At 41.4% G+C, this 109105-nt stretch overlaps 11 protein-coding genes, 1 long non-coding RNA gene and 1 other non-coding gene across 18 annotated transcripts; 5 read left to right on the top strand and 8 right to left on the bottom strand.

Moving 5' to 3' along the window:
* Positions 1-403: 403 nt before the first annotated feature.
* atoh7 (atonal bHLH transcription factor 7) lies at positions 404-832 on the bottom strand. The gene has a single exon (XM_086122063.1). It carries the CDS (start codon positions 830-832, stop codon positions 404-406), a length of 429 nt encoding a protein of 142 aa, XP_085978189.1.
* A 2954-nt stretch (positions 833-3786) lies between these two features.
* Positions 3787-20610, bottom strand: mypn (myopalladin). Its single transcript, XM_086122649.1, has 20 exons — positions 19550-20610; positions 15929-16104; positions 15584-15635; positions 15113-15491; positions 14968-15042; positions 14744-14885; positions 14097-14120; positions 13610-13726; positions 12746-13496; positions 10819-11829; positions 10604-10736; positions 9888-9968; positions 8428-8649; positions 8215-8364; positions 8055-8134; positions 6605-6731; positions 6314-6521; positions 6054-6219; positions 4971-5104; positions 3787-4888 (listed from the first exon to the last, which is right to left on the bottom strand). The coding sequence occupies exons 1-20, from the start codon at positions 20608-20610 to the stop codon at positions 4710-4712; spliced, it is 5268 nt and encodes a 1755-aa protein (XP_085978775.1). The 3' UTR covers positions 3787-4709.
* A 3413-nt stretch (positions 20611-24023) lies between these two features.
* cacul1 (CDK2 associated cullin domain 1) lies at positions 24024-30431 on the bottom strand. 4 transcript variants are annotated; one of them, XR_015102132.1, is made up of 9 exons: positions 29984-30431; positions 29758-29884; positions 29298-29400; positions 28317-28412; positions 28041-28143; positions 27537-27626; positions 26751-26889; positions 24855-25338; positions 24024-24703 (listed from the first exon to the last, which is right to left on the bottom strand). XR_015102132.1 is itself a non-coding variant. In XM_086122719.1 (8 exons), exons 1-8 carry the CDS (start codon positions 30372-30374, stop codon positions 25299-25301), a joined length of 1089 nt encoding a protein of 362 aa, XP_085978845.1. In that variant the 5' UTR covers positions 30375-30431; the 3' UTR covers positions 24024-25298. The 4 variants fall into 4 exon arrangements, 2 of the variants coding, with proteins under 2 accessions (XP_085978845.1, XP_085978846.1); XR_015102133.1 differs by having other exon boundaries at positions 25241-25338; XM_086122719.1 differs by having other exon boundaries at positions 24024-25338.
* A 1044-nt stretch (positions 30432-31475) lies between these two features.
* On the bottom strand, positions 31476-41028 carry sirt1 (sirtuin 1). Its single transcript, XM_086122157.1, has 9 exons — positions 40619-41028; positions 40035-40157; positions 39683-39918; positions 38547-38699; positions 38302-38449; positions 38128-38207; positions 36902-37085; positions 36302-36826; positions 31476-32812 (listed from the first exon to the last, which is right to left on the bottom strand). Exons 1-9 carry the CDS (start codon positions 41016-41018, stop codon positions 32535-32537), a joined length of 2127 nt encoding a protein of 708 aa, XP_085978283.1. The 5' UTR covers positions 41019-41028; the 3' UTR covers positions 31476-32534.
* A 308-nt stretch (positions 41029-41336) lies between these two features.
* On the top strand, positions 41337-44816 carry dnajc12 (DnaJ (Hsp40) homolog, subfamily C, member 12). Its single transcript, XM_086122159.1, has 5 exons — positions 41337-41629; positions 43186-43264; positions 43419-43558; positions 43632-43776; positions 44188-44816. Exons 1-5 carry the CDS (start codon positions 41552-41554, stop codon positions 44268-44270), a joined length of 525 nt encoding a protein of 174 aa, XP_085978285.1. The 5' UTR covers positions 41337-41551; the 3' UTR covers positions 44271-44816.
* Positions 44817-45266: 450 nt separating this feature from the next.
* On the top strand, positions 45267-45564 carry LOC147199376 (signal recognition particle RNA). Its single transcript, XR_015102173.1, has one exon.
* Positions 45565-45835: 271 nt separating this feature from the next.
* On the top strand, positions 45836-47054 carry cox5b2 (cytochrome c oxidase subunit 5B2). Its single transcript, XM_086121752.1, has 4 exons — positions 45836-46009; positions 46513-46583; positions 46673-46772; positions 46852-47054. The coding sequence occupies exons 1-4, from the start codon at positions 45922-45924 to the stop codon at positions 46962-46964; spliced, it is 372 nt and encodes a 123-aa protein (XP_085977878.1). The 5' UTR covers positions 45836-45921; the 3' UTR covers positions 46965-47054.
* Positions 47053-58259, bottom strand: herc4 (HECT and RLD domain containing E3 ubiquitin protein ligase 4). The gene is made up of 25 exons (XM_086121753.1): positions 58092-58259; positions 57005-57255; positions 56698-56857; positions 56523-56599; positions 56231-56452; positions 55863-55953; position 55585; positions 55118-55248; positions 54887-55041; positions 54722-54798; positions 54504-54628; positions 54309-54368; positions 53027-53138; positions 52763-52952; positions 52354-52526; positions 52027-52146; positions 51790-51888; positions 51559-51726; positions 51328-51471; positions 50830-50996; positions 48882-48948; positions 48563-48645; positions 48290-48473; positions 48021-48123; positions 47053-47930 (listed from the first exon to the last, which is right to left on the bottom strand). Exons 2-25 carry the CDS (start codon positions 57228-57230, stop codon positions 47722-47724), a joined length of 3144 nt encoding a protein of 1047 aa, XP_085977879.1. The 5' UTR covers positions 57231-57255; positions 58092-58259; the 3' UTR covers positions 47053-47721.
* A 2001-nt stretch (positions 58260-60260) lies between these two features.
* LOC147199373 (uncharacterized) lies at positions 60261-62349 on the top strand. Its single transcript, XR_015102025.1, has 4 exons — positions 60261-60380; positions 60481-60534; positions 60708-60758; positions 60834-62349. It is a non-coding gene; the product is annotated as an uncharacterized LOC147199373 (long non-coding RNA).
* LOC147199372 (androgen-dependent TFPI-regulating protein) lies at positions 61546-64459 on the bottom strand. The gene is made up of 5 exons (XM_086121882.1): positions 62989-64459; positions 62776-62901; positions 62598-62699; positions 62395-62510; positions 61546-61720 (listed from the first exon to the last, which is right to left on the bottom strand). The coding sequence occupies exons 1-5, from the start codon at positions 63139-63141 to the stop codon at positions 61546-61548; spliced, it is 672 nt and encodes a 223-aa protein (XP_085978008.1). The 5' UTR covers positions 63142-64459.
* Positions 64460-64599: 140 nt separating this feature from the next.
* On the bottom strand, positions 64600-75527 carry sack1ha (scaffolding CK1 anchoring protein Ha). Of its 3 annotated transcripts, XM_086121879.1 has the most exons (6): positions 75281-75527; positions 73726-74177; positions 73478-73642; positions 70030-70154; positions 66251-69911; positions 64600-66160 (listed from the first exon to the last, which is right to left on the bottom strand). In XM_086121879.1, the coding sequence occupies exons 2-6, from the start codon at positions 74167-74169 to the stop codon at positions 66149-66151; spliced, it is 4407 nt and encodes a 1468-aa protein (XP_085978005.1). In that variant the 5' UTR covers positions 74170-74177; positions 75281-75527; the 3' UTR covers positions 64600-66148. The 3 variants fall into 3 exon arrangements, with proteins under 3 accessions (XP_085978005.1, XP_085978006.1, XP_085978007.1); XM_086121880.1 differs by lacking the exon at positions 73726-74177; XM_086121881.1 differs by lacking the exon at positions 75281-75527 and having other exon boundaries at positions 73478-73545; positions 73726-73869.
* Positions 75528-81269: 5742 nt separating this feature from the next.
* On the top strand, positions 81270-86941 carry mlh1 (mutL homolog 1, colon cancer, nonpolyposis type 2 (E. coli)). The gene is made up of 19 exons (XM_086121717.1): positions 81270-81582; positions 81664-81754; positions 82218-82316; positions 82381-82454; positions 82526-82598; positions 83070-83161; positions 83251-83293; positions 83369-83457; positions 83538-83650; positions 83727-83820; positions 84555-84708; positions 84849-85162; positions 85368-85522; positions 85789-85897; positions 85970-86033; positions 86099-86263; positions 86331-86423; positions 86506-86616; positions 86695-86941. Exons 1-19 carry the CDS (start codon positions 81473-81475, stop codon positions 86848-86850), a joined length of 2199 nt encoding a protein of 732 aa, XP_085977843.1. The 5' UTR covers positions 81270-81472; the 3' UTR covers positions 86851-86941.
* Positions 86942-87743: 802 nt separating this feature from the next.
* On the bottom strand, positions 87744-108726 carry lrrfip2 (leucine rich repeat (in FLII) interacting protein 2). The gene is made up of 27 exons (XM_086121719.1): positions 108584-108726; positions 107367-107518; positions 101558-101644; positions 100394-100456; positions 99743-99799; positions 99600-99638; positions 99350-99421; positions 98921-98968; positions 98766-98834; positions 98110-98199; positions 97740-97799; positions 96854-96907; positions 96667-96723; positions 96297-96368; positions 96014-96127; positions 95579-95620; positions 94087-94218; positions 93588-93659; positions 92860-93030; positions 92653-92745; positions 92229-92321; positions 91547-91648; positions 89900-90032; positions 89527-89697; positions 89370-89449; positions 89186-89290; positions 87744-88488 (listed from the first exon to the last, which is right to left on the bottom strand). The coding sequence occupies exons 2-27, from the start codon at positions 107454-107456 to the stop codon at positions 88378-88380; spliced, it is 2277 nt and encodes a 758-aa protein (XP_085977845.1). The 5' UTR covers positions 107457-107518; positions 108584-108726; the 3' UTR covers positions 87744-88377.
* Positions 108727-109105: the final 379 nt, after the last annotated feature.

Here is a 109105-nt window from a genome sequence, read left to right as displayed (position 1 = left end):
CCCCAGCTCCCCAATAGTTACAAATTAGCTTCAGCTATGCAACTACTAGCTATGATTCTCTGAATGCACTAAAATTGCACAACATTTCCAGGCTGTATAATCAGAGCAGCCGTAAATACACAATTGCATGTTCAATCTAATGGTCATTTTAATGACACTACATGTCTGACTTCATACCATGCAGTGAAGAACCTGCTCGGTATCCCAGCAAACATATATCAAAGACTTAAAAAAAAGAAGCCTTTTGATAACCAAACAAAGATAATGAAAATACATAAATCAATACAAATGTATTTACTGTCTCCGTAATTGAAGAAAAAAACATGATTTCACGTTGCCACTTACAACACTGTTTTGCATGCCAAACGGCAGATTATTATTATTATTATTCGTTGTTTTTTTTTTAAATGTTGAGCTGATCCCCCTCAAACTGATATGAGAAAGAGGAGTTGATATAGTCCTGCCCCGTGGAGTCGTACCTCATGAGGTACTGATAGTTGTCAGGCTGCACGCGGTCAAACTGCAAGTCCACCCACTGCACATGTGCAGCGTTGTGCTTCTTGGTGTCCGTCAGGATGCGGTTGAGCGCCATGATGTAGCTGAGAGCCATCTGCAGGGTTTCGTACTTGGACAATTTCTTGTCTTGACCCCACTGCGGCACCACCTTTCGTAAACGGTCGAAGGCCGTGTTCAAGCCCTGCATCCTCTTCCTCTCTCTGGCATTTGCAGCCGTCCTTCGGCGCATGGCCGACTCGTATTTCTCCGGGCTCTGGGAGTCCACTTCTGAGGATTCAGATCCGGAATCCGTGCAGCTCGACCGGCGAGGCTTCATGTTTTTGTTGGAAGAACTGAACCGGAAACGAGAGCTTTCAAAGACGCGAGTTCAAATCGTTCTCTTAGGATGTGCCCTCGGTGGTCTCTGATTGTCTGACCTCCCAGTTGGTTGTCCTATGCTCTGAGCATCAAATAGTTAAACCTCAGGGAGCGGATAGTCCGAAGAGTCCAAGGTGTCTGTGCTCCAGAGAAAAAAGCAGCTTTTTATAAGGCACACAGCAGATGAACAGGTGGCAGCAGGTGGAGTCCCTGCCCTCGACCACCCCCTCACAGCCATGCAACAGACTCCTTAACACCCACTCGCAGCATGTACACACACATGCATATAAAATCTACACACACGCGCGCGCACACACACACACACAAACAAAAAAAACATAATGAAATTCCAATTATCTTGGGCTGGGCTCTCTGGCCGAGGCTTCACTCGGTGCCATGTGTCACAAGCACCAAAGTCTACCATCTGCTTGCACAACCGATGCTGCAAACAAACTTTATAAAGCTGACAACAAAATAAGTTTAGATCTATTCATATTTATATAAAACAATGAGTATTGGAACTATTATGTTCAAGGATTGAAAATTGATATATGCTTTCTGTCTGAAAAAGTTCAATCTAAATTGAACGCATGGCAATTACTGTATTAAATGCACAAAATGTGCATTTAATACACAAAATTCCTCATCACTTTATAAATTAGATTTTAAAAAGAAAACAAATCTTTATATAATTATTATTTTATTTCAAAAGCCTAATTATGGTTTCGTCCCCAATATTCTGCTGATTTTTACAAAGAAATCTAAAAGTTGTTTTTTTTAACCCCCCCCCCCCCCCCCCCCCCCGCATGGCTACTAAGTAGTATCATGCAACAAATGCCCTCAAATCTCCTTTCACTGCTCGTGTATCTGGTCTCCATGTGATGAGAGGCATAATCTGAGATTAGCCTGAGGCTACAAAAGTGTGCTTTGTAGCCCGAAGGATTTTAACTGAAAATCTGGGGATTAAAGATCGTGGACAATCTGGACAAGATGGTGCGCAGATTATTGCATCAAAACCTGGAAATGATATCGCTCATCATGTCACTAAACTCTTTTTATTCACATTGTGAGTTGTAATAGTTGTTATTCAGTGCTGTGGTCTGAATGATTCACGGGACAGTATGTGGGGGGTGGGGGGCTCATACGTGTCCTTAAGGTCAGATGGAGATGGGAAATAAATAATTGATCTGTGTACTGAGCCAAGAAATAAAGGGACAGACAGAACCATTTGTCTGTCTCTTCTTTCCCATCTGGTTAGACTACATTTGGAATTCAGGGGCACAATACCTTGGTTGAATCTAAAACGCCGTATATTTTCTTGTCTAGAAACCTGCAACATGCTTCGATAGTCTGGTTTTGGAAGAAATGGCCAATTGTGTAAATTGCCTGACATTTGAGTGCCGGTTTTGACAGAGAATTTAGTTGGATTTCAGTTTGTCAGGAATTGAGTCAGATTTATAGAAAAAAAGTTTATGTGTGTGTGCGCGCGCGCGCGTGTGTGTATATACATATATATATATATATATATATATATATATATATATATATATATATATATATATATATATATATATATATATATATATATATATGCTGTGTATATATATATATATATATATATATATATTATATTATTTGTGCTGGTTTTGAATTACTCATTTAAATTATTTATTCATGTTGTTTTTTTAATAGCAGGTCTGTGAGGCTTTGTGCAGCGCTAATGTTAGCCTATTGTCCAGCCATGAACAAAAGTAATTTTATAAAAAAATATAATTTTGTACTAGGTGAGAATATGTGGCCTGTGAACGTCATTGAATTCTGAATTTAATTTTAATCTCCTATCTATGGCCAAATTTGCTGCTGTGTTTATGGAGTGATGCTTTGTGTTTTTTGCCGTCGCTCTGGATTGACCAACTCCAGGATTATATGTGTACAGGCAGGTTTTGAATGATTAATCACGGCGGAGGCCGAGTATAATGGCTGTCTCTGCTAGTGGGTCAGGGACACAAAGTGATGCTGTCTGGTCATTTTGGGATGGACTGGTTGGCTGTGCAATTAGGCATATAATCCCATCTACCAGTTGGTTCATTGATTACAGATTGATGTAGTTTGCCAGATGCTGCTTGTCTTGTCTGAGGGCCTCGTCTGCGATGAGACACTACTCTTCCGTGTCTTCCACCCTTTTTCTTCCCCCCAACCCCATTATATGATTGGCTCATTTGAGCACCTACGACTCAGCTGTGGCCCGTTGTCAAATGCCATATGTCACAACTGAGGAGGGACCCGTCAACCCCAAAAGAAACGCACACGGCATTAAATCCGGATCCCCTTATGGAGATATGGAGATTAAACCAGAAAGCGTATGTTTTAGTTCAGGAGAAAGTGTATTTTATAAATCCCGTCATCATCTCCAGATTATTATCAAATGACCATCATGGTGCCTTTTCGGCATGAAAAACATCATTGTTCTCATATTGATGTGACGATAACATGATTGAATAATAGCAACATTTCTAATATTTTCCACATACAGTATGTAATTTAAAAAAAAATCTTCACAGTGCTGTTATCTTCCCATTATACATTTATGACTTTGGAACACGCGCAAGCGACAGCCAGCTAGCAACTCGACCTGGCAGCTGGTCAAATGAGGCTCACAGTCTAATTGGGTCAAGTAAGGTGAATGCAATTTTATGCCTATTTGAACCTTCTTCCCATTTAATTGGACTGATTAGCTATGCTTAATTGACTCCTGGCATCTTGTATTTGTTTTGAATTCAAGATAATAAGCACAGTCAAAACAAGGCCTCAAAAATCAGATGAAACTTTCGTAAACCCCCATGAAGGTGAGATATCTTGCTCATGTTTCAGATGCGATATCGCGACGGTTTAGTGTACAGAAGAAACCCTGACTCACTTGAATAAATATCATTTTATTCTCAAGACAAAACTATTTTACAGTGTGCAACATAACAGAAGTAAAATAGGTGCTTTAAAGCTTCCCTCAATATATTTCCAAAGTCACTTGAAATTCTCTTTGTCCAAGGTAATCATTTCAACCGCTCAGATTGCCCTTTTGGCTTCACTTTTGTTTCTGACACTCTACCGTCACAACAATTTTTACCATAATCTGACTCACTTCCTCATACAGTTTCAGCTACGAACAAAATTCTTATGTAACTATGAAAAGAAACTCCATTCATCATCACATATGCATACGCATGGAAAACAGGGTGCGAAATGGTGAATTGGTAGCCTAATAAAATTATATAAATAATGCACTTGTGTTGAAACAATCCAATGTTAAATCAACCACCTCATTAAAATAGTGTCTTTCCGAAATCCTTCAAATAACTTGAATTAGATTACACTTAATTCAGATAGAAATTACTAGAAGTTTTGCAAGGAGAAATAAATGACACTACTTTGAGAACAGATTGTTGAGAAAAAAATAAAAAAATATATATATACTGTATATATATATATATATATATATATATATATACATACAGTATATATTAAAGAGAGCTTCATTCTCAACAGTAAAAAAAAAAACCCAAAAAAACAGCACAAATAAACGTTAATCATTTAAAGGTTTTGGAGAAAATTCAACTCCACCGATGGCTCATGAGCTAAGACTTAGCAAATGTTTTTTTTTTAATATCATGTGTGAAACACGCTTGATATGACTTACGTAAACCGGAATGGTGACACTGTGCTAGCAAGTGGCACAACCATTTCACAATTGCTCTTTGCTCTGAGTGTTCACGTCAAACTCGTCACAGAAATCCGAGTAGGTAAACATTCAGTGCCCCTCCTGAAGAAGAAGGTTCTCTTCACAGCTCCTCGCTCTCCAGTGTGGCCTCGGGAGGGGAGCTGGAGAACAGGAAGGGGTGTGTCTCCGATGTGGGGAACGCCGATTTGATGTCGAGTCCTTGGCCTGTGAGAGCTGCGTAGCGACTGCCCGTACCTGCCGTCTTCTTCATGGGCGCCGGCACGCTCTGATGCCACTGTGCTGAAGGTCACAACAAATGGTGACATGTATAAGCTTCAGTAAGGCTGCTGACAGTTTATCTTGGTGCTGATCACTTTTGTACCATAGATGTCCAGCCTGCAGGTGCAGGCCGCAATCCCCGCCTCGTTTTTGGCTGACACCGTATACCAGCCAGCATCCTCTTTGGTGGTTGGCTGGATGAGGAGGCACACGTATCCTGTGGCATCCTGATGCATGCTGAGGCAGAAGCAGAGTTAAAAAACACGCTAGCAAGTAGTACCCATTTTTCCAGCTGACTGACAGTGGAGCAGAGCATCCATCCAGCGCAGTCAGCTAACACAGCCACAGTGTTCGAAAGAGGAGAGACTGGCTTGATATTTGATGATTCGATTTTGAATCATTCAAATTTGGCGGGACTGTTCAACAGCACTCTTTTCCGTCAAGTGTCAATTTTAGAAAATACCATATTGGCCCGAATATAAGACGGTGTTTTTTTGCATTGAAATAAGACTGAAAAAGTGGGGGTCGTCTTATATTCGGGGTCTAGACATTATACCCATTCACGATGCTAAATGGCACCAGATATCATTGAAGCGAATGCTGAACTTGACTCCCCAGGCCAAAGCGCGCCCCTGTCACGAAGAATAAAAATAAAAATAGCGGTAGCACGAAGAAGAAAACCAAAAAACAGCGGTAAGAAAGAAAAGAGAAGAAAGTAATAGGAGATAACAGAAAATGGACAAACGTAGCGACAATCTGGAGAAAAGTGGGTCGAAGACCGGCCAGGTTAACCGGCAGCTGAGGAGAAGTTATGATGTAATTTACATTTCAAAAACCAGAAGCCATTCATTTACGAACGTGGTTGCATCTTAGTTTACATATTTAAATGTTCAGATATTAAGATTTGAATGAGGCAAAATAACATGCTTTTTCTCTCAAATATATTATAATCATTTTTTCAGATGTACTGTAATTATTTTCTGTATAAAATTTTATTTGGCGTTCAAAAAGTCTTTTTTCAAACTTGAGTCTTGAAAAAGAGGGGGTTGTCTTATAATCAGGGCCGTCTTATATTCGGGCCAATCCGGTATTTCTTTTTCCTTGACGGTGAAATTCTTCGCGTGTAAACATCTGCTGAATATCGTAACAGTAGTATACCGGTAGTCATTTCTATGGTCTCACTGACCTCATTCTGCTCTGTGTTCTGGGAATGGTGTCGTTGTCTTTCTTCCAGAATATAACTGGATGGGGCATGCCCACCACCCGACACTCCATGCGGACGGGGTTCCCCTCGGGGATTCCGACGTTCTGCAACTTCTCCACAAACTGGGGAGGGTGTTTCATCTCTTTCTCTGAAGGGAAAATTCAAGCTTAAAACCCTCCCAGATTTCATAAAAATCACCACTTTTATTCTCGATTCCCTCACGCCAATGGAAATCGGCTCACCCACAACTTTGAGTTCTAGACTGAAGGAGCCCTGCCCTGCTTTGTTGCTTGCAATGCAGGTGTATGTGCCGGCGTCTTTCTGTGTCAGGGGGTCAATGACCAGAGAGTGGACGCCATTTTCCCGCACCAGCATCTTATGGTAAAGATCTGGATAGATTGGCCTACCATTGACCAACCACATGAGCTCGGGGTTGGGCAAACCACTCACCTAAAAAAGAAACGTTTCATTTTAAGGGTGGAATTTGCAAATTCAACAGTATGTGAAAGCGATGCTCACAATATGGTACCTACCTTGCAATCCAGCCTGCACACCCGCCCCTCATGTGCTAGAGTGTCTCCTGGAGCCTGGACGAAGTGAGGCTGGAAAAAACGCTCATGGCTTTGCTCTCCCTCAACCTCCTGTATGCGAGTTCGTACCCTAAAATGCGGAGAGGTTGAGGCAAGTCCTTGACATTTAACCCTTTATATATTTGGTTCCAAATTCATTCAAATGGGAAATTCTAGTTGAACCACCAATAATGTGGCCTATAACCTGTTCAACTCAACTGAAAAAGAAATGTCATCTTTTCAATAGGGGCAATAATACATATGACTGAAATAATGGAGTTTTGCTTAATTGTCGAGGAGCCTTTTTTTTTTTTACTTTTTGTTTACCTTTGTAGCAGAAGCCTCAAGGTTTTGTGCTGAGAATTACAGTACTCCTATTTCAAACTACTCACACGATGCCCTCCTCCTACTTGTCAAAGGCCACCTTAAGAAAAACAGCTCCCCCCCCCCAAAAAAAAGAAAATAAACCTTGGTTTCATTGGACCATTACAACGTCTTCCAGGCATGTGGAAAAATGCGTTGTGGGTGCAATGAAACCATAGCTGAAATGTTGGGCCATAATTCCAAAAGGTATGTTCGCCGAAAACTCGACACCGCTCATCACCAAAAAAATACCCCACTGTCTTGATATGAAGAATAGATCATGCTTTGGAGGATTTTTTTTTTCTTTAGCTGGACCGAGGGCCGTAGATAGTGTGGATGGATTTATTAACAGTTTGAAACAACAAAAAAATGTCAGGAAAAGCCTATTCGAACACCTGAACCTTATTTGGAGTTAATCAGAGAGACTTTTAGTGGTGGCAGGCGTGTGCTGACTCCCATTGAGCGAGCATTTGAAGGTCATTGGTTAATTCTGAGCATATCCACACCCCAGTTATACTGTATGTTTAGTTGCAGTCATATTGACTTTGTGTTTGGTTAAGTTAACCTTTAGCAGCCTCCAGTGGGGAAATGAGCAGTACCCGTCAGCTGCTTTGAGTTAATGTCACGGTTCAATGACATGGCTGAAGAGCAACATGGACATGTTGGAGTCTTGGTCCATGGAAAGCTGTTAACAATTTTAGTCAGATGTTGTAAGTACTTTTCGAATGGGGTATTTTATAGTTTTGTCAACAACAATGAATTGAATTGTTCACAAGAGATATTAATAAATGGATCCAAATGGCTATGACTAAACATCTCATCTTGCTGGGTATAGCAGTCACATGAATCGCGAGGACAGAACAAAGAAGGTGTGTACACACTCGTACAACCACGTTCAGTTGTTTATTTCGATTCTCAAAAAGATTTTTGGAGTTGTACAGGTTACACTCATGGTGGAACTTTTTGAACTCATTTCTCACAAATGGCATTTGAACAGGGTTGTAGAGACTTTTTATTACTCAGGCTCGGCGGGATCTGCATTCCTGCTTACCTCTGAGAGTTAATGGGAGTCAGTCGGTTTCGGGGGTGTCCTGTGTGGATTATCAAATGACCCGAACAGCTCATTCGTCCCTGTTGATTTTCAAATGGTGAATCAGAGATGGGTACAGAAGGATGAGGTTAGGAAGAGGAAGCTAAGTGCAAGGTGTAACCTGTGGATTTGCTGCCATGATGGTGTAGTTTCCATCATCATCAGCTGTTGTCGACTCGATATGTAAAGCACATGTCCCATCGCCCTCTCTTATCTTCTTATAATGGATATTTTTCCTCAAGATCTGCTTCCCATCCTTGAACCAGTACACCTGTTGACAAGTAAGTTCCGAACATAAAAGTATTGTCACCTTTTGCACCAGTCGACGTCTCACCTTTGGAACGGGGATGCCAACAACTTTACAGGTGAAAGTAACAGGTACGCCCTCCATCGCTTTGTAGTTCTTGAGCTTCTTGTCAAAGATGGGCGCGATGCATTTGCCCGAGGGGACGTCGTCATGTTGCACGTCATCGTCTGACTCTTCCACTGGCGTACGCTCCAAGCGGAACTCAATCTCGCTCATTAATCTCTGCTCAAAATTGGAAACTTTGTACTCCTAAAAAATGGGAGGGAGGGGGGGGGGGGGGTGGAAATGCTACATGAAAGAAAAGTTAATTTAACTTGTTCTTCGTATAATGTATGCAATAACGCACACAAGCTATCGAAGATGATGCAAATGTGTATTTTGACTTCAGACCACTTGATTGGAAACATGCTGTAGCATCTGTGATAGAAAGCAAAAAAAAAAAAAAAGCACTCATGCAGCAAGATGAGAGGTTAAAACAGAGAACAGAATTTAAATAAGAGCACCGTGTCTTGAATATTTGGAATTTTTACTTATATTTCATTGAGTGAACATAAATAACTGACTCATCGGACTACAAAACATAAGAGAAGAAAAAAGTTGTAATTGCATTCTAAGTCCTTAAAAACGTACCGTTTTTTGTTTTGTTTTGTTTTATGTCATGTTTGGGATGCGGACATATACGCTTAAAAGAAGAAAAGAGTGAACTTTGAAGTGAACCAACAGTGAGTCATGAGCACAGTGCAGTCGATTTTTTTTTCATGCAGGTCATATATTAGTTAATAGTTACTTGAATGTTATGTCAAAAGTTTGGACAAACCATTCTATTGCATGAGAAATTGTGTCCAAACATGCCCGGCACTGTACGCTGACCCAAGTATCATCATGCTCGCTCCCCGAATCGATTACTGTAATGCACATTGCTTTGGAATCAGCCAATCCTCCATTAAGCGTCTCCAGCTGGTCCAAAATGCTGCTGCTCGCCTCTTGACTGGTACTAGTAAGAGTGACTGGTACCCTTCACTGGCTCCCTATACATTTTAGAGTTCTTTTCAAGATCCTGTTATTTGTTTTCAAATCTTTTAATGACCCCATGCCACCTTACCTCTCTGAGCTCATCCGCCCCTACACACCTCCCCGGTGCCTCAGGTCTGTGGACCAGACATTATTAGAAGTACCAAGAACTAAACTGAGGCTCAGAGGGGATGATTTCCCACTGAACATCCGGCAAGCCCCCTCGCTGCCCATCTTTAAAACCCGCCTCAAAACTCACTTGTATTCTTTGGCATTTGACTCAGCATGACTCAGATTTGATCTTAGTTTTACTGTTTGGTGCCTACTACCATCTTTGTTACTGATTAGTGCTTTATTGTTGTATATATGTTAGTTGCTCCATGTACAGCACTTTTTATGCAGCGATGGCTGTTTCAAAGTGCTCTATAAATACAGTTGAGTTGAGTTGAGTGTTTGCAATGAGATGATCCTTGTACCTCATCATAGCTAATGACAGTAGCTGGAATGTTTGGTCCAACAAGGGGTCTGCTCGCTGTTTTCCCCTCAATACTCCGCTTCTATGAGAGGACAGGGATGGATTATGAACTCCCAAAAAGACACACAAAACCGACTGAGAGAAGCGCACAGACAAGCTTAGGAAGGTTATACCCGTGCATGGTTACAGTGCGTGGACACGATGGACCGGTGAATCGTCAATTAGGAAGGAAAAATGTTCTACTGATGGCCCACCCGTTAGGGGAATTATTATCGTTATTAATATTATTATTACTACAGACGGTGAGAAACAAGCCAAGTTTCACAACTTCATTTAAAATGAATTGTGAGCCTTTCTGCGGGGATCAATTAATTACAGAGCAGGTTCCGCGTGTGGTGGTGGAAACTTGAAAATGTCCATTTTAATAAGTACACCTTTAAAATAGCTCTCAATTTTAGTATAAAAATGCAGATAACATTGTTTCTCAGGTGCAAGGTATATCCTGTAAATTTTAACGGAACAAGCGAAATTTCAGTATTTGTACAATTATATTGTTAATTTGCCTAACCCACTTACCCCTTAATAGACTTTCAAATGCTGAGTTGTTGAAATTGATGAAAACAATAGAAAAAGTGACCTGAGTCTTCCTATTGGTTAGTCTAAAATTAGTGATTGCGCATTGTACTACCATTCAATAACCGAAGGGGCGTTTGGTACCTGCTGATAGGCAAAAATGGGAAGATCATCTTGAAATTGCAGTTTTTTCTCAATGTCATAAAGAACAGCATCTTTGCTCTCGCGAGTGATTTCGGTCGATGGCAGGCGTGTCTTTGGTGCCTTCTTAGTGAACCTTAAGAGACAAAAGAAATGTTGGAGAATATGTGACAGCCCATCCACCTCGAGAGTCGTGCACAAAGTCAGATGCAAAGTACCCTGAAGGTGCCCCTTTGGGAAGGCCCATGGAGTTGGTAGGCTGAGGTAAGGTCAGGGAAGGCAGGATGGCGCTCAGGAAAGCCACGGGGTTTTGGATGGGGCTTGGTGTGGAAGTGCTGGAGGTGGGCGAGGAAGCCTGTGGAGGAGACTGTGCTCTGATGGTAAACGCGTTGTTTAAGGTCGGTGCCGAACCCGGTGTGGGTGAGGATATGAGTGATGGGGGGCTCGATGGGGACTGGAGCACTCTTGTGGGAAACGTCCTGGTCGGTGGTGAGAATGGAGGGAGCGCTGGCGAATTGGTGGCGGAAGAGTGGAGCACAGCTGCAAATTCTTGGAGAAGCGGGACTGGGGATTCGGTAGGAGAGGGGCTCCTGACGGGTGAGAAAGTTTGACCCGTGATGAACTCTTTCGGGCGGGTGTAGTTGAAAGCCTGTGAGGTCGCGGTCAGATTCATGAGGGAAGCGTGGGTGCTTCTCAGGAAAGCAGCTGGAGACGTGACATCCGTTGAAGTCGAACTGAAATTTGACACTGGCTGAGAGGAAAATTGCGCTGTGGGTGCAGTTCTGGTAAGAACTGTTGTCGACGGGTTGACGTGTGAGGCATGGACGGTGGTCATCTGGCTTGAAGGGGCCACGCTGAAAGGAGGAGTGTGGTTGAGCTGTGGCTTAGGTGGAGGCAACGTCACCAGGGAGGTGGTCTTAACCTGCGACGTGGATGGAAAAGATCGCAGAGGGGGAGGAGGGGTGTTGATCGCCGGAGCAGAGCTCCGTGACTGTGCAGGGGACGTCGTGGTGTGGGGAGGTCCAGATTTGGGCGTCATTTGTGAGGTGTTGTGAAGAAAGGTCGAATGGGAATCCCGATTTTCTCTGAGGGAAAAGAGTGAACCTTCGCGAGAACTGGTGGCCTCTGGTTTAACCTGGATTGAAGGCAGATTGTGGGCTGGGGGTTCGCTTTCCTGCTGCTGCTCCATAAGAACCTGGTTATGAAGGAGCTGGAGCTGCGCCGGGTCCCTGTCAATCAAATACAAGCAACATCAGAGATGAAGCTGGAAAGACACTATACATGGTGAACATGAGGGAGGCACAGTGCTGTGTTCCAGCGAATTACAGCTGGTCAGACTCATAAAGCTCAATAGGAGTGAGCCAAAGTCAGCATGGAGATTATCTGCCCTTTTAAGGACCACCAACAAGTCGGTCAAAAAACAACACCGCATAGCCTCAGAACTTTTTCGATATGCACACGAAATGGAGTCTGACAATCACAGTTTACATCATCTTCAACTGCTGTTGATTAAATCACCGTCCTGTTTTGTCTTTTGTAAAAACAAGTCAATGATCAAACTCCAATCCAATCCCAAGTAGCAGCGGTAAACAAATTTCTCAGGGTGAGCCACAAGGATGATCGGACACCACACAGGATACCGACCCCAGAAACTGCTCGCATAAAATGGAAGAAATTCAAGTGGACTCACAAGTAGAAAATGCCATCCTTTGTTTTGGAGAGCCTGAAGGTCCACATTTGAGGTCTGCCTGCATGGATTCGTGAATTGCGACTAAGAGTGGAACGGAAGGAGGAGCGTTTATATTTGGACTGGAAGAGGAGGGGGAGGATCAAATCTTGATATTATATGAACTAAAAATAAAGATTTGGGTTGCAAAATCTTGTTTTTGTCCGTCGACTGAGGCAGCATTTCTCATACAAAGCACATTTTCATCCGAAGAGTAATGGTATTGTAAATTGCCATAGCATAACATGCCGGTGTTTAAAAATACCGTCTTGTGAATGACAAAAATGAAATAGCTTTCAGCATTTCTACTGGATCCTGACCAAAGTTTTGGGAAAAGCGACTCTTTATTGTGAAAGAGCAATTATTGCTTTCGAGCTTTATTTTGTCATCGCAAATCTAATCTGATCATCTTTACTTACAATCTGGGTTTTGCCAGCACTGGTGGTGGTCCTTTGTTGACCTGTGCATCATAAGCGTCTTCAGCAGGTGGAGCAGATATCTCACTTTGCTCACCCTCCTCATCCTCGGGTAGTTTGAAATGTACACGCAGTCCGACTCTGGAGCTGGAGCGGGAGTCTTTGTGGTTTGTCAGGACCCCTGATTTCAGGCAGGAATTAGGAGGTGGATTGGGGAGGGCCAATGGAACAGATGCCCCATTTTGATGATTAGAGGCTGCCTTGTAATTGGAACTTGCATCAGGTGATGTCAACATCGCTCTGGATGCTTCCTGCTCCACCGCAGGTGGTGCAGTGTAAGGTTTTGGGTGTGGAGCCTGTTGTCCTGTGCTCTCTGGAGGCTCCTGGCGAAGGGTGTGAGGGTCTAAGGTCGGGGTGCTAACACTGCGGGGGTTGAGAGTGGGGCCACCGGAGAAGCCGTTGGGGTCCAGACCATGTAGGCTGGTTCGTATGGTGTCCGGACGCAGCATGCTGGACTTGTTGGGGTGCAGACGAAGGGTGCTGGTGTTTAAGGGGTCCAAACGTAAAGTGCTATTGGCTAATGGATCCAACCGGATGGTGCTGGCGTGGGGCTTGATGTTATTGGTCAGAGCAATCTCTGTTTGAGGTTTTACAGGAGGGATGCGGAGATCTGATGCGGAAGGTTCTTGGACTCGACTGGGCTCCACAGTTAAAGTACAAAAAGGCCTAATTGCATGGTTGCTAATATCATTAGCTGCAAAATAAATAAAATGAGAAATCATTAAAAAGAGTACATTCATTGAGTGTACTGACATCCGACTAATATGATACCATTGTTCTTTTTCCAATATAAAACATAATTATTACCTTTGACCTTGAGTGTTGCAGTACTGGACGTTTTTCCATAGTTGTTGCTTGCGGTGCAAGTAAACATCCCAGAATCTTCAGTGAAGACCTCAGCGATGACCAATGTACATATTTCCTCTGGAGAAACAAAAGTGATACTCACACGATTACATAGCTCGGACGGGATTGCTGTTCAGAGTCTTGCCAAAGTAACGCTGACAGTTTCTTTGTACGTGTCGATGAGTCCATTTGAAGCTAAGGCAGGTTGAAATGATCTGCCATGGTGGTTCGACACAGGATGAGAGACTCCCTTATAAGGTGCACAAGCACAGGAAAGCAGCCCTGGCTTGTGTACAGAAGAGGAGCAGAAGTCTCCAGCAAGGACTAAACACTTCAGAACAGGATGTCTGAACACGGCATGATAAATTCCTACGGCAACAGTTATATTTTCCTGTATAAGATTCCTGAAGAATCATATACAGTATATATATTTAAAAAAAAAAGCTACCTGACTCAGCTGGAGATCTGGGCTCTGAAAACAGAAAAGAGCACCACCATTATCAATATGTATTGTAATAACAATCGTTGGAACAGATCATCCTGACATTTGGAGGTAAGAGATTAAGCAAACTCCAAATGTCTCACTATTGCGCTGCAGGATTTCTACTTGCCGATCATCAGTGAAAGGAAATAATAGTGACGTAAAAACAAGCCCCTGCCCCAAAAATACAAGAAATGTACTGTTTCACTGATAGAGCCTCATTTGGTATCATTTTCAAAATTGATTTCTAAACACTTTTGCTGACAGCGTAGATTTTACCGTTAAAAATTTTGAGGAAGAGCCTATTTTAAGAAATAACAATGTACAATTTATAGTATTACAAAGATGGCAAAAGCAGTAGAGATAATTGCGAGTTCACTATTTTGGCAAGCAGGATGTTACTTGCTGTTCTTGCTGAACTTTGAGCAAAGTGTTAAAGTCATTATTAACCAGTGTGGTGGTCAATTTTTCAACATTTGATTAGGGTAACTCAAACAATGACTTTGTAAAATTACGACCGAAAATCTGCCAGTGTGCAATCATTTTCTGCTTGTCGCTCTTTTGAATATCCTAGTGCTGTATTAACCTCATATTTTGTGTCATCCCGTGCTTACTTTTTTGCAGTATTCGAAAATCTGGAGAGTCTTCAATGATTTTTGCCTCTTTGTACCAGTCCACACGAGGGGACGGCACACCTTTCACACGGCACTCGAGCACTATCAGCTGCCCCTCTGAAGCCACCAGGTCTTGAAGACTCTAGAGGTGTGAAAAAGAGGTCTTATTGTAACATACTGGATCGTCAAAATAATAGCAAATATCCTTTTACTGCTTATTCTACCTTTGTAAAAACAGGGGCAGCCATGACGGCTTGTTGGTTAAAGTCTTGCTGGGGGTTCAAGCCAGATGTTTGACTCTGGACAAAAAAAAACATGTTATCAGGAGAAATGCAACACTAAAGGTAGGAAGTGTGTCAGGTGTTGTACCTCAGGTTGCGATGTTGGAGCGGCGTTGGGGAGCGGCGGCACCGAGTTTAAAAGCTGTGGTGCGGGTGTGAGCAAAGCAGCCCCAGGCAGCAACTGACCCTCTATGAGGTGCGCCGGTGGTGACGTCGGAAACGCTTGCACAGGTAAGACTCCTGTTTCAGCCTCCTCTGGATAAGCTGTCGATGCTGCCGATGCTTGGGAGAGCTCTGGGCTTGGAGGTGAGTTGGTTATCGTCTGCACAGGAACTGGGACCTTCGGGGTCACAAGAGGGCCGAGCTCCTCTGCTGGTTCTCTTGTGGTTTGATTTACTGAAGACTCTTTAACTTCTGCGGTGATGTGGCTTGATAGTGGAGTGGACTCTGACTGTTTTCCCTGCAGGCTTTCAAAATCACAAAAAGACAAAGACTTAGCATTACCAGTAAAGTGCTTTCAACACTTTTAAATCTAAATGGCGAGAATAGGACAACTTACTGGGCTACATGCTCAAAGTGCGGCTCCCCTTCAGAGTCTGAAGAGGATGCGCCTGTGGGATCACACGTGCATTTGAGCATTCTATACAGGCTCTCTAAAACAGGGGTTTCTCAAACTTTTTCAACCACTCCGGTGACTATTTTGCCCAAAACGCAATTTGTGAGTTAAAATACCTGCTAAGAAACCAGGCAAACTGAGCGGAATCATTTTCCCATTGTGTTTCATATGACAAGAAATGAGCCTCGTGAAACAATTTTGCCCATTTGTTCTTGTCAAAAGGTTGATTGCAAATGCACGGTTTGAGAAGCGCAACTTTAAAGTATCTAAATAGAATGACAGAATCACCTTCGATGTAAACCTCGGCTGAGGTGGAGTCAGTTCCGTAAAAGTTAGACGCGAAGCAGGAGTAACGTCCGGTGTCCTCCTCAAAAGCCTCTGTGATGATCAGAGAGTGCAGCTCACCATTGGTGATGATCTGAATGTCGGGGCTGTTTTCCAACTCCTTGCCCTCACAGAACCACCTGCAACTCGGAAAAATGAACAGAACATTTGCATATTTGGCTTTTTGTTTTTGGTCTTAATCTCAGTATGATACAGTGTGATTCTACACCACTGCCAACTATACATACAAGATAATTGACAGATGGTTAAAGTAATACCGCTTTGACAGTATTGTTTGGGGAAGCAGCTCAAACTTTGTTCCCAGGTCAGTTTGTATTGGTTGGCCAAAGTCAATTTATCGATAGCCCAGGCAAGCACACAAATTCTGCAACTATATTGCTGTGTGGATGCCATACTCCAATCATCACTCATTGTGACGACATTTGAGTGATTCCGCTTACGCTTTGTTTTTCTGGCGATTTTCTTCCTGTCCCTTTAAAGCTTAAAGCTACAGCTATGCACGGTCTTTGAGGGGCTTTTTGGCTGAGTTCCAAGTCCATCACATAAACTTCAATGAGCAAACACTTTCCCTTTGGCCTGTCAAGTAAAGCAGTGCTTTTTTCCCCCAGTTTAGACAGTCCCGGGATACCGCAGCACTGCATAACAACCTGCACGTTTTGACTTGAGACTTTATCTTGAGGCCTCACATTTGTATTTTTAGGTTAGGCTATTTTACCTTTTCATAGACAACGACGAGAGGATACATGACATCAGCATTAAATAAATCCACGTCTTCAACTTCAATCACGCAGTGCAATTCATGAGAGTGGGAGTAAATAATTAATTGCCCTACGTGAATGAGTGCTTGCGTTTGTGAATTCAGAATTTTCCAATTTACATTTTTGACTTCCCGCATGCAGAATCGCTCTCCTAACAGCCCACAAGAACAACATTCAAAGAATCTTAGTTCAAATGTTTGGTCTCCAAACCCTTCCAGTGGCTACTAGACGAGCAGAGTTTGAGTTGACAACAATCTGGTATAGCCTAGTTATTCAATTCAAAACTATAACAGAAAACGGACTTCCAATGCACGATGCAGCAACATGAGCACGAGCCACATCTATTTTCAGACGATGAGTCCCCAAGCTTTCGAAAAATCCAGCCAATAATCAAAGAGGAATGAGATGGGCACGTGGCGAGATTCTGAGAGCTTGACATCGGTAAATCCGATTCAGCGCTGTCATCAAACTTTTGTGACGCCACTCAATATGTACAATTGTGATTTAACAGTGAAGGTATACCGGAATCCCTTTGCATGCCTCACTGGAATAGATGTTCTGCTACACGAGAGTCATTTGTCATGAGTAAGAGTCTAAATTAAAAGCATGAGTAGTAAAGAGGATGGTTGGTGTGCTCCTCACTGCACCTGTCAGAGCTATTTTCCTCCTGCGGCTCCGAACTAGCAAGGAGATTCCCCTCACCAAACTCACATCGCACTAAACTTCTCGCGCACGCCGATACAACCAAACACATCGACTAGAAATGTCAAATCAGTAACCGAAACAGTCCTAATGAACGTTAGCACGAAGGATGAGGTTCATAGAATGAAAAAAAGTTTCAAGAAATAGGTTAGGTTGCACCTAACTTAAAATAAAACACCCTATGCAAAAGATGAAACTACATTAACGAAGAAACAATGTCAAGTTTCCACTAAAGAGCAAATAAACCCTCTTACCCAAGTGCTGCGCGTGTTCATGCGACTGCCAAGAGCTCACTCGGTTCCATTATCAGGCGAGACGACAGCTCGCACTGCCAGTCCAGTCTAAAAATGGCCGAGCGCTTGCATTCTCCCGGCACAAGTGTATGTTAGTGCTTCAACAATGCTCAGTAGGACTAACAAGACCATGCCCCCTCCCCTCGGCCTCGCCTATACCTCGTCTGCATGCTGCCCAGCCTCGAACGTCTTCACGTGACCCCTTCGTGGCATTTTCCAAACCTAAGTCTATGCTTACCCTAAGTAAAAACTGAAAATGTTTGGAGAGAGGAACCGTGATAGTTAAGGACCCCCTAAGTGTTTCTTGAGCAATATTTTTGGAGGGGAAGGAAAAAAAAAAAGACAAATTACAAAAGGAGGACCACGAGGGGTCTCAAGTGAAGAGGGGAGTAGATACTACACTGGAAGTTTCATGTCGTAAATGGAAGCGATAAGGTTGAGCATTTTTTTTTCTTATTATCAGTTTACTTATAATGGTGCTTAGCTTCTTTTTACACTTGTCATTCAACAAAAAAAAAAAGTCAAATGATGACATTCATCTTCGACAGGACTCATCTTCACATTACGCCCTCATTTTTACTCTATCGTTAATATTAAGGGTTGAATTGTTTTTATGGCTTAATATTAGCCGTGTTTAACTTCTTTTTACAGGGTGACTGTTCAGAAATTGAGAAAATGTTGCCGAATCAAGCCCATGCCCAGCCCAGAATGGATTCTGTTCGCCCTTAAGATGGATTTTTACCGTAGGCCCAAGTGGCTAATTCTAATTTAATGCCCATATCAGATTTTTTTTAAATTGTTATTCTGATGCACAATTTCAACACAATGGCCCGTATCCTGAATCCAAAGTGCACATAAATAACTACACCAGCATCCTCACCACCAAGAGGCAACACATACGGCAAAAGCAATAATAATACAAATATGAATCTCTCCATTTCTACTCCACAGGCATCAGCAAATACAGCATGTATCAGACTTTTAGACAAGAAGACAGCCAAACTATATATTTTTTTCTTGTCTGCCACGGTGCATATCCAAATTATGCCACTTGAGACGAACAAATTGGAATTATGTTATTTGAACCATGCAGCGCAAATCCAGTCTTGGAAGTTGAACTTTGTATTCAGATTAGGCACTCTAACCATGTCCTTTAAAGTGTGTGTATGTGTGTGTGTTACACACACACTGTATAAATTTAACTTTTGCTGGTCTGGACTTTTTGTTTTACGTAATGAAAACTCCCTAAATGATTCTGATCTAAGCACATTAAATAGATGGGAAATTGAAAATGCAAATTTATTTGGTCCCTGTGTGGCAGCTCTGTGAATTTTTGCTTTTATTTTGACAGGGTTGATCTGAGGGCTCGCAAGTTCACCCACAACAGATACATTCAAGCATGTTTTGATTGACCTTGCTTTGTGTCATGCTAGAACAGAAAAGGGAGCTCCTCAAACTGTTTCCAGAATAATACAATTATTTTGCTAAATGAAAGAATTACGAATCAGCAGGAACTACTGACTGATATATGACAGTTTCATTGTTTCCTTGTCGAATGGGGCTTCGAACCAAAGTCCCAGATTGTCCATTTACTGTGTTTAATTGGCAATGTCACATAATCCCTCTTTCAGATCTCAGTCGAGTCTTTCTCAGATTAAAGAGACTAAAGAGACTCTGAGCACCAGTACAGTAACTTTTCATCTTGGTAATATGACACAATGAAGCTAATGCAGATGTAAAACGTATCCTCGGCTAACTAATATTAGAGCTCCTGTCAGACTGGACTGCCTTGCAGATTTTTGGTTTCTTACCGGACTTCAGGTGTCGGATGTCCTCTGACGATGCAGTCTAACTGGACTTTGCTACCCTCAGGAACTTCTCTGCTTTTCAGTTTCTGGATAAAATGGGGTGGCTCACATGTTTGCTCATCGGCACCCGATGGAGCTTGTGTCAAAATGTAATTTTCCGGCGCCTCCGCCTCTTTCGACTCAAATTGCTGCTCCTCAGTAATCCTACTATCCTGTATCTCCACATGACCAATCCCAGAGTCTGGCTGGATCTCTGACTGGTGGCTAACGATGGCATCGGGTCCATCCTGAGCCAGGTCCGCGGATATGGCCAAGCGCTCCCTGCTGTCTGAGCCGTCAGAGTGAATTTTCCCATCGTTCTGGCTCTTGTTCTGGTTCCGACTTCGATGGCCTTTGCACGCTCTCGGTCGTATCCGTTTGGATGCGTTAGCCTTGAAGAGAGACGAAAGCTCTTCAATAAAATCGGCCGCCTTGTTAAGGAACTCTTTCTTGGACTGGGTCTCCACCCCAAATGGGGAGTTCCTCACCGACTTGTTCAAGTGGTTTAGACCTTCACTATTGTTCCTCATGGTGTTGTCCTGCGGCATGGAGGCTGTGTGTGGCTTTCTGTCCAATGCGAGCTTTGGTTGCGTTGTTGGCGACTCAACCGGCTGTGTGGAAGGCATAGTTGAGGAGGGCATATAAGGATCAGGAGGGGGCTTTGTGAGGGGAACAGAGGAAGTTGTGGGCGAAGAAATGGACGCCGAGGCAGACGGGGTGACGGCGGCTTTGACCTCGGGCCTCTCCTCCCGGGGCTCATGTCCGATGGCCTGGCGGGCCAAGTTGACGCTCTTGTCCAGCTCTTCTTGGCTGAGGAATGCCGACAGGTCCGGCAATTGGCTTTCATGGAGCCCCGCCGAGTCCTCAGCCTTTCCCTTGAGCAGGCCAAAAATTTGAAGGCGTGACGATGACACGTCGGAACGGCTCATCTCGCTGTGACGCTGCTGCGCTCGGGCCTCGGCCAGGTAGCTCTGCCTTAGGAGCTGAGAGAGCGACGGTGGCTGCTCAGCTGCGTTTTCTTGCATACTGGGGGGGAGGAATCATAAAAGCGGCAATGAGATTCAATTGCTGCACACGTACAACGTAGATCTCTTCAATCGTGTTGGGGCTGAAGAACGTTTGACATGCACGATTTACACGGATGGCCCTTTAGATGAGGGGCCATCAGGGACATCATTCAGGATTATCTCTTACCCTGGTGACACACCCTCACACCTTGAGCCAAAATCCTCTGACATGCGCAACTGAAATCCTTTCACACATCATACTGAAATACGCTCACGTATTCTACTGAACACTGAAATACAATGTGTTTTCAGTAGTATGTGTGAGATAATCCAGAATGATGTCCCTGACGTCGCCCCATAGGCCCTTGCGGTTATTTCCTCAACTTGACCGGAGCATGTTTGACTCACTGAAAAACCATGAAGGCCTTAATTATTAACTTCACTGTCGATGCAGCACCATCTGCTGAGTGTGTTTGGTCAATATAATTCAGGGGTGCCCAACCTTTTTTGACCAAAGATTTACTTTCCAAGCAACCACCTTCCACGATCGACCCGTTATTTACACACACGCGTGATCGCGATCAACGGGTTGGGGACCCCTGATATAAATGGATCATGGTATGACTAAAAATGATTTGATCCTCTCATCACCAAGGTTTTATGGTATCTTACCTTTCGCATGTGCAACCTTAATGAAAGTAGTTGTTAATTGATCCTTCCAACACACAGGTGTCAAGGTCAAGGCCCGGGGGCCGGATCTGGCCCGCCATATCATTTTATGTGGCCCGCGAAAGCAAATCAAGCATGTCAAGTTCCATGATGCTTGCTAAAGTCTGAACCAAAATTTCAAATTGTCATATGTAATCCACAATAACAGTCATTATTCCTGACATCTGATTTCAAAATTAGTTATCCATCAATTTGTTGTACGCTGTGTATGTAATATGTGGAGGTGATTAAACATTTATATGGTTTCCCCAAATTCATAACGGCCCTCCATGGGAAACTGTAACTACAATGTGGCCCGCGAGTTTGACACCCCTGTTCTAACAAAAAAAGGGGTATTGAAGCCAATACGTCTTGCTTTTGTGCTAGGGGAATTCGACAATTGATATTTGCATTAGCATTACATCTTTGTCAATTTATATCTACTTTCCCCCGCCTCTGTAACTCGAGGGCAACCAGGACAACGATGTGGTCTGCGGTGAGAACAAGTTTGACACCCCTGCTCTAAAAAGATAAAATAAGATACGCTATTAAGATGGAGGGAAAAAATCTGCAGCTACTCCAGCTTCCTTCCACATCTAAATAACACGCACTTTAGGTTCATTGCAGATTCAAAGGTGTCCTTTGGTGTAAATGTGTGAATGCCTGTCTACAGTATTTGTGCTCTGGAATCGGCTGGCGACCAGTCCCGGCTTTACCTTGCCTTACCCTCCAGCTCACTCACGAAACCTAATGAGAACAAGAAATTGGTCTGATGCCGTGGATGGATACTGATAAAGAACAACAGCCTGTGTTGACAACATGAATACAGAAGCCGAAGGTAAAAGATCTGGTCAAAAATAGCATTTTATTCTCGTCGAATTTCAGCATAGTCTTAACAGGTTGTCCGCTTTGACGGGATACAGACTCCCCCGCCCCGCTTCCACACTTCTGTAAAATTTCCTCCTTGCATAATTTTCTGACACTAAGCATGAGCGAGTCATGGAATACAGACACGAGATAGTGTGCGCATATGCTACTGACACTCAAATCAGTGCGATTAAGCGCGCTGGCGATGCCCTTCCAGCGGACCTGGAGGTGCAGCTGTTGTGTACATTAATCCTTTGCAAACAGACTCCAAGCCCACCAAGTCATATCTAATAATAGCCGGGGCTCAGTTTACAAGAAGAAAATCAACAAAGAAAAGCAGCTTCCCTCATCTTGCGTGACCTTGTTATCGCGAGTTAGATCAGTCACAATACAATCACCAATCCAATGGCAACCAAACAAAGTGATCGGAATGGCCGTAGATCCGAGATTTGCCGAGTTAGGTGAAAAAGCACCCGGCGCCTGCTGCGCAAACACAGGACCACACCACTCGGGTGGGTCGCGGGGGTGTTTTGGGTTAGTGTAAATTGAATTAAGCAGCAGCTTTCGCAGTCACCATCTAAAAGTAGACCGAAGTCCATCATGTCAAGAGCTTTTTCTGAAGCTCTGCGCAGCATGAGGCGGATGCCAAAGGACACCATGCAGGAATAATGACTTTAAGGGATGTTATTTTTTTTTACCTTCAGGGTAAGCCCAGCTGGCCTCTGGGAATGGACTGGTGTATCCTCAGGTTGCACCTGTGCTCAAAGTGGGAGATTCCCGTCTTCCACTTGCTGCCACCTAGGAAAACCTTGGGACAGGCAGCTGCCCAGCTTTCCCGTTTTTCTCGCAGAGTTACCCTTGGCGTTTACGGGGAAATATGAAGGCGAGTAGCTAGGGTAACCTGTCAGGAGTAAAAGTAGCAACATTTGTCAGCGCCTCGGTCGCAGGTTATTTTGGGGAGGCCTAGCCCATATGTCTGGGAGGCGTCCGTGCTCATTGGCCAGCGGGAGCATGCTGGAAAGGGATTCCACCTCTGCTGCTCTGCCAGAGACCACCGTCCAACAGATTTAGAAGACCCTTTTCCAGCCTCTCACACACCCACGTTAACCGTCTCCCTCTAGTGGCACAAAAAAAAATCACCAAGTGCAATTCAGTTGTTTTGAACTTGAGTTCATTATATTTGTATTTAATAGCTAAGAACTGTATTTTTTAAAATAATTATGTACAAACATCATTTAAGTATGTTTTAATGGTGGTCATTATGGAGGTATTTGTAAAGCTGAGTATTTTCTTGCTTTGATTGACATGTCCAATGGTGTTCATTTAACAATTCTTTTTGGGGGGGGGGGGTTGCATGTCGTTTGCAGTGTAGAATTGTACAGCATTGTATTGAGAAGTCCATTCTTTTGCCTGTCTTTTGCATACATCGAGTACAGTGAGTCAAGAAAATATCTATACTGCTTCGCTACGTACAAGTTTATTCCAAAATTGAAAAATAATTCTCAATCAAAATTCTGTAACCAATACCCCATAAGGACGTTAGTTTTATAAATATATCAAGAAGTACTCCGTGGTCATAATGTTGCCGCTCAAGTACTCACACCATTTGCATGCAGGATCTCATCGATCCTTACAAATGTTTGTCAATGTTACTCCCACATTCCAAAGACACCCATGTTAGTTTAAACATTCTAATGTCCATATGTACAGGTATGAATGTTGTGCGTTTTTGTCTACATGTGTCTTTTGATTGACCATCGACCAGTCCTACATGCAGCCTGCCTTTTTCACTAAATCAAATGAGATAGTCTCCAACTCACACATAACCTAAAGAAATACACACACAACAGAGGACGGATGGGTGAATGGCTGTAAGGTTTATGTCACAAGTTTTTCACACACAAAAAAAATTCATTTTCACATTCTCATATTTACACGTGAATGACATAATTAAAAAACATGTCAATTGTAGCTTCTCGATTACACTTAAAACAGTGTAACAGACAAAGCAAAGTGAATTTACACTAAAATGGTTGTGAGACACACAGCCTGGTGAACGCCAATGTATGAACACAAAGCTTTATTTAGACTTTGCATCTCAACCTGCACTTTATTGAAACATTTGCATATATTTTGTTGTTGTATGAAGATTCCGATTTGACACACTTACACATTTATGATAAGAAGATCTTCTGGCATTCGACTGACTCAAAAGTTCTACATGCAAGTCTACAACACAGATTTAAGTTGTGTTTTCAAAAACAATAACCAAACGGTTAGTATAAAAAATGTATATGTATACTCAAGACAAGTAAACATGCATCATTAACAATGTTAGCTTGAATTCTTACCGAATCACTGCAAACCCTCTTTGGTGTCATGGAAAACAATTCTGTTTATACCAACAGGACGGAGAATCACAGCTTAAATCCCATTTCTCGCCACTCTTCCGTGTTCAGGCTGCCGACTTCATAGTCACAAGGGGCGAAACCAAGGGTTGGGTATACAGCAGCAAGAGTCTTTTGTTAGCCCATTCCTTTGCAAGACATTTTCAAGATGAATGTTAGGAATGCAAAATCACCATTATTGGCTCTTTGAGCTTTTTTTTTTTTTTTAATCAGAAATGACACCATGAAGGCAACTCTGACAAAGACAGAAAACATGGATAGAAAAACAGGTCTGCTCACACTGCAGTGATCGGTGTCACTGATGTTCGGGGAAAAGTTTCGATGTTCTGGGAAGTTTCTCTTGTATAGTATCAGCAGGTGGGAGGCGCAGGAACACACGTATTGTTCATGCACCGTTAGACACGGCACCCACAGAACAGTAGAGAGATTGATGAGCCTAAGCCATTCACCAACCACTGAAGCTAGAAACACGTGTGTGTTTGTTCACACGCGACATGGCATGTCGTCGTCCTCTCTACAGTCTGATGTGACGCACAGGAGAAGCCATTTATGACCCTGACCCTGGCTTTCCGCTATTCCCTTTCATACAACCTCCGGCCCGAGTCTGACGCGCCTCTGATGCTATCTCAGAAGTCGTCCAAGTTTGGACCGTTCCGTGTGGGTACCTTTCATACGGAACAGCGATGCCATTGGGCCGGATAAGTGCAAATGCTCGCCTTCCAATCAGGAGTCATCGTTGGCCCTCTTGCGAGACTGATCACCCCTGAAAAACAAAAAGTAACACAGCAAAGTGCTCGTCTTTATCGATTTCATGTGTCCATATTTTTGCTCATTTCTTACATTTACTGAATAACTGGATGAACCTGTATGGATACATGCCCAAGCACAGGTAAACGACCGTATTTTCCACACTATAATGCGCACCTAAAAGCTTTCAATTTTCTCATAATAAATAAGGAAAAGAGTGGATGGAAAAAGTCAACACACCCTTGTTCGAATGCCAGTGTTTTGTGATTTTTTTTTCTCCAAAATGACACCAAGATAACACAATTCAAAACTTTCTCCCATATTTTATGTGACCTGTACAACTCAATTTGGTATGGGGGGAAAAAGGAATGGACAGGGGGGGGGACAAAAAACAAACCTAAAACCCTCAATACTTTGTTGCAGCACCTTGGCTTTTTTTATTTTATTTTCGACAGTGGTCTTATCAGTCCAAATGTGGCATCTCCTGCACAAAGCCCACTTCAGATAACCCCACAGGTGTTCGATGTAATTTCACAATTCTTTCCAGACTGTCTAAATCAAGACCACCACCACACATTATAGGTATGATAACATACCGTTTGGAATAATAGCCAAAATGTTCATCCTTGGTTTCATCGGACCCTAAGACATTTGCCCCCCCCCCCCCCCCGCCATGTTTTTATGAGGAATTCAAGTGAGTTTTGGCACAATGTAGCTGGGCTGAAATATTTTTCTTGATAAAAGAAGTCCTCTGTCTTTCTACCTTAAGATGCGAACTTTCCAGATATACTTGTAGCTCCTTCAATGTCATCAGTGGCCTCTTGGCAGCCTTGCTGAGCAGTTTTCTTCCAAGTTTGCAGGGACTTCTAGTGCTTTGTAATGTCACTCTTGTGACTCCACTTGATGATGACGACTATCTTCTTGGTCTTCTGTACAAGTTCAAATTCTTCTGTGGCCTTCTCCTCGCTGATACCTCTGAACAATGTGAGCTCCCTGATGCTGCGGAAGCTCTCTGGACTCTGGCTTGCGCTCGAAGATGAAAAATATCAGGAAAGGCCAACTAGTACATCTGAACTTTATTTGTGGCTAATCAAAGGCACTGTAAAAGATGGTTGTGTTGTCTCCCATTTTCCATGAATTTGAATGTGATTGGTTAAGTGTGAACACAGCCACATCCCCCGGTTATAATGAGTGCGCGCGCACTCGTGCAACCACATTACCTCAGTAGTTTACTTTTACTTCACCTCTCTAAAAGATTTCAGTTGCTGAATTGTACAGGTTATAGTTCACATTATTAATGGAAAAAGTTATGAAATGATATACAGTATCTATCTATTTCACTAGAAATTAACTTGGAAACAGATGGTGGGGAAAAAAATGGTATACGTCACGTTAGCATTGAGCAATTAAATTTCAAGACAAACTAACCGTGGAAACCCATTCATCGAAAGCTCCATCTGGAGCTTCTGGTCATGAGCAGCGTAGTCCAACAGCAGAGACTCCAGAGCGGGAGGGTTGATTTGAGGAATAAAGTCAGAGAAGAGAGCAGGTGCCAATTGGGCCCACTCTGTGTAAAAAAAAAATAATAATAATTAAAAAAAAAAATCACACTACTGTATTTAAAAATTAATTATGATATATAGCAGGCTTTCACAAACCTTTTCATCTCTATACCCAACGTTACTAAAACACAGACTCTTTCAGTTCACAACTGAGTTATCTTCCTACGGCAGTGGGGTAACCTCACTTTATACCAAAATTGGAATTACAGGAGTAAAGTCAGAATTGCAGTGCAGTGTGTGTGTGCGCATTATTATGTGTTGTGTTTATTATTTTACATTTTACTTATGTTAACTGTTTTGTTAAGCGCTTTGTTACAACTGCAGCTGTTGTGAACGCGCTATATAAATTAGGAGGTATTGTATATAGCGCAGTGGACAGTAACTTATTACGAGGCATCCACTGGCAAGAAATTGTGTGCCTGCTTGCTAGTGTTAAAAAAAAACACACACACACACACAGCTTTCAGCATTTTGTACAATCCAAACTGACCTACCATTTGTAATAATAACATAACAAATAACCTTTATTTGGGAATTTCTCCATTGTGAGACAAGGTTTTTTCTTATGTTATCTTATTAATCCATTTTGGACCTCAACTCTAAATTCTGGAAACCCCAGCTGGTATTTAACGACTGCTTTGCAGTGACACACCTGGTCGGAGGCTGTGGAGGCCTTTGACCACACTGGCCATGGTTGACGGCTGGACTTCAAAGGGCACCGCGTGAGCTTTGATGAGAAGAGCTGGAAGAAAAATGCTTAAGAAGTCAATAACAATATGTCCTTTTTTCCCCCAAATAATGATCAAATGAGACCAGCAGCACCAGTGTTAGAAAAACTTCGCTTTGAGTCACATCTTTTCAAAATTGTCACATTCAGTACACACAGCACTTCAGCTTTTCCACATTTGATGTTACAGCCTTATTCCACAATGGCTTGAATTCATTTTTTAAATATAAAAGCCACACGCTTGGCACATCTACAGTATTTTGGGGCAGTTATGCCCATTGCTCTTTGCTGCACTCTTCAAGCTCAATCAGGCTGAAATCCATTTTGTGCACAAAAATGATTTGATTTAATTTGGGAATAAAGCCGTTTCGTTCCCAACACTTTGCAGGGACGTTTTGCCTGTCACACAAACAAGAGCAAGGTACTCACGCATGAGTGTGTTGACATATTTCTCTGCGACATGATCAGCAAACAGGTTCATCAGATCTTGTTTCAGGTCGCGGTTCAGCTTTGATTCGATGTAGAACTTGTTCTGAAAACAATCTTCATGAGAAAGCTGCATAAAATGGACTTCCTTTTTGTGTGTATGTCAAACATAAAACAGCGTAAAATTCAAGGAGTGTTATTGTTCAACTTCAAGGACTGAAATATACATATATATGAAACATATATGTATTCAAGCACAGTGATTTAAAAGTGACTTACCAAATACATAAATACTGGAACAATACACTGAAGAGATGCAATGTATTGTGTCAGGGCTGTGTTAAAGCTTTCAATCAGGTTTTCAAGTGGGACGGCCTAAAAACAATAAAAATGGCGACATGTCGTAATCCCGCATTTAGACCTGCTAAAAATCGAAAACTGTAAAATGCAGATTGCTCATTAAACTGGTCAACAACAAATTTTAATCAGAGATGGCTTCATGTATCCCTGAATGTATTTTTGATGGTGACCAAAAGAATGTCCTTACTTATTTCCAGTACATCAGATTTTTTTTTTTATTATTTTTTTTTTTTTAGATATTTTCATGTTTTGATCTTAAATTGGACCATAAAAGCGTGCGCAATACAGAATTTACCATGCGTTATAATTTACAGCTGGGACATTAGAAAAAAAATTATCTACCTGTTACTGAGTGTAACTTTTAGTTAAAACTATATTGCACATATTATGGTTATTAGATTCTTATGAAAACCTGGTGTGCTAGAGAAAAAAACGAGGGCAGATTTGGAATCAGCACAAAAATACACCTGGAGAAGTTTACTTGAACCTCTGCTTAAAAAAAAAGTGGACATGTTTTGACCGTGTTCACTCCTGCGCATGTTTTGCTTTTTCTTTACTGTGATCATTTCGTTTTACAATTGTGTGACAAGAATTCTGCAAAATGAGCGTGTGGGTGATTGCCTTGCAATGAAGCAAGTGGCGACTAGGTGCCCAAGTCTTAAACTCATATTTTCCTTTTGAATTCCAAGTGTTTGCCACCTTTAATTGAGCCGAGGCAAATATTTTACTTTTGTGAACTCTAAAGGTGCCTCACCAATCAAACAACGGAGCGAAAGTGCAGAAGGGCTCCCACATGGACATATTTGTTCTATTTATTTGCTTGTTTAATTTTGTACTTGATGGATGGGCACACACGTCAGAGACTACTGCATTTGTATACAAATGTTTAGCTTATCTTACGTTCAGATCAGTGGATACCCGCTGTAGATGATTTGCTATTTTGGATTTCAGGTCATTGTAGAGCAGCTCAGAGTGTTGCTGGCAAACACACTTGTAGACATAACTGTAAAAATAAACAAAAGACACAAGAGCCCGCTATTTCTGCCAGTAAGATCATTTATATTATTGTTTTAATACACAGATTATTTATCATTCATACACCAACTATACAGTTACTGTTGCAGTGTTCAACTACCCTGACTGGGGTTTACACAACATCAAGTGGTCAAGTGCTAATTGGCATACTGACTTTCACCACACTTACCTTAACTCCATTCTTAGAAAATCACCATGTCCCATTACGCGTAAATTATTTCTACAAAAGGCCAACAGCCACCCCGCGGTCGGCACCATGTCGGTTGACACTTGCTGTTTAATATGTCAGAGACAATGTGCGATACCCGTACATGCGAGTCCTTACCTGTATATCTGAGCATATGAAACAGAGATGTGGTCCGTGGGATTGTGTATGAGCAGGCGCTCAATGGCCTTCTCCAGGTTTGGCCAGTGGTTGTTACGGTAGTCCTCCACAGCCATGGCATTTAGAACTAGGAAGGAAGAGGGACGATTCCGTTTTACCGCAGCAATTTGACCTCAGTGTGTTTTACTATGAGAGTGTGTTAGTGTACAGGAGAACTTCGACTTACGGAACTTTGAAGACGAGTCGAGAGTGAATTTGTCTTGGGCAGAGGCGGCCGCCGGCGTCGCGCATTCGGTCTCGCCACCGGCGTCGCTGCACTCGCTGCCTGAGTCAGAGTCCATGAACTCGGAACCAGACGCGCATCGGCATCGTAAACTCCTCCGAGCTGGCTCCACTTCTCTTCCCGGTACCGCTAAGCAGATAGGCTGGTGGAGCGTCGTTACGTCGCATAGTTGGTTGCTTGAACAGGTCTGGACTCCACTGCTGCTGCCTGCACAATAGTTATGATTGTGGTCATCTTTTACGTCCGAGCTGTCATCGTCCATAGCTTCCATTCCAACCTTCGCCGTGAGCCGAGACCTGGCATTTAAAGCTGTACACGTACTCTCTATAAACATAAGAGCATAATCAAACGCCTAATGCTGTTTTCAGCTTGGCGTTATTGATGACAGCATTTTCACGACATTGTCGTGACGTTTCTCTTCTTCGTAACGTCATTTCTGCGATGACCAACGACGAGACGGCGCGTTACCACCGACAACTGGCTTGGCGTGCGAACGGCAACAAGCTCGGACTCAGCAGTGGCTCTGACTCTTACTATTTAACAAGTACATTTCAAAAGCTAATCAGCTGACACACCAGTGGAAGTTATTGCGAAATGGGGAGTACATCTTTTTTGGGGTGCCTCATTTAAAACCCCTCTATTGGCTACACTTTATCGGAGGTGTCCTCACACTGTACAGACACCTGCATTAAAAAAATCCAATACAAATATAAGTACTTATTAAACTACTTAAGTACATGTAAAAAATACAAACTCTGCAATGTACTTGAGTGAAAAAAAATCATATTTACTGTCAACAATGTTTTAATAATTTCAGCCCCCCTGCCCCCCCAAAAAAGGAAAAAAAAACCCACTCAAGTACAGATACCTGAAAAATGCACGAGTGGACCAATACATGTTCAAGAATGCCCAGTTCTCAGCTTCCACAGTGCCAATCTAAACTCAGTTGTAACCTCAGAGAACATTCTGTCAATTCTAACTGAAATAGGACTGTTATTGGTCCATTCAAGATTAGAGACGGTGGACTGGACATTCATTGCAATAAGTACAGTTGCAAAAGGAATCATTTTTGTTTCTTTGACACCGCCGAACATACTGTACTTTTTCATTTTGCGGGTTTTGTAATCTGTAAATAGCACAGAGACTTTTCATAAACCTTTTCTGTAAGGAACCAAAATTGGTCAAACTCAGTTCTTACTTTGCCTCCAATTAAGTGAAGATAATTTAGCAACCATCAATGAGATACAATTTCTTGGTGACTGGCCTTTTGCTTCATGACGGCAGTCCAGTAGTCAACTCATGCCCCGTATGTCCTTTAATATTAGTTTATGTACACTATATGTTGATATTGTGGCAATTTTATTACATTTGGGCCCGGAGAAAAATGTAATTTGGGGAAAGTTATAACCGTGTGGAAAAATAACAGGTGAGTGAGTTGTTTTTCATTATTTTTACTGAGAACCGCAGAAGTAACAAATGGTGGCAAACCGTACTCTTCAACCATAGACGGAAATAGCATGTGTATGAAGTTGGCACCAGGCTCAAATACTGTAAATCTGGTCGGCCAACCAACATGTTTACATGCAGCAGGCTATCGGTAAGAGAAGAGTCCTATTATTATTATTTTTACATTTCATGAAAAATAAGAGCAACAATCAGTTTCATGAAGACGCCATTGTTTTTTTTTTTTTTCAATTTTAAGTGAACATAGTAAGGCTTTGCAATAAAACAAAGGACAACTTTGTACAGAAAGACCGTCATCTACCCCTGGCAGAGTATGTCTCCAAGCTGAGTATAAAAATAAGAGGCTTGACCATAAAAAGTAGCTGCCACATCTGAAGGAACCACCTTTTCAATAATCTCTTTCCAAGACTCCGTTGACAAGAGGAATATACAGAACTTATATCGAAATCAGATCAAGTTGATGAAATGTTCTTTGGTTTCAACTTAAAGAGGACTTGTTATCTGCTGCATTTACCCTCATGAAAGACCAGAGTCAAACTGTTCGTGTTCAGGTTAGCCAAAATGTTCAAGTAAGACATCGGAAGGCTCGTCTTAGCCAGGCATTTGACCCAAATGTTCATGCTATGGTGACATAAAAAAGTTGCAAAACATCACTTTAGACCACAGTTCATGTCACATTGTATACTGATGATGACAAAGTCATGCCTTAAAGCTTAAACTGCTGTCTTTTGTCAGAAGTTGCGGTAGATGAACTGATGCATTTCCAAACGTTAATACAAAAAAAAAAAAGGCAACCAGTTCTATTCGGTAAGCAGTATGCTTCCGACAATGCGCGTGACTAAGTGGGGGTGGGGGGACCTTGTTCCATATTCACATGAATTTGCACACAATTTTAAACTATGAAAAACGATAGGCTGATGAGTCGAAAATATATGAAACAGACATTTTACATGTATATATATATATATATATATATAAATACATATACATATATATAAAAAGACAACGAGTGCTTTGTCAACTGGGTAGTTTAAAGGTGTTGTGTGGTGCAGTGAGTTTGTTCAGCCGTATTGTTTGTCTGCAAACTCGATGTGGCCTCATTGGCCAAAGTGTCTTGTATTGTGTCTCCGAGGCAGGCCGCTCCGTCGGCTTCCTCTGGCTCGCTGACCTCCGCTCCCTCATCGCCGCTGCACTCCGACTCCTCGCTGTCGCTTTCGCACGAGCTTGACGTCTCCTCCTCAGAATCTGAATAAACCTCGGCCCCGTGGAAGATGTAATGATGTGGTGCTTGAAACAGGTACTGGCCCGCTGTAGGTCACAAGCATAATCCATTCAATAGCCACGTCTTCGTTTTACCCGGTGAGAAATGTAGCAATACAACCCCAGAACATAAGCAAACCTCCTCCATGTTTCACAGTGGGTACAATGTTCTTTTCTTGGTATGCTTCACGTTTGTGTCTGTCAACACAGATATGATGTTGCCTTGCCAAATCAACTAAGCTCCAGTTTTGTCTTATCTGTCCATGTGACCTTCTCCCAGAATCTTTGTGGCTTGTTAAGTGTACATGGTGGCCAAGTCCAGTCTCATTTTAATTATGATTCGCTTTTTACCAGCGGTGGCCACCGTGGTCGACATCCGTTAAGTCCACTTTGGCTCCATCAATGATGGATGGTGCGATCTGACGGATGTTGACCTGGGAGTTCATCTTTAATTTCCCTGGAGGTTGTTCGGGCCCCTTAGGTACCATTATATTATCCATCCCTTCAATTTGTCAAACCTTTTCCTCTTGTGGCCACATCCAGAGTTGTTGGCCACAGTCCCATGGTCTGTAAACTTCTGAATATGTGCAGATCAGAGGCGATTGCTCTAAGACTGCAAGGGAAGCTCAGCTTCCCCTAAAATGTCAAAAAATAAGTGATCAAATATATGTGTGTACATACAATTGTGTGTACATGTCATTGACTAAATATGCGCTACAACGCGCTCAACTTTTGTTCCAAATCAGCTTCTTATTACTGGTTACGACGCGACTCTCTTCTCATTCATTCCCGCAGCTTCACTGTGTGGACGCTGAGCGCCGACAGCGCGGACGCTGGGCATTGAGAGAATAGTCCCAATGCATTGAAACGAGACGAGTCATTGGATGAATGCTGGTTTTGTCTCACCCATCGGACGCTCAGCGTCTCTGGGAGTCTATGGACAGTGGGCGTGTATCGGCTGGCCCGGACACTCAGCTTTTCTGCATGATGATTGGATGATCTGTCTGAGGCTGAATCTCTTTTTGATTGACAGCGAAATGAGCCAATCACCGATCTTTTGGTGTAGGCATCCGTGGGAGCATTTTTCAATTCTCATTCTGTTCTGAGTGGCACTGGAGACTTCTTCTAATCATCTTAGCGACACTCTCTTTGTTGAAAATGACTAGCGACCGACTAATATTTTATTTCTGGTGTGTGTGCAGACTGACTTATATCACCACAGTTAAGACCCTGGAAAAGACGCAGTGTTGGTATGACAGGGTCACAGATCATTTTCTTGAAAAGGAACAGAGAGTAGAATTCACGTGTATATATATATATATATATACACACACACAAGATGGCGCCCGAGTAGGCAGCCATCGGCAAGTGCTCTCATGAGCCTTGCTTTTTTTTGTTGTTTTTGTGTTTGTTTTGTCACTTTGTGTTTGTTGTTACGTCGTGTGGACCTGATGTGGACTTTTTTCAGCATTTTTTGGCCACGACATTCATCAAGGAGGAGACTCTGTGCTTGGTGGTTGCGCCTTCTCGGCAGCATGGGTATACCAGCACTGTTTTTGACGGGGAGGAATGTCGGTGCCATTTGACTGTCGTTGCTGGACAGTCCCGGGGCGCTTGTGTCTTGCGCCTGTAATGGGCAGCATTTTTCACAGCCTCGTTTTGTTCAGCGGAGAGATCGGTGCTGTTGAACGGTCTGCGGCTTGATGGATGTAAGGATTGAGGAGCCAACGATGAGAAGAAAGGAGCGTGAGCGCGGAGCGCCGATGCGGATTTGGAACTGGGAGTCGCGGCTTGGAGTTTGAAGCGGATTACGTGGGTCAGGAGAAGTGAACTAATCTCTTTTCGTCAATGGACGCTACAACTTCGTGTTTGCTTTCAAAACCTAGCTTGTAGCAGACGTGTGCACATTTTCAGCATGACGTCTCTGACCCACTGGTGAAAGGACACTTTGATCCTCTCCTCTTTCATCTATAACTGCTTCAGACAACAAAGTGTATGCAGAAAAGTGGTGAAGATTGTACGACTGTCTGTGTCCTATGTGTTGTGTTGTGTTATTTTTGACTTCAAAATGGCGCCGCGAGAGTGGCTGCCTTTCCAGCAGCTCCTATATTTTGTTGTTCTACTTCTTCCTTTCATTACTTTGCTGCTGTGAATTGGGAATTTCTCCATTGCGAGACTAATAAAGGTTTTCTTATCTTAAATAAACTGACACATTTTATGATGTAGGCCGAAATTGAGCTTCCCCTCCTTGACAGACCAGCATCCGCCACTGGTGCAAATGTAGTCACAGAAATGTCAAGCTGCTTGGAGATGGTCTAATGGCCTTTACTTTTAACATGTGAGTCCTAATGTCCGTTCTACTCTACTGTGACAACTGACTCATTACAAGTTTAAAAGTGTGGGTCTACTGGAAGAAATGACACATAATTAAAAGTAAAATGAAGATGATGCCACTTTGGTGCAATGTAGTACTGTTTTGTTGTTTTAATATTCATTGTTCCCAGAGAGCATAGACAATATTAACCTTTAAGTTTTGTTGCATGTCAAGTCAAAGTCAAGTTTATCTGTATGTTCTAGTATAGTGCATGCTCTGTACAATAAATGTTGCTGCTCTGTGTGTGTGCTTAATTTTTATATTTACCATAATCTCTATGGGAACTTCTGTTCGGCTGTCGACAGCATTTCACATTATATGTTAGCATCAACCTAACAGCCTTTCGTTACACAAAGTGGTAGGATTTGGGTGAGCATTTCAGGCAAATAAAATATGAATGGACTATAATGAGTCCACTAAAAACAAAGTAATCCTAAGAGTGGCATGCAAGAGAGTATTGGTTCATGACACCTACATTGTATGAATATTGAATGAAGGTTAATGTAACTATCAATGATATTGCTTTGGGATAGCATCTAATGCAAATAAGCATTTACAATGCACTGGTGGAGGATCAACTTTGCACATTTCAAGGTACACAAAAATAGTTCTTTTTTTAAAATTTCACATACTGTAGGTTAAAAAAAAGAATCAATATTGACTGAGATGAAATACTTGAAATTCAGAGACATTTTTCTGCTATATGGCCCAGCCCTACTGAGCACATTAAGTTTAAAAAAGGTGTTTATTTAATCTTTGTATTGACCAGTTTATTTGAGTTTTTCATGGTGGTGTTGCCTTTTTACTCAAGATTCTCATTCAAATACTATATATTAAAATAAAATGACCTAAATTTATTTTTCCTCTGCGTGCTTATTTTCAATAGCGTAAAAATAATAATAATACAATAAATAAATAATCAATACAGAATACTGACAATACTTTTCAGTCATATCGCTCACCCCTAATTGGTATCGTATCGGAAGTGAAAAAATTGTATCTGGACATTCCTAGTTTAAATGTATTTTTGCATATTGAGTGAATGAAATGTAGATTGCGTGCAAACATACTCATCACTGACGTGTCCTTTAAAACATCAAAATAAGTAGAAAAGAGGGATCTAAACTTAGACAGCAGTGATCTGTATTGAAGTCGAGACTTACTGTCCAGGCGCTTGCTGATTGGACTTCGACTGATGCAATTCATCCAGCATCGTCTGCGAAATTCATGGTGGGAAGATTGGCTCCTTTCTTCCGCGCTCTCTTCTTTACTTGCGTCTTTGACTGATAGCTGGCTCGGCTCGGCGTTCCCTTCGCTGGGACACTGAGCATCAGGACAAGGCTCCAAAGGCGCAACGTGACCATCACTTTCTGTGACATTCGGACTTTCCGGTGAAGGCTTTTGGACAGAGTCTGTACTGTGCTGCTTTGGCTCCTCTGGCGTTCCGTCTGCGGTGGCGGCGGCGGACAAGGCCTCGCACGGTGGCTGCTCTGGTAACCGAGGGGGTTTCTCCGTGATCTCGGTGAGTCTTACAGTGTTGTAGCAGAGCTGCTCAAAGTCCCCGCCCAGTCGATGACAGAGCTCATTGACGATGACGTCGCAGTCGCCCAGGAGCTCCACGTCAAAGTTGAGGTGAGGCAGCTGCTCCCGATTGATCAAGACTTGAGGCACTTCATGAGGAATGGAGTCTGGATAGGATGGCAAGAAAATCTGCTGAAAACATTTGCGCACCAATAAATTTAAGAGCTTGGGCAAGAACATACTTGGGATGAGGGCGACCGGTCGGACTTTCAGTGACGACCCGATAACTATCAGAAGATCCACCTCGTCCTTGTCCTGCTTCATGGCTCTGTGAAACATTTCTGGAAGATTCTCTCCAAAGAAGACGATGTCTGGTTTCATTATTGCTAGAGGAATATCTGGACACCGAGGGCAATGGGGCACCCGCTGCAAGCAGAATTTTCAAATTATTTTCAGAATTCCAAACAGTGTGTTGCATCAGTTCAGCGGTGTAAAACTCAATTTTGTCACGGGCCGCATTGTAGGTACAATTTTCTTCGGTGGGCCGTTATTACTGTAAAACCACGTACTATCAATATTTCATCGCCTCATCATATAGTTACAATACGCACAACAAATTGATGCACAAGTACTTTTGAGAAAAAAAGGTCAAGGTTAACATTTGTTCAATTATAGTTCATTCAGTCATTTATTTATGTATATACTATATACAAACACACACACCAAGGTTTTTATTTATTACACACGACAATTAAAAATTTTTGGTACATATTTTTAGCAAGAATCATGAAAGGAGACACACATGATTTGATTTTGCTTGCCGTTTTCTTGGATGCAGCAATGCAGAGAAGAGAATGTGATGAATACCATACAACCAAAAACATGTATGAATAGTAATGTCATTCTTTTTCATCTATAGAGGTTAACATGTATTAATGTTAAAACACATTTTGCATTCAGGTTGCTCACTATCACCTCAAATATATTCTGTCTCCAATACTGTCTTGTACTATTATGTGTCTATCATGCTTTATCAAAGGTACACAACGTCCATTCATTACCTTTTCAATTTTATGTGTTGGCTACCTTATTTTTGTACTTAATAAAAATCAAGCTTCAGAATTGACTCAGACCACATTATTCGTGTTCCCACCATTTTCAACAGAGCAAACAGCTTATCAACAGTGCTCCAGTGTACAGTGGTAGATGGGAAGTCTTCAGCAACTGTATTTTACACGGCAGCAACAATGGCTGAATATAGAAGAGAAGTGACACATCACAAGAACCACTTTGAATGGGATAAGCCAAAACTGAAATCTCGCTCTCACCAACTAATTACCGGTGGACTAATTAAAAATGATAAACACTGAAGTGATTAATTGTGTTACAGGCTCAAGTAAAAAGGCTTCAGCAGCTTTAGAGCCTTGATTATGTCGCCTTCAATCAATGTCAATATACAAGTATATACCTGGTTAAAGATGTCTTCCCTTATAGCTTCGCAATCCACTTTGTATTTACAGATGAGACAGGAAGCAGTTGCAAATGACCCTGAAAGAGTCATATGAGTTACTGTTGGGACTTTCTGAAGATCTATACTTCCCTCCCAAATAAGCTTAAGATGTGAGTTAGTGTTGCCACTTACCATGACACTGGATAATTCGCTGAACTCCGGCCACTTGTTCTAATGTATCAATATTTTGTGTGTAGTTGCGCAGCAGCTTGCCCTGCTTGTCCATCATAGATATGAATTTATGACAGGGCGAAGGCTGGAACTGACCCGGGTAGATTTCCTGTGACAAAGACGATGCACTGAGAACTTCCAAGTAAAATTGGCACACGCGTCACTCCTGCAATGGCTTCGTAAGAATAAACATACATTAAGCAAACCTTAGCAAACTTGAAAAATGGCCTTGGGTCTCTTTGGAAGTACTCGATATCAAACATAGCTTGCGGGTCTGGAAGATCAGGGAAATCAACAGCAAGACGGGCATAAATCCCATCTCTGGAGCGAAAATCTGGTATTCCACATGAAACAGACACCTGAACGAAACACAGAGAATTTAAACTTCAATAAAATCACATATAAAAAAGTCCCACTGTAGCGTGGCTTATCTTTCACACCGCCACTATGTTGCCCAAGATTTCCAATGACCAAAACATTGGTACTAATCTCTATTAACGCATGTACAGGTATGGTGTTTCACATTGAACTTTATGTTAGCATTCAGCTACTGGAGTTACTGTTACAATTAATAAATGCATTTAGTTTGGTTGAACATTTTCAATCTATGTTCATCTTTTATGTGTCAGTGATGATGTAAACGTACTGGGAGTGACAAAGAGCTTGGAGCAATTATGCGTTGCGTCTTGTATTGAGAACTGTGTCAAAAGTCTTTTTGATTCATCAAAATTATGTTGAATGATATTCTCCCATTTTTTTGACAACTAGAGAGTAAGAGTAGGTGCTAATACTTTAAAAAGTGGATTACAAAATATGTGAAGGGAGTTTTATTTAGTTAACATTTTTAAAGCATATGGCTATGGTAAAACAATCCCCAAAAATGTTTGCACTATGGTAACTTGACAGATTTTCATCTATCCTGTATGAGTCTGGAAAGTACAAGGTGTGTCAGAAAAGCTCCCTGACCGGTCTCACAAAAGATAGATTTCAAATCCAAACTATAAATTTTTCCCTTTAGTCTCAGGGTTGTTGACGGGGCAGAAGCCAACTGTACTCTTGCATAGTGTGCAAGGTTTGGCAGCTGCTTTTCAAGTGCGGCAGAGACTCAGCCCCTGGTTTTGCGGTCACTCAAAATTTGAATCACAGTTGCACCATGTAGCGATGTCGCACATAACAAACACATAAAATGCTCACAAGATTTCACACAAGCTAAAAATACGTATACACAATAAAGTACATATCTTTTGTGACACACACCTTGTATCCCCCCACACCAAACAGGAGATCACTGTACATTGGAAAACTGGGTGAGTGCACACACTGTACATTAAGAGAGACCTACCCCGGCACCAGTCAGCACTAGAATCCTTTTACTTTCATGCAGTAGCCTGACCACATCTTCCAAGGTGTTGATATCCTTCCGTTTTTTTCTTTTAGGAGGTTCTGAGATGTTGATGATGATCTGCCACAGTGTCATGTCATCTAAATCCGGTGGGAGTACAGTCTCAGGAAGCAACTCCCTGAGAATGGCCCTTGGGTCGGTCTCCCTGATGTGCTGCTGGATGAAACTGTAGGAACCTGGCCAAGAAGATAACCTCTCAGCATGGCATGCATTCCAAATGGCTCAAGAATTCTCAAATAAGCCACGATAGAGGACAGCCAGGTCAAGATACATCTTAAATTCACACAGGCACCTATATGTGGTTGAGGTGTCCAGTCGCTGGAGCTGGCATGGGAGGATCTGTCATCTTCCTCCGTGACATGCTCAGGTGTGACAGCCAAGCCATTGGAGGGGCGATCGATGCATCCAAAGAGACCTGCGTGTAGTAGATATTGCAAGAACTGTAACACAGTCTACAAAGTGCGGTGACATCGCTGAATATACTTAACGAGTGGTAACCTACACGGCCTGTTAACGTTAAGTTCTAGACATGATAATGACAATAACCTCGGCGGGTAACTTTGGCTCATGCAAGTGTGTTGTGTGGACTTAAGTCATACCAGCTAACGAATGCTACGTCGCTATCAAAGTTCAGTGTCTCGTGGGAACAAGTCCATTCATGAAAACTCATCCAATGTCTCCCATAGCGGCTTTCCTACTCGCTTACGTGTCATCATTATCAGGAAAAGGGCTGCCGCCGGGTGCAGTTTGATTGTCGGTGGAAAAATGTGAGTTCTTATCATTGGGTTAAAAATGAATCCGCGCTCAATTTGGGAAAACGTGTAACCGCCGGAGAACGGCGCTTAATGCGTTAAAAACGTCCGCCTCTCTACCTACCGGCACTGGACTCGAACGTCCCAAGCAGGGCGCTGTCGGACTTAAAAGGCTCGGAGACGAGTAGTCCCAAGCCATTGTTGTCTCCGCCTTGCGCTCCTGGGGCCTGCTCTACCGCCATCGACGGTTTTGCTTCCCTCTCCGGTGGCTGCGTACAATTTGCCGCCACCTCCCAACTCTCCGTGACTCCAGAAACGCAAGGGAATTTAATGGCGTCGGTGACTTTGAGGTCGTATTTTGTCGAAAGGGTAATTTTCGACTTTTTAGAGGTGGGCTCGTCCATTTCGGATGCGCCCGAGAAGGCCGTTCCCAGACTGTTCTCTCCGTCCGCCATCTTCAGCCCGCAGAGCCGCCGAGCGGAATGAGCGGATCCCTCCCCCACGGACAGCTGGCTCATTTGCATCGGTCACGTGACGTGCTCTTCTCCAGGAGTCGCAGGGACGTTGTACCCCTTGCGTCACGAATATGAAACCATAACAAAAAATGCTGCATTCAAGTACAATCAGATTTTTTGGGATGATGGAACTTCTGTTCGTTCTTCTGTGACTGCGAACAGCTCTGGTTTACAATGAATTTTATATGATTTTGTACGGGTATTGCTTGTTTCGTAACATTTATTTTCCAAATCAACAAGCGGGTCACAATATTACCTTCTCTGTCTGATATTTTCTTGTTAATGTCATTTACATGTATGTCCCTTTAAAATTCGTCATGTGTGGTAAACCAGGATGAGTCACTCCAATGTATCATACGTCAGATGGTTCCCGTAACTCATTGATCTCGACCACATCTGCGAAGCCGAAATATTCACGAAAGGCGAAAAAAAATATTGAATTCGAGCCGTGTGGTTAAGGGGCAGCGTCAAGAGAGGCTGGTTGTGCAACTAGCGTAGCACATCTTCAAGCTGCTCCTTTCGAAGAATCGTGACATTGTTTAATGGAGGCCGTTTTGAACTGCAGACCCGAGGATTTGGAAGACTATTACGCTTTATTGGGATGCGATGAGTTATCATCGGTAAGTTGTTTACTGGCAATGTATTCTAGGTCTGCGGTTCATTGTGAGCTGTGCACCACAAAACAAAATCTTGAGAAAATGAGAACTGTCAGAATTAATTTATAATGTACAAACTCAATTCCAACGAAATTAGGACGTTGTGTTAAACATAAATAAAAAGAGAATGCAGTGATTTGCAAATCGTGTCCAACCTAAATTTAATGGAATACACTAGAAAGACAAGATATTTAATGTTGAAAATTATTACGTTTATTGTTTTTAGCAAGTAATCATTAATTTAAAATTTTATGGATGTAACACGTTGCAAAAGCCGTGACTGTGTTAGTGTCTAATAATCACAATAATAATAATGTAACCCCCATGTGCTGCGGAAGGCCTCTGCGAGAACATTAATTGAACAAGAACTATGGATGGTATATTAAACTAATAATTCAGTACAAGTATAGAATTCAGGATGATGGCAGAGACACTCTCCTTCCAAAACCAAAAACCGATTGCTATAAGATGGGCGTCCTCGCGCCAACACAGGCAACACTACCGAGTCCCAACAGGTACTAAAAATACAAAAGTGCTTATCCACTTAAATAACAAGACAATGCAAGGGCGACACGCTGTGGCAGTCTCGATTCACTACTTGACAACAACAATAATAATAATATACTGTATCTAAATTCCCTGCGATTGGCTGGCAACTAGTTCGGGGTGTACCCGTCGACTGGCCGAAGACAGCTAGGATATGCTCCAGCATACCCGCGACCCTTGAGAGGAGAAGCAGATTAGAAAATGGATGGATGGATGTCATATGTCATGTAGTAATATGTTTAGTAATATTTATTAAGGGCTCGCTTCAGCAATTCGTGGATTTTTTTGTGTAACGTCATAGCTCAGAATTGCACTGTAAAATCCATATAGGACAAGCTTTTACAGGTCAAATGCAAAAACAACAACAAAAAAATGAAAATATCTCTAACAGCCTGATGTGCTAGAGCAGCTAGACGAAAAAGTAATGCCATCTGTGGTTAAAATTTTGCTGTTGACCAAAGTTATGCATTAAATGGGACAAATCGAAAACGTACTTTTTACTGTTTGAACACATATTGTTCGGCTTCCCGAATGCCTTTACACCACTCAAGTATGAAAATAAACAACCAAGTCAATCTTCTGTTGTCTGACGAGGCTGTTTTGGAAAATGAGTCTGTGGGAGAGCCATTCTACATATTGATAAATTAGTTACTGGTAACTTCGTGCATGCAAGCATTCCTTTCCAGTGAAACACAACATAAAAACCAAAAAGACAAGCAGAGCTGCACTTAGATTTGTCTGTTGCACAGATTAGCGTTGCCATACAGCGTTAGCTTCTGCCAATGTACACACTGAACACTTGATTGTTTGTTGAGGTTGGGCCTGTTTGGCGCTGCTGCTTTAACAGATCTGGGAAAACATAATCCATATTGTCTTTGTGTGGCATTGAGCGTGCTTGGCTGTTGGCAGATGTCGAAAGTTGTGGTGCTAATTCCAGCTGACTGTAGTTCATTAAAGTGTTTATTTATTTTCAGACTGAACAAATTCTCAATGAATACAAGATCAGAGCCTTGGCATGCCACCCAGACAAGCATCAAGGCAACCCCAAAGCAGGTACATTTGTTGAACGGCTATGGCATGTTTTTTAAAATTCTAATCAATCTATTCATTACAAAGGTGTTTAAAGTTGATAATAATTTTGTTGAGTCTATTTGTTAATGTTTTAAAAATTAGCTCATTTATACCAGGATTTCTTTCTTTCTGGCAGTGGCAGAGTTTCAAAAACTACAGGAAGCCAAAGAGGTGTTAAGCAATGAGACGAAAAGAAAAAACTATGATCTCTGGAGGAGAAGTGGCGTTGCTATCCCATTCCATGACTGGCAAGCCTTAAACGACTCTGTAAAAACGGTGCGTGATGTTTTACTTTCGTGTGCTTGCGATGGAAACCGGTATCATGATCGGACTTGAAAAATCTTTGCAGTCAATGCATTGGGCTGTGAGAAATAAGAAGGAACCCATGCTGGAGGCTGCAAAGGCAGAAACACCAATCACATCCCATGCAGAGGACCTTTATTGTCAGCAGGAAGCACCGGGGATTGTCTCAAGTGATGCCATGCAATCTTCAAGTAATTCCTTTTCATTCAATCATATTCATATCATGTGTATAATGATAAAAGTCCCATACTATTTTGAAGTCATTTAGTTCCATTCTTTTTTTTTTTGTTAAACATCATGTGCCCTCCAAACCAGGTGATCAGATAAAGATATTCGGCTTCTAGGTGAAGTTTTCCAGATGAACCTAATATCTTTCGGTTAGAGAACAGCCGGTTGTGCTAAATGTACGAAAACATTAAACAGTTGGATGTGTTATTCGAAAGTTTGGAGAAGGTCAATTTCAGTTGATAGTGGACATTAGGATATAAATTCATTCTGAAATTTCACCCAAAAGCCCAATACCCCCAAATTTTTGGGAGTAGTATGTGTTGAAAGAGCAGTTTTAATTTTTATAAAACTAACTTTTTGCTCTCATGATCTAGGCGATTACTGGCATCGTCGTTTCCGCTGGACTGCTGACTCACCATCTTGTCTGCTGCAGAAGTTCCGTAACTATGACATTTGAATACAGTCCAGCACATTATGCCTTGTTACTTGTAGTAACATTGTTTGTGGACATGGTCAAGCTGTGATGTCATTCCGTCTGTAAGGTAGATTGGTTAAATTTGGACGCTTACCAAATCATATAGAGGTTAGTAACTGTGGTTTTGCGTTCATAAATCCAAAATTTGACATTCACATTACTGAGCGAAATGGATGAACATAGATTCTGTACTGTCATTCTTTTAGATCCATACAAGACACAATAACATCAAATGAAACTGTTAATTTGAAGTGTTTATATTTTATCTATCATGTAAATATTTTTATTTTAATAAATATATATTTTATTTATATGTGCCTTGCAATCGACCAATCCAATATGTCTTGCCCAAAGTCAGCTAGAATAGGCTCCAACTCACCTATTGTAACACACAAATTAGGACGAGTGAAGCCGTTCGGATCATGGATGGAAAATGAATAGAATATATAGAAAATGAATGGATGCATACTTGACCTACAGCATTGTCAAGAGAAGCGGTAATTAAAATGTGTCCTATTCTGGGTGTGAGTTACTGTCTGTATCCTCATTCTCACCGTACACATTCTTTTTCTGCCCACTTCCCAGAATGACATAAAAATTGCTTGTGGATATTAATTTATTTTTTCCTCGGGGTCTTGAATCCATCGCAACTGGAAACAAGGAGAGCGACCTGAAGAATTAGTTTTGAATATACTGTATATGTTTGAAGTTAAAAACCGGATTATTGGTTACTTGAGGAAATTTGAAAATGTATTATTGTTTGTAGTTTTGACCTAGTGTAATGTAAGCATTAAGCGACATGCTGAGAGGATACAGCTACAGAGAGGGATAAATACGAGGCAAAAAGTTGAAGGTTTAAAAAAAAGAACTGCATTGTTCTGCAAGTGAAATGATTGGGCCAACAGCAATACTCGAAGCTCGTGACGTCACAAACGTTCAAGTCAAGAGCACTACTTGACTACTACCCCTCAATTTCCTGCCGGGTACGTGGCGCGTACCTGTAATCCAAGCTACCGGGAGGCTGAGGCTGGCGGATCGTGTGAGCTGGGGGGTTCTGAGCTGCGGCGGACTATGTCGAGCGGGTGTCCGCGCTAAGTTCGGTATCGATATGGTGCTCCCGGGGGAGCTCGGGACCACCAGGTCGTCTGAGGAGGGGTGCACCGGCCCAGGTCGGAAACGGAGCAGGTCAAAGCCCCCGTACCGCTCAGTAGCGGGATCGCGCCTGTGAATAGACGCTGCAGTGCAGCCTGAGCAATACAGCGAGACATAGTCTTTTAATACTTCGTCTCTATTCACTACCACCCCCCAAAAACTAAAACACGCCATGGCACGGTATATTTACTTTAAGAAACTTAGTTTTTGTGCATTTATTTATTCACAAAAATCTGCTTTCATGGCCTATACTGTCTCCCCGTGGTAAAATATGGTAACTACAACATTTTTTCATCGTTTTGGGTACTGATTTAATTGGTTGATGTAGACACCGCTCGGCTTCCATTGGACAAAAAATACGTCAAATCGTCAGTTGTGCTCGCATTGGCCAGAGTATACGTCGAACAAACACTGCGACAAATGAACCCAGCTGTCCACTGTTCGCTTCATTGTGGCCGACTGTACCTGGACGTGAAGAGTCATGGCCGGTCAACTGCTTCTCCGAACTTGCGCAGCAACGCTTCGGTTGAGTCGAACAGGGATAGCGCGCTCCATGGCCACGTTGAAAGGTAAGTGACAACTGCAACAGTGCTCAAACAGACATGCTCTTGAAGTCGAGGCATTCTAGAAGCCTGGTCGCAAATCGTGTTAACTCGGTCATTTGCTTCGTTAAATAGCGCATTTGCACAAGCGAAAAACAAGTGAAAACGACGTTGTCCGTTTCACTTTGCCTCGGGAGGTCATGCGCCTGCCCCAAATCTATAAATCCACCTGCATGCGCAACAATTGGTGTTATGTGAAATGATCAACTTTCCATGTTTTGGTTATTTCCTAGTGCCAAGTAGTTTAAAACTGCTAGGTGAAATTATAACGAAGGTCATTGGGACAAACTTGCTGGAAGCCCTCTGATATTACTGCCCCCTCCTTTGGCAGGCGTGTGTTGGTTCGATGCCAGCCAGTATCCCGATAGGCGTCGAGCAGGGACAGGGTGGATTTCAAGAACACCAGTTTTTATAAGTCTATTTCCATCGCCGAATTAATCTTATACAAGGCATTGTGCTACAATTTCAAGGAATACCCACAGATGAGGAACAAGCCACTGGCCTGGAACGCCGTGCCCTTGAAGCGCTAAAACTGGGAAAAGTGGGTTAATTTTTGCAAGTACAGCACAGTATACAGTACTGTTTGAGACTGCACTCCATGTAATAAAAAGGCTTCGATGCACATTAAAGGATCCCTACAGTATGCTGAAACCTAAGAACTACGCAGGAACCAAAGATGACCCGCACATCGTGCCTTGTATCGGACAAAAGAGGCTGGTGGGCTGCCTCTGTAAGTGATGATTTAAATGGGAAAAAAAAGTATTTGTATTCAACTTGCAATCCAAATTGACCAATAAAATCTCATCCAGGTGAGGAAGACAACACTGCGATCGTGTGGTTCTGGCTTCATGAGGGGAAAGCCCAGCGCTGTCCCTCCTGTGGGTCTCATTACCAGCTGGTCCATCATGAGTTGCCTCATTGAAATCTTCACCAAAAGCAATATTAACATCACTGTGTCTGCTAATCCAAATCCAACACATATATCATCAATAAATTTAAATACTCAACTGTCTCCTGACAATGACCAGCATTTTATTTCATCTTCAAAGCCAAGACGTTGCACTCCAAGCAAATGTTTTGTACAGTTCTGTATCCATGATCACAATCGAATTTACGTGAAACAAAGGTTAGTCATTTCTATAGCACACATTTCATGCAGAAGGGGGCGGACTGTGTTCGCTCTTGTAAAAGTGAGATTTTTATTATCCCAGCTACACCGGAACAAGCAGGTTTTGTTCTGAACACTTGGAAGCAAGTGTTTTGTTTAAATCTGGTCAATTTATAGTCCATGTTCAATAAAGTATTGTTGCAGAATTAGATTTCAGTTGTCAAGAAGGTAGTGCTCTCGGTTGCATGTATTGTGTAAAAAAAAATCTTGCATGTATTGTAACACTACCTCCTTGTACCTTGTCATATCCAAACATCGAATGCACATAACTGCAATATCAAATGTACTATAAGTCCCCTTCTAGTAGGTGTTTTACTTGCTGGAAAAGCTGGAAAAAAAATCCAAGTAACACAAAATGCTGACATGGCAAAGTTATATTGTTCCTTGTAGCCTCTTTCCTAGCAGTGCTCACGCTGTCCTGTTCCTACAAAAAACCTGCAAAGCAAAACGTTCGGGAACATGGTGGCCATTGTCATTTAGGACATGATCATTTGGACCTCTCAAAGTGGCCTCATGCAAGATTAAAGCCTTGATTATGATCTATAGCTTGAAGAAGCTTCTCACGCAGTGTTTCTGCATTGGTGTATTTGGGCAGGTCCAACAAGTTGAAGCACGTGTGGGCGACAGGCAAATAATGTTCTCCCCCACTGGTCGGCTGGATCACTAGTTTAAGGCTTTTCATGCCCAAGATGGGTATGCGATCACTTCCTGTGAGGAACACTGAGGGGACAAACAACATCCATTTCATGATTGCAGCTTTACTTTCACGCTCCTTCCACTGGCATCCGACATCGGTAAAGAAACACTTACAGAGAAACTCTTTTTTCTTCTCTAAAGGAAGGTTGTGGAACACTGCCCAGAAGAGCTTAATGGTGGGATGGTCTGCCCAGTACTCTCCCTTGTATTCAGTGCTCTGAGAGAAAAATAAAAATATGCGAGAGTTGAAAAACTCACACAAGGAAAGAATTTCACAGAAAAATATTTCATTTTGCGAGTTACCACATCCAGGTAATTGTATTCAAAAAAAAAATTTCCAAGCTATACATCACAAATGTATGAATGGCCAAATGATGCAAAACCTTTTCAAGTTCAGTCCAGTCATAGTTGGTGTTGCCAATCACCATGGCTTGCAGTTCATTGGGCTGGAACAGCTCCAGAACTTTGCCTCCACAAACCTTGTGGAAGCCTGCATAGAAGCATTCAAATAGTGGGGCGACTGAGGTGTTGAATGTGTAGTCTACGTATGCATTGACGAAGTCCTGCCTGGACACAGAAATGGTTTCACTACATGGTCAGTTGTGAGAGTCATTTTACTGGGATAAACAATATCAATACAAGCTGAACCAGTTTACCGGTTGGATTTATTCACGTTAATGTTTTCACCATTTGGTATGAGTTCCAACACCTCTGTAGCACCGTAGTTTTCCTCTGTGATCTGAAAATGAAAGCAAAAAAGTTGTCATTGATTTACCGGTAATACATACCACACACAAAAGGTAATTCACTATAACTTGTGTGTTAATGTTCAGAGGGTAATGTTTTCTGTTCCTTGGTGGTTGTATACAAGATAGGGATAAAACGTGAACAAAGGATTAAGGGAAAAGGTACGGCATGATTGAAACCACTGCTTAATTTCTAAATTTGCGGTTACACAAGGATAAGTGCATTTACTGTGAAGTTCAAGCAGAAGGTTTCCTCAAGGTCATCCTCGGGGTAGTCGAGTAACAGCTGGAGACTCCTAGTTCACAGCAAATGAATACATTTGTCAATTAGATTGCATGAAAAGTGTGATTACTGTCTCATGTCTAAATAAGGGCCAAACAAGTATAATTTCATTCCAATGAACATTGTATTTTAGTAGAATGCAATTTTCAAATCGCAAAGGCTACAATTTGGAAAGATGAAACATGAAAAAAAAGTGATAAAGCCATCGGTGTGTTTGTATTATTGCTGTAATCTGATTTACAATTGATGTTTATGGCACTTATTCGCTCGTGTTTTGTGAAGTTGCTGTCGTGATCCCTGAAAATACTGCAAGTCTTAAGAGTTTAGTAAGTTATCAACTAAGTGAATTAGATAAAATGTCCATCCATCCATCCATCATCTACCGCTTATCCGGGGCCGGGTCGCGGGGGCAACAGCTTTAGCAGGGAAGCCCAGACTTCCCTCTCCCTAGCTACTTCTTCCAGCTCTCCCCGGGGGATCCCGAGACGTTCCCAGGCCAGCTGGGTGACATAGTCTCTCCAGCGTGTCCTGGGTCTTCCTCGGGGTCTCCTCCCGGTGGGACATGCCCGGAACACCTCACCAGGGAGGCGCTCAGGGGGCAACCGAATCAGATGCCCAAGCCACCTCATCTGGCTCCTCTCGATGTGGAGGAGAAGCGGCTCGACTCTGAGCCCCTCCCGGATGACCGAGCTTCTCACCTTATCTCTAAGGGAGAGCCCGGACACCCTGCGGAGAAAACTCATTTCGGCCGCTTGATAAAATGTCTTTTGTATTAATGGTTAATTTGTCTTTATTTGAGTAAAGTGGTACCTCTACTTACGAAATTGGTTCTGGAAGAAATTTTCTTAACTAGAAAATTTTGTAAATCGAGTTACAAGTAGATTATTGCACAATAAATGAGAGTTGTGCACAATGTAAATAAAGACTTGCGTAAAGAATAAAAATGATGGTTATTTAACTTTTAACTGTCCTCACCATTTTTTGCGCTCTTTAGTTCATGTTCTCTCTCTCAGGAGTGTTTTTTGCCTGGTGTTTTGTATAGAACTGATCCAAGGACGTTTGCTTTTGTCGGCTTTTAACAATCTTTCGAAAATGTCCAAGGCAAACATCAGCATAGTGAGCGATCGCCTGACTGGTGAACATTTTTTCTGGGTGATTCACATTTACGTAGAACGATCAGAACGCCTCATGATCCGAAGGGCGAATGACGAGGATGCAGCATTGACACATATCTATCGATTTATCTATCAACACACATAGACACATATGGTAGCCGTCCCTCTTAGCCAATGGGATGCCAGGATGATGCTCGGTAGTAGCCAATGTCAAAGCACCTATTAGTATGTTGCGTTCAGGAAACTCGGACTTGCGACTAGCCGCCCATACTGTATTTTTATCTTTTGTAACTTGAAATTTCTTTCGTAACTAGAGGCAATATTTTCCTGTTGAGGCGTTTCGTAACTTGAAAATTTCGCATCAAGAGACGTTCCTAAGTAGAGATACCACTGTATTGTTAAAAATACGCAGGAAAAGGACCTTGAAAAAAAACAAACATTGATACATGAAAAATCACATGTTAAATCACAATTAGATTGTTTTTCAAAATCAATCAGCCCTGGTTTAACTGTACTTTGGAGATAATGAGAAAGTTCAGGTTGAGTTGACACACAGCGAATACAAAAGGGAAACTTTACACATCTCAACCAAACTATTGAAACAGAAAGGCCAATTGGGGTTTGAAGAATATGGAAAAAGAGATCAACATTTCAACTGTTTCCAGGTATTCACACCTTGATATGATACAGCAAAAAAAAAGGAATCGGCCTGACTGTTCCAATACGTTTGGTGAAGAGTGACTCTAATGGACACCTTCGATGATTACCCTTGATCTTACCTTCCCACATCTGGCATGAGCTCCTTCAGGTCATCTAACGTGGCATTCCTCTTCAGAAGCTTCTTGTACAAGGCCACTGGGAAGTTGAGCTCTACAATAGTGAGGTTGTAGATGGCGAGACCGCATATGACTCCGATGAGGCTAAACAATTCGATGTCCTCAAAAGTCTGGAAGGAACAATAACTTACTATCACAACCATTCAGACGGCCATTTACAGATGACTTGCTTTTTGACACATGTATACATTAAACACTCTTATCAACATTCGAGGTTGACTCCTGTCATCTCTTTGCATGCCTGCATGCGTGCGATCTGGTTCTCTCAATATATTTGTCAGTATATCGACTGAATTTGCACTTGAGCAATTAGAATGAGTATAACAAATGAATATGAAATGAACAATTCGAATAGTTTTCATTATCCTTTAGGGCCAGTTCTTTTTGCCATCATGTGTGCTATATGTAAGCTAGCCACTAGCTATTCCATTCGGTCAATACCTTGCTTGAAAACCAGAGGAGCCTGGATTCCTCATGGTAACGGAACATCCCGTACTTTGGATCCAACAGCTCTTTCATAATCAGGAGGAAGAACTCTTTTCTTACACCTCCTGCATCGACTGCCTCTTCTCCCACAAAGACAACCTGCCGTGGGGAATCACAAGCACACGTTTGACAACGAGAAACGTCTTCAGATTAATTTGAATGTAATGGAATAACTATCAAATAAACCTTCAGTGGCTTCTTGTAGTCGACATTCTTTGACTTCCTGAGAACTTCCATTGTGTCTCCAACTATATTTTCCCTCCGGACAATGAGGATGAGGCATGGGTTTACAGATTCCACAGCAGGCAGGAACATGGAACTCAAGTTTTGCATTTGAGCCTGATCCACTGCCATCTAGCAATGCAGAAAACAACAATTAGCTCCTTTGAAGCAACAACACGATTAGCTTTTCTTTACCTGCATTTGTAAGACCGCATCAGTCTGAAGCAGAGTGGTCTTTGCCGGGGCATCAAATACAAAGGGATACCTGCACATAGTCACCACACCATCATGACCCTGAGGACAGAGAGGCATTACTGAATGCACCATATCGCTCCACAAATTCAGATATGTTAACAAGAGTATCTTGCCATGCCTTTTTTATGTCGTTCATTGATGTGACATTTCAAACAGCATGCTACAAAAAAAACTTACCCCTGGGTACATTTGTCTCTGAATCCAAGTGATGTAGTCATTTCTGATGTCTATCAAGTCATCCAACTCATGAATGTAGAATTTGTCATACTGTATAATGTGTCCGCCTCGCTCATTCACCTGAGGGGACACGAAAGAGATATCCTTTATTTGTCCCACACTGGGGAAATTTACAGACATGTTTCCACACTTGGAAGCACACTGATATCTTGGCATATGACTTTGATCTGTTCTGTAACCAAGCTCATATAACTCAATTTACTCATACCAAATCAATTTCCCCCACTGATATGAAGTCAGATGCTGCCAAGATGAAGCATTTCTTACCATGTGAAGGATCTCGAGCAGCTGGAGTGACGTGTCCAAAAAACAGGTGAAAATTCTTTGCTCATTTGATGGGATTCCGACCTTGTGCATCTGGAGCAGGTACACCACCACTTCTTTGTACACCTCGACCAGCCGTTGGAAGACTTGGGGCTCAAACGTGGACCACCAGTTTCCTGAGGCAAACCAAATAAGTCAGAAAAGTGGAATGTGCTCCGCATCCACCAACCGGTACGGTTTGGTACATCAGTTGAGTAAGCTTCCATTGTCAACATTTGTAAACCGCCCAACAGAGGAAACATAAGCAAGAATGGCAAGTTCCAAAATGAACCTTGGCGATCGGAACTGAACATCATGCTTGATGGAAACACAGCTAAACGTGGAGCAAACTGTCTGCAGCCTTTTCTCCTACCTAGCACTTTAAGCGGCGCTTCTTTCAGGCTGAGCAGTGATTTGGCAAATGGGATGGAGATAGTCACGTAATTGTTCGGATCACTGAAGAGAGGGCATTCTGGAAGCGTGAGGTAGAGTCTCAGTGCTTCTATGTCTGGAGGGGAGTTGCTTAGTCGGGGGATTAGATTCTTCTCCATACTTGCAGCAATCTGACAGTGACAAAAAAAAAAAAGTATAAAAGTTAGCTTTGCAACAATCACCATTAATTCATTTGATGACTGACCTGTTGGGCAATCTCAGGGTAGTCTGGTGTAATCAGTCTGTGAAATAGGAGACGGGCCATGTTCATATCGATCCCTGAACATTTACTGCTGGTACTGTAGTGATCTGGATGACTGATGACAAGAGATGTACAATTGATACGTGAATGAATCGATCCAGTTTCAAAAAGCTAATTCTGGAGCTAAGTGACCATGAAGTCCTGTTCACACAGAATGCGACATACAAGCTGAATAAGAATGTGGAGTCCAAGACGTGATGGCTTCCAAGATGTGCTCATACTTGCGTTAACATACCTTGTCATCTATCTAAAGCAAGGTTCATACAAATCAATAATCGGGCAACATTTGAGCATTATGCTATGGTTTGAGTTATTCTTTTTCTTCTTCGATCTTCACAGAAAACAGAAAAAAAAAAGCCAGAAGCATTTGCTATTGCAATGTAGTCATCAGATCAGCTAACAGTTAGCCTCGCTTCTTCTTCTACTACTACTACTCATTTTACTTATTTCCAAATGGACTAGCAATGAAATGAAAATAAAGCCCAATCGGACAAAGTTCGCTGCGAAAAACAATTCACAATTCTCAATACTGAGATAACATACTCTGGACGCTAGATGCAAACAATGACGTTCATTCTTAGAGAGGCTTCCATTCCCCCAGACAGGACTCCTAGCGTAAAATACACACTAAAAACTATGATTTCAGCGAAAATATAACAAGCTGTTAATACCCATGGCAACGTAAGATGGCTGCCCTCTGGCTTCAGCTGTGAGGGGCCAATTGAAATTCCATTGATAAGTGTACTGTAAGTCCATCCTGTTATTTCTACTTTCTTTTCTTCTATTTTACAGTTTGTATGTGTCACAATGCTGCATCTCACAGGTCAGTTTTGACATTATGACAGTTTGATAAGTTTGTAGTGTGCAGTGTTGGTCGTTTAAGTACACAACACATTTTAAAAACCTGCGTGTATACCGTGCTTGACTCGATAAACTAGAAAAAAAAGGGCTTCCTATGCAAATCCAAACAACCCTACCTGTTTAACCTAAAATAAATTAGTGATAAAAGGTAATGTTAAAACCTGTCACATCAACTTAAATTTTCGAGAAAAATCTAAATCTAATGTCACAGCACAACCAACGTGCGTGACCCCACCATTATGCATAATGCCACAAGGAGAACTGTGCATATCTGAAGAAATGTTAACATCTTGTCAGACATCAGCTCAGCGCGCATCTAAAAGGATTAATCCCACAAATGTGCTCTTTCTCTTTGTTTACTTACCTCACAGACAAAAAGGACCCGTTGAGGCAGCTCGCAGTTGAGAACACCAGGTCAATCTCACTAAGGGAATCGCAAAACGAAAACAATTAGTGTGATTACTCCCCCCCCACTTCTAAATGACGAAAAGACAAAACCATGTACAATTTGTTTTATAATACACAGACAGCCGACGCTGTTGTGAAGAGAAGACTTTACTTGGAGATTTCTAGCGGGACTCTTCCGGGCGAATGGTTCAGCCATCTTTGGATGGTTTCCTCATTCACAGTACAAAGTCTTCGCTGGGCATCTGGTGTCGTCACATGATCAATGTTTTGCAGGCCCTACAAGAACAACCCCAACAACAACAAAAAGAAAGCATTTGCTGCACTGGATAATTCCACGGCCATCTAAGTTGTTACTAAATAACAACTTACGTTGGTATTACAATAGTGAGCAAAGCTTTGGTCTCCTCCGGCATAAATCTTCTTGATACAACAGTTTTGATTCATGACTGTGAAGGTAAATGTGGAAGAGGTTACTGACTTGAAAATCTGTTAGCGACATATTACTGTCATTGATCAAATTCTACCGATTCTCACCTTGATCATCTGAATCAACAGAGTGTATCCAGGGACCCTTGACGGGGCCCGGGCTTTTCCTGTTGCAGCTGGAGCGTGTACCAAGCTGTCCATTTCCACCAAGACCAAATGAGTCCATCTTTCCGCATGAGGGTGTGAAAGCCAGCGTGTGCTGCCTTGAATTGCATAGAAAACAAAACAACTCTTGATTATGAAAAACGGGACTTTCTCAACACAAGAGACCTGTCTTACCTTCCACATGCAATCTGTGTGACTACATTTCCCATGAGCTCAAACACTTTCCTTGGGTTGATTTCATGAGTTGTGGTGTTGTGCCCCAGCTGACCATATCCTCCTGCTCCGAATGTAAAGACACCCCCTTCCTGTAGAATCAGTAACACCAGTTCTCAACTTTCTCATACAGAAGTGCTTAAATTAACTATGGGGTAGAACGAGAGAAAATACATGATTCAACAGTAGACGGGATTTTAATGAAGTTATTGACAGTCGTAATAGGAAAAAGGAACCACACGTGGGAATAGCTGCACTTACCTCCACATTGCGATTCATGGTGTATTTTGAGATCATTTAAACCAAAATTAAGATGTTGGAGGCTTCCACATCAAATTTTGACCAACGACATGGAAACTACATCAGTTTTACAATCATCTGTTTACTTCTCTTCCCTTTCACATTACTACATTATTGAATTTGGTAACTCTGCAGTTGTCTCTAATACAAATCGAAATATTATGAGTGACTACTGTGTTGCAGTCACACAAAAGGAAAAGAGTATTTAAAGTATGGAAAGAAGTATAATGTTGGGAGATGAAACTTTATCCCGACCCCCCCCCCCCAAATCACTATTATGAGAATAAAGTTGCAATTTTTTAAATTACTTTATTTAATTTCCCTAAAATATATATGTGGCTAACAGACAAAAAAACTACAGATCCAAAGTATGATATTTAACTCCAGCTGCAGAATAGCACTTAACTTGGTCAGGGCTGCTGTGTGATCTTCTCCACAGGAGACAAAAATTACTCTCTGCGATCTAAGTGACTTCAGCAGGGTTGGAAAACACCGGTCTGGAAAAAAAAAACAAAATAAAAGTCTAAGACTGATGAGTGTGAATATTGACAGTGAACAACTCGGAAAAGTACATGCAAAAGTACACAGAAACAAATGTTAAAAATGTCCTGCAAATGAAATCTCTAACAAAATTGTTTAAAATTTGAGTTTTAAAAAATAGTACATAATGCAGATCCACCACTTGTCAAGACCAAATATTTCCAGCTCATGAAATGCAAACATGAACTTGGTTGTACGTTGTGGGGGGAATCAACATTCAGTAGCCTCCCTCACCATTGCTGTCATTGAGACCAAGCTGACCAAACTTGTTACGGCCCCAACCAAACACAGCTCCAGAGAGAGTGAGGGTGAAACTGTGAGCGCCACCTGCTGATATCTGAGCAAAAGGAATGCCCAGCAGAGACTGAATGATTTGAGGGGTTGAAATGCTTTGCCCGTTTACTCCAAGACCGAGTTGTCCATATCGATTTTGACCCCAGGAGAAAACCTGGCTCCCTGAGGGGGACAAAATAAGCATGTCAGAAAGATTGTAGTTGTGCTAATTGTGCGTATAACCCATCCTCACCTTTTGAAAGTGCTAGTGAGTGCCAGTACCCACAGGCTACCTGAGTGATTTGAACATCAGTCAAAGTCTTGATGTTTCTGCCATCACCAGGGACACAGAAAGTACACCAATGTTTATGCATTTTTATCATTACTGGCACATAGGCTAACATATTAGCATAATAATTAAAGTGTACCTAGGCACACGAACACATTCTTCAAAGTTGTTTAAGCCCAGCTGCCCATCTGAGCCAAGGCCCCATGAGAAAACCTGTCCGCTGTCATTCAAGGCAAGTGTATGCGACTCTCCACAAGACACTGCAATTATGATCTGAGCATCCAGAGCCACAACCTGCTCTAATGGAGGACCAAGATATTTACTGGATGAGCCATTTCACAAAAAGACTGAACATCCATCCATATTCTATGACCGCCGACCCTGTTCAGGTTCACAGTCACTACTCCACAACAATGACTGAACATTTTTCAAATAAAAATACTAACCTGGTTTCTTCCGGGACTTCTCATGGCCCAGTTGACCAAGATCATTGCAGCCACATGTGTATACTGTGCCATCCTCCAGCACGAAGGCTGTGTGCTTGCGTCCACAGCCTACATCGCGCACTCGCTTCGCATGGAAGAAGTCACATTTCCTTGGCTCTACTACTATCTCTTCATCAATGCCCCCCAAACCGAGCTGGCCATAGGAGGCATTGCCCCAACACAGCATTGTGGCTAAAGAAGCCAGGGGGCTCCTATGTGCAAATATGAGAGACAAGTGGGCGCAGAATTAAGGTCGATAAAACAAATCAACCAGATTGACACATTTATACTGTTTGGGGCGGAATGGCAGCATGCCTCAGGTGAGAGTAGCTGCCTCCCAACCCAAAGGTTGTTGGCTCGGTCCTAAGCACTTGTGACCATGTCGAAGTGCACTTGAACAAGGTACTGAACAATACACACAAGTCGGCGCGTGTAAAAAAACCCTGTGGTGTGCAGCAACATAAATTTGTGCCACCTCCAGGCTATCCGCGTAAAAAATAATCCTGAACAACAGGGATACCATTGGAATTCTGCTCGTCTAGCTGCCAACCACACCACAGCTACGATAACATTTCCGGTTTACATTTCAAACTAAAGTGAAGCCTCATTGTCAATATCGGCCTCATACCAAATAATTATCTTGTTATTAACTAAATTTGTAGTCATTGGTAATTTGGTCAAACATTTTTATGGGAATCAGCGTTTTCGAACGGATACAACACAGCTAAAAACACGCTAACAGCCAGCAAGCAGCGTTAGAGCTTTCTTTACGTACTGTTTTAGCTTTCTTACTTTTATGTCCTCAGCACGATAGCCTTACACCATTAGCCTTAGCCAAGATTACCCCATTCCCACCTTTTGATTTAAAATCCACAAAGAAGAGGTTTCGAAAGAATTTGTATATCAATCTCACTGCCTCTACAGTTCAGATAGTTGGACGTCTTTTTGGCTTGGCACGAGCCGTTTTTGGAGACAGCGTGGTTCGAAATGCCCGGTGGTGGCTGCATTGTAAGACAAGACGGTAAAAGCAGCTCACAGCAAACCTTACCAATTGTAGACTGCACCGATGACGCTATTGTTGTGTAGATCACGTTGTCACTGACACGTTGATTCACACAGTTGCCCCGCTCCACTCCACATAATCTTCCCTTATCTGTCAACAACTGCTGTGGGGGCTTGTAGGAGGAGTACTTCGCGTCAAGTTAGTCATATTTAACAGCTAGCAGTGTCGATTATACTTTGCATACAAAAATATCATCGAGTCGATGATATCAGCCAGACACAACAGTAGACTCAAAAATTACGCGTCTAACCGATATCGATAAGTCATTAGGGACGACTGAGGTTCGTATTTGTCCTTATGGTGCATTTTTACGCTTCTCGTATAGTTGGGCGCAAACGTGTGTACCTTTAATTTGAAGGCGAACTCGCGGCAGGTCCATTACTGACGTACCCTTTACTTGACGATGGGGAGGAAATGTCGCGAAGCGTCGACGACGTTCGAGGCGAAATTCACTTGCGCTGATGACTACTCTAATGTTCACACACATTCATTCACACATGGCAGTCGTGATTGTATGAAAGTAAAAATGCACGTGCATTTCGTTAACGCTATTGAAACGTGAAGCAGATTACCGGTTATAGTCACAGAAGAAAGAAGCAAATACAGTACTGTCAAAACTTCCCAACGTAGCAAAAGCACGTGACTAACATCAATACGTAACAAGTTGTCACGTTCCGAAAGCATTCAGATGTACTTCACATTAGTGGGGCAAATATATTTTCCACAAAGCGAGTATTCATTTTTTGACAATTTTTACTTTCTCCTCTCTATGCATCTGTTCATTCTCACAAAACCTTTTTTTCTTTTCCAAAACACGCTTTGCTCCGCGATGTAAAGGCGTCAATGGCGAGAGGTGAAGTCACCTGTGGTTGAGACTAAAAACACGCCTAGAAGCAACACGAACTGGAGCAGGAAATAAGTTGTCCATTAAGAATTGCCGTGCTGGACCAGACTTGACTAGCCCAACCACTTCTCTTGTTTACTGAATGACTGTGTTTGCCAAAACTGAAAAATATGAAAATAACAATCCATAACAATATTTACTTTTTATTGATTGGTGTGGAAAATTAAAGCGAGGTCCTGCCTGCATATATGTATATATATATACAGTATATATGTGTGTATATATATATATACAGTATATACATATATATGTATATATACATACATATATACTGTATATACATACAGTATATATACATATATATGTGTATATATATATATATATACCTGTATATACATATATACAGTACATATACATATACTGTATATATACAGTACATAAAAGTATATACAGTATATACAGAAAACAATTAGCTATACTGAAGAAGATGCATAAAGTCATGTACATGTCATGAACATAATAACTGTGTTGAATGAAGATTGATTTCTTTCTTTTTACTTTTTTTATCTACCTTATTTTCTGTCAAATTATTACTGTATATATGTTTTATGTTCAATAAACAAACAAACAAACAAACAAACAAACAATGTACTGTATATAACACAGAATAATGTAAATATATTAATTAAGATATCCTTTATTTGTCCCTCACTGGGGAAATTTACAGTCTACAGCAGCAATTTTGGGGGGTAGAAAGAAGAAAAACAAAGTGTTTGCAAGCACAAAAATAAATGTAGCTAAAGAGAGCTGTACACAGTTCAATATAAGTGCAATATAAATATAGATATATATAAACAGTATGCAACTGGTACAAGGTGGACATTAATGCTAATGGTCCAGATGGATAAATTAAATGATTTTCTGCTCACAGCTGAGGTTGAACCTGTCCAAACTGACTGAAAAGGGACATGCTGGGTACAGCCTTAACTGAACTAAGTGCAGATAACACACATAAACATGAACGCCCATCTCCAATTTAGAGTCTCAGTTACTAACATGCATGATTTTAATTAAAAAGTGGGAGGAAGCTGGGATTCCAGATTTGCGTCAGTGGTATTTAAAATGTCAAATCATTGGTCAGGTTTCCCCTTTCCTCAATCCAATATTTGGCAACAAGGAAAATATTTACAGCGGGCAAACAACTTGACACTTGCATGCAAACCACACCCTATGTGACGCAGTTGCCTACGTAAAAGCACTTTTATTCTTGACACAATTGAAAGAATTTAAAATGTTGCACATCCTGTTGGGTAGGTTCTTTCATTTGTTTCAAGCATTATAGTGTGGGGCCCACTGAGAGCAGGAGACACTTCTTTCTGACTTGACAAATCAGCACACAACCAAGAAGAGAAATGCTGTACTTCCTCGGGGTAAGTTAAGAAAATATATGTACAGTATACAGTATATTGTCGTCTAATTAGATCTCACACTTGTGATGTTGACTGCAGCATTTCTGTTTTAAACCCACAGATTGTTGTCGGCCTTCTTGTCATCATTATGTGCTTCTCAAAAGGACTTGGAGAGGCGAGTACATTTAAATTGGTTTTGTTTTTTTGTTTAGATCAAGTGATCTTGAATGTGACCATCAATTTTCTGTAAGCGGTCGAATTCTGAGAACGGGCACCAAATGGAACTACTTTCCTGCAACTGCAAATGTTGAGTGGCTAAGGTTTTAATATCATTGTTATCTTGGACAGGGAACTGCACCTCAAAAATCACAGATACCGGACTCCATAGTTAACAAGAAGGTCAGTACTCGTAATAAAGGCTCTAGGTGCTTTTCATAACAGAGATTCCAGAATTGATGTTTTTGTGATCAACAGAAGGACCTGAGTGAGGGAGATCTCAATTTATTGGCCAAGATCCTTTCAGTAGGACTGGTGGACGCAGATCCAAACTACCTCCACCATCTTAAAGGCTACAGAGATCTGAAAGGCGGATGACATGACCAGACGTGCACATTGACTTAAGAACACAACGGTGCTGAAGGTGAAGTGAATGACTCAATGCTGACTACTTCCAACCATTTAGAACGGTGCTGAGTCACCACAGTTCCTTCCTACACGGGCTAAAATCTTTCATCATGAATTGCCCTACACTGAGGTTGGACATGCATAGAGAGAGTGATTTTGCAGTTTAAATCCATAATTTTATAGATGGAAAAGATTGCTGTTGACAAGAAAACAGCAGACACAGGATGTCTATTGAACTTGCTTTATTTGGCTTTTTTTCCGTTATTGAGGTTTTGTCTACACTTAAATGGAAAAACTTCAATGTTGACATGAAACTGGACCATTACAGTTGTAAGGTACAGTCAGTATTAAAGAGGAAGTGCTGACATGGACTCCCTTCATACATTGCAATTGTTAGCGCTTCTGTAACGTTCAACTTCAATATTTGCAAAGAATTATTCTTGAACGTTATTCAGTGTATAGCAATAGAAAATAATGTGTTTGTTTGGATTTTTGTTTTTGCCTTTGAAACAAAAACGAGGAAAACTTTCAGGTCTAGGAATGATCAGGGCCCTTTCCTCTGTCAGTATTGATGAAGTGGGTTTTTCCACACGCTGCTGTTGAGTTTGTCTCCAAGAAGGTAGAGCAAGGTCACCACAGACATGTTAAAACAAAAGAAGCCCAGCAGACCAACAGCACTGAAATGCCCAAGGAGGGGATACACCCAAATCCCTGCTGAGAAGTACACCCAGAGAATCCTGAAGAGGAAAAGGGGGGAAAGGGGTTTCACTGCCATAAATCAGAGACACCGTTTTATTTTTTGTTTGTTTGTTATTTTTTCCACAGACGACATTGTAGTTAAAGTTTCCCCCAGTGGGCTGTTACGACTGTCAAAATCATATTGTACCAGCATTGTTATGTCTTACATGTATTTTTAACAACAAATTGAATTTGAAATAATCAGATGTCATGGAAAATAGGACAAATATTTCAATACAAAATTATTGTTCATTTATGTGAGGGGATATGGTGGGGAAAAAATGCTTGTTATTACAGTCAAAAGTAAAGAAAAACTGCTAATTTAGAATGAATGTTCTGCCAAAATGTTTTTTAAAAATCCCTTTATAAAAAATGTGAAGTCCACCTTATTTACTTTTGTCGGACCCAAAAAGATGTGGTGGGTTAGTTGCGGCTGCTGAGCCTTGAATTTGACACCTGTGTACTAGATCATCTAACAGTGTTTTGTCTCAATACGTGTGTGTTTGCTATCATGTAAAATAAAAACCATTTTCTGGACTCGTCCAGATGCATGGACATAAACTTGAATTTCATGGGCAGAAAACTAAGATCAAAGTTATGGATGTCAATTAAAGCGGATGCAACAGCAGTTTGGTTCTTTGTTATCATTTCAGTCTATATTATGCTTACTTACCAGAATAGGTAACCGATTCCCACTAATCCCAGTGTGGCAAGTGCATTCTTTGTTTGTGGGTAGGCATGTGGCTGCACCAGAATTTCTCCAAGTAATAAAGGAAGGACAAATGTATGCTAAGAAAACAGGTGAGAAATGAGTAATTACAAGCAAATGAATCACATCAATTGTCATAAAGTGCTGAAAATACACATTTTCCAGACCATCGCATGGTTGATCCAAGGAGGGAGGAAGGTGTCAATTGTTGCAGGGTAGACCAACTCTCTGTCATAGGCAAATATAGCCCAAAAAAGAACAACAACAAACTAAACGAGACTTAACATAAGTTATATTGATTTGTTATATATATATAAAAAATAATATTCTTAATACATATCTCACCATGCCCACTGGGAAGGCAAAGACAGAGAATATAAGATCCGTACATCTGTTCAGCGTGTTATTCGAATTTTTCCCGTCCTGAAGATCGCTCACCGCAGCCAGCCCAAAGAATAACATTTGCAGTAACTGAAATATAGCAAGTAAGATGTCATATAATTTTTAATATGCACTCCCCTTTGATCATATTGGACTACTAAACAAGATTGCACTTACTAAATTCAAAAACGTGAGGTATTTCCAAGGTCCCCCATACACAAAGATCCCAGGAGGTAATTCCTCTCCATCCTTCGCAGCCAGAGTCATTACAACAAAAGCATACCAGCTGAATGTAGCGATGTGGTAAACTCCCTTTGGCCTTGGAGTCATTTTATATTAAAACTGATTTCCACTCGGCAAAATGTGGACAAAGTCAAGACTGACACAAACTCCAGGCTGGAGCATGAAAAATGGAAAGAAGATTAGTGCAAAGGTGCAGCTCAATGCATACACAAGAGACCCACTGTTCATTAGGAAGTACTGTACAGCAGAGTGTGTCTTTCTTTCATAAGCAGCGCTCTGCAGCATGTGACTTCATGCCTATTTTACTCTCGTTGAGCTTAATCGCGTTTCCTCGGTTTTGCAAGAGAAGTCTGACGTAAGTACAGTGTAAGGTAAAATATCTCGTTACAAGTTAAACCCTCAGGTCCAAAATGTCTTATTGCGGCATTATAAAATGACTCCAAGTGATGCATGCAGGCGACAGTAATTAATATTATTCTACATCAGAAATACAGGGCTCAGCAAATGTATTCTAAATATTCAGATTAAAAAAATTGATCTGGATGCTTTATTTCTGATATTACGGCAAAGATCAGTTATACATAAACTTGTGAGGGTTGCCTTGGCACACTAAGAGAGCTCATTAGATAAACCAATCGTAGCTCATAGCATACCCACGACTTCTTCCAATGAGGAAGGTTAATGATCAGGGGAGTCGTTCAACTGAACACCAAATTAGTTTACAGTGCAACAACACTATGCACAAGAGGTGAGTAAAACACACACAGAAGGAGAACACAGACAAGTAACATCAACGTGAAAACAATTAGTTACAACCAAAAGTATTAGAATTCTTTTAACGTTTACAAATGCAGGCAGGCATGCTGGGAAAAGTCCGTCTTCTTGTCAAGTTCAAATGCTGCTGACAAACGGCTTGCGTTACCGCGACCTACTGGAAATGTGAAGCACAGACACACTGATATATTGACGTCAACCCCAAATGCAAAGCAATTTGATACATTTTAACGACAATAATCTTGGTTAAGTCACAGCCTGCCATCTTTAGCCTAGATTCATACGTCTTAACTGATTCCCTTTCATTAGTTTTGAAATTCACAGATTTATGCTAATTGTAAGTAATCTGTAAACAAAAAAATGCAAAAAAAAAATGTATGTTTGAAATAAAATTAAAGATGAAATACTTCAAAATAAACTATGCCATAATTAATTTCTCAAGAGATCAAGAAATAATATATAAGGGGTCAAGAAATATTTGAATGCTGAACTTTTGATGTATTACTATTTTGAACACAAATGAGCTGTTTCAAAAGAAACTTATCTTATTATACCCATATTTCAGACAGCTCTGTGGAATTGTCTAAGAGCTAGAAACTGCAAAAAGCATAACATTCAACCAATCAGTGGAGCATCAACACACACGTTACAGGTACACCACTATATGAACACAATACTATTCTGGTTACTACCAGTGTTGTTACTTTTAATACATGCATTAAGCTCTGTACTCACTCAGGATTATCATCTTAATCAAAAATATCCAAAATGAACATTTTGAAAGCATTTTATTTTCAGCAGTTTGTCTAGAAGACCAGACATCCATTAAATGTACCTAAAATATAATTCAATTTCGTTAGTTTTCTTTGTTTCATTTTACAGATTTTATAGTTGAGGCACAATGTCAGAAGAATACAAAGGCACAAAAGCAGTTTCTCCAACTTACAAAATATAAAACAACAGTTTGTCATTGACTGCTACATTAACTTCATCAATGTACATGGTATGGCTTTGAGGTCCCTCCAGGAAAATGTATTTTTATTGCTAATACAGGAATATGGATGACTTAAAATCTCCAAAAATACACCAACAATGTGCCAAATTTGTTCAGCCATCACTACGCACACACACAAAAAAGGTTGGCATGATAATCACATCGCGCTGAACAGATTCTATATTTTTTATGTAACTTGTTTGTATTGGTTTCTTATAAAATGGAGCTCCATTAATGCATACCTTCATTATTAGATTAAATACAGTTTTAAAAAAAAGCAACACTAAAGGAAGATAATAAAAACTGTATTTTGTTAACAAAGATAACATCAGCTTTAAGATGTGGCTGTTTCTTTCACACTTATGGTCCTCTTGTTTCGAAAGTTCGATCAATATTATTGTATTAAATACCTGTTCTAAATATATGTAATTTGATTTTCTAAACTCACTCAAAGATAGCAAGCAGGTTTGGAAGTCTCTGAATTTTTTTCTCACTTTACCCAACGCCTCCTTATGAGTTCAGGGGAAAAACAAGACAGACATGAGTTGACTTGTTCAGAAGTAACAGGCATTTATGCAACATAATCAACTCTTGCTGAAATAAGTGAGGCATTTATGTGGCATTTCACCACACTTCCAAGTAGTCACCAATGTGGTAACATTTTGGTTTGCCCTAAGTTATGAGAACAACAATGTAGATGTGGGGGTGGGGGGTGGGGCTGGAGTTACATAAAGAACCACCAGATGGCAGAAGATACTTCACAACAAATTCTGTTTATGCACCACGACTAAATAGTTCAGAAGGACAGCATTGACCTGTTTATGCACCACGACTAAATAGCTCAGAAGGACAGCATTGACTTCTATTTTGGAAAGCTAGTTTCATCCAACCAATTGGTAATAAACTTGATGGTCTTACTTCATCATTATTATGTATTTTTAAGACCCCCGTGTTATAAAACCACAGATCTTACGATCACTATTCTAAACAAGCCAGCAAAACCGTAGCGTTTTCCATTTGGGGCAAACAGTAACTCTATTGTATGTACTGTGGACACCGCTGCAGTAAAATGTAAGTACTGTGTAGGGCACCTCCAATTATCAGTTCTAACAAATTGCACTTTACCCATTTGTGTCATTCAAACATTTTATCACGTACATGTGCACGGTCAACCATCATCAAACGCACCCCTACACTGACTAAACTGATAGTGATTGACAAATAGAAATCCTACCCTATTGGTCGTTACTGTTCATGTAAATGTCTTAGTCAGCATGTCAGGTTTCTGCTGTACTTCAGTCTCTCAGCTTTCTCTCTGGATCCCAGTTAAGGAGTCATCTGAAAGCGAGAGAGAGAAAGAGTTCTTGTTATAGAAGTGAACAAAAATCTTCATGTGTGGAAAAATATTGTATAAATAGTTCAACGTACATCAAAGCGACTGTAAACTTTCCTCTCCTTCCTCATGCTTTGGAGTTTCTCCAGCAGCTTGTCACGGTCCTGAGACGACTTTGGCACGTTGCTGCTGAGTGACCCAATCTCTCTTTCTTTTTCCCTCTTGGCATTTTTGTCAGCTTCATCTTCTTTCTCATCATCAGTGACTGGTGCTTCCTTTGTGGACTCGTTCCTGCTTTGGCTGCTGGCCGAAATTTGTTCTAACAGCAACTTTGTATCGTCTCGGAGGTTGCTGCTTGAGAGCACACCGGCGGTTGATGAGTGATAGCGAGACTGGCTTGACTTTGGCTGCTTGGATTGTTGTGATGATGGTACCCCTTCCTCTGCTGTCACTCCTGAACATTTATTTTGCCCTGCTGCTTCATTTATTCTTTCACTCCAATCAGATTGCTCTGCGGGACTCTTGCTAACTGTACTTGTAGTTTCTCTGTCCTCCGTTTTATTTTCACAATGCATAGGCGATGTCGAATCTTTGCTGCCATCATTTTGATAGCCCAGACTATTGCTACCAAGAGAGGCAGCTAATTCTGTTGTGTAGACTTCAAATTGATCAGAGTGGAGCTTGACGTTGGGCAGAGCCGGCTCGGCCGAAACAGATGTGACAATGGAGGTAGGGTGCATTGTAATTTTGTGTATGTCAGTTGGATTCCCATTGGTTAAAAAGTTGGAGTCAGAGGACCCATGCAACACAGATGAACATAAATCAGTAACATCAGGAGCCGAAGATTCTTCTGGGTTAGGTTCAGAAGGGCAATTTGCTCGTGTTAATGGCTCTTGAGATGAGTCTTCGAGAGTGGGTGGAAGATTGGATTCTTTTAGATCAGATTTAGAATGACTTTGAAGACCAAATATATTGGATTCAAGTGGTGAAGAGCTGAGGCGATGACTTGGGATGTCACCTTTGTCTTGTCTGAGAGATGAAGGAACGACAATGGGTGACAATCCAGACTCATCTACAATTGGACCAGCTGCATAATTTTCCTGTAAAACTCCAGATGGCTCAAAAGCAGATGATGATTTTTCCTCAGTAGACAGGGTGGCTCTAGGTGGGGAGGCAACGGCAGACTCCCCCAGGTGTATTTTGGTACAAGTTAGGGACTGCATGCTAGGTGAGTTTATGTTAGAGTCATGAGGACTGGATGTGGTTTGATGAGTACCAATGAATGGCGGGTGTTCAGAGTTAGAGCTTTTTGCATCTGGTTGTGCTACTTTGCTAGACTGTGATGCCAGAGGAAAAGATGCCACCTTGGTCTTGACCTGTGATGAGTCTTGAGTTTGGTTGTTAGAAGTAACCATGGTAGATACAGAAGATGATACTGAATCGCCCATACTGGGAGTAAATAATGTGGACTCATGTGAGGTAGACTTGACAACCGGTGATAGACTTTTATCGGTAATACGCTCAAGCGATGGAAGATTAGCATGTGTTTCTTTTGTTAAAATGGGTTGTTGACTCGAGCTACACTCACTCAAGGCAGCTTTATGAAGCTTTGGATCTTCTGAGTCACACTCACGAGCCTCTGCAGAGACAGATAAAGATGCTGCCGTTTGGCTGTTCCCCAATTGTAACTTTTTAAAATCAGCCGAGACTCTAGGTGGTTCACTTTTTGAGCTTTGGGGCATAACGGTTAGATGACTGACCTGGCCCTCTTGCTTGTTTGCCTCATCACTGACATCAACAGTTGGCTCTGTGGACTTTGTTTTATGTAAATCCTTGGTAGTGACACTTGATGATAACGACATTGACATTTGTGAAGTCATATCACCTTTCCCGCCCTCAAGGGGTACAGCGTCCTGCTTTTCCACATTAACACCTTCAAGATCTGTTGGTGCTGTCATTACAGTCTCCGCTGTTCTCTTTTCATCTTCTGCAGCTTTAGCAGCTTTGCGTTTTGCTGCCAGCTCTTTGAAAAACATGAGTCTCTTATCGGGATCACTCATATCGACAGACGACAGATTGTTCGCCGAAGACATAGGTGCTTGATCGTTTTTTGCCACATCAGAGTCAGACCGCTTCAATCTGGATGGTGCTGGAGATACTTTTACTTGTTCAGTATCTGGACGTTTTAATGGTTCTTGTACCTCGAGATCTTCGGAGGAATTCTTTGAATCTCCCTTGGATGAATCTTTATCCTCTGCTTTACTGCTTCCTTCTTGTTTGGAGGCTTCAGGCACAGAGCTGTCAAATGACTTCAAGTAACGAGTCCATCCAAAAGATTCTCTTGCAGCTGGCCTTCTTCGTCCCAAAACCGGAGAACCAAAAGGTAGTTTCGCCTGCTCAGTCTCATTTTTGCCACTTTCGTCATCTCGTTGCCCTGCTGTATGCTGCTCTAAAGAGTTGAATATCAGAGATGATCTTAACCTTGAGCTTCTTGGCATTGCTGCATTGTATTTTCTCCGAAATGACTCATCCTTTCGCACAGCAGTATTAGGTTCCTTTTGTTCTCCCTCTTCTAGTTTCTCCCCTTCAGTTGTTGACGATGATTCTGAGGGTGTTGGTGTTGTTTTGTTGTCAGCTGGCACAGCAGTACTTTCTTGTGGCAATTTAGTTGACTGCTCGGGTTCCTGTGCAAAAGCTTTGGCATAAGATGGCAACTGACTTACTCTTGGAATGGCAGGTATCTTAAACTCTCTGACATTTGGAATTTTAGAAATCGAGAATTCTGTGACGGGTACTGTTAACTGTAGGGGGTTAGCTGGGTCCTCAAAAGGATCTCCTGCCTGGGGTGGCATCAATGGCAGCCCTTCATCTCCTGGATTATCATATGCACACAGGTAGGAGTTAATTCTCCAGTTCCTTAAACCCCGCTTGACCATGGGGTCTTTGCGGTCAGTGTTCGGCTCTTGGAAAAACTGCTTGTCATCTCCAGTGGGCTGAGATAAACTTAAAGGCAAATCTGCAGCAGGGTGTGATTTCTCTGAGACCTGCTCAAAGTCCACATTCTTGGTGGATGATAAATAGTTAAGCACAGGGTCAAAGTTATCAAATGGATGCATCTCTTGTGGTAAACCTGATTCAGAGTACTGATCTGCAGCACGATAGTTTTGGCTCCAGAATTTCTCAGGGCCCTTGTAATCGACTTCAGGACCCGGCTCCACATTTTTCTGTTGCCCCCTGTGAAACAGCCTTCCCCGGGCCTCAAAGTCTGCTGTGGGTTGAGTTGTGAATGGGTAATTGTACCTGCCATGAACACCTTCAGCAAAAATGTGGCGTTTCAAAGCAGGGTTTTCCATCATGGGAAACTTGGAGGGACCTTGCTGCTCTGTTCCTGACTGCTGTGATGGAAATCGACTGTACAAATCAGCAGGACCATGGAAAGATCCGCCCCTTTTCATGTGCAACATTCTCCAGTCAGGTTCCATTTGTTCATCAAATGATGGCTTCGTCCAATCCTCTGTATGAGACATTTCCATTGGTACCAACTTTCTGGGCTCTCTGTACATGAGTGAAGTTATTTTACTCGGGTATTGCCTCTTTTGTAAAAGGCCGATGTCTTCCGTCGCGCAAGGTCCATCAGTCAAGAATGGTTGTGACTGAGCAAAGAGGATCCGAAACTCTTCATCAAAAGTCGATACAAGCTGTCCGAGGAAAAGGTGTGCCATACAACGATGTAATTTCTCAAAAGACCACATGAAGCTGGAGAAAAACAACGAAAATCTATTTTAAAAAATTCAGTCATTCATGCTTAATTTTAATGAAATATGAACATCTACTTTCTTGTTTCTTAACTGTCCATAGTGTGTAGGAACATTACCTGTAGTTCCCACTCAGTACGGCCCTGCAGTCTGTCAGCAAGAAGCGATCCATCATCTGTCCTTTGAAGGATTTCCCTGAGCGGCAGTGATAAGTGATGCCCGACACAGTTCTTACACGTAGAAACTGTAAGAGTTATTGGAGTATTAATGTCAAAATTAAAGCAATCTGGCAATATCGCATTATTCTTCCAAATATATAAAGTACAGTACTGCACAAATGACTACTTCACAAGTTCACCTGAGCAAAACTGAACTGCGCTGAAAAGTAAAACCAGTTTTATTTCTGCCCTTAAGGTTGGTGTTTTTTTTTTTGCAAATACCCCGAACCATAGTGATGACTTTTACACTAATTGAATGTTAAATTTATACCAAATAAAGTACATCAATGTGTGTTTATAAAAAGGTATTCTAATGGAATTGCCTGGGGATGCAAATGGAACTAATTTGGTTAAATGGCCCATGTAAGCATTACCATAGAAAGAAGGATTCCTCTGTTCGGCACATTTGATTTCATGGTCAACAATACATTTACATAATTATTTATAGGCTTGTGCAGGATAAAATGAAGAGTCCACACAGCTACATGTATGTGTGCGTGTCACACTAACTATGTTGCTTAAAAAAAAAAAGTAACATTGAGTAACATAAAACTATCCTCATGAGGGTCGCGGGCGTGCTGGAGCTTATCCCAGCTGTCTTTTGGGCAGTAGGCGGGGTACACGGGTACCACTGAACTGGTGGCAGCCAATCGCAGGGCACACATAGACAAACCACCATTCACACTCACAATCACACTCAGGAATAATATAGAGTGTCCAATTAACCTGCCATGCATGTTTTTGGGATGAAGGAGGAAAACAAAATACCCAGAGAAAACCCATGCAGGCACGGAGAGAACATGCAAACTCCACAGAGGAAGAGTGGGGCCCGGATTCAAACCCCTGTACACTGGTAGATGTGCTAACCAGTCGTCCACTGTGCTGCCCACATAAAGGCATCTCTGATTTGGGTCATCATCATGCTGAAAGTTCCTCTTAATCTTTGGCTTTCTAGCAGAAGCCTCATACTAACATTGACTGGTATTTTGAAGTTTTTGTAATTCCTTCCACCTTGACTAAAGCCCCAATTACAGCTCAGGAACATCCCCAAAGCATGATGCCGCCAATGCCATGTTTCACTAAAGGTGCCGCATGTGTGTTTGTTGTTGTTGTGATGTCTTTGCGCCAATCATCCTTTATGGAATTTTGGCTGAAAACTTCAACCTTGATTTCATCAGACGATAACACATTTACCCACATGCGTTTTGGAACTCCGAATCGGGCTTTGACTTTTAACTTTCTAAGATAAGGGTTCCATCTTGCTATCATGTCGTTCTACTCAACTGCTTAGCACAGACATATGAAGAAGAAGGGAGATGTTACCAAATGTACTAAATAACAAGTTATAATCAGAAATTCCAATATTAAAGTTCCTACAATGTTGCTCTCCGCCTCTTTGTAGCCTTCCTGAAACGTTTTTGTCTCGTCTTTAATTTTGGAAGGACGTCCAGTTCTTTGTAATGTCACTGTTGTGCCACTTGATGATGATCTTTATTGTGTTCCAGGGCATATTTAATGCATTAAAAATTATTTTGCCCCCTTCTCCTAACTGATAATTTTGATCTCCCAGATCCTATGGCAGCTCTCTGTGATCCTTGGTTTGTAAGATGTGACTAAAAAGACATCAGGTATCGCCTACGAGAACATCTGTAGTTTTTGAGGGGGTTATCAGAAGGTGGCAAAAGTGTTCTGATTTGCATATTATCAGTTTGAATGTGATTGTTTAATTTTGAACACAGCTGGAGCTCCAGTTATAAGAGGCTATGGGCAGTTATTTTTGTTGCTTATTTTACTTACACGCTCGAAAAGCTTAGAATTTTATTCAATTTGTTGGACAGTTTAGAGGTACCGTTCTTGGTGGAAAAGGTTTTCAAATGACTTCCCTTGTTATCATTTATGACAACACAAAACTCTGTCATTTCAATGGGGGTGTTTAGACTTTTTATGTTTGCTGTAAGGCGACCCGGTGGGCGACTGGTTAGCACATTGGCCTCACAATGCAGAGATGCATGGTTCAATTCCGGCTCAAGCCTTCCTGTGTGGAGTTTGCATGTTCTCCCTGTGCCTGCGTGGGTTTTCCTCGCGTTCTCGCACATTCCAAAAACATGCATGGCAGGTTGATGGAACACGCTAAATTGTTGTTAGGTGAGAGTGTGACCACGAATGGTTGTTTGCATGTGTGTGCCCTGCGATTGGCAGGCAACCAGTTCAGGGTGTACCTCGAAGACAGCTGCAATAGCCTCCAGCACCCCAGCAACCCTTGTGAGGATAAGCGGTTTAGAAAATGGATGAATGTTTGCTGTCCATTTGACGTATTTATGCAAAACAAAACAAGTTATTGTAAATAAGTACATGTGTCAAAGTTAATGGATTAATCGACAGCCAACTAATTATCACATTAATTGACATCTATTTAAATTAGCAAGTAATTAGCGAGGGACATTGTTGAACTTACAATTATCCAAATCCCCTGATTTCAGCCGCTCAACAGAAATTGCTCTTTGATTACATGTACAGAAATCTGCTTTTACTTTGGAAAACAATGACCGGACCAATGAACAGTAATCAGTGAAAAAAATTGTTTTGTAATACACTTCAATGCAAAAATAAAATGTTATCTAATTTTTCGATTACTCAGTGAAATAATCCATAAAATAATCAACAGCCCTATAAATAAATAACGCTAATGTCATCATTGTTTTGGTCATTTGTACCTGTGTACTGCCCTACCTTGTACTGCTTTATCACTTTAATTTCCTCTTTTCGAATCAATAAAAGATTATCTTATCTATTTACGTAGGTATATTGGTAGATATTTACGTATGAAGAGCATACACAAGCTTACTCAACACATGACTACGGCTCAGTGAGTTATTTTGACAACTTGTTCCTGCTTTGCTATTGTTACAGGACTGACAACCCTAATTGTGCTTCTTGCTCTGTCATAAGCAGACCTTTGTTTCATTGTTGAAGGAGAGGTCCATGTGTTAAAACTGTACTTTTTTTTTTAACCGTGTGAACTGTCGAGGTTCTCTTGTACTTTAGAAAACACAATGGCAATTGCTACGAATAAATCACTGATTGATTCTTTGCTTCCCAAAACAAGTGCATTCAAGAGGATTTAATGAGCAATCTGACATGCATGTCAGTTAAGCAAAATTAATCATAAGTCTATTGGCAGTCTTGGCCCTGACAATGGCAGTAAAGATTGAAAAATTGTAAATGAATGGTAAACCCAAGTGTTAAGGGGAGATGTGATGACAAAATATGTTAATTAGCTAGGACAACAGGATAGGTAAAAAAAATGCCTTGGGTAAAATGTATATTGTGCAACTTGGAAAAGACTCACTTGGATACTCTGTAGATTTACTCTGCAGTTGGACACCATGTTCATGAAATGATCTACGTTCTGCTCGTCTAAAAGAATATAGACGGCAACGTGTCTCATGGCAGCATTTAAAATATCAGCAAATATGTCAACATCGGTAAACATGTCCATCACTATGGCAATCACCTGTGAAGACAAAAACACATATGAAAGTGTGACAACACTGTGAGGGTCATAGAGTCTGCTGCTATTTGAGAACAAAGAAAGACCTGCTGAGCATTCTTGATAAGTCGCCGGGCCTGCTCCTTGATACTCGGCATGTCAGGCTCAGGAGGGTTCACCAACGTGGTGACCTCCGTGGGGCCACCAAAAAGATGCAGCTGAGGCCAGCCAAGATCCAGGCCGGGGGCATCTAGGTCCGAGTGGATTGGCCAGTATGTATCTGAGGAGCTGTCTCCTCCACTCTCTTGAAAAGTTTGCTCTTGGTAGGAGGTCTGCTGAGGAAGCTGGGCTGAGCTCTGAATATACTGAATCTCAGGTGCGGACAGGAAATCCACCACATCTGCTTTTTGGAGAAACTCATAATATCCTTCCAGCTCTTCCTCAATCAGTGCATCAATTGCCAGACGGTACTCTTCCCGATAGTGAGGAGGAAGGTAGTTAGGGTGCAGGGGATAATCCCCAGCAGAGGAACATTGAGAGCGACGTGCCATATTGCTGGCTGAGGAGATGATGAGGACAAAAGAAACCGTGATAAATTAGAGCCCTCACATCTAAATACATCCATCCATCCATTCTCAACACCACTTTTCCTGAACGGGGTTGCAGGAGGTTGCTACAGCCTATCCCAGCTGATTTTAGGCAGAAGGTGGATGACTGCCCGAACTGGTCACCAGTCAGTCGCAGGGCACATAGCCCTGAGACAAAAAAACATTCACACCCACATCCACTCCGTCGCTGAGAGGGAAGTGATTCCACACTACCCGCACACAACAAGTCAGGCGAGTGTATCACGACACCATCAGCGACATCTAAATACATATGGGACAAAACAACACTACAAATTAAAAACTTTAAAATGTAAAAAATAATAATAAATGAAAAAAAAGGACAAACATATGCTTTTGCATCTGTCTACAGAGGCCATTTTGGAATGTGACACCAACAATTAAAAGACACGCGATTCAGAGATCAACTGTCAATATAATTGAATGCTAGTGGACAGTGTTTACATCAGATATCGCTTCACAACTGTACAGTGTCTAATCACACTGATTCCAGATAATACAAGGTAGTACACTCCCTTATTGTTTGCACAACGTAGTAATATGGTATTTATTTCGACACCCAACAACATATTTTCAAATTGGAAAGAGCAAAATCTGGGAACATTACACCAAGTTTCTTCACCCTATTTTCCTGAAAGTGGGGGTCAAATACAAATGAATGAGGGGAGGTGAAATTCCAGTACAGTACTGTAGAAAGTTATGGGTGCGGCTCCTCCCTCTGGCCAAAAACACGAGTCTCGTTCTGGAGTTTACGAAAACCACATTTTAGCATAAGCCACAAACACGCACTGGAAAGCATTAAAATAAGAACAATCGATAGAAAGGGTAGAATATAAAGCGACGAGCTAATGGCGCTCGCAAGGCTCCATGTTCAGAACTTTCTGTCACCCAGCTGTTGTGACGAGTAACAGGTAAAAACGTAGCATACTTGACAAAAATATTTCGGGCCATATGTGACACTCCGCGATGTCACAAGACACATACACAGTCACACATTAACAAAACATGCACGTCTGGCGTTATTCGGTTAACTTACCGAGCTCGTTCACGTCAAGTCATCGTCAGGCTTCTTGTCGTTCGAGCTCGAAACGGGCCATTTGGCCTTGTTTCCGGTCGCTGCGTCTCCAGTCGCGCCTCTAATACAACTGGGACCTGCCGAAAGTGTTCTGACACATCCTTTTTTTCCTGTCACCTAGTTAAACCAGTTTATTGTCACGCTTTAGGCATGTACACGACGATTATTGAGAGCTAACACCGAGAAGAAGTGCAGGGGGTCAATTGAACACCGCACCGCCCACCCCCTCGCTCGCTCTCTCTCTCTCTCCTCCCCTCCTTCCCCCTTTCCCCTTTCTAGCTTCCCCCGTCTCTCTCTCCGTCTGTTTCTCTTTGTCAGTCTTTTTTCCGTCTCTCGCTGTCTGTCTCAGTCATTCTCCCCCTTTTCTTTCTGTCTGTTTCTCCCCTTGAATGCTGCTTTGATCAGTCGACTGATAAACGCAAGGCCCAAACTGCTGGCTTCTCAAACATCTGGCAAAATACAAAGTGTGTCTGAACCATAATCTGTTTGATTTCTGCACTGTCAATTTGAAATAATGTCCTGTTTTTAAATAAGGGTTGGAAATGATCACATGTTTTAATCCCACTCATTAATTAATCGCCAAAACAATGAACAAATGAAATGGTCATTATTAAAATAATAGTTGCAGCAATATGAGACTGACAAATATGAATATTGATATATTAGTGTGCATTTATGAAGATTTGTATTCATACGTTTCCCTTTGGCATTTATTCCCTATTTTCTAAAGAGTTAACCTCCCCTCCCCCAAAGTATACATTTGATAATCACTGCATTACTTCATATTTCTTTCCTCCTGTGCGTATGTTCAGCAGGACTGTGTCTACAAACTCTCTTTTTCATTGTCACGAAGGAGCTACATTTACTGTATTCATGTTACGTGTGCAGTAAAATCCAAACCATGTGTGGGTTTTTTTCCTCCCCCAGAAAGTGAATTTGAATCACATTGAGAGAATAGGCCGTTACCATGGTAGCTTTAGTGTACACAAATGCATGCTTTCCTACAAGAGCAATTAATTAACAAGGGGGGACGATCAAACCCACCAACTGAAGGCAATGCAGCACTTTTTGAATTGTACAGTGCCTGTATACTCACAAGTTCACAACCTTAATGACACATGCATACAGTCAGAAAGACACTAGAAATGATAGCCTATATCGTTCTCTTCAGATAAAAAATGGCAACCTTTCAGAAGCCTGCAAAAAAGCGTGTGTCGCCCATGCCTTGGCAAGTACATCACAAGCAAATGGCAAAGATCTTCAACCGATAACAATGGGCTGAATGAGAAGGATTGTGGAGAAGACTTCTATTGCCCTATGAAAAATATCACGTGTGTTGATGTATGTGTGAATGTGTTAGTCTAAACAACACACAGGAATAGCACACGGTGTTTAAGTACTCTGTCAACTTTGAATCGTTGCTTTCTTTTCACGCAACATAAACAATTACAACAATGGCCATTACCAGAATTCCATAACTGACTCAGGATAAAGATTCTCTGATTAAATATCCTGAAAGTTGGAATTCAAGGAATTAGAGACCTTGTCTGAATGTTTAGTTTAAACCATAGAAGGAGATCGAGGGAGCAACCAAATGTTGTTATATTGTGTGTGAAGTTTGCTCCAAACTCAGACCTAAAATAGACATGACTTGTGATGGACTGTGATGTAACTAAAGGAAAGGAAGTGATCTAAGCTATCTCCTGAAGTGGAGATTTGAAGACAATTCCTCATTGTTTCTTTCAAACACTACCGGAAACACACACGTAGACTAAAACGAATGTTCAAACTGTTCATATACAGTTGTTGCACAACACACCACAGGGCAGCGTTCACCATTTGCACTACTTCATTCATATTCCATATTTGCAATATTAACCAGAATGACTTCTTTAGACTATTGTCCGAGTGCATAGAACAAATTTTTGTAAAGAAAATTTGGGGGTTGACTTCTCTCTTTAAAGCCAGCGTGATGAAAATATTCGGTTTGGGCATCTTTGGTCAGGGGATCTATACTGTTGTCATTGTACGGAAAGTATAGTAAATCATTGAAAGAAGGCTGTCATTGAATGACGTATTCCTGGTGCTTTTGAGAGCAACAGTAGGAAATGTGACTTTGGAAAACAAAAGAGAAAAGGAAGCACAGCAGCTGTGAGATTCATTACTGGGTGAAGCCTTCCATGCAGCAGCACAGGAGGTCTCCTAGAGGAGAGGTGGTTATGCTCAAATAGAGAGACGAAGAAAGTGAAATTCTGACAATGATGAATGAGCCCAGAGTCCATCCATACGTTTTCTACAGCACTTAAGGACATGGATGATCCACGCTGACTTTGGGCGAGATGTGGAATGCATTCCTGAACTGTTTGCCAGCCGGTCGCACAGCACGTGTAGACAAACAATCATTCACACTCAGGTTCACTCCTACTCAGTAAATTTCCTCGAGTACATTTTACTCTAAGACGACTCTATTATGAGTAATTTGTGTTCTCATCCAATGAAAATGTATTTTCATCCCGTGGAGTACAATTAATCCACTACTTCGAGGAAAATTTATTCTGAATATTGTATTCTCTTCCATGTGTAAATTTTACCCTGTTTAGGTTGGGACCAAATCTAGTCTTTTTTTTTTGTAAAATGTACTCAACAGAATTGACTGTGTACGGGCAATTTGGAGTTCTTAATTTAACCTTTTGGAATGTGGGAGGCAGCCAGAGTACACACAGAAAATCTGAGCAAGCACGGGGAGGACATGCAAACTCCGCACAGGAAGGACGGAGCTGAGATTTAAAAAAAAAAAGTGAGACAGACCTGCCAACTACTACAACAGAGTCAAATAATCCAAACCAGCAAGTATTAAATATTGGTGATGACTGATCTTCACACTACCAATTAATATAAACCTGCAGTGCTGAAAGAGACACTTTGAACCTAACGTGAGCTAGGTGAAATTTGAACAACAAAAAATAAATACCGGTAAATGTTAAAATGGTTCATCAATTTAGAGTGCAGCCCTTTGCCACGGCTCAACATTTATTATGTGTGAAGTCATTGAGGGGAAAAAAACCCAACTCTCTGGCTTTGGGATTTTTAAGGATTAAAAAGGGAACAGGCAAACAAGTTGCAATTTGATCTGATGGGGTTACACAACTACATGCATCTCAACATAAATGTGATTCTTCAAATTGCATTTACACTGCACATTGGTGATCAGATCCGAATTCGCTTCAGTTGAGAAAATGGTTTCAAACTCCACACACGCACACACACAAAATTCATTCTAATCATATGAGGTTGGACATGTTGTTGGTCTTTTTTCCTTTATGAGAAAATCCAAAGCTTTTCACATGCGATGGAAAAATTATATAAAGCAGCATTACAACAAAACACTGAGTAGCCTCTTTATAAAGAGGAAACAGTGTAAATGTGTCATTTGGAGAGGCCAAAACAAATTCCACACAGGATTGCTTTTCCACACTATCTGGCGTTTCTAAGATAGAATCCAGTGTACTGTTAGGGGATGTGATGTCATGTCATGTGTCTAACCGGTCCCCAGATGAACTTGGAGGTGTTTAACTAGATAAAATGAATTTACTCATTGGAAAGGATTAAAAAAAATTATATGTGAAACCAGATCACACTGTGAAGGCTGTTGTTAGTGTGGAATGCATGTCAGCCATTTACAAGTCACAGTATCATGAAAGTGTGGAAGGATTCCAGATTACGTACAGTATGTCTAACCTGCCTTTTAGTCCGAGAAGAGCCCAAATGAGTAAACAATTAATATTGTGATCCTGAGAGCCTTTTTGATACCAACCTAATGAAATGAAGCTTGACTTTCTGTTGTTTTCCTGTGTAAGGGCGCAATCATATTAACTTGCATGCACCAAAATGCTTGTCATCGCAAGTGGCAACCCGTCAGAGGTGTGGCCTTTGTGCTGCTGTACTGTGAGCTCTTTGTTTTAAAAAAAACAACAACAAAAAAAACCCCAAAGACATAGCTACAACAGTGTTATAAAAAGAAAAAAAATCCACAACCACTTGTGACCTTTCACTGCATACCATTTATTTGATCCTTCCAAAAGTAAATGAACATTAACTTGATAGCGAAACGCTGAATGATTCACCTTTACGTCATAATGCCTGCCTGATAACTTAAACAGTCCATAGCACTTTGTTTAGTAGTGATGCCATCCTTCCATTTTACATGAGTCCGTTCTATTGTACCATTTCTCGAGGCACATCCTGTGAGTACAACAGTTTTCCGGAAGGCTTCTTCCTGCACGACGTCGAAGACAAGTACAGGATGCACATCATTTCCTTTCAATATCCAATATACATTTGATGCAAAGATACCATTCATACATTTTCTATGCAGTACATATAAATAAACAGACATTCACATTCACATCTATGGACAATTCAAGGTCTTCAGTGAACCTGACGTCTATATTTTTCAAGTGTGGTAAGAAACCGGAGTACTTGGTGAAAACCCATATACGATTTATTATTATAGGTAAGCTTTATTTTGTTTTAGCTTTTGATTTCTAATTTATTTATTTATTTATTTTTTACTGCTACCTTTTGGATAGAATTTTTAATTAGTTGAGTAACAAACCCAAGACACCCTGGCTGCGAGGCGGAAAAACAAACCACTTGTGTACCATACCACCTCTGTAAAGACACCACAACTTGAAATCAAGAAAGTGCATGTTGAAACATCAACAATCAGGCCCATCTAAATGACAGAAAAATTCTGGAATCAATCAAACGACTTACAGTCCTTATGTCGTACTTGTGGCACACATTTTTCAATTGCAACAAAAGTTAACATGCCTAAGCAAGCATAACAATGGAAAGACATTAATTTGTTAGAGTTCAAATTGGTTCCTTTCATACTTTCAGTGACCTTTCAGGTTATGCAAGAGGCTTGCTTTATTGACTGTACTGAAACTAAGGCTCAACAGCCATGCAACAAGCTGTGGAAGTAGTGGCTTGTGCCAAGTTGGTGTTCAAAGTAATCCCCTGGAATGCTTGTACTGTTTCTCTTAAACAGCACCTGTGTAGACGCCAACCTGGAATGTAAGGTCTGAAATGAAAAATGCACTTGAGCTAGAAGGTTAATAAGTCCAGTAAAGTTAATTTTTTTCCCTCCCAAAAGCAACAGAGCTGCAAAATTAAAACGCTTTACTCAGCGTAATCAAGCTTAAAAGCTTTAAGGACAATCCATCCACCACATCTCATTTTCCATTTAAGTCACATTTACTATATGGTGTTCATAAAGCTGTGGAAAATGGGACTAAAATCCATCTTCATCTCCAGAACATGAATGTGAATCATTTATAATAATTGGATATCATTTAAAAAAAACAAAACGAAAATTGCCACTTTTAAGGCCAATTCTTTATTATCTGTATGATGACATGTTTGAATGGGGACTTTTAATGAGTTTCTCGAAGCTGGACTAAAGTTCGCTTGGGCTGCACCAAATCAGAAAACTCCACCTGATTGGATTACTCAACAGCGCCTCTCCCAGGGGAGCCTCCTTTTAGAGTTTCATTCTGATGAGGTCATCCTGCTTGATGACAAAGTTCAGTTTAGTAGCTATCAGCGTTTGCAAGCACGCACACATACACACACATTTGGATCGGTCAATAATTATTTTTATCATGAGGGAAGTGTAAATTCGCTCCAAAATGCACACAGCGTCGCCTACTGTTAATGGCTCTAGTGTACAGTACATTATCAGACGTTCATTATGATCTGTGTCCATTATCCACGCCTATCCAATATACTGTACTGTATTTACACAAGAAGAAGAGAAAGGACATGACGTCTTCATGGAGCGACGGTAGACCCCGCCCCATTTTCTGCGCGCGCCGATGCAGTCGGCCGGAATAGTGTTATTTACTTTTGCAAACTTTATATTGTAAGAATTTAAGTGCAATACCTATATCGCAACAAAAGTAGCAGACACAGTGAAAAATACAGCAGCATTTTGTTTGGCCGCAAGTGAGATGTCTTCTTATCATTCCCGCTCACGTTTACTACGCAACTTCCGTATCCCCGTTCGAATAGTACCTTGTAAACAAACAAGTGTAAACAGCATGGCCGTTCGAGTTTAGCACACTGAATTGAGTTGAGCGAGTGCTGTTAATGATGGCGGGGGTTATCCGGAGGCTCGACGAGACGGTTGTCAATCGGATAGCCGCGGGAGAGGTTATTCAGCGCCCTGCTAACGCTGTTAAAGAAATGATTGAAAACTGGTAACTGACTCGCACTCTGAGCCAGCAGTAAAAGTGTGCATCCCTCGAAATGAGTGAGAAACATGTGTTTAAATGTTTCAGTCTGGATGCCAAGGCCACGAACATCCAGGTGACGGTTAAAGACGGTGGAATGAAGCTGCTGCAGATTCAGGACAACGGCACCGGTATTCGGGTAGGACACGGATGCACGCGCCGAGGGTTGCATGCAAAAAATTCACATTATTGCACTTGAAATATGAATATCGGAGTGACTATATGTCCTAGGCAAACAAAGTGAAATAACGCCAACATCTGTGTTCGAGTCTTTTCAAACACAAATGCCCTTTTGTTGTGATTGTCATTCTTCGCCCTCAAAGAGTGAACATAAATAAAAAATGTAACATTGACATTACGTTTTTCCACATCTTGTTAAATTTTGACGTAATCTGAGCAATAATTGACAGTTCATGCACCTAATGTCAAACATTTGGAGTTGCACGATCCTGTTACTGCTCTGGTCCTGTTCTTTGGTTAGTGTCTCTTGTCACAGCACGCCCGCTTCCACGAGGCTAAATCAATACAAACCCAAATGTTTATGTGAAGCGCTGACTGCTCCGTACAAGGCTCTGACCAAGACCTCTTTATTTGCGATGCAGAGAGAAGACATGGAAATAGTTTGCGAGCGTTTTACCACAAGCAAGCTGCAGACATTTGAGGACCTCTCTGCCATTGCAACTTATGGGTTCAGAGGAGAGGTAAATGCACATACCAAATAATACATAGAAACATTATACACATCTTCCTGGTGTCCGTTTGCAGGCTCTGGCCAGTATAAGCCATGTTGCCCACGTAACCATAACAACGAAGACAGCTGATGCCAAATGCGCCTACAGGTATGACCACATGTAAAATAGGTTTTGCAATCAGGCAGATGGATGACCTTGCTGCTTCTTGTGTCTTGCAGAGGCGCCTACAGTGATGGTAAACTAAAAGGCCCTCCGAAACCCTGCGCTGGAAACCAGGGAACACAAATACTGGTGAGTTGGGCATGACTACTTCTTCCATCCATTTTCTATAGTGCTTGTGCATGGAGCCCATCCCAGCGGGATTCTAGGCGAGAGGGGGTTAAATGCAGGGCAAATGCAAATAAACAATCATTCACGCTCACATCTATTCATGGTTCATTTAGAATAGGGCAGTGACAGCATGTTTTTCAACTGATTAATCTGTTATCGGCATTTTATTCAACCAAATATCGTAATCGGCCCCCCATCCCCCAAAAAACCCCAAACATGATTTGAATATTTTGGTTATTTGACTAGCTCCATGTGGAGCAAAATTGTTCAATAAATGCCTGCATTGAGTGTGTCAATGAAATCATTAAAAGCTTCAGATAGGCAGAACTGATGCAGGTCTTTTTTTTTTTGTCTCATTAAATTGTGCAACGGTACATAAAATAGTGCTCGCTGAGAATAAGTGCACTGATGATTCAGTTTCTTTGTGCACAGGCAGAGGATCTCTTCTACAATGTGTCTACCAGGAGGAAAGCTTTAAAAAGCCCCAGCGATGAGTACTCCAGGATTGTCGAGGTGGTGAGCAGGTGCTGCCGTGCCAACTGTTGCATATCAGAGAGTTGCATTTGTTAGCACTTTTTCTACATCCAATGTTTGGGATTTTCTTGTTTTGTAGGTATGCTATACACAATTCCGGCAAAAGCTTCTCTGTCAAGAAGGTGAGGGAACAACTCCATAAAAGTATTTAAGTGAATAATAATGCTCCCCCCAAACATCTTGGTGTCCTCTTCCAGCAAGGAGAGACGGTAGCAGATGTGAGGACTTTGCCCAACGCATCAGTGGTGGATAACATTCGAGGAGTTTTTGGCAATGCGGTCAGCAGGTATTAGTCAGTCGAGGAAAGAAACAGATTAAAAAAAAAAACCTTTATCGCCGCCGCGCTGCTATTGCTGATGTTCCTAGGGAACTGATCGAGGTTGGCTGCGAGGACCAGAAGCTGGCCTTCAAACTGAAGGGCTACATCTCCAACGCAAACTACTCAGTCAGGAAATGTATCATGGTCCTCTTCATCAACCGTAAGTACCAAACATGCAGGGAGTGTTGTCACTCCTGAAATGATTGGCATTGTGAACGGCGCTCGTGATCTTTCAGACCGTCTGGTAGAGTCGAGTGCGCTGAAGAAAGCCGTGGAGACAGTTTATGCCGCCTATCTGCCCAAGAACACACACCCTTTCCTTTATCTCAGGTAACAATGCGTTCTAAAGGAGACATAGAATGGCATTTTCTTTTACAATCTTAAGTTTGTAGAGGACTTAACTAAAGTTAAATTAGCCACCCCTGGCCAAATTCTGAGTTTGTGTTTTTTTGTGTGTGTTGAAGTGGTATCTTTTGAGGTGAAAGAAAATGGCAAAAGAGCATTACATATGTCTGAGCTATTTTCCTATTAAAATAAAAAAATATATATATACCTGTATATATATATGTATATATATATACATATACTGTACATATATAAATATACATTTTAAACATGATTAACCAGGTGTAACAATAAATTGATTAATCGCCAACAATCAGTCATCACCAAATCTATAATTATCTTTGGTAATTAATTAATCATTTACTTTTTTTTTTTAAAACAAAAATGCTCCAAAGCTCAATATTTCTGAGTCTGAACAATAAATCTTATTCAGTTTCTTTTGTCCTCCATGAAAGCAAGCTGATCATCCTTGTGTTGAATCTAAACACAACTTCAAGCCTGTTTTTGTAAAATGTAGCCAGTCTTGGTAATTTTTTTTTCTTTGAGTCTACCGTTTTGCCACCCTAACCTATAGCCTGGCATAAGAAGACAGGCCATTGTTGCTGCACATACTAAACTACCAATATCTGCTGTAAATTGCGTTGATATACTTTTTTTTTCACATCCACTACATGCAAAATGTCTTCACCGTGCCTTTTTGTCTGACCTGACCTCTGCAGTTTAGAGATCGCCCCTCAGAATGTAGACGTGAATGTGCACCCCACCAAGCACGAGGTGCATTTCCTGCACGAGGACAGCGTCATTGAAAGCGTTCAGAAGCACATTGAGGGCAAGCTGCTTGGCTCCAACTCTTCACGCACATTCTTCACTCAGGTACTATTAGATGTGTGTTTCCATTATGGGCATATATTGTGCACCCTAACTCCAGGCTAAAAATGACTTAGGAAAATGTTACATTATTAGGCTGAATATGCATAGAGGAATAAACTTGCCTTGCTTTTGTTTCTGTGCAGACATTGCTGCCCGGGCTGTCTGTGTGTGGTGCAGGTGAGATCAAGTCATCCAGCGGCATGTCCGAGTCTGGCGAGCGCGTCTACGCGCATCAGATGGTGAGGACTGACTGTCGTGCTCAGAAGCTGGATGCCTTCCTCCAGCCAAAGGAGAAGCTGCTTCCCGAGCCAGAACCCGCTGGCCCGAGCGGCACCGATTCCAAGTCCAAAGCTGTCGAGCCGGATGATCTGGACATGCTGGACGCACTGGACCAGATGGAGGTAGAGCTGCCGAAAAGTGAGAAGGAGAGCAGCGACCAAGTGCACGATGTCCAAAGGTGACTCCTTCCCTTAGTTGCGTGCGCGCAAGTCAGCAATAAAGATGACAAATGCTATGGAAAATAAATGGATAGATGGCGCTCAACACTTGAATACTACTTTGCAGACTTTAATGTACTGTAATATTAGTGGATTTCTACTGCCCCCATCTGGCCTACACAAGCCTAAACAAAGTGTTGAACATGCGTGTCTCTTACAAACTAGGAAGCGTCCCAGGAAAGAGCAGCAGGAGGAGGAGGAGGATGGGGAAGAGGGGCGAGACGAGGACAAGACTGCCTCAGCCACGCCCAAGAGACGAGTCATCAAACTAAACAGTGTCAAAGAGCTGAGAGCCGAGATTAGCGACAACACACACAAAGGTATGAAGTAGCTACAGTGAACTCTTGCCTCATTTGCATTTATTTTTTTTTAATCCAATCATCTGTGACCCATTTCTTTTTAAGGGTCAGGTAGTAGCAGTGTCACACAAGTGAACAATATTGCCGAGTTGTCGAGCTACACTGCCACATACGTTTTTAGCCAAATTGTATTGTGTCATAAGTGTGACTGCCAGTATTCTTTCTTTTTTGTAATTAAATTTCACTTCAGCCGAGAGAAAAGAAATTGCTCCTTTATGTGCCTCCAGGTTTGCAGGAGATGCTGCAGAATCACTCGTTTGTGGGCTGCGTCAACCCCCAGTGGACTCTGATCCAGCATCACACTAAACTCTACCTGCTCAACACCACAACGCTAAGGTATTCTCAAATGCACGCACGTGTGTGTGGAAAATCTATTTACGTAACTTGTCATTGTTGTCCTTGCTGCAGCCAGGAGCTCTTCTACCAAATCCTCATCTATGACTTTGGGAACCTTGGCGTACTGAGGCTCTCTGTAAGTAGCAAGTGACCACACTGTGATGATGTGTCCCCCCCTAACCGGCCTTTGTGGGATTCTAGACACCGGCTCCCATTTACGAGCTGGCCATGTTGGCTCTGGACTCTGAGGAGAGTGGCTGGACTGAGGAGGATGGACCCAAAGAAGGCTTGGCTGAGTACATAGTGGACTTCCTGAAGAAGAAAGCCGAGATGCTGGAGGACTATTTCTCCATGGAGATAGATCAGGTTGAGGTTCATTTACCCAGTCATGTCTCTTGTGATTTACTCGAACTGTAACGATTGTGCACTGCAGCAGGGAAATTTAAGAGGATTACCCTTGTTGATTGACAACTACACGCCTGTCATGGAAGGTCTGCCCATGTTCATCCTTCGCCTTGCAACAGAGGTGATTGCAGAGTAGTTTAGTCGTAGACTCGATGATTGATTCTCATGACAGCAACTGCAATCTTTCCCTTGCCGTCATGCAGGTGAACTGGGACAACGAAAAAGAATGCTTCCGAGACTTCAGCAAAGAGTGCAGCGTGTTCTATTCAATAAGGAAGCAATACATCCTGGAGGTGGAGCCGGGAGAGGAGCAGGTCAGAGGACATGAGATGCTTGACAATACGTGTAGCTTAGATGGCATCATTGATTTTTTTTTTTTTGTGTCACATCAGGATGCAGAGGTGAAATCGTGGCGATGGAACGTTGAGCACATCCTATGCAAGGCTTTCCGTTCACTCATTAGTCCTCCCAAACACATCAGTGAGGACGGCACGGTGCTGCAGATCGCGAATTTACCCGATCTCTACAAAGTATTTGAGAGGTGTTAGATGACTCGGAAACATCAATGTCTCATGCTGCTCCTTTTTACTTGGTGTAAGTTTTTGTATGTTTTCATTAAATTCAAATTCTTTCTGCGTACACCCTGGCTCAAGCATCGTTCAAAGAGGAAGTATGGAATGCTTTTTGAGCATTCAATATCCTTAATATCTTCTGTGGCATAATTTTGACATGGCCGTTCATGCTCAAAAACCCTTCAATGTTAATGAACTAAATGAATTCGGCAAGCAAGGGGGTGGGGTATGAAAGATTCATTGCTGCTTAATTTTGGTTGTTGCTGACGAGGGTGGTCCACCCAATTATAAGGTTTAAGGGCAATAAGTTTTTCACACAGGACTATGTACTTTGTAGGTTTGGATACACCCCCTTGATAATAACCTACATTTAAAAACTGCATTTTGTGTTGTCTTTGACTAATATTTAAATGTGTTTGATGAAGAGAAACACTGTAGTGTGACTAAAACGTAAAATAAATCAGTAAGTCGCCAAAAACCTTTTTTTTTTTTACACCACTGCGAATGCTCAAATGGCTTTCCATAAGGCAGAACCCAGGTTCTGAGCAAGCTAAAGTTAAACCATAGCCCTTTTTTTTCTGGTACTTAAAAGACACCTAAAATATGTCATTACACTTTTACCACAACAGCATTCCAAGCCTCAACAAACACAAGCAGAGTGGGTGGAGCGTGTGCCTTCACTCCTGGTTTGTAATGCCACTAAGTGTGGAAAATCATGGGCTGTTTCAAAGTTTCCACCAAAGGGGGGGAAACCCCGACGTATTTGGATGATTCTACACCCTACGCAAAGACCCGAGACCAAAGAGTCAAAACTACCGTACTCAAAGTAAGAGATGTGGGTATCGAGAGGATAATGAAAGCAGCTGAGAGCATTTGCACATGGGATTGTTTGAAATAAAATACGGTTTACACAATTCTGCAAATTACACATTCATTTTCAAGAAATCTTTTAAATATTTGACAAAAAAAGTGAAGGAAGTTGCAGCAGTTGGCTGGCTATATTTTCCATTTGCACCTCTTTAAACACATATTGTACCACCAATTAAAACCATTATTGTTTGATGGAGAAGGCACTTGGCTTGTGTGATGGAAGCTGGAAGGTGCAGGGCCAGAGCAGCTGTGACAGTCCTTTTAAAAGCATCAGGATACTCATTCATGCAAATTAACCAAAACAAACAAAAAAGAACAGCCAAGCACCCAGCCAGAATGAACTTAAATCATGTGACTAAAATGTTGCAGAACAAAAACGAAACGAGATATTGCCTCACATGTACTATATCTCCCATTGATGTTATCATTTGTTGCATTTGAGTCTTGGCAACTGCTGGCCGGGACAAACCGAAACATTTGGTTTGCAAAGAAAGGCAGGTCTGCTCATTCTTTTGTGACATGGAGAGTTTTTGCTGAGCTACACATGTTCAAGTGTGAGAGCTTGGAGGGCAGGCGCTACATGGCCGTCGGCGGTGCGACTTTAAGGGCTTCTGCGGTGATGCCGCCTTTGCCTCACTGCTGGGAAAGGAGGGCGTTCCTGTTGGCCTTCATCTTTTCCAACCGCTTTACGAGGTGGTTGTTCGTCATCTCCATCTCTTCGATCTTGTCCAAAGCTGTGCGCAGCTGCCAGGCAACAACATTACACATGCCGTGCTTGTGACTCATCAAATTAAATGACCATCCTAATTGAATCTGCGACATTTTATATTGTGTACACTGCAATGATTGTCAAAGTGTGACATGCGCGCTCCCTCTAGTGGTGTAAAATAGAATCACTTAAAAAGTTCTAACTGCATAATGCAGTGGCTTAAACTTTTTTTTTTTCAAATCCAACATCTGTTCAGTACTGTTAAAATTAATGTAACTTTGAAGCTGTAGAAATATGCATTACATTTTTACAAACGTTTTCAAAATACCATGTACCTAATTTAATCCATTAAATTCCTGTGTCTAACATCCATGCTAATTTCCATAAGCCCGTCTCTATACATTTTTGCATTATATGTTATGTTGGATGAAATTACATGATTTTAGTTGAACGTGTCAGTGTTTAAATCAACAATGTCTAATTCAATGTGGCAGTTTTACGGAAAACAACAACTGGGATTGCAAAACAGTTTGAAGCCAGAATGCTTTCCCTCTTATCTGCTGTCCAAGCAGACTAATGAAGAAATGCAAAAGATGTTAACATGGGGAAGAGAAAATTTTGACCCCAGCAAATTTACATAACTGAAATGTTTTCAAGGCGCTGTCACTAGCTGCAGCTGGTTCCACTTTTTCTGAATGGTCATCCCTACTAAATCAAACAGCTTGTGCTTACCTCTCTCTGGAGTTTGCGTTTCTCTGCTTTAAGCTCATCTTCTATTTTCTCAGAGTTGTCTGCGGATGTCTTGTACCTGGACACTTGCCCTTCAAGCCTATTTATCTGAAGCAAGAAGACGAGGAAACCATTTGGTCATTCCCAAGTTTCCGAAGCATTTGTTTGGCAAGCAATCTGTACTTACATTTTGTTCCATTGTACCCATTTCCTGTTCTGCCTTTGAAAGCTTGAATTTGTATTCACTAATCTGTCTGTTGGCGTCTCCTGAACATGAGAAGAGTTTTGAAATGAAGAAAGATGGGTTCGATGAATGCAGCCCAATCATATCACGCTCAACTTACTCTGCATTTCAATGAAGTGGAGTTCGGTGCCGTTCTCCATCTTCTCGCCGTCTACGTACACACTGTCCACCTTTGAGTGTTTCTGTCGCTCCTCCTCCAACTGATTCTTCAATTTCCTGATCTGAGCCAACAGCTCATCCTTTTCCTCAGCTAACTTCCGTAGCCTGACATCTATCAAACAGAAAGAAAATAACAAACACTGCAATCGGTTTGAAAGCTTTATCAGAATTGCGGAACTCACACCCAACTGACCTCAACGTCACTTGGACAGAGTCATGCCATTGTACCACCTCATTTACCTTTGGTGAACAGTCACACCAATAGCCGAACAAACACTTCTAATGTGTCATTAAAACCCATTTGTGGGACTTACCAAGTGGACCCTCTCCTGCAGATTCCAGTACCTGGGCGGCTTCTTGCGAGACCACGGTGATTCCTGAGGACACGGTCTCGTGGCTGATATCTCCGTTTGGTGTGCCATCTGGAATGATGACTAGCCCGTGTGTCTGGCAGGAGACAAACACAAGCATGATTGAGGCCACCTATCTACTATACGGCGCCACTCTCAGTACCACTCTGGGCCCAACTAAACCCAAACAGTCTGCTTTCAGTGGTGATAGGCCTACCAGTCATACGCCAATCATCTTGATTAAGCAGCATATACAGTGGTGCCTTGAGATCCAAGTTTGATTTGATCTCTGACTGCACTCTTAACTCAAAAGACTCGTGCTGAATCTTGCCCACTAATACATTGAAAAAGCAGTGAGTGATTTATTGACATGTAGGGAACTTCTGACCACAGGTACAGTATATGCATTCAAGATGCAAATATTTGCAGAGATACAACGTTACATGAGAAGATACTGTGAGAGAGCTGTCAAAAGCACTAGCTTAGCCAGGCAGTAACATCTGATTTCATTCTGTAAAACTGTTGACCATTTCAAAAGTGAAATTATTAATGGGCGGGCCGGTTGTCCAGTGGTTTGCACATTGAACTCACAGTACAGAGGTACCGGGTTCAATTCCAGCTCTGGTACCTCCCTGTGTGGAATTTGCATGTTCTCCCCGGGCCTCTGTGGGTTTTCTCCGGGTACTCCGGTTTCCTCCCACATTCCAAATCATGTATGGCAGGCTGATTGAACACTCCAAATTGTCCCTAGGTGTGACTGTGAGTGCGGATGGTTGTTTGTCTGTGTGTGCCCTGCGATTGGCTGGCAACCGGTTCAGGGTGTCCCCTCCCTACTGCCCGAAGACGGCTGAGATAGGCTCCAGCCACCCTTGCAGATAAGCGGATTGGAAAATGGCTGAAATTATTAATGACCGTGTTTGAGTATACGTTTTCACAAAAGGGAGATTTGTAGAAGTGCCTTATTTTCCCCATTGTCTGTAAAGAAAAATTATGTATTTATATTTTTTTCTGTTGATGATGTTGAAGCAATGCTTGTTCTATTTGGTACCAGGTGAGGTAAAATCAATGCCATTGTTATTTCCTTTTTCTATTAGCACAATAACAGCACCTTGAATATTATGATAGGCCGTAAATTTAATACCAAGCCAGACACCAACTTCTGCAACATTCCTGAAGAGCTGTAGCCTCTTCCTCTCTTGGTCACTAATTTCCTAGCGTTTGGCTGCTGCAACAGATTTGGCACCAGAGATTTTGAAAGGGGGTTCTAGAACCTTCCAAAACATCTTCTGAAAGCAAGCCTCGGTATAAACAGGTCAAAGTTGGGAATTAATGAATTATCAAAAATAATTATCTATTGTTGTCGATTAATTGCTGCACTTGTAGTCTGCAGCATTTTAAGACCTTTGACTAAATGATAGAAGGAAATTAAGTGCTTAATTTGGCAAAATATAATTAAAGGCTTTTTAAGACAACCTTGTGAAAACATTAACGTGTAAACCGAAACAGTCCTGTTTTTCTTGAAACTGAGTCATTTCTAACGCACCAAAAGTCATTATTCACAAGCAACCCATGTCTCAGCTGTATTTGTTGTAACGTCGCAGGATGACCTACCTCTCCTGATCTGGCCTTTTCCTTGAGGTCAGCAAGCTCATGTCTGAGCTCATCTCTCTCATTCCTAATGCAATCAAAGTACTCTTTCTGCCTCTCTAGGGCCTGGCCACACAGATGACAGAAGACAAGAATGGACAAGAGGTAGTGAAGTTGGACAGTGGATAGAGATGCACCAGCACACTTGCCGTGCCTCATGCACAATCATGTGCAGTGCATGCCAAACAGTGAAAATGCACAAAGGAGATAGCTAGTCGGAAAGGAGAGGCAAAGGATAAGCATGGATGACAGAGTGCAGAAGGAGGGAAACACAAACACTGCAACGGCTTGTCAAACTGTTCAGGTGTGAAATGCGCACATCATGCTGGATGATTAACTTTTAAATACTCATTTGTCCCGGCAAACACATTGTAGAAGTTTATAAAACGCTAGCCAATCATGTTTTTCATGATGCATGATATTCACGGCAAGCCGTTTATTTTTTTTAGCGTGAGCAAAGCTTGTTGGATCACAACTTAACACCTTGTTATTCTGACATGCAGAAACTACTATATGTGGGTGTGCTGCCTAAGACACTATGGGTTCATTATGCAGAGAGCGTGAGAGACAAAAGATTTGCGTGGCTTCAAATTCAGATCATCTTGTGCCTCTCACTCTATAGCAGGATCTATGTGGGACCTCCTACCCCAATCTTTTTCTCCTTCCAGTTTATTGTTTCCTGCAGGTCAAACACCTCTCTGGTGAGCGCATCTAACTTAGCCTGCAATCGCTGATTCTCCTGGAGATGTGATGAACAGTAACAAGAATGCAAAGTACAAGACAGGAAGGAAATATTCAATGGAAGACAGAATAAGAAAAAATGCACATACATACATACAATTGACACAGGGTGAGAATGTGCTCTTTATCAGAGCGGCAAGGGAGCGGAAGGATTGTGGTGATAACTGACTTTACTAAATATACATGAATTAGAGGGAGGCCAGTGTCAATCAGTCCTTATCAGGTCACTGCACTAAGTCTCAGTAGGCAGCTGCACGGAGCCACTCGCACTTTCATTGTGCTGACAAGTATTGCGAGCAATGTGGTCACACAAGCAAGCGTAGACATACCTCAATAAGTTCATCTCTCTGACGGATTCCCTCTTTCAATTCTTCTTGTTTATGCTGCAGGACAGTACATGTGTGCTTTTGCCTTTCTAGTTCCTGGGAAAAAAATGACAATAGAATTTGGTCACCTAAAATAAATTCTCGCAGATATTCATCTGCTTACATCACACAATAAAATGTGTGAACCTAGAAAGGGACTGGTTATTTCACCTTTGATTTTTCTTCCAGCTCTCGTTTCATCTCTGACATTTGCTCTTCCATCTCTTCAATGACGTCTTTTAAAGTGTCCACTTGGTAGATGAGGTTGCCTTTGTCATTGTCCAGCTGTGCATTCGATACCATTGCTTTCTTATACTTCTCCTCCACCTCCGTAAGGGATTCCTGACATGAAATGGAGCATGTTAATAACACAGTTTTAAACACTGCTCACCTCCTTTAGCAAAATCTGAACAGAAAAAAAATAATGTGGCCTCAGAATTCCGTTACACCTTATTTGTACTTGTTTTCTTCTAAAGCCATTTATATATTTACAGAGCAAGCGTCGAAAAAAAGAACTACCGTGAACTAGGAAAGATGATGTCGTCTACTTCAAACACTGGATGTTAGGGCACATCAAGCAGTGCCAAGAGCATAATGGTAGAAATTCAAAACATCCCTGCCATCAGTCGGCAGGTGGAGCAAGTCACTGCTACTACTTCCGGAAAAATGTGGGCATGTCTTTAATTGTGGCCACAGACAGTAACTTGGATAAAAGCAGGAAGTGTGGGGAAATCATGCAAAAGAAAAGTCATTCAGACAGCACGCCGATAACATGGCTGTGGTGTTAGGGGGTACAGGCGTGGGGGCTGGGGGGGTTGAGAGGGTAGGCAGGGGGTTAGTGATGCCATACTGCTCGCAGAGGACAAGAGTCGGCATGCCGTGAACTCAAGCCCCTCTACCTTCAGCTCTTTAAGCCCTTGCATGTATCGCCCTTCTACATCCTGAATCTGGTCCTTTAGTTCATAGATATCCTGTGGAGTAGATGGAGGGAATGGTTGAATCGGAGCTACAAAGTGAAGGGGATGATCAAGGAGAGATTACAAAGCACACGTGCTGCCATCTCCTAAAAGAGAATGCGTCCGGAATGCACAGTACCAGCACGCTCACATATAAGGAAGAGCTTTAAAGGTCACATGTCACATCCCAGCCTCCCATGCATCCATAAAGGAAAAACTGGCCCAGTAAATGCTTAGAACAGCGGAGAGGACAAAAAAGAAGCAATACCTTGGAGAGATTCATGGGCACAGAACAGTTATAGATCATAGATAAATAAATATACTGTGTTACCCAGCCTTATTGCGGTTCTTTGTTCATGCCTTGTCTTGCTTTATCACTGATCTCCCCATCCCCAAATTGTTTATGTGATTGCAGAAGGTAAGTGCTGTTTGTTTGCCTTACCCTTAGTTCGCTCAAGCTAGTGTCTGGGTCATAGACGCTGCCGGCGTCTGCGCTGCCCCGTCGCGATGAGGTTCCACCCAGTGAGGCTAGGGTTGCTGCTGATAGGCCTGGGGTGGCACAGCGGGAAGATGGCTGGAAACACAACATGCGGGTGACCAGTCAAAACAAAACACACAAAAAGCACACACTAACAGTCACCGAACAGCACAGAAGAGTCCGATCATTCCATGTTTGACATTGCCACTGTCACTTGCTTCAGTTGTAGTTTGATAAACCTGATAAACTGGCTCTTGAGATTCCTCAAGGTGTGTACGTGTACAAAATTCAGCTCTCACTTTTAATTAATTGTTGATTAAGGAGCTGCTATGACCGTGACTCTTCTACAACCATGTTGATGAAAGATCACAATAATATAAAATGGATGTGCAATTAATCATAACTGCAACAAATGTAGTGAAGGTTTGGGAATGCCACGTACACTTCGGCTGAGCTTTTAACATTCCTGAGGACAAACTCTGTGGAATAATTTTGAAACGGACCTGAAAATGAGTAAATCGCTTGCCGAGTTCAAAAACAAATCCAAGAGAATAGTACAAAAAAACTACCGGTACATCAATCAGAGTTAAGGTGATAAATTCAAAACATTCATTAAATATAATAAGAAATCAAGATGAAGTTGATTAATGTAGTAATGTAATGCAAGATCCATTATGAATACAAGAGAAAATCGGCATATAAATGTGCTAGAGTGTGTATGTATATAATCCCTATACAAACCAAGAGTTGTAAAAATAGATAAGTATAGCACAGATAAGGGTAAAAGCATTTGTTTAAATGCAGACTTTTTCATTTTTCTGATTACTATAAAAAATAATCTATTTATATATAAATACATAACATGGGGTAGGACTAGATACATTTTTAACTTCTTCCTACTCCTTTGAACATATAATTGTGCTGTATGATGCCTGTTTTCTTTTCCTTTTTTACTATTTTACTTACCCTTACTTTCTGTCAATTTATTACTGTATATGTTGTTATGTTCAATAAACAAACAAACCTCTATGGCACTATCCAGTTTATAGAGCTAATAGTTGTGTTATGTTACCGTATGATTCTGCAACACAATAATACAATTTGTTGCCAAGGTACAAACAAATTCAAATTTCAAATTTAGAGTAGATTTGACTTGTCTAACTATATATGCGTGTGTATGAGGGGTGTAACCAAAATTTTTTGTGGATTGGAAAACCGGTGGAAAACCGGTTTGGATTTAAAAGGTGCAAGCCGTCCACTTAAATATGTTGAAATATGAATCAAATTCTCTTTTGTAAATGGATGCTGTTCTGAAGTGGCGGATGATCAAAGGATGTTAAAATTGTCAGTATTTTGGGGCTCAAATATACAAATGTCGACTGTGTAACAATTCCAATGTATCTTCAGAACTTTTTTAATGAAAAGATGTTGGGGGAGGGGAGAAGGGTACACTTACCCGACTGTAATCTGAATATTGTTTGTCACATTTTTCATCCAGCTGAAAAAAGTAGAAATATCGTATTAGGTTACATGGGAAGACAATTTTGACGGAAAATATTAGAAATCATGCCTGGAATAGTTCTCCACTCTGCAAATTAGGGAAATTAGTGCACCAATCACGACAAGTGCTGCATGTTCACAAATTTCACACAACTGATCATAACAATTCAATACATTAAAAAAAAAAACACCTGCATTTGTCACATTTTATTGAACACACAAATGCTAAGTTTACCTACGAGAAGGCTTCCTACTGATATACCAAGTCATAAGTTGCCAAATCACCAACCATGAGATGAATCTTTTATATTAACTAAATGTTAGTTTCAAACCATGCAGCAACAGAAATATTCTATTACTCAGATGCTGGGAACTGAATCAGGCGACTTACAGCATCCGGATCTGGAATGTTCAAATCATCCAGATCAGACACAATACTGCCCCTCCTGTTGGAGCGGCTGAAATAATCAGCTGCAGACTCACTAATGTCAGAGAAGTCAGACGACTACTTTCAATAGAGACACAAGATCAAAGAAGAAGACAGAAAGAGGTGGAGGAAAAAGGATATACATCAAGACATGGCCGTGAGAACAAAACATCAAGAGTTGACATTATAATCTGTGACAAATGAAGAGCAATCTAAATGGAGCACTCCTCTTGTTCCTAAAGCTCACCGCACTGTCCCTGCGGCCTCTCCTCAAGCGTTCTTGGGATACGCTGCTCACAATGTCGTCATCTAAGGAAGACTGACATGGGCACGCACGGAAATATTCACACAAAGCACACACCACAACATGTCCTGTAAGGAGCCCCACTCCTGTAGGCTAACAGGATGATCATATAGAGAATGCAAGTTTTCACATAATTTCAAAAGACATGTTCTCAAATCTTGATTCATATACTTCAAGGATAACAACAGTGTCCTTAATATTAAGTTCGAGAATGATTTACGGATGATCAAAGTTAGAGAGTCTTGCAGCAGGGGACATCTTGTGTGTGATGTTAGTGTACATCATGCGATTGGAGGCCGATTATAGCGCTCACCACAGGGCTGCTGCGAGTGGAACTGGCTCCAGAGGAGTACCAGCTATATTCAGAGGGCTGTGTGAAAGGGGATAGGGGTGGCAGATGTGGCAGACAACGAGATTAAGATGAGAGGGGCAGAACTTAAGGCAAAAGCACAAAGTAGGTTGTTGTTGTTGTGGTGTTCATTTATACAAACAAGACTTACTGCTCTTGAACCCAGACTTGAGCCGTAAAGAGCGGTGTTGTCATAAATAGAGGCCTGAGGGCACACATCGGAGACAATGTAGGACTCAGCAAAAACAGAGAGGGTGCAGAGCTGTGTAGCTGTTAGCCTCAGGAGGGTCATGCAGTAAGTAGAGGCACTCACTGTATTTTTAGGTTGGGCCATTTTCTTTCAATGTTGAACGGCAAACACCACAACTTCATTCAAAATCTGTCCATATTTATACAACTTAAACAATATTTCTGGGAATAATACAGCTGGTACTGTTTAAGAGATACTGTCTACCTTTGAACTAGTAGTTGAGGAAACACTACAAACCAGAGTATGCAACTCAAACAATTATTGGTAGGAAATTGGTCGGAACTAATCTCTGCAAATACAAAATAAGTAGGACAAATGTCAAGCACAAATGTCAATGAAGATTATTGTTTTGAAGCATAAAAAGCGTACACTCTTTTTAAGTACAGAATTATTGCCATTTCTAAATGACCCATTTATAGATTTTTAAAAAAGTGTTATAGGGTTTTTTAATGTGTAGAATTGAGTACAAAAATGATTGCCGCAATATGTCGGTTAAACTTTGCCTGCAATTCAAATCGACAAAAGAAAAATCATGATGATGATGAAAATCCTTCAATGAGATATATGATCTTTAGGCCTGATCACACACAGCTTATCTTGCTTGCTGAGGCATAAATAAGTGGCCTCTGCCAAGAGTTGAGATGGTCCAGGGTCTAAAAATAAGCAATCTGAATCATCCAGCCTGGGCATCCCTGAGCATATATATGGCCACTGGGGAGGGGGAGGTCTACCTCTGAAGTAAAGGCATGCATTGCAATGAGTCTCCATACAATGGACAGAAACTGACCATGCTATAGCTACGTGGCAGCCCTGTGACAGTGGTGGAAGTAGAGGAGGAAGTGATGCCCTGTCAGAGAGTCGGGGAACAGTGGAATGTCAGTGAGGAGAATTCCTTCCAGTAAGAGTAGCAGTACACGAAAACAGATGCACAATTTGCTGAAATTACAAACTTTCAACAAGGCTTGCAGCCAAAGGGCTGGCAAAAGTTTCATGCTGGTGGAGCTCCACAGTACCTTTTCACAACAACGTACCTGTATATCCTCAAACTAATGATTTTAGACTCGTTACTACAGTGTGACGGTTATAGTTTGAGTCAAGGGCTTTTACACCCAACAGTCTGTATATGAAAGGAAAATGAGTTGGAGAGAAGCACAGACCCGTGGCTGATAGGAGGATATGGTAGAAGAAGGCAGAAGTTTGGTCTTCGATAGGCTGGTGTATTTCCTTTGATCATGGTACAGTCCAGTCTGGAGGGGCAACAACGTAGTATAACCCCCCCAAAAGTAGGAAACAGAAACACCATCACTTAACACTACTTCAGATTCATAGTCATACATTGTGTAAAACAACATGCAGATTTTGATGTGGAACTCCTTGATAAGTGTGCAACTGTGCTATCTCCATAGAGCTTCTATTAACAGGGGATCATATTTCTAATGATGAGATGGGATGTAGAGCCTAAAGTATACTTCGTCTTGAAAACAAAGTAAATCGATAGACTACTCTGCGCCAGTCTTTTGCCCGCCAAGTTTAACCTTCAATCTCTTGATGCAGCAGCATCAAAATCAGAAACAAACACCAGGGGAGACTTCAGACAAAAGAGTTGTCTCTCGGTCTATGGTGCTTGTGAAGAGCTCTAGCTGCTAGGATGAAAGACATCTCATGGTAAATCGAGGCACCACTTTAAGCAATGTAAATTCGTGTAACAAGTCTAAATTATATTTAGTAGTCAAACCACCAGATCTTTATGCTGTGATTGTACATCCCTGGTATGAGGTCAAAACTGATATAAAGAAGGTGAAGTATTACTGACCAGCAAATCCTTCCTGGAGGAGCTAGATGAAGACTTTTTATGGCCATGTAGATCATTGTATACAGAACTCTGTTTACCCAATAAAAAAAGTCACATCAGCTCAACGTGTATCAATGATTAATCAGATATACAAGTGTCCAGCAATAAATACATACAGTGGAACGCGAGCTCTTGAGAGCGGAGCTATTTGTCACACCATCAGACTAATGGGAGAACAGGACCAAGGAGGGGGAAAAAAAAGAAGGTCAAATAGGTGGCAAACACCTTTCATGAAACTCACCAATGTTTGTTAGGTGTATCATAGGTCAATCAAGCTATCAAGCAAACACTCTCTCAAGAACGCTACCACATGAAGGGTAATCTATTTTCGGAAAAACGGCTGGTGAAAAGCAGCCCTAGCATCAAGGCAACTTGAGTTACCTAAGTTAGTTAAAAAAAAAAAAATCACACTTTCAGCTGCAAGTCTTTAAATGAGCTAAAATATCCAATTTCAAAAGCAAACTGGGAAACGGACATTCACAACAGGATGTCGTCTCGGTTAGGCAGCACTCAGTTCACAGAGACAACTACACATGCAAACGCACCAAGATGTCTTTTCTATGAGAACTGGATCGACTCCTGCTCGAGCCCAAGTCACGGATGGCTGATGAGCTTGACTTCGAATGCAGCACATAAACATTATCATACATCCACAATACGCATGAACAAAAAGAGATATTTTACTGGACTTTTGTTTAAAATAATTTAACAAACCATTTCCTAGCAATAAGTATTATTTTCAAAAAGTGTTGATTTTTGAGCGCTAATAATAACAGGTGTTCGAAATGTACGCACTCTGTAGCTGCGTACAGACATGACATCATCATCTGGGCCCTGTTGATGTTGAAAGATACAAAAGAAGAGACAGAAAGGAGAGATGAAAGGAAATGTAAGAAGGAAAACAAGGAAGTAAGAAAGTAGGAGGGAAATATACACACCCGATGACGGCTGCTTGATCTACTACTACTAGTGGCTCTAGCTTTTTCTGAGTCAGCCTGCGGTCAAGAAAGAAAGTTGGTAAGAATTAGACAGTACAAGAGGCTCAATTACAGGGGTGGATCAGGCCAAAACGTTACTATGGAAAGCCCAAACCATGCAAAACAATCACCCTGTTCATCAGCAAATGGAGACGTAATCTGTCCTTCAGTGTTACTCATTTAATGTTCCTCTCAGACAAGTGTATTAAAACAAGTGGCAGCTATTTGGATTTCATTCCATGCATGCATTTTCTGATTCTAAAACATTACTGACACGACAGTATTAATCGCTCACTTACAGTAGCAATTCTCAAACAGAAGAATATCCTGCAAAGACAGTTCATTAACATGCAAGGGAATTAACTGAAGATAAAGTGCAACTCGAAGTGGAATGTAAAACAATCACTTTACGTCCAAATTTAATTGCATGACTTCCACCATTGAGCAACTCAAGCTGAGCAGCACCCATAGCAAACACACTAATGCTATTTCCGCAGGGAGGTTTATTATGGTCAGTAACTCAAGAGTAGCGTATTAAGGGTCAAAACTGACTGGAGCTCAGTCCCACACAACAGACTGCCTTAGTGGTCTGCAACACTCCCACTCGCCTACCATCCACTGGTGGATCTGACCCCATTTCTTGCTGCTACTGCTGCTAGACGAGCGGTAAGAAAGCTGGACAGAGGGAGGAAATGCCAGGAAAAACATACAATCATACGTCACCCAAAACTGCTGACATGTCAAACGTGGTCAACAACTGTTTCAAGAATAGAAATGCTGGTATTTGTGTGGATATGCAGCAGGTTTTTATTTTTTGGGAGAAACATTGAGCTTCACAGCCAAACAGGTCCTCTGCATCATATGGGAAAAGGGTAGCAGATTTAAGTTGACAGGCAAGTGAGCACAGGATATAATGTACATCATTGTTTCAGACTTCAACCATGCTGTATTCTGAATATGTAAGCAAAAGCTCGAAATCCAAATAATGAACTTGGATTGTTAAGTCAGCTGAATTTAATATTTATGTGAAAAGACTCACCTCTGGAACATACATATTATGTTGCATTGCTTCAACAGGGTTTAAGTTTTAATGTTCAGAGAATAGACGACACAGATGATCGAAAGCCACTTTTACACAAACCCCGGCAAGACACAATGTCATAACGCCACTGTAACTTTACTTGGTGTGTATTAGAAAAAAAAAAGGCACCAATAAACCTGACATGAAAAGGTTGCATGAAAGTTACATTTGCATGGCAGTTAAGAATGTTAAAATGGTTGTGAAAAAACATCTGTCCAGTTAAATATAACAATAACTATAGCTTATTTTTCGGAAATCCAAAGAAACAGAGCAATACACCATAATGATGGTTCGGGGTTGACCCAAGAACTGATTGCTCGGGGGGTGAGGGGGTGTCGAAATGTGAACAAATCTTAATGGGTTCTGTTTAAATCCGAGGATCCCCTGTAAAATCCCCTGAATAAAAATAGCAACAATAATATTAATAATAATTAAATGATGTGGAAAAACAACTGTAAATAGCACTGCGATTTATCCATTTTGTATTTATATTGCACTTAATTGAACGGTGTTTGTTTGTTTTTCTTCTTTCTGCCTACATTCTTGCTGCTGGAGGCTGTAAATTTCCCCAGTGTGGGACAAATAAAGGATATCTTATCTTAAAATACTGTGTAGACAACTTTTTCGGTTGAATAATTCTCACAGACAATTTTGTTCAGTGATGTGCATTTTGTTTATAAAATTTGAATATATACCTCTTTCTGCTGACGTTCAAGTTCCCTCATCCGAATATCCCTGGCCTCTGCCCGTGCTGCTCTTTTTGCTGCAAGCCTGGCCTCCGCCTGTGTGACACAACATGAACATACTTGTTAGCCACTTAATAACCGAGATATCTCGGAAGCCATGAACACATATTACCAGAATGTTTTTCATGAAACACACAGGAAAAGCAGGAGCATTTGGAGTAAGGCAAAAAAACCAATAAATAAATAAATAAATAAAAAAAACCCACTTCAAACAATAACCAGACCCATCACAACTGTAACAAACTGGCAGAACAGGAAATCAATTGGAAATTGTGAAGTGGAGAGGTAAGAGCTATTTAAGAGGATAGCACCATGGAAAAATCCAAAAGATTTATTTTCCTCGGGTTGTTCATAAATTTAAGTCAAATTGATCAAGGGACTTTTATCAAAACGTTTTATTACGTACTACCGGACTAAGCTGTCCTACAGAATGAAACGGTTGATCTAAAATGTGTCGACAACATCTGACCAACAATGATGTCCAGATCATCGGATGACCATCGGTTTGAGGAATGCTCATTTTAAGATCTCGTGGGGCAGATTCCAGTCGAGCATTAACAAATTTTTAAGCATGGAAGCAAGCAACATGAGAAAACAATGAGATCCATGAATAGATATTGGGTTACTTGGTTAGTGAAAATGAAATAGGAACCTAATTATTTACTGTCCTCTTCGTGGCACTATAAACATTGCCCACATTTTAGTTAAGGACGGGAGCTTATCTGAAAGACCGCCTTAGTACAAAGAGTTGATTTAAGTTGTTCATGAACATGATGAATCACAAAAACTATGCAGACATCCTTCCAAAGAATTCCTTACAATGTGCCGTTGCAGTTACATAAACTAAGACATTTCATACATGCTCCATCATCAGGAGATCCCCGCCAACATAGAAAGGCAAAGTCATCTCAACCTGAAACAGTGCATTAATACACTGTACATTGTGTTCCTTCGATCAAAGGAGACGTAACATCAGGACTTTTCTATCAACTATGCCTGTACAACAGCAGTCAGTATGGGCTGGTGGCATTTCCATTTTATAAATGAAAGAGAAGAACCCTTTTTGATGATTCTCCCAACCGAAGGTGTGCTACCTAAACAGATTGGGTCTTGGTAAAATAAACTGTTAAACTTCAGTAGCATGACAGCTTACATCAACGTTGTTGGACTATTGTTTTAGTTCAGGAATGTATATTACACATTTGATTTTACAATAAAAATCTAGAGAAAATGGCTGCGCTCTCTTTATTTGTTTGGAAAAAAATGTACTTGACAAATACACTGCTTTGTGCAAAGTAGAGACGAAAGATATTGGAAGATACCAATGAGATGGCTGGCCCTCTGCTTTGCACCTGTTGAGCTGTCTGTCGGATGAGCTGCTCTGCACAGCAGCATGGCTGAGGTCTGCCTGTGTCTATATTTAGCCTCAACTCACTGAAAAGCACGTCATGGGACTGCCTCACTAATCGGAACACAAATTCAACCACCAACTGAATTGTGGCAGCACCTAATTTATTATCTTTCATCTGAAAACTATGTATGTCGTAGAGTTGGAAAGGGTATCTGTAAGCTTTGTCAAATTTAAGACCTGCCATTTACTAAATATACCCATTTGGAGTGGGCCATGCGGGGAAATTGGAAATTTATGTGATTTTCTATCTAAGACTATGTTCACACTGCACGGAAGGATGCTCAATTCAGATTTTTGGTTCCATCCCATCTTTTAGTTACTCGTTCACCTTACCTAAACAGATTTCTAAATGTGAACGTTATCTGGGAAGTGACACGCATGCGCACAAAGTACGACGTCGGCGCCTCACAGAAATCCCATCGAGCAGACTCTCAGAGGAATGAGACGGAGGAGGTAGAAATTATTTGGGAAAAACGAGACGATCGCACCTCGATGTGTTTCTGTATTTATTTCATGCAAGTAAACCGTCTGCGTGGCTGAATTACCAACATCACCAATGTCCACTTTATGCTTTATGTTTCAGGTGGGATTACATTAAAGTCAAATTTAAAATTAACATTGTTAAACTTCAGAACTAAAAATTGGGGTTGTACAGTGGTCGACTAGTGAGCACGTTCATCTCACAGTGCAGAGGTGCAGGGTTCCATTCCGGATCCGGATTTCCTGTGTGGCGTTTGCATGTTCTCCCTGAGCCTGCGTGGGTTTTCTCCGAGTACTCCGGGTTCCTCTCACATTCCAAAAACATGCATAGCAGGCTAATAGAACACCCTAAATTGTCCCTAGGTATGATTGTAAGTGCGAATGGTTGTTTGCCAACATGTGCCCTGCGATTGGCTGGCAAACAGTTCAGGGTGTCCCTCGCCTACTGCCCAAAGACATATGGGATAGGCTCCAGGACACCCTTGGGAGGAAAAACGGAATAGAAAATGATAAATGGATTAGAAAAAACATACATAATCCTCGGGTATTTTGATGAAAGCTTGTCACAAGTATGTTATAATGACACCTGGAACTGTTTTAAATTGTGTGTGTGGGGGGGGGGGGGGGGTTGTCTGCAACACTCCCGCTGTGCAATCGTAAATTAGATGGGATGTCCTCTGTTTTTCACACACTGTAATTCCTCCTCCCAAATGACCATTGCTGCTTAGGTTTATTCCATTACGTTTTTAAGACCTCTAAATGTCCGATTTAAGTATTAGGTGAGAGTTTCAAGGATAATTTAGGCCATATTTGTTACTTTTTTTTCCTCTCCTGGTGCTAAGGGGTGGGGGCAGGTAACCAATATGTGGGGAAGCTGATGGAGGAAGGCATGGCAGATTTTCATGACTTCACTCTCTCGTTTTTTAAAAATAAAAGTGTAATACTGTACACACTAATGGTGCTTGGCAGAAACGTATTTAGGCTGGGAGGTTTTTGGGAGAAAATGTGCGTCCTTTTTTTTTTTTAATTGCAAGGAGTTCCATTGCTGATATGAACTGCGACTTAAGTACCTCTTAACCTAAGGTGCATTCAGAAATTCACTCTTACGCCTGTACACTACTCTGGGAATGGGTGTGTTCGGAGGTAGAGTGCACATCATGTCCCCAGTCGTAGCGCCAAGTGTTTTTCGTGGGTGCTCTCTCAATAGCCGAATGACAAATTTCAGCAACACAGACTTTCCAAACATTTGCCATTAACCAATGCGTGCTCAGAGATTATTTCCGAATGCGCCTCTAATGTGCAACTAACTGAAAGACTCACAGCTGCAGCACAACCACGTAACCAGCCATTCTGTTTCAATACAATTCGGATTGAAACAGAATGGCTTGTGAACTTTCAAGGTCAAGTGCAAAGGAGACTTGGCAAATCATATTTTGAGTAATACTGACGGCAAAGATTTCGAGCATACTTTTTTTTTTTTAACAAGGCCTCCTATATAAAGAGTTTTGACAACGCAAATTTATCACCATATAATTCAACTGTGGTATCTCAGTCTAAACACTAGGTGGCAGCCATGTAATGACATACAGTATGTTGGAAGAAGAAGATACCTGACGTTATTTCATAGCATTCTCCTGAGCTGGAAATGTCAATACAAAATAAATACAAGACTGATTGATTAAAATTACAACACAGACCAAACCCGAACATCCGGAACAGTCCCGAGCCCCGCCCAATTTAAAGCTATTTGTGGAAACTGAAGGCTAGATGCTGATGCTCATTTGAGCCACTGTCGATGCCTGGCAAGATTTTAACATGATACAATAGCACACACCCAGCAACTGACATTTATGACGCACAGTAGGAGCCTAGCTCAGCAATGCTGATGGCAGGCAACATTCCCTCAAAGGCAATGCATGTGCGTGGAATATAAGTCATATCTTGCTGATTTCTCAACCGATTTTCATGACTCTTGGTTTCTTCTGGGCTATCAATACAGAAAATGCATTTTTGAATATTTGGTTTTTGTGACCTCCACAATTATAGAACACAGCAGCACATTGCCCAGCAGTACGGTAAAGCCACTCAGTTCCCAGAACGCATTGCATGGCGCAATACATTTAATTTATGAAGTTAGAAAGACATGAATCGTTCCCATATGTGTGCTTTTTGTGCTACTAATCGGAGAATGTGTGTCATATTTAACCGTCATATTCATTTGATTATATATGTTGCATTGATTTAAAAAAATTTTTTTTAAACAAACCGTGACTTTAGATTTCATGTGAAATCGTGACATCCGGGTAGATTCCTCCAAAGCATTAACAAAAATCTATGTCATATACTGTACCTATATTGGCAAAAATTGCATGTAAATTTGCATCTGTAAAACACACATGACTTACATTCCTGAATGTAAATCGGCCACAGGAGGGTTGCCAGAGCGAGTACCTATCCCTGGAAATAAGGCCAGATATCTGTACTCGCTCATCTCTAATATGAATCATAGTTTGCCCGAGGCACAAACAAACTCCCTCTGTGCAGAATTTAAAGATTGTTGGTCAATGACAAATCTATAACCAACAGTAATAATTACTCCAATAATTAATAAAAATAAAATAACAGCCAAAATTATTAGAATGATTCATGCCAAGTGGTGACAATTCCAAAACACAAGGCAGATGCCGTTTTGTAAGACTAATATTCAAAACTGACCCCCTGAACTCCCGGCATAGACAATCTAATCACAGTTTTGTTGCAAAGAGATTCAAATTTAGAAGCTGGTCGGGTGGGTCGGATGACTCATGCTTCTATGACGGGCCTCCATGACTGTAAAGAAAGCAAATAGAGCCTTGTGCTTAGTGCCCAAGAATGAGGGCCTGGTTAGCTTTTAGACAGGAGTCATTCTTAAAACAAGCCATTAAAAAAAACAGATGTGTAAAGTTATGAACCAATTGACAAATAACAAGCAAAGAATTGACCATTTAGCCAACGAGCCATAGGAAAATAATTTTCTTTCCATTATGTTGTCCTTCTATGTTAGCACAGTAGCAACAGCATTCTGAAAAAAGAATCAAAGAATGGCAGCCCTGCAGTGGAACAAAGTGAAGTAATACCCAGACAAGTTGTTACAAGACAAGCAGCTTCCCTCTGACAAAAACATGGTACAGCCAAACCAGCTGCCCGCAGCACAACCTGAATATCCACATATTAGCGGGGGTTGACATATAGATGACAATTTCGCCTCTAATATTTGATGCAACTTTATTTGAAGAACTTTAACATGCATTCATAGTGGTAGTGGATAGTGGATCATTCAAATTTTGTATATGTTGTGTTGCATATAATACACCTGATAGTAGTGAGGATGGAGACCATCTCTCTAGAAACTACTTGCTATTGTTGTCAACTGACAACATCCAAAAGCATGCTTGAACAGGATACATAAGTTATATGTTGTTAATGTCAGGACCATGCATGTTTACATGCTGATTTAGTCATAAACAAAAGTTTTACAGCAATTCTGTAATTTATAAGACTGTTTGATGGACAAGAATCATGTAAATGTGAGTTATTATAAGTCATTATTTTAATGTTGATATAAATCAAAATGTTTATTATATGAATGAGATTTTTGTTTTTAATATGCAACTCACTACCCTTTCAGTCATAGATCAATGTCCACACCTTTCGATAAAGTACTGATAACTTCAAATATTTTCTCCATTTTACATTGAGTAATAACTGATCTATGAACCACCAATGAATGCAAAGGAGATTGTAAACAGAAATGCAAGCGCTAAAAAACCAACTATATTCTATTATTGAAACACTGAAGCATGTATTTTAATCTCTGTATATACTTACCTCTCGTGCAATACTGCTCAAGGCCTCATCCTCTGCAGAGAAGCGATCTTTTAGTTGGGCACGCTTCCGACCAGCGCCCTGTGTGCCCATGTTGTCCCACTAACTGTAGTAGCTCCTTCGGTGACTGGCGTGAATTTGATTGTTGTAAAAACCTAGCATGAAAATAGAGGGCAGGTCTTAATCTGGTCAGCAAATACATCACAACTGCACGTCCTGATACTGGTGCATATTTTTAAACTCTCCATATCACTGTACGCATATAAACCATCACAAACCAACACTCCGTTATCTCCAACTACTATTCAAGCAAAAACAACATCACTCCTGTATGCAACGAGGGCTTTGGATAACAGTTGTGCGTGACATGAACCATCTTGAAATGTGACGAGCATAAAATTTCAACATGCAACTGTAAAAAAGACTGATAATCACAGTAACAGACTGTTGTTGTCTGATTTTAACTGGTTCATCGTGTGGCTGAGTGGTCCATAGGATATTCCTCACCATCAACACAGTGACGTGAGACTAATTCACACTATAAGACAGTTAACAGCACCTTGACTGGCTGGTACAGACAAAAGAATGAAAACCACCATAAGGACATTGGCAACTTGAATCCATTCACGTCAGACCGCATTGGATTTATTTACCGAACACAAATTGTTGATGTTAAAGCAACATTTTAACGGGATACAAATAAACTGTCACGCATAAATGCATTGTTGTAGTTGACGCTCACAATCAATGCAAGCGTTAACCAATTCAGCGAGCTAACGTCATTGAACTCCACAAGTTTTCCACCCCGTAGAAAATACAAAATACAATGCAGTCTTGTAACGCTATCGTTTAAGAAACGTAACATTTTCCAAATCATGTGTAAAAGTCCGGCAGAATTAAGTTATCTCGCGAACGCGAAGTAAAATGTTACGCTTGTCAGCGTTTAGCTAGCTAACTAGCATTTGTCCTCCAATAGCCAGTATTTACCCGACTTTTTTAACACAAATTGTAATGACCCGAAACAAAAACGTGACTTTTGTACAAACATGTCCATGTTTTAATATCGCTCTTAAAACAACACAACTCGTGGAAGTCGAGAAGACTGATTCAGCTGGTGTTAGCTTGTTAACACTGAAGCTAGCCCTTGATTCTCTCAAGAGGCAGGGGAAACTGGTAGTACTCTTCCACTCCGATTTCCCACTCAAAAAAGTCCAAGTTACCTTCTGGGCGTTTATAAATAACCCGTGGTGGTTTAAGGGTCCGACATTGGTCTTGTCTTCAGAATTTGCTCGTGTTTTTGTCCCCACTGACAGCTGTCATCAGTTCGCCTGTCCACCACTGCCCTCCTTACCACTCTCAACACTGGTTAGCTTACAAGTTCCCGGATGTTGGGGAAAAAAGTAGGGCGTGATGGTGCATTCAATGACCACAATTCAACTCAACTAAACTTTATAGAACACTTTGAAACGACCACCGCTGCCTACAAAGTGCTGTACATGGCATAGCCAAATTTTGTCATACTGGCAAAATTTTGTCATGCATCCAAAACAAAACAACAAATTAATGAAAGAAAACAACAAAACACCGCAAAGCAATAAAACAATAGAGAATCTCATTCTGAGTCAAACGCCAAAGACCAAAAAGGCTTTTTAAAATGAATTTTAAAGATGAGCAGACAGAGGGCTCAGTTCACGATGTGGACAGGTTGGTACATGATATGGCAACCCTAAACCTTTTACAAA

This window comes from Hippocampus guttulatus, chromosome 10 (assembly GCF_054856545.1).
Source record: "Hippocampus guttulatus isolate MCC_2025c chromosome 10, RoL_Hgut_1.0, whole genome shotgun sequence".
In the NCBI taxonomy this organism is placed as follows: Eukaryota; Metazoa; Chordata; class Actinopteri; order Syngnathiformes; family Syngnathidae; genus Hippocampus; species Hippocampus guttulatus.
The sequence above is the reverse complement of the archived record's forward strand: the minus strand, read 5'-3'. Positions and strand labels throughout refer to the sequence as shown.

Bases quoted from the DNA above. Each gene is read 5' to 3' on its own strand.
- atoh7 (XM_086122063.1), bottom strand. From the start codon at position 832: ATGAAGCCTCGCCGGTCGAGCTGCACGGATTCCGGATCTGAATCCTCA.
- mypn (XM_086122649.1), bottom strand. From the start codon at position 20,610: ATGCAAGAAAACGCAGCTGAGCAGCCACCGTCGCTCTCTCAGCTCCTA. The intron at 10,737-10,818 runs GTACTTTGCATC...TTGTCTCTTAAG, and splicing joins CCCAAAGGGGCACCTTCAGG to GTTCACTAAGAAGGCACCAA. The intron at 5,105-6,053 runs GTCAGTGAGACC...CTTCTGCCTCAG, and splicing joins AGAACACAGAGCAGAATGAG to CATGCATCAGGATGCCACAG.
- cacul1 (XM_086122719.1), bottom strand. From the start codon at position 30,374: ATGTTTATAGAGAGTACGTGTACAGCTTTAAATGCCAGGTCTCGGCTC. The intron at 29,885-29,983 runs GTAAGTCGAAGT...CTTCCTTCCTAG, and splicing joins CGACTCGTCTTCAAAGTTCC to TTCTAAATGCCATGGCTGTG. The intron at 27,627-28,040 runs GTGAGTACCTTG...TTTTTCTTCCAG, and splicing joins ATATGTCAACACACTCATGC to CTCTTCTCATCAAAGCTCAC.
- sirt1 (XM_086122157.1), bottom strand. From the start codon at position 41,018: ATGCAAATGAGCCAGCTGTCCGTGGGGGAGGGATCCGCTCATTCCGCT. The intron at 38,700-39,682 runs GTAGGTCTCTCT...TGTTTCGTTCAG, and splicing joins TAGTGCTGACTGGTGCCGGG to GTGTCTGTTTCATGTGGAAT. The intron at 38,208-38,301 runs GTAAGTGGCAAC...TGACTCTTTCAG, and splicing joins GCGAATTATCCAGTGTCATG to GGTCATTTGCAACTGCTTCC.
- dnajc12 (XM_086122159.1), top strand. From the start codon at position 41,552: ATGGAGGCCGTTTTGAACTGCAGACCCGAGGATTTGGAAGACTATTAC. The intron at 41,630-43,185 runs GTAAGTTGTTTA...ATTTATTTTCAG, and splicing joins GATGCGATGAGTTATCATCG to ACTGAACAAATTCTCAATGA. The intron at 43,559-43,631 runs GTGCGTGATGTT...AAATCTTTGCAG, and splicing joins TAAACGACTCTGTAAAAACG to TCAATGCATTGGGCTGTGAG.
- cox5b2 (XM_086121752.1), top strand. From the start codon at position 45,922: ATGGCCGGTCAACTGCTTCTCCGAACTTGCGCAGCAACGCTTCGGTTG. The intron at 46,010-46,512 runs GTAAGTGACAAC...TACAATTTCAAG, and splicing joins CTCCATGGCCACGTTGAAAG to GAATACCCACAGATGAGGAA. The intron at 46,773-46,851 runs GTAAGTGATGAT...AATCTCATCCAG, and splicing joins GAGGCTGGTGGGCTGCCTCT to GTGAGGAAGACAACACTGCG.
- herc4 (XM_086121753.1), bottom strand. From the start codon at position 57,230: ATGCTGTGTTGGGGCAATGCCTCCTATGGCCAGCTCGGTTTGGGGGGC. The intron at 55,954-56,230 runs GTGAGGGAGGCT...TTTTTTTTCCAG, and splicing joins TGGTCTCAATGACAGCAATG to ACCGGTGTTTTCCAACCCTG. The intron at 54,799-54,886 runs GTGAGAATCGGT...TTACCTTCACAG, and splicing joins TGTTGATTCAGATGATCAAG to TCATGAATCAAAACTGTTGT.
- LOC147199372 (XM_086121882.1), bottom strand. From the start codon at position 63,141: ATGACTCCAAGGCCAAAGGGAGTTTACCACATCGCTACATTCAGCTGG. The intron at 62,902-62,988 runs GTAAGTGCAATC...GCTATATTTCAG, and splicing joins ACCTCACGTTTTTGAATTTA to TTACTGCAAATGTTATTCTT. The intron at 62,700-62,775 runs GTGAGATATGTA...AGTCTCGTTTAG, and splicing joins TTGCCTTCCCAGTGGGCATG to TTTGTTGTTGTTCTTTTTTG.
- sack1ha (XM_086121879.1), bottom strand. From the start codon at position 74,169: ATGGCACGTCGCTCTCAATGTTCCTCTGCTGGGGATTATCCCCTGCAC. The intron at 73,643-73,725 runs GTCTTTCTTTGT...TTGTCTTCACAG, and splicing joins TTATCAAGAATGCTCAGCAG to GTGATTGCCATAGTGATGGA. The intron at 69,912-70,029 runs GTAATGTTCCTA...GTTTTTCTCCAG, and splicing joins GTACTGAGTGGGAACTACAG to CTTCATGTGGTCTTTTGAGA.
- mlh1 (XM_086121717.1), top strand. From the start codon at position 81,473: ATGATGGCGGGGGTTATCCGGAGGCTCGACGAGACGGTTGTCAATCGG. The intron at 81,583-81,663 runs GTAACTGACTCG...TAAATGTTTCAG, and splicing joins AAAGAAATGATTGAAAACTG to TCTGGATGCCAAGGCCACGA. The intron at 86,034-86,098 runs GTAAGTAGCAAG...GTGGGATTCTAG, and splicing joins TTGGCGTACTGAGGCTCTCT to ACACCGGCTCCCATTTACGA.
- lrrfip2 (XM_086121719.1), bottom strand. From the start codon at position 107,456: ATGGGCACACAGGGCGCTGGTCGGAAGCGTGCCCAACTAAAAGATCGC. The intron at 99,639-99,742 runs GTGTGTATATTT...CAACATCAACAG, and splicing joins GATCAAGCAGCCGTCATCGG to GGCCCAGATGATGATGTCAT. The intron at 93,031-93,587 runs GTAGAGGGGCTT...ATTTCATGTCAG, and splicing joins AAGGGCTTAAAGAGCTGAAG to GAATCCCTTACGGAGGTGGA.